The 127,742-nt window shown below is 44.7% G+C and overlaps 2 protein-coding genes across 7 annotated transcripts; one reads left to right on the plus strand and one right to left on the minus strand.

Moving 5' to 3' along the window:
• Nucleotides 1-49,088: 49,088 nt before the first annotated feature.
• Nucleotides 49,089-113,832, minus strand: Ino80d (INO80 complex subunit D). Of its 6 annotated transcripts, none has more exons than XM_036172922.1 (12): nucleotides 113,682-113,832; nucleotides 104,610-104,715; nucleotides 91,824-91,914; nucleotides 91,469-91,715; nucleotides 84,675-85,405; nucleotides 78,313-78,421; nucleotides 75,145-75,369; nucleotides 70,021-70,130; nucleotides 68,030-68,163; nucleotides 60,768-60,985; nucleotides 59,898-60,052; nucleotides 49,089-57,715 (listed from the first exon to the last, which is right to left on the minus strand). In XM_036172922.1, the coding sequence occupies exons 4-12, from the start codon at nucleotides 91,684-91,686 to the stop codon at nucleotides 56,553-56,555; spliced, it is 3,063 nt and encodes a 1,020-aa protein (XP_036028815.1). In that variant the 5' UTR covers nucleotides 91,687-91,715; nucleotides 91,824-91,914; nucleotides 104,610-104,715; nucleotides 113,682-113,832; the 3' UTR covers nucleotides 49,089-56,552. The 6 variants fall into 6 exon arrangements, with proteins under 6 accessions (XP_036028815.1, XP_036028810.1, XP_036028811.1 ...); XM_036172917.1 differs by having other exon boundaries at nucleotides 59,898-60,055; XM_036172918.1 differs by lacking the exon at nucleotides 113,682-113,832 and adding an exon at nucleotides 113,259-113,479 and having other exon boundaries at nucleotides 59,898-60,055.
• Nucleotides 112,963-114,537, plus strand: LOC118572984 (proline-rich protein 2-like). The gene is made up of 2 exons (XM_036172924.1): nucleotides 112,963-113,734; nucleotides 113,937-114,537. The coding sequence occupies exons 1-2, from the start codon at nucleotides 113,400-113,402 to the stop codon at nucleotides 114,031-114,033; spliced, it is 432 nt and encodes a 143-aa protein (XP_036028817.1). The 5' UTR covers nucleotides 112,963-113,399; the 3' UTR covers nucleotides 114,034-114,537.
• Nucleotides 114,538-127,742: the final 13,205 nt, after the last annotated feature.

The following is a 127,742-nucleotide window of genomic DNA, read 5'->3' on the forward strand; positions in this document are numbered from 1 at the left end:
TTCTCATTCTGGTGGTGGAGATGGCTCAGCAGGTGAGGTGCTTGCTGCCAAGCCTGAGACCCTGAATTCAGTCTCCGGAACCCACGTGAGAAGTGGTTGCTCCAAGTTGTCCTCTGACCCACACACCCATGCATACACACACAATAAATAAACGTTTCTAAAATAAAAAACATTAGGATAAGTCTATACCCTGGAAAGCTGCAAGGTGTGAGGAGGATGCAGACCAAAAAAAGCTATTGTACTGACATCCTGAAGAGACTGAAATTCAGGCGGAAAAATCTCGCTCGGGCTACCGGCTTCTAAGTTGTCAGGATAATTGAGAACAGGCAATTCCCTAAGTGATAATGAACTAATGTAGAAGAAATCCATTCTTTTTCAGCACCAGAAACAGGTTGTACTGAAATATCAAATTTAAAGAGCTCTCAGAGGGGCTGCGTGACATATGTCATGCTGAGCGTGAAGAATGGTGTCCGGCCCTGCAGAGCTCAGCACAGTAATACCTTTCCAGCCATGGTCCTGTCCTCTGCAGCTGACACCACCCTCTCTGCAGGGACAGTCCACACTCAGCCCAGAAGGGGCCCCAGGAACAAAGTAGACAAGCCCTTGCCCAAAAGCAGCCAAGACCGTGGAACTTGTCTCTGGGAAGATGCTCCTTCTGGAGTTCCATGCCCTCCCAGAGCCCACCTCTGCCTCTCCATCTGTAAGACAGGCCATTGGCATCACGCGGACTGAGGACAGGCTCCCTAGACCAAGGAGTCACTATTGGCATCCCACTGGCATGGTGCCTACCTGCCGAGCATGGGCTAGCCCTCCCTGCCCACTGACTCTCAGATAACATGTCAGATGCTGAGAGCCAGTTCCCCAGCTGACAAACTAATCGAGAACTCACAAGCAAGAGCCAGCGTGCAAAGACAATAAAACATTATGGGGGTTGGGGGATCTCTTTCCCTGGGGAGACTTAAACAGACGACCCTTTGTTATCCAGCACCAATGACAAATCAAAGTCCAACTTTGGGAACTGATGGGTTTATGGGCTTGCCCACAGAGCACAGGTGAGGGGTTCCTTACAGCGGTGTGGGTGACCCCAAAGCAGCCATACCACTGGAGAGTCTCACACCAGCGTGTTTGCTGATTTCTCCATGACCACACAGATGGAGTCCCACTTCAGCCAACCTTTTCCAGTCCATATACTCTAGCATCTTCTAAGGCCACAAGACCATATGTAATTAGAGTGGAATCATATACAGCTGAGAGGTGCAGGAGGCAGTGGCCAGATTCTTAGGTGAGGGTCCACTGAACCCCTCGACTCCCCTCCTTCTATGAGGGAATGACAGGCAACAGACAGAATCTCGGGGGTCCCTTGCAAATAGAGTGTCTCTGAAGCGGATGATGGCTACTATAACAAAGGACATCTCGAGCCGGGCGGTGGTGGCGCACACCTGTAATCCCAGCACTCGAGAGGCAGAGGAAGGTGGATCTCTGTGAGTTCGAGGCCAGCCTGGCTACAGAGTGAGTTCCAGGAGAGCCCCCAAAGCTACAGAGAAATCCTGTCTCAAAAAACCAAAAAAACAAAAAACAAAACAAACAAACATGACATCTCTACCACAGATAAGATCAGCAGGCTCAGCACTGGGGGCCTAACGGGAGGATATGGTATTCCTTCTCACATCTCTGTCACCTCGTGTCTTGTTCCTGGCCTTCTGCGGTGGGACGGGGCACACTGCCCGAGAGGGCACGTGATTATGTAACTGCAGTGACTGTGAGACTCGGTACGGAGAGACTGCCGCACTGACCCCCAAACTAGGTAGTATAGGGACGTCTCTCTCAGCACCTGAGGCAGCAACAACTGGCTCCACAGAAGTGGGGAACATGTTCAAGGGGGAAAAAAATGAGAAACGGGGACTCAGTGTTGAGACAGCATAAGGGCTTTTAAAGACCCAGCCCTGGGGGTGTAGAGGGAGCTAGATCCTGGGAACAGCTAGACCCAGGTCTGGTAACTCACATCTGTAGCCCCAGCAGTGGGAGAGGTGGTTGCAGGAGGTTCAGAAATTCAAGGTTATCCTCAGCTACATGGGAAGATTTGAGGCCAGCCTGAGCTACATGAGATCCTGTCTTAAAAAAAAAAAAAAAAAAAAAAAAAAATTTGACCATCTATGAGGACCCAAATATAGGACACAGCCCTGTAATCCTAGCACTCAAGAGGCTGAAGCAAGAGGACCCCAAGTTCAAGGCTAGACAGGGCTACATAGTGAGACCCGGTCTCTAAGGGTCAAACAGAACACTATGAAGCTTTTACCCAGAGCAGCTAAGCAAGCAGCTTCAACGCTGTGTTCATTCAGCCTTCTTTTTTTTTTTTTTTTTCATTTATTTGATTAGTAGATGGTGTGATTTTTCTCTTAAAGATGCCTTTCAGCTGTATCCGAATATCACTCCACCTTATAGGGAGAAGAAAAAAAAAAAGCCACACACACACAAAGGAAGCCAAGAAGGCAATACGTGGGTGTCGCAGGCGTCATCGGCCACCCCAGAAAGCAACAGTATCTCCATTCCACCCAGGCTGGCCTATTCTCTCCCTTATCTGCCCGCTGCCCCTCAGCGCTCACGTGGAGTCCTCCAGCAGCAGACGGACACCATGCTGAATGCTACAAAATAAGTGACTTTCGTACTAAAAGGAATCCAATAAAAGTGAAATACATAAAAGCCTGTGCTTATAGATTTTTATTATGATCCTCTTCAAGGAGGCTTTAACAAACTCTCTGATGTCGGGAAAGGTATAACCCATGTGTCTTTCAGGACGAGACAAGGTGTCAAAACCAAGGCTGCAGGGTCTACACGCAGACAAAGCCTTCTGAAAAGAAAAAGCCCACCTCTCAGAGGTACGGCTTCGGAGTTCACCCCCAGCGCCTGTGCTTGGGGACAACTTGCTTTATGTCAGTCCCCGCGGTGATGTCAGATGCTGAGGAGGAGGTCCCTGCAAGTTGCATCTCTTTATGAATCTGGCATGACAGCCCTTCTCTTCTTAAGCGTGGGTAATCTGTTTGATGTTCGTAGAGATGGATGAGGGGCCTTGGGTGTCAGCCGAGAAGCCGACAGACAGCGATTGTGGCGATAAATAATCGTAATGCTTTCCACTTGCATGGCCTTGACAATTCAAGGGTCTCAAAACATAGCTGAAAGTTCGAATTATTGAGAAAGGGCAACTCGTTCATCCTTCCAACGTCTCACACGAGAAGCTTGGAGGAAGTGAGATGCCCTCCTAAACCCCTGGCCCTGACTGCCATGGAGACTGCTGGAGTAAAGAGTGACAGGATACAGCTTTTTCATTGCCCGGAGTTGGGGGATAGGGGGTACTTTGAGAGTCAAAGGCAGAGGACCCACTGAGCTCCAGCCCTCCGGGGGAAATCTACTGGAGAGAAGTTGATGGCAGGTTGGGCAATCCCAGCACCCGGTTAGCAGCAATTGCCACTTCTGACCACCAGAGGGAGCAGCTGCAGGAGACTGACACAGAGCGCTCGCTCAACTTGGTTGCTTGGTCTTCTCCTGGGACCTGCATTCTTCATTGTCTTACAAGTCGGCCAGGGCTTCTGACACAGACTCCCCTCGGTGAGCTCCACAGCTCACGAGCCGGGCAAAGGGAATAAAAGGCAGAAGAAAGAGGCGAACCCCACATGATGCATTTCTAATCCTTGGGCGCCAGCTTGAAATGGAGGCCTTGCATATGGGTTGCAGTTATTATATGAGACTTTCGCTTTTCTCAAAATGGTCTGGACTGCGGTACAGCCCCCGGCTTTCTCCAGAGCCCTACAGTCTTAACCTATTCCAGCCAAACCACACAGAGAGGATGACTGTTGTCTGTGTACATGACCCTTCATTCTTGTCTGTCTCCAAAAATAGAGTGTTTGGCTAGAAAAGCTGAAGCCACCCGTCAAGCTGTCCGCGTAGATCCGTATTAGTATCTTTGCATGTAAGGAAGGTACCAGTTCAAAGGAGGAAGGTGCTTCCAGGTCCCTCCGGACACAGCACAGCATCCTACACCAGCCGGCCGAAGTGATGGAGTTTTTAAACCTGACCGTTTTCTTCACTTCAAAACAAAACAAAAAAAAAAAAAATTAAAAATTTTAAGAAGTAGCTGGGTATAGTGGTGGGAGCATTAAATTCCAGCACTTGGGAGGCAGAGGCAGGCAGATCTCTGTGAGTTCAAAGCCAGCCTGGTCTACAAAGTGAGCTCCAGGACAGCCAGAGCTACACAGTAAGACCCCTATCACAAGTAAAGTAAGGTAAAGTAAAATAAATAAATAAATAAATAAATAAATAAATAAATAAATAAATAAATAAAAAGTTGTGGTGGTATTGTGTTCCCCAAAATATTGTGCACCCTAATAAACTTATCTGGAGTCAGAGAACAGAAAAGCCACAATATTAAACATAGAGGTTAGGCGGTGGCACTCACGCCTTTAATCCTAGCATTCCAGAGGCAGAAATCTCTCTGGATCTCTGTGAGTTCAAGGCCACCTTGGAAACATCCAGGCTTGGGGACATATGCCTTTAATCCCAAGAAGTGAGCCTTTAATCCCAGGGAGTGATGGCAGAAATTAGAAAGATATATAAGGCGTGAAGACCAGAAAATAGCAGCATTTGGCTGGTTAAGCTTTTAGGCTTTGAGCAGCACAGTTTAGCTGAGACCCATTCAGATGAGTACCCAGAGGCTTCCAGCCTGAGGAAACAGGATCTGCTGAGGAACTGGCGAGGTGAGGAAGCTGTGGCTTGTTCTGCTTCTCTGATCTTCCAGCATTCACCCCAATAACTGGCCTCAGGTTTGATTTTATTAATAAGAACTTTTAAGATTCCTGCTATAACAAATAAATGAATGAATGAATGAATGAATGAATGAACAAATAAATAAATATAAATGTGATGATTGATATTTTGTTTGTACTCTAACAAATAAAATTTGCCTAAAGATCAGAGGACAGAGCCAGCCACTAGATTAAACATAGAGGCCAGGCAGTGGTGGCACACACCTCTAATCCTCCAGAGTCCAAAGCCACCCTGGACTACAAGAGATTAATCCAGTCTCAAAGAGAAACAGAGCCAGGTAGTGATGGTTCACATCTTTAATCCCAGTATTGGGAGTCACAAGCCTTTAGTCCCAGCACTAGGAAGGTTGAGACAGGAAGTGATATGGCCGGACAGACAAAGGAAGATAAGGCTGGTGGAGACAGGACTCAGGGGCGTTCAGTCTGAGGATTCGTGGAGACTGGATCTTCCCCTCTCGGCTGAGGGGTTGGTGAGGTGAGAAATAGCTGTGGCTTGTTTCCTCTGATCTTTCAGCATTTACCCAGATATCTGGCTCCGGGTTTTTATTATAAGACCAATTAGAATTCATGCAACAAATGAAGAAGAAAGGCAGGCTGAGGATGCGGCTCCGTGGATAAAGCACTTACTGTACAAACCCAGCAACCTGAGTTGGGATCCCCGGAAGCCATGTAAAAAGCAGATCTGTTAGCACACCGGTCCATAAGCCATGCCGGCCCCTGGGTCACGGAAGGTGGAGGTGTGACTGTCTATCACTAAGAGCTCACAGGCCAGCTAGCCACACCAGCACAGCAGTGAGCAAGAGACGCTGCCTCAAATGATGTAGAAAGCAAGGTCTGCCACCCCGCTGTCCTCTGGCCTCCAGTGTGGCATGAGCGAGCATGTGTGTGTGCGCATACACAGACACAACGTGTTACTTAATCAGAAACTTATTTTCGAGCAACAAATCCCAGCAGAGGCCAGTGGATCCCTGTGAGTTCAAGGCCAGCCTGGTCTACATAGCAAGTTCCATGACAGCCAGGGCTACACAGTGAGTGAGACGCTGCCTCAAACAACAAATATCATCAAGGAAATAAACTGTAGCAGCTAAAAAATGATTAAGAAAACAAACAACTAAGCCCTTTCTGTCAAAGTCTGTTTGTGGCTCAGTCATACCATCCTAAGCATCAGCCTAGAACTAAGAACAGACAACATCAAAGCGAGGTGTGGGTTAGGTGTGGTGGTGCACGTCTGTAACCCCAACTCCAGGGCAACAGAGGCAGGAGGTTCACATATCTAAGGTGAACCTTTGCTGGGTGGTGGTGGCACACACCTTTAATCCCAGCACTTGAAGACAGAGGCAGGCAGATCTCTGTGAGTTCGAGGCCAGCCTGCGCTACAGAGTGAGTTCCAGGACAGCCTGTGCAACACAGAGAAACACTGTCTCCAAAAAGCCTAAATAAATAAAACGTGAGACCTTGCATCAAAAACACAAAACAAAAGAAGATAGAAAGAATCTCACGTCCAAAGTTTTATACCTGTTCATAAGAATTCAAGTTGCTGGTCTTCCAGTCATAAAAACTCACCAGGAAAGAAAAAAAAAATTTTTTTAATCCCAAAACCATAGCACAGCAGCGCTCTGCCATCTGGTGGCCAAAAGTGGAATAGCCCATCATGCTAAGCGGAAAAACCCAAAAACAGCTGAATCAGATGTAAAGGACCTCAAGTTCCTTAACAAAACAGTTGTGTTGACTCTGGAGCCAATGAGCAGTGTCAGCCAGAATCCTCAAACAGCAAGTTCGGCTTTGAAGAGTCGTCCTTGTTGTGCTTCACAGGCATGAATGGGAGGTTCTTAAATTGCTTGCTTAAACAAACCTTTCTGGGGACTCCCGGCACCCACTCTGGCAAGCTGCAGGAGATCCAATCCCCCTAGCCTCTGCAGACACCCACCCTCACATGCACATCCCCACACCTAACGTACAAATCTTGAAAAGAAAAACAAGGGACCTACCTGTCTGGTTGGCAAAGGCAGGTGTGTCAATAAGGCATTGAGTGTGCAAACCTTTGGTCATGTGGAAGCACTGACCACCTAGCCATACAGCTCTCTGCTGATGAAATGATTACCGTTTGTGAAAGAGGAGCATGACCCGGTCATTCCCAGAACCACTTGTGAATGGATGTCAACTGTTATGGCCCATCCATTTGAGACCTCTGAATCCAGCAGAAGTGTCATAGGGGGTTGGAAAATCAGGTTCCCCTTTGCCCAGAGAAGGTGGCTCTCAATCCGCCCTCCTTGGGGAGTCAGAGGGCACTGAGGCATTCGGATCAGAAGGCAGACCAGCTTTGCTCAGTCGGCAGCTCCTTCCTTCTTTTCTTCTATTATTTATTTTCTCTTATTTTTACCTCTAACTAGGCCCTTTAAGCAGTTTGTTGTTATTGCTGTTCTTAGTACTTTCTAGAAACTGTTGTTTGGTGGTTTTGGTTTCGGCCGATTGAATGGGTGCGTGAGTGGGTGGGTGGTAGGTTTTGTTGTATAGCCCAGGCTGTCTTCAAACTTGGAACCCTCCTGCTCCAGCTTCCTAAATGCGGGGTTATGAATGTGCACCTCTGTGGTGATATTTTATTTGTGCTGAAATGCGGTGATATTTTATTTGTGCTTTGATAAATGAAGTTTGCCTGGAGATCAGAGGAAATAGCAAGCCATTTTAAGTAAACAGAAGTCAGGCAGTGGTAACACACGTCCTTAATCCGATCACTTAGCAGACAGGATCTCTGTGTGTTCAAGGCCATACTAGGGAACAGAGCCAAGCGTAGTGACACACACCTTTAACCCCAGTACAACCATAGAGACCTGGAGGTCTGTAGAGACAGTGACAAGGAAGTGAGGTAGCTGGGCTAAGAGCCAATGAGAGGGCAGAACAGCAAGGCATATGAAGGCGTGGGTGGACAGGAAGTAACAATTGGAAGCTGCAGAGTTGGTGAGGTAAGGGTGGCTCCTGGCTCTCCTTATTTCCCTGATCTCTCTAAGGCTTTCACCCCAATATTTGGCTCCATGTTTTTTATTTAATAAGACCGTTTAGAAAGTCGTCTACACACATCCATGTCCAACTACAATGAGATGTCTGTGGCTTTGTTTGATAGGATCCGGAGAAACTGTGAAGCGTGTTTAGTGGAAATGCCAGCCCCCTTCTACAGCTTCCCGGGTGACATTCAGGACGGTCACGGAGTCTTTTTGTGCCTTGATTTCTTCCGATGTATACCAGGAACCAAAAGGGCAGAGGAAAAAGAAATTTATTTCGGGAATTTCTAAGGTCTGCCTCCGTCCCCCCTCTTCATTTCAGCAGCTTTCACTGTAGGTCACACCTGCAGACCACACCTCAAAAACAGCTGTCGAATGGCGTGCACTTTATCCCCTGACCCTGCCCACCCCCAGTGAGGCTGGGAAGGAATAAGGAAAGAGTACTAACTCTTAGGGGCCAAACTGAATACGGCCGGCCATAAGGGCCCCCCTATAACCCAGGCCCTTACAGTCCAGCCTTTGGAAACATCACTCTCTAGGACAACCACCTTCGCGCCCTAACAAAGCCCAGGCCATTGAAAGCCGCAGTGAGGGGGAAACTCTAGTGCGCAGGTCCAGCTGAGCACACGCTTTGCGTCATCACAGTGCAGGAAGCAAGTGAAGTAGGCTGAATCGGACACTTCCTTACACGTCTAACCATTTTCAAAAACAATAGCTTCAGCCAGCTTTATCCTTATTCATAGTCAGAATCCAATTCATTTATTTATGACCCTCCCTTGCTAGCCTGTAGTATTCATAATGGCAGAGACATTCATCTTGTTTGCCATTACAAGTGTCTCCAACATCGTCAGTAATCCCTGACATGTATGTGTCTGATGAATGAAAAGTAATAAAATGATCAGAAAAAAAAAAAAAAATAGAGGAAAGGGCAATCAATGTAGGGAGCAGAATAAAATCCCAAGAAAGTACCAGTTACTATCCTCACAGACAGACAGACAGACAGAAGGCATCCATGCAACATGAGTTAGAAGGCACTGAGCAGCAAGAAAGACAGAAACCAGCTACTTGACGTCAGGGTTCAGTAGCACAGTGTCTGCCTACCCTGCGCCAGGTCCATCCTACCCACTGAAGAAGGGGCTCTTTCTTACAAAGTTGTAGCGGAAACAAACAAAAATTCCAGAAGTGTTGTTAGACAAAGCTGCCCAAAAGCCAACCCACGGGGAAGTAAGAGGACCATGGGAGAAGACAGATAACATTAGGAATCAACCTAGGACATCACCCATCTCAAGCAAATTCTAGAAACAAGAGCAGAAAAAGAGAAAAGGAATATTGGTGAAATTATTAAGGCCACTCCACGTAGCTAAAAGGGAGGTTTATTTTGTGGGGTAACTTACAAATGAAGGGGTAGGTTGTAGGGTCTGGCAAAGGTATAGCGCAGTCCGGCGGTGTTCTCTGGAGAACTCTGCTCGGTCTACCTCCAGCGTCCAGGGTCCCCAGAACCAAGAGAGCCCTCTCCTCCGGATCCTGGGTCTTCAGCTTCCTCCTCCGCCCCGCCTTGTGGGCGTGATCATTACTGAAGCCTCAATGGGGGTTGGAACTTCCAGGCCAATGCTGGGATGGCTATCCACTACAAAGGAACACGGAAGATCGACAGGAAAATGGATGCGACTGAGCCAGCAAACCTGGACCAGCGGAACCCAAGGGGGACCATCAGGAGCCCTCATGGAAGGCAGCGCAGCACGGGCAGGCTGTGCAATTTGTTTGAGCATTTGTTAGGCCATTACCAGAAACTTCGTGGAACGATCTGTTGAAGTATTTAGAATTTAAAAAAAAAAAAAAGTGTACTGTGTGTACAGTGTCAAGCTAAATAATAAGGTGGTTTTTTTCAAAAATAATTACTCAAGAATGAACTTTGAGGGGTTGGAGATTTAGCTCAGTGCAAGCGCAAGGCCCTGGGTTCGATCCTCAGCTCCGGAAAGGAAAAAAAAAGAGGAAAAAAAAAAAAAAAAAAAGAATGGACTTTGATACATGTACCAGAGTAACGTCTGAGCATATCCAAGTATGTTGAGGTAAGGGACATTTTAAAAGGCAAAATCAAGAGGACTACATGGTCGATTTCAAGTGCTAACCCTTTTAACACAAAGTTGGCAATAGCCCAGAATACTTGGGCAGTTGCCCGTACAGAAGTGTCTGTGTGAAGCTACAGTGGTGTTTGTGCAAGCGTGTACTGGCAGTCACTCGTGATAGTTTTCATCATCAAGTACATACATGTGCATCAGAGCCTCCCTCTCAAGAGCGCCTAATTTTATGACTTTGTCAGAATTAAATATATATAATCTATGTTCGTTCTGACACCGTTCATAACTGGTAGGTTCTTCATTGAAAACTATAAAAACTTTAAAATTAACAAAATTTGTATCATTGTTAACTGCAGAAAAAAAACAAAACAATGTGCATTTTGACCCAGTAATAGGAAGACATGACTATCACTTGGCCCCCGATGCAGAGCTCCCCCTGTTGGAAGGATGGGGAAGGAGGAAGAAGAGGAAAGAGTGGTGTAGAGAGCCAAACCCTAAGACACTCGGAGAAGCCCACGCCCATGCTCTCAGATGTAGCTCTCCTTCTGAGTGTCTCCCTTCTCTTAACTCTCAGGCTTAAAAACAATTTTTTAAATGTGATTTAATGAAAACCCAACTCTGCTTCAAAAAAATAAACACTAAAAATTTTTAAATGAGTTAAATCCTCAACTACAACAGAAAACCAAGAGAGCATATCCAAAGTAAATGACAAAGTGTGTAATAATATGACGAGCATATTGCTTAGAAGTAAAGAATAAATACATTAGAAACTAAATAAGAAAAATTATAAGCATATATACATACATATATGTATGCATGTATATATGTATATATAGTTTTATTGTGTTATCATATATGTTTTTTTTTGTGTGTATATATACATATAAAAGTTTCCAATAAACTTTTTTTTACTTTTGAAGCAGGGTGTCACATAGCCCAGGCTGTCCTCAAATTCACTATGGATATGAAGCTTGTGTGTTCCTCTTCCTGCACGGGGCCATCTTCTAGTGTGCAGATATACATATGGCTGCACACGCCTCCTTGCTGCTAGTGTGTTAAGTAGAAGCCAATGTCTAGAGGACCATTATGCCTGATCAGAAATAACTTGGCGTTTGCAACAGCTCCCTAGGTGATGTGGTAACCATGGCTACAGGCCCCCATTCCTTGGGCCTGAGCTCCTGAGATTTACACCTTTCAGAGTACCATCCTCCGCAGAACCCTAGGGCTGCTGTGCAACCACACTGACAAGAGAGATGGCTGAGGCTGGTGTTACACGAACCTTAAAAGGTCTTATTAATAAAATCAAACCTGAAGCCAGGTATCGAGGTGAACGCTGGAAGATCAGAGAAGCAGAACAAGCCACAGCTTCCTCACCTCGCCAGTTCCTCAGCTGATCCTGTTTCCTCAGACTGGAAGCCTCTGTGTCCTCATCCAGAATGGATCTCAGCTGAACTGTGCTGCTCAAAGCCTAAAAGCTTAACCAGCCTCTAGTCCCTAGTCCCCATGCCTTAAATACCTTTCTGCTTTCTGCCATCACTTCCTGGGATTAAAGGTGTGTGTCACCATGCCTGGCTGTTTCCAGTGTGGCCTTGAACTCACAGAGATCCAGAAGGATTCCTGCCTCTGGAATGCTAGGATTAAAGACATGAGTGCCACCATTTTCTAGCCTCTGTATCTAGTGACTGTTCTGTTCTCTGACCCCGGATAAAAGTTTATTAGGGTGCACAATATTTTGGGACACACAATACCACCACATGCTGGGAAGTGTAGGGTGCCGTGAAGCAGGTCCAGCTAGTCAACTCAAAGAAAGAAAGTCAAAGTGAAAAGGACTGAAGTTATTCACATATCCTTCACTAATGGCCACCACCACCAAGAGCTCCCCCAGACACGAGGTGGCTGCATTTCAGGGTTCCTTCTAATACTAGAATGTTACCTACAGAATCGCCTACAGAGATGTTACCACCACACTTGTCCCCCTCACCTTCCAGAAATGTCTAACAATGTGTGGAAACATTTCTGTGTACTTTCACTGGGGACCACAGGGTAAAATACTTCAGATTTCATCCCATAAACATGCATGTTACCTGCAAAAGCCAGGGATGCTTGTCAAAATCTTATAAAGCAAGCAGGGTGTGGGTATACATGTGAGATTGAGACAGTGTGTGTGTGTGTGTGTGTGTGTGTGTGTGTGTGTGTGTGTGTGTGTGTAAGCCGAAGGTCAACCTAGGATTTTGTCTTTCAGGAACTATCCACTTTATTTTTTGAGGCAGGGTCTCTCATTGGCCTGAAGCTCATTGACTAGGCTAGGGTGGCTGGTCATAGGGTCCCAGAGATCCTCCTGTTTCTGCCTCCTCAACACTGAGATGACCACACATACCACCATGTCCAGATTTTTCTTAAATGTTTTTATTAGCATAAATTAATTATACATGGCAGTGAGCATCATTGTGACCTTTTCATACATCCATGCAATGAATTTTGATCATATTCCCTCCTGCCCCTCCCATCATCTTCTCTTGTGGCCCTCCACTCCTTCCTTCTTCCCAACTAGCCCCCCTTGTACTTCCATGTCTTTGGTGGGAGTGTCTCCTTAGGGCTGCCAACAGGTACAGCGGGAAGGGCTTCTTTATAAGAGCAATGTGTCAGGGACTGTTCCATGAAAGGAATGTCTCTCCACTCCTCATGAACTGTTACTGCAGATAAATGGTCAAGGATGGGTAGGGCTCCACAACCCTCTCCACCTCCCATGACAACATGTGGCTAAGATTGTGGGCTCTGGGTGGGTTGGTCTGTGCAGGAACTGCACACTGGAAGTGTATTGAGCACTTCCAGGAAGTGGCTGACTGGTCAAAGGGCATTCAGGCCCTAGATACCAAAGAGCAAGGAGACGATGGCAAAATAGAAAGGACACAAGAATGTCATGATTATACACAAGAATATCATGATTAGTACACAAGAATGTCATGATTAGTACATAAGAATGTCATGATTATACACAAGAATATCATGATTAGTACACAAGAATGTCATGATTAGTACACAAGAATGTCATGATTATACACAAGAATATCATGATTAGTACACAAGAATGTCATGATTAGTACACAAGAATGTCATGATTATACACAAGAATATCATGATTAGTACACAAGAATGTCATGATTAGTACATAAGAATGTCATGAATAACAAACCATGGGCACATCGAGTCATTCTTGCTGTGTTGGGGGTTTCAATGGTGTGGAAAGGAGAAACAAAAATAGTCAAGAAGGGTGAATAGGGTCTGATGAAGTGCTCTCTTTGATCTCCTACGTAGGGTTTACTCAAACAGCTGCATCCAGTGCTGGATGAGTGAAGCCAAGTGTGTACCCAGCTGTCTATCAACCAACAAAGGGATGACACAAATGTACTCCACATACATGCTGTAATATTACTGAACAATAAAAAAGAATGGAATGCTGATATACACTACAGCATAGACGAACTTTGAAAACATCATCATGCTGCTGGAAGAAGTGGAACACAGTGGGCCACATAGGTAGACAGTAGACTAGAGACAGACAATAGACCAGAGATAGACAGTAAACCAGATAGACGGTAGACCAGATATAGTTGGTAGACCAGAGATAGATGGTAGACGAGAGATAGACGATAGACCAGAGATAGACGGTAGACCAGATATAGATGGTAGACCAGAGAGAGATAGACTGTAGGCCAGAGATAGACTGTAGACCAGAGATAGTCAGTAGACCAGAGATAGACTGTAGACCAGAGATAGTCAGTAGACCAGAGATAGACAGTAGACCAGAGATAGACGGTAGACCAGATATAGTTGGTAGACCAGAGATAGACTGTAGACCAGAGATAGACAGTAGACCAGAGATAGACTGTAGACCAGAGATAGACAGTAGACCAGAGATAGACTGTAGACCAGAGATAGTCAGTAGACCAGAGATAGACAGTAAACCAGAGATAGTCAGTAGACCAGAGATAGACAGTAGACCAGAGATAGACAGTAGACCAGAGATAGTCAGTAGACCAGAGATAGACAGTAGACCAGAGATAGACTGTAGACCAGAGATCAGAGATAGACAATAGACCAGAGATAGACTGTAGACCAAGATAGACAGTAGACCAGAGATAGACTGTAGACCAGAGATAGACAGTAGACCAGTAGCTTCAAGGGTCCAAAGGGAATGGAGAACAGAAAGTGATGGCTGATGGGAGGAAGTTTTCTTTTGGGAATGGTGACATGTTCTAAAATTGGTGGTGGAAGTGACTGAAAACTCTATGAATGTGATTTTTTTCTTTAACTCACTACATTCTAGCACCTGGGAAAGCAAGAGGGCTTGATGCCAGCCTGGGTTACCTAGTAAGAGCCTGCCTCAGAACTATAAAGTGTTAAACACAGACACATACCAAACTGTGTTTTGTGAAAGGGTGAACACTACAGTATATAAACTATAACTCCCTCAAAAGCTGTTAGTTTTTTTTAAGTCTGAGAATCAAGTGTAGTGACACACATTCATAATCCCAGCACTAAGAAGACTGAGATAAAGAGAATTGCCCAGGGTCTGAAGCCAGCATGGGCTACATAGTATGGTGGTTTGAAAGAAAATGACCCCAAAGGTAGTGACACTCTTAAGAGGTATGGCTTTTTTTTTTTTTTTTTTTTTTTTGAGACAGGGTTTCTCTGTGTAGCTTTGCGCCTTTCCTGGATCTTGCTCGGTAGACCAGGCTGGCCTTGAACTCACAAAGATCTGCCTGCCTCTGTCTCCCGTGTGCTGGGATTAAAGGCATGCGCCACCACCACCCGGCAAGAGGTATATGGCTTTTTTGGAGTAGGTATGGTCTTGTTGGAGAAAGTATGTCACTGTGGAGGCAGACTTGAGGTCTCATATATGCTCAAGATACTGCCTAGTGTCTAGATCAATCACTTCCTGTTGCCTTCTGATCAAGATGTAGCCAGCCTGCCCACACAACACCATGTTCCTCACCATGATTGTTATGGGCTGAACCTCTGAAACTGTACGCCACAACCTCAATTAAATGTTTTTTGGGGTTTTTTTATATGAGTTGCCATGGTCATGGTGTCTTTTCACAGCAATGGAAACTAAGACAGAAGTTGGTGCCAGAAGTGGGGTATTACTGTAGTGCACACCTTCAATCCCAGCACTCGGAAGGCTGAGCCAAGCAGATCTCTGTGAGTTCAAGACTACAAGTCTACAGAGTAAGATCCAGGACAGGCACCAAAACTACACAGAGAAACCCCATCTTGAAAAAACCAAAACCAAAACCAAAAAAAAAAAAAAAAAAAAAAATTAGCCAGGCAGTGGTGGTGCACATCTTTGTTTTTGTTTTTTTTTTTCTTCTTTTTTTTTTTTTTTTAGCTGAGGATCGAACCCCGGGCCTTAGGCAAGCGCTCTACCACTGAGCTAAATCTCCAGCCCAGTGTCCCACATCTTTAATCCCAGCACTCAGAGGCAGGCGGATCTCTGTGAGTTCCAGGCCAGCCTGAGCTACAGAATGAGTTCTAGGAAAGGCGCAATGCTACACAGAGAAACCCTGTCTCAAAAAGCAAACAAAAAAAGGAAGGAAGGAAGGAAGGAAGACAGTGAGATACAGGGAATGGTGACCTCAGGGCAAGATCCCATCCATCTAAACTTCCAACTTATGAAAGAAATTAAAGAAAGGCTTAGAATCAGGTGTGGTGGGGCACGCCCTTAATCCCAGCACTCAGAAGTCAGAGGCTGGCAGATCTCTGAGTTTGAGGTCAGCCTGGTCTACAGAGCAAGTTTCAGGACAGCCAAGCTTCGGCAGGAAAGACAGAAAGCTGGTGAAGATGTAATTGAACAAAGGGGCCATCTTCCAGCCCCAGCAAGCAGCAGAACTTGACAGCTTCAGCTACATGGTTCTGACTTTGGAGTTAAGGATAGAAAAAAAAAGGGGTTATGGAATTTGCCTCCAGATCTAAAGAAAGCCACTGAGACCAGACATGTGTCAGGGGTGTCCCTGGAGGCCTAGAGAGGCCATTGCATGAAGCTGTGAAGTTGAACCCTGGATTGCCTTGGACACCTCAATATGTTGGAGATGCCAGATTCATGGAATACCTGCTGAGGAGATCTGCTAACAGGGAGTGGGACCAGCCCAAGAGAGAGCAGTGTGTTACAGTCAACAGAGCTGAAAAGGAGTTGGAGATCTGAAGAGTGTTTTAACATCAGACATGGAAATGCAGAGTTTGGAGTTTGTCCAGCTGGTTTTGGGCCTTGCTTTGGTCCAATATTTCCTCACTATGCTCCCTTCCCTACATTTTTGGAATGGTAATGCATATATGGTGCCATTATATGTTGGAAGTTTGTGCTCTGTTGTTGTTGTTTTTGTTTTCTATAGGGGATTACAGTTAAGAGAATGTAAGAATCTCAAAAGAGACTTTGAACTTTGGACTTTTAAACATTGTTGAGACGGGTTGGGGATTTAGCTCAGTGGTAGAGCGCTTGCCTAGCAAGCACAAGGCCCTGGGTTCGATCCTCAGCTCAAAAAAAAACCGTTGAGTGTGATAGACTATGGGGACTTTTGAAGTTGGACTGAACGCATTTTTGCATTATGATATGTCTACAAGCTTTTGGGAGGCAGGGAGTGGAATGTGGTGGTGTGAAAGAAAGTGGCCCCCAAAAGGAGTGGTGCTATTAGGAGGTGTGGCCTTGTTAGAAGATATGTGTCACTGTGGAGGTGTGCTTTGAGGTCTCATATGTGCTCAAGATACCTCCCAGTGTCTCAGATCACTTCCTGTTGCCTTCTGATAAAGAAGTAGCCAATCCCATGTCTTCCTGCACATCACCATGCTCCCTGCCATGATGACAGTGGACTGAACCTCTAAACTGTAAGCAAGCCACCTCAATTAAATGTTTTCCTTTATAAGAGTTACCATGGTCATGGTGTCTTTTCGCAGCTATAGAAACCCTAACTAAGACACATAGTAAATGCTGAGAGCCAGCCACGTCTGGAAACTGAGACCCTTTCTCAGGAAAGGAAGCATCTGGGGACAGCACCCTATGGAGAAGTCAGATCTCCACTTTGCGTCTGTGGTTCACACTGAGCATGTGCCAGTCTCGCGGGTCAGTCTCACAGGTGGCTAGGCCCACCCACAACACCTCAGGCACAGAGTCATGGTGGATCCGGACTTGGTGTCTACCTTCCTCACAAGTCCCCAGGTGGCAATGTCGGCAGAGACCACCAGTTCCACATAGCCAGATTTTAAGGACCCTGACTTTAGCTAAACCATTCACCTGTTTTACAAGGTCATCTGGGCAGAAGGGTCACATGAGGTATATATACACAACAGGAAAGGCTCAGAGGTAAGCAGGCTGCCTGGAAAGACGTGTGCAGAGAAATACTTGGAGAAACACAGGAAGGATATCAGCTCATGTTCATGTGGCCCTTGGTGATTTATTTCGTTTAAGCCATACAACAGTCCAAACTTTAGGGGTCATCTGGGCGGTGGTGGCATACACCATTAATCCCAGCACTCAGGAGGCAGAGGCAGGCAGATCTCTGTGAGTTCGAGGCGCCAGCCTGGTCTACAAAGTGGGTTCCAGGACAGACTCCAAAGCTAAATAAAGAAACCCTGTCTCAAAAAAAAAAAAAAACAAACAAACCTTCAGGGGTCTTCAAGGGTGGGAGAGACCCGGTCCAACTCAGATTGCACCAAGAGGGGGCTGCAGTCAAGGAGCAGGGCAGGGGCACAGAGTGGAAATCACTAAAGAAACATGGGGTGGGGGAGTAGAAGGATTCTGGGTAGCAGGCAGAACATGTTTCTTACAGAAGACAGGCTGGGTGATGAGCCAGCAGATGACAGAGTGACCCAATCAATACCTGGTCAATATTTAGTGTGACAAGATGTGGAGCATAGGATGGTTTTGCTAAATTGACTTAGCAGGTGTGATGTTGGAAAGAGGGAAAGACAGACAGGGGACCAAGTGACTCAGTGACTAGCCAGGATGGAGGTGGGAGGCAGATGCTATCTTACTCAAGTCCCTTCTGCGGGGCTTTCTCCTCAACAACAACAACAACAACAAAAACCCATATGGTTATTGAGTCTCTTACACATGCTGCAATCCGAGTCGAGCCCAATCTCTCACCCATCCCAGAAGACTCTGAAGCTAGTTCCTAAACCTGCTCTCCCTTAAAAAAGTCTGATGCTCTGTTACAAGCAAGCCTCATTCCCTAGTTTTGTTTGTCTGTTTTTAAGGCAGTATTATGTATCCCTGCCTGGCCTAGAACTTGCTATGTAGCCCAGGATGGCCTCAAACCTGTAATTATCCTCCTACCTCTGCCTCCTTGCCTCACGTGGGATTACAGGTATGTGCCACACATAGGCTCAATTTTGTTTTCTTTAACATTTTCCTGTAGACATACTTGTCCTATGTCCAACTTGTCCCTTCTTAGGAGGACACCCGTCACACTGGATGAAGAGGCCGACTCTACTTCCATACCATCTCATCTCAACTAATGACACCCATGACCTTGTTTCTAGAAAGATCTCATTCTGAGTACTGAGAATTTAACATATCAATTGAGTGGGACTGGGGTCTGATCTAACCCCTAACAGGGAGTAGGTTAGTCTTCCTAGAATTGAAGATATGAAAAATAACCCCCGTGGGCAAGACCAGCCCACCACATGCTATATACTAAATAAGAAGCTCCACCTTCTTCGTGGCTTTTCTCCAGTTGTGGGAGAGAGGAACGGTACCAGTAGGGCATGGTCTCTTTCTCAGACGCTTCACCCCCACTTTGTGCTCCTCCTTCTCATTTGTCTACCGTTCACCTGTAAGGCAAGAACGCAGAGCATCAGGAGGAAACAATCTTGGGGCCTGCCATTCACCGGTGTGTAAACCTCTTCCCTCCGAAAAGTGTTTGAATAAAAGATTGAAGTAGGACAATGTGAAGCATCTCTGAAAAACTAAAGGTACTGACTTCTGAATCAAACTGCCCAGAAGAGGCAGCGTGATCTACTGACTCATTGCTAGAAGTCTTCCATCTCTTTCCATCTCTCTTTGTGGAACGGGTCACCCATAAAAAGATGAACAATCAGAATCATGTAAGGTGGGAAGAACAACTGTCTTTGGGTATAGAAAGCAACATCTTGCCGGGCGATGGTGGCACACAGCTTTAGTCCCAGCACTTGGGAGGCAGAGGCAGGCAGATCTCTGTGAGTTCGAGGCCAGCCTGGTCTACAGAGTGAGATCCAGGAAAGGTGCAAAACTACACAGAGAAACCCTGTCTCAAAAGAAAAAGAAAAAAGAAAAAAAGGAAAAAAAAAGCAACATCTTTACATCAACTGCAGGGAACAACTGGGAACATCTGGAGAATGCCCCTTCACAGGCAGAGCAACAACCATGTGGTAGGGTACCTACCATGCTTACTTAGAGAAGGGATGATGAAGAGTCTTAGCTATGGACACCCCATTTCCTCCTTCCTCCAATCACGGTGTGTTGAACTCACCGGATGTGCCAGGCATTGTGGAAAGTCGAGTTAGGAAGTCAGGTTTAGCATGTTTCCCCCTCCATGCAGTTCTGCACCCTTCCACAAGGATGCTTCTGTACGAGTTGGTTTTTTGACAATATGAAAGCAGAACATGAAATTTTCCTGAAGAGTTCAGTTCAGTTCCACCCAATACTATGTTTGGGGACAGAAGCCTAGCACAAAAGAAAGGAATCCAATGGTGATTTAGATGGGGCTATTTCTTAGAGAAAGGAAGCAGGCCTGAGAAGGCAGGTGTGTAAAGACAGGTCAGTGTTCAACAGAAGCACAGGCAGCAGCAGAGTGGTGGTGCCTTGGTACTGCAGATTGTCTGGGGAAAGGCCCAAGGCTATGGTGCAGTGTTGATCCCCAGCCTTGAAGGAAGAAAGACTTCTTATGTAAAGAACTGAGGAAGAGTAGTCCAGTGCCCAGTAGAAGGTCTGGTGGGCATCTGTGAGGATTCCCAGGTTCCTGTGTCCAGAACAAGAAATGGACAGAATGGACAGCCTTTCCAAGGAAGGAGGCGAGCCAGAATTGACGTAGAAGGAAGTTCCAAGTTCCTGGTGTTCTGGAGCTTGAGACCTTCGTGGATTGTTTGTTCGGCATACTTTTTCTGACCATGCTCTGTCACCTTGCTGGTCTAGCTGGGAGGGATTTCCAAGCTGTTTTCTTTTATAGTCTGAGTTTGACTTCACTGCCTGTCTGCTCTCCAGCCATAGGACAGTCCTAGCCAAAGGTGCAGCAGGAGAGAAGGATCAGGGCATGAACGACAGGCTGGTAGGAAAGGCCCACGGCAGTTCTCCTCAGTGCCACGTCCACTATCTCCTTGCCTGGTGACCCTTTCTTAGGAATTGATGGCTGCAGCTCAGCAGGGAGTCTGAGAACACCTAAGCTCCAAGAATCCCCGGAACAACTCAGAAAAGTCAGTAATTGAAAACTCAACTAATGGCATGGGTCAACACATTACCAGAACTACAAGTCCTGGACATCTGCCACTCCAAGACCAATATTCGGGACACAAGAATTGAAAGGAAGGAATCAGGCTTGCTAGGGCAATCTTGAAACGACAGAGGGGCTACTGCCTCAAAGCTGCACTGTAGGGGACTTATGGGTGCAGAGGTTTTTATAGGAAGAGAAAAGCAATGGGCAGGAACAATGGGGGTGGGGCTCTGCACATATTTGGGACAGAGACATACTCATAGAGCTAAAGAGCAGTGTTACCCAAGTCATTACATGTTCTGGGTTCCATAAATCCAAAGGAAAGACTTAGTAACATCTTAACCAGCAAGGCAGGGCTTTTCTTCAGCAAAAGGATTAAGGCAGGACAAGAACTGTATGGGGGGGGGGGGGGGGAAGAGATGGCTCAGCAGTTAAGAGCACTTGCTGCTCCTATTGAGGACCTGGGGTTGATTTCCAGCACTCACAGGGTGGCTCATGACCTTGTGTAACTCCAGTCCCCGAGACCCAAAGCCTCTTCTGACCTCCATGAACACCAGTCACACATGCGGTACATATCCATACATACAGGCAAAATATTCATACATATAAATATAATAAAATAAGTAAATCTAAAAGAAAGTTTTTGAAAAAGAGCCTTATGGAACCCTACCAAGGACAGCTCCCCTCCAAAGCCGCCCTGTTACAGGGGTGGGGACAAAGAACATGTCATCTAAGAAGACAGTAACTGTTCCACTCAGCACAAATGTTACTTCATGGGAAACTCACAATAGCCAAGTTCTGAAATTTTTCATAGAAATTACTAATATAAGTATACACACAGGTATGTAAATATTTGGACATGCAAAAACACAAACATGTATATACATATACATTCAATTTCAGGTAAGTAGAAGATAGATAGATAGATAGATAGATAGATAGATAGATAGATAGATAGATAGATAGCTTAGATAGACAGATCAAACAGATAGACAGAGATGATAGAGAGATAGATAGATTAGATAGACAGATCAGACAGAGAGATGATAGACAGAGAGATAGACAGATAGACAGATGGTAGACAGACCGACAGACAGATTAGATAGATAGATAGATAGATAGATAGATAGATAGATAGATAGATAGATAGATCGGTAGGTAGATAGATAGAGAGACAGACAGGATGATTAGCTTACAGACCTACATAAGAGTATGATAAGTCCCTAGTTCAAATCTTGGGTTGTCAACTCCAAAGCTGAGTTTCTGAAAGACCAGGTATGGAAAAGGGGACTCGCATAGGCTGTGGAGAGCTACAGAGAGAAGAGCAGAGAGCAAGAAACAACAAACAAAGAGAAGGGCTCAGCACCCCAGGGATAAGGCACGCTAGAAGAAGAGCGTTGTTATGTGTTTGGGAAAGTCAATGTATACAGATGCTGTGACATCTGAGGACTGGCAGGAGCAGGAGGCAAGATCTGAAATGCTTTGGCACCAAACAAACCCAGAAAATCAGAAGTGATGAAAATACTCAGAGCCACCGCAACTGCTGACATTAAATCCTAGTTAACAGCACTCAGTGGTGGTGGCTTCACGTCAGCAAAGTGAGCAGCTTGTTATCAACTAAAGAAAAACACTAACCTACCCAAAATAAACCCAAAATGAGAAGAGGAATCCAACCGGGTATACCAGCTCACCCGTGTGATCTCAGCTCTCAAGAGGCAGACGCAAGAGAATCACCCGTGAGTTCAAGGCTAGGCCATGTTGTGAATTCTTAGTGATGTAAATATACACACAGGCTGATGTAAACACACACACAGTGAGACTCTGTCTTTAAAACCCAAAGAGAGCGAGAGCGAGGGAGAAAGAAAGAGCGAGGGAGAAAGAAAGAGCGAGGGAGAAAGAGCGAGATGGAGCTCATCCCCAGTTCTTCCAGCCAGCCGCCATTTCTTTCCTATCAATAATTGAGATATCCTCCAGGCATATTAGAGAGCCTAGAAGTCAAGCTTTGCCCTGAGGGCTGCCACGGGTGAGCATTTGCATATGTCAAAGGAAGTGGTGTTTCCACCATTTCTACCTGCCTCCCCTCTTCCCTAGAGAAAACCCCAGCTTCGAAAAACATCTCCTTACATTCCCCGCTCACACATCTTGCGTGCCGTTCTGCAGGTGAGACGGCAAACACAGGCCTGCATGCAGTCTCTGTGTGTGCATGCTTGTGTATGTGTGTGTACATGTGTGCATAGAGGTCTGTGACCGGTTGGGTAGAGCATGGTTAGGAAGGAGAAAATAAAAGAGTTTTGAGAGAAAAGTAAACAGAAAGATGATTCTGGATATAACCATTCAAGTACATTTCTTTTAAAGCCATCAGCTTCCCCCCCTTACCCCCCCATGAGGGGGAGTTGAGATATGGTTCCTTGTGTTGTTGTCTTGGCTATCCTGGAACTTGCTCTGTAGACCAGGCTGGTAGATCTGCCCGCCTTTGCCTCCTGAGTCCCGGGATTAAAGATGTGTGCCACCAGGACTGGGACCTAGGCAGCTCTTTTTAAAGTTCTACTTTAAGAGAATTGTTAAACTGCAACTATGTTTTCTTTTCAACAATCAATAGAAAGGCTACTGATTCAGATGTGTGATACAAAGCCATTAAAGGTACAGACACAGCAGGACACCCTTTATTGTGTGTGACTGTGCCTTATCAAACCTTCACAGTAATTAGACATCCCCTTACCATGTCAGTGGAAATGAAGCCCAGAGGGGTGACTGAGAACGACTCACAGGAGCTACGGGATTAATCTACCTCCGTAGCTCAGACATGTAAGCATCGGGTAGCAAGGGTTCACTGAGCTTGATTCACGGCAAATAAAAGGGGAAATGATTCAAACTCAACTTTCGCCCTGTGAAAGGGGAATCTGAGGAGTCTGCCTACGGTTTCCACTTCTGTAAATCATCAGCTGCAAGGGGACAGTCCAAGCCATCTTCCATTCACAGCAGTTCTTGGGAGGGGAGAGGGTGAGAAGGGACAGCGTGCTAGACACGTATGAAAACACAATGTTCTTTAGTCTGGTTCCTTGAGCCTCCCCACCACCGACAGCATCACAAACATTGAGTTCTCCCTGAAGATTTCTGGGTGTTTTGTCATCTCACCCTCCTGGGTGAAAACGTTGTCTGTGGACCATTTTTAAAGGCTTTGCCTTCCTTTTGCTTATGCATCACATGCTTGGGTCAAAAGGTTCATTTGGCCCGTTTGCCAAACACCTGTGTGGAAAATCTATTTGCATACCTGACAGGTGGTGAGCCCTGGACGGTGGACCTGCCTGAGCTTACTCTGCAGTATTAAGGAGTGAACAATAGTGATGCCTGGTGAAGGCTGAGAGTTCAACAATAGATTTCTGACAAACTAACCAGAAGTCCAAGGCTACGAACATCTCAGCACTTCCAGCATCCATAGGCCAAAGGGGTGTAAATGTTTGATCAGCGCCGAATCCCTGTAGACAGCCTGGTCTACACAGTGAGTTCCAGGCCAGCTACCCAGTGCCACCCTTCCTCACAGGAAAAAAGAAAGAAAGAAAGGAGTGAGGGAGTCAGGTGAGGTGGCTCAGTGGACAGAGTGTCCGCACTGGGGCTGACAACCTAAGTTTGATCCCTGTCTCACAAGGGATCCAGAGAAAACTGACTCCGGAGAGCGGTCCTCTGACCTACACATGTATCATGGCATGTGTGAGTCTTCAGGGGCACGAATGCACACACACAAATAAACAAAAACAGTTATTTAAAGAAACAATGAAGGTCAGAAAGAAAAGCATTTCTGTCTAAGGAAGAGCAACACGCATGCATGTGTATAAATAAAGTAAGTACTCACACCCATTAGGTATGAACTTCTCAATTATGAAGAAATCAAGCATAGAAGATAAAAAGTTAAGAACATTTCATTTTCAATGTGGAATGCTCACTGGGTATGTCCAAGTGTGGGACTGATGCTTTATGCTTATTATTATTTCTTCATGTGCATTTCTAATTTTTACTATGTGTATATTTATTTTCCTTATAAAATTACCACTTTTACATGCAGCAACATCCCTATGTTTAGATCTCTTCAAATCTGGTAATTTTTTTTCTAAATATTGACAGACATCTTTATGTGAAATACTGATTAATTTATTTAAAAAATACATAACTAGTGTTAAGTGAGTGATGATATAAAAGGAGTTATTTGAAATGAATAGAATCACCAAACTCATATTTATGTAACATAACAAATTGCTGACTGCATCCTACTCTGCAGAAAGATAGGGAATATGGAGTGACATCATATTAATGAAAAAATTCTCTAGGCCAATATTTTCCCACTCTGAAAGAACATTGAGGAACAGCATTTCACATTATAGCTGAAATACACCAGAGTTGAAAAATAGTCAAGTACCGAATTTTTCAAGTTATCCGGTCATACAAGAGGACTGGCAGCCAGGCGGTGGCACAGGCCTGTAATCCCGGCACTCAGAAACACAGGCAGGTGAATCTCTGTGAGTTTGAGGCTAGCCTGGTCTACAGAGTGAGTTCCAGGACAGCTAGGACTACACAGAGAAACCCTGTCTCAAAAAGCCAAAGAGCTGGGCGGTGGTGGCGCACGCCTTTAATCCCAGCACTCGGGAGGCAGAGCCAGGCAGATCTCTGTGAGTTCGAGGCCAGCCTGGGATACCAAGTGAGTTCCAGGAAAGGCACAAAGCTACACAGAGAAACCCTGACTGAAAAAACCAAACAACAAAAAAAAGCCAAAGAGAGGGGTTGGGGATTTAGCTCAGTGGTAGAGCGCTTGCCTGGCAAGCCCAACACAAGGCCCTGGGTTCAGTCCTCAGCTAAAAAAAAAAAAAAAAAAGCCAAAGAGAGAGAAGCTTGAGAAAGCATCATTACTTTTCAACTTGGTTTTTACAAAAGTTCTACTCAAATACTTAAAATGAATTTTACAGCAGGCAAAATATAGGTCGAATAAAGCCGATAAAGGTTCTGCTGGACTCAGTCACTCATTACTGTCTTCACAACATCCATAATTTGTGGGTGAGATAGCCTGCTGTGGTTTCATGAGTAACTTAGCCAGAGGAGAGAGAGGAAAAAACCAAATACAAAAACAAGCTCCAAATGAAAAGTCCAGATCTTTATCTGGTCTAATCTTGTCCATGAGGCTTTGGTACTAAAGGTCTAAATCTCTTCTCATTGTCTGTAATTCTCCAAGAGGTGATTAAGCCACAAACAATAATTTTCGAGAAAAGGGCTCAGAAGCAAGGTCCACAGTCTCAGTGGCTCCTGTGTCCACATCCAGTTAACCATTAACTGCAGCCTACAGACAGGGGCGTTGTCTTTCCCCCACACTTCTCGGTCTCCCACGACACACCCTCTCCTCTCCCACTGCTACCTCCTGCCCCAAGGTGCAAAATGTTATTAAACACCAACCTCCCCCCACCCCGGAAGTTCGAGCCAAGGAGAGAGCAAAGAGTTGCGACAACAACGTTTTGCAAACGCTTTACAGGGTGTGTGGCTCACCACAGTGCAGGGGCCATGTTGGAATATAATGCTGTCAGCAGACAGAGCCCTCCACTGAGGTACTTCTCAAAGGTGCTTCTGCATTGCTACCCTTAGCAGTGGGTTAAAATGCAGATTTGGGAGCTGGGCAGTGTTATGCCCAGACCGCAGGGACCCCCAAAAGACCACCGCGGAGACTGACTCCCATATGTAAAAGCAAAGAGCCTTTATTTTTCAAGCTCTGAGCTTGGTCTCTCTGTCTGTCTGACACAGCAGTGAGTACACAGAGCCCTGAGCTGAGGTAGGGTAGGGTTTTTATCATAGCAGAGGTTGGGGTGAGGGGCTTTCTAGGGTTCAGGACCCTGAATGGCTGACATTTGTCTAGGGGTATCTGTAGAACAGAAATAGATATGTGCTAGACACAAGGACATCTGGCCACCTTATCTAATGGTTGGAATGTTTGGGGCGTCAGGCACTTCCCCTTGGATGTAGGCCTCCCTGGGTGGGGCCAGCTTACAGGTTTTCCTGGGTCTGGGTGTCGCCTGCCAGTAAGCCTGTCACAGAAGCTGTGTCTGGGCCTCTAAGCCTGTCATGGCAGCTGTGTGGTCAAGCTGTTTTGGGGGTCCCTCTACAGGCAGATGGCTCAAGCAGTAAAGTGTTTGTTCTGAAAGCATGGAATTCCAGTGCTGGGGAGACACGACAGTAGCAGGATCTCTGAGGCTCTCTGGTCAGTCTAGCCAAAGCAGGAAGCTCTGCACGCCTTTAATCCCAGCACTTGGGAGGCAGAGCCAGGCGGATCTCTGTGAGTTCGAGACCAGCCTGGGCTACCAGGTGAGTTCCAGGAAAGGCGCAAAGCTACACAGAGAAACCCTGTCTCGAAAAAACAAAAAACAAAACAAAACAAAACAAAAAAGATGGCGGTGAAATCACATGACATTCATCTTCTCTATTCCTAGCAAAGATGGCTGCCAGCCATGTGACTGCCCAAACATGGTGAAGTCATATGACATATGTCTTCTGCAACCCAACAAAGATGGCATCCAGCCATGTGGCTGCCTAAAGACGCTGGCAATCCAAAATAGAACCATGCCACATGCTTCCTTTAAAATTACCCATGGGGTTGGGGTTTTAGCTCAGTGGTAGAGTGCTTGCCTAGCAAGTGCAAGGCCCTGGGTTCAGTCCTCAGCTCCAGAAAAAAAAAAAAATTACCCATGAATAGATTTTTAACTATCAGTTCCCAATGTTGCTAGCTTTAACTTTTTTCCCCAGATTTTATAGATTCTTAACCATAGTCAACAAAATAAACTTAGAAATCTCAAGGTTCAGAATGTTCATATAAACAAAGTTTATTTATTTTTTTGGCTGTTCCTCTTTGCTTTCTTTTCCCCATTACTCTGTCAGGTGGCTTAGACTGACACAGGACATAAAGGGAACTTTTAAATATGCTTGGGTAAGCTCAGGGAGAGCCATAAACCAACTCTAAAGCCAGCTCTCCCATAAAGAGCAGCATAAAACAACTTTAATGCTATCCACACCCAAAAGACATCTGAACTCCTACAAACCCAAATCCAGTGACCAGAGATCTCAGAGATAAATTTTGAGCCCCAGCCATAAATGCAGTCATGTGGTCACTGTGACTGGCACACAGAAACACCACAAATATCTGACCCATTTCTGTCTCAGCTTCATGCTTACAACAAAGCTTATGAACACACCAGAGATCACAGACAAAACTTTCCAGGGAAACAAAACTTTCCAATCAGAAACAGAAGGGCAGTTGATGTCTCGCTATATGCCCTGGATGGTAGACTCTTAGGACCCCATCAAACCCCTCCACATCCCAGATAAGAATCCCACAGAACAGGACCAGACTATGGCTCACCAGGAGGCCTCCATACATGCTTACTGCATTTCTCAGCATGGAAGTTCATCCAGTAGTCCACAAACTGAAGGCAGCCTTGGAGCCTTGGAACACTTCAAAATGGGCACCTCCTGAAGTGGCTCCTCAGCCCTGGAGTTCCAGAGTGAAGGGCCAGCTTTAGAATTTTGGTGGGTGGTCTGAATCTCACTGAGGCCTCCAGAAAATGTTAAAAACCATAGTTTACAATGGCTTAAGAAGGAAAACCCATAATTCATTTCATCTCCCAACAGGTCCAATCAGGGGCAAGCATACATCCTGACATATTTCCTGCCCATGTATCTCTCACCCACATGTGATCAAGTACATCCAGTGCAGATGGGTCAAACAAACTTGTATAGGGGAGTGAAAACATGTGACTTGTTATCTCTCATAAACAATAGCCTCCAGCATTTCAGGAACTATCTCTCCTTGGGCAAGGGGCTTGCAGATCAGAGGCATTTTTGTTTCATGGATCTCTTAAGCACCATAATTAAAACTTAAAATGTAACTTTGGCCCTCACCAAAGAGAAACACATTTTTTTTTAATCCTTTGCAGAGATAGAAGGTGAGACTGGGGTCTTTAAGCACTGCTCAATGGACCGTAGTAGTAGGAGCATGGAAGACAGTGGTGCTGAGTGTGATCTGATGAACTGTGGGGGCCACCTCAAGAGGTCTTAGAGGAGAAGAAATTTAGTATATTGCCTAGAAATCATTCTTGTGATATTTTGGTGAAGAATGTGACTGCTTTTTGTCTTTGTCAGAAGAGTCTGCCTGACACTTAAGTGAAGAGTTTCAGATTAATTCCATTGACAGAGGAAAGAAAGCTCAAAACAGTCTAGTATAGACTCTGTCATATAGATATTAGTGGTAACTCTAATGAAGATTTATAATGAAAAGGAGCAAGCTGAGCAAATAAAAATACAAAATGTACAGACTAAGAAAGGGGGTACCAGGAAGTGGAATAGAGGTAAGTCCTGTGTTCAAGGAGATACACAGACTGAGAAATGGAATAAAGGGAGTGTTGACCTCAGGGCAAGATCCTATTCAGCTAAGTTTCCAACTTGTGAAAAGGAACTAAAGAAAAGCTTAGAACCAGGTGTGATGGTGTACATCTTTAATCTTAGCGATTGGAAGGCAGAAGCTAGCAGATCTCTGAGTTTGAGGCCAACCTGGTCTACAGAGAAAGTTTCAGGACAGCCAGGCTTAGGTGGTGAAAGACAGAAAGCTGGTGAAGATGTAATTAAATAAGGAGGGCATGTTCCAGCCCCAGCAAGCAGCAGAACTTGGCAGCTTCGACCATATGGTCCTGGCTTTAGAGTTAAGGATAGAAGAAAGGGGTTATGGAATTTGCCTCCAAGATTCAGGAATGCTGCTGAGGCCAGACATGTGTCAAGGGTGTCCCTGAATGGAGACCTAGAGAGGCCATTGCAGGAAAGCTGTGAAGGTAAAGCATGGATTGCCTTGGAGACCCCAAGATGCTGGAGATGCCAGAGCCATGGGATATCCACCGAGAAAGCCACTAACAGGGAGTGGAACCAGCCCACGAGAAAGAAGTGTATTGCAGTCAACAAAGCTGAACAGAATTGGAGATCTGAAAAATGTTTTGACATCAGATATGGAGATGCAGAGTTTAGAGTTTGCCCACTTGGTTTTTGGTCTTGCTTTGGTCCAGTATTCCTACACTGTGCTCTTTTTCCTACGCTTTGGAATGGTAATGTATATCCTGAAATTATATGTTGGAAGTAGGTGATCTGTTTTTTTACTTTTCTTTTTCAGGGGGATTACAGTTAAGAGTTTGAATGAATCTCAGAAGAGACTTTGAACTTTAGACTTTTAAATTAATTTAGGACTGTCATAGACTATGGGGGACTTTTGACGTTAAACTAAGTGCATTTTGAATTATGATACTGTTACAAGCTTATGGGGGCCAGGGAGTAGAATGCAGTAGTTTGAATATTATTGGCCTCCATAATCCCAAAGGGAGTGACATTATTGGAGGTGTGGACTTGTTGAAATAGGTGTGGCCTTGTTGGAGGAAGTGTGTAACTGTCAGGGCCGGCTTGTGGCCTCTTGTTCAATCCTCATTCAATGTGACAGATAGACTGTTACTTGCAAGATGTAGGACCCTCGGCTACTTCTCCAACACCATGTCTACCAGCATGCTGCCATGTGTCACCATGATGACATTGGACTGAACCTCTGAACTGTAAGCTGCCTCCTCAATTAAATGTTTCCTAAAGAAGAGTTGCCATGGTCATGGTGTCTCTTCACAGCAATAGAAACCCTAACTAAGGCCTCATGTGTGTAAGGCAGGCACTCTACCACTGATCTGTGTCTTTTAATTAACTCAATAGTTCAAAATGTTATTCATGGAATGTCTTTCAATTAGCTTTTATATGAAGCCTTTGAAATCTGGTACATGTTTGGACCCTGAAAGTGCAACTCAATTCCAACAAATGCTCCATTACTTAATTGTCCCCCAAAGTCAGTGGTTCCCCACAGAACAGCTCAGCTCTAGGCTCCCTTGAGTGGCTCCAGCATCCCTATCCAGTCACACCCCAAAGCAGCCAACACAAAGAGAATTATGATTCTTTTCCTGGTTCATTCTTGTTGATTCTATCAAAAGGGGCATGAAGGCCCAAGGAAGTGACTGAGGTATGGTGACATTTTATCTCTGTCCCCCAATAAAGTTTATCTGAGGATCAGAGGAAAAAGCCAGCCACTATATTAGATATAGAAGTCAGGCAATGGTAGCACATGCCTTTAATCCTATCACTCGGGAGGCAAAGATCTATCTGGTTCTCTGTGAGCTCAAGACCACATTGGGAACAGAGCCAGGCATGGTGGCACATGCCTTAAATTCCAACACTAGTTAACCATGGAGGTCTGTACAGACAGACAGGAAGTGACAGAGCTGGGCAGGAAGAGGAAGTGATGTAGCTAGGCAGAGAGAGGAAATGAGTTAGCAGATCAGAAAGGAGTATAGGCGTGGGTATACAGGAAGTAGTTCTCTTTGAAGACTGAAGGTGGGTGAGGTGAGGTTGGCTTGTGTCTTGTCCTATTCCTCTGATCTCTCAGCTTTAACCCTAATTTCTGGCTCTGTGTTGTTGTTTTTTTTTTTTTAATTAATATAATTAATAAGACTGTTTAGCAATTCGTCTACGTTGAGGCTTTCTACTTACCAGAGGCATGATTGAGAAGGAAAAGAAAGGTTCCATTTGGAAACGGTGGGTAGCCAATCTTGTTGGAAAGGAGAGACTCCTCCAGAACTACTCGAAGACTTCCCCACACCTGACTCCTCACAGCAGTCCCTAGCCAAATTCACCAATCATGTAGCCTGAGTTTAGTGCCGACAATTAAGTCAGAGAGAGGAAGTGTAAATGTAATTAGAGCGAAAGCCGAGAAGCAAAAGACACACGGCTAATAATGTGTGCCATCACTGCACATCGACCAAAAGCAAGTCTTAAAGGGTGAAAATAAGAAGAGAGGAAAGTCGGCGCTCACATTGAAGGTCTGCTTTCTTAACAAGTGGTTCTCCATCCTCAAGCTTTATGCTCGACTATAAAGTGTGAGGACTTGTGCCCCTTGCCTTAGCCTGGAGACCAGAGGAGGCTTGAAGCCACAGTGTTCACCCCCAAGAAGCCAACATGACAGTAGCACTCTGAAGTTTCCCACAGATTCGCTTCTGGGCACCATAGAATTCTGTGTAAACCCTCTCAAAGTTGCAATTCCTCCTGAAACAAGGATGGCCAGCATTCCTTGAAAACTTCCAGAAAGAGTTTCCTGTCCCAACAGGACACATCCTCATCCATTTTTTTAAGAAATATTGCAATGTTATTTCCATGAAGTTAAAATCTGCCTCTATTTAATGTTCATGCTATTCAACTGTGTCTAATTTCCAGAGCCATGAAAAATACTGTCATCCCTATTAGTTAAACCATTGAAGAAAAAAAAGATAGCCTGGTGGTGGTGGCGCTTGCCTTTAATTCCAGCACTTGGGAGGCAGAAGCAGTTAGATTTCTGTGAGTTCAAGGCCAGTCTGGTCTATAGAGTGAGTTCCAGGACAGCCAAGACTATTATACAGAGAAACCCTGTCTTGAAAATAAATAAATAAATAAATCATTGAATAAGCTGACCTGGATGCTTGTACTAGATCATTCCTGTTCAAAACTGCTGTTTAAACCCATGTATATATAAAGAAGATAAATAATATCCACTAAATAAATTGTAGTAGATCCAATAGATGGCTTATAGAGACATTAAAAATGATGACAGATGATAGCTGTCCCCCCACTGGGCTCAAGGCCTGGATTCAATCCTCAGTACCACCAAGGAACAAAAATTTAGAAGGATGATTGTAGCTGAAAGTTTTCCTGTGCCCACCCGGCTCCCGTGGCCTAGTGGTCCCACAGCTGCTCAGACCCAAATAAACACACAGAGGCTTCTATTCATGATGAACTGTATGGCCTACTGGCTCAGGCTTCTTGCTAGCGTTATCTTACATCTTAAATTAGCCCATTTCTATGAATCTATACTTTGTCACATGGCTCATGGCTTACTGGTATCTTCACATCTTGTTTCTCATGGCGGCGGCTCACAGTGTCCTCTCTGTTCTCCTTTCAACTTCCTCCTCTCTACTTAGAATGTCCCACCTAACCCTATTCTGCCTCACCATTGCCAAACAGCTTTATTTATCAACCAATCAGAGCAACATTTTTTCACAGCATACAAAAAGACATTCCCCCATCAGATGACAGGATCTGTGGCCAGTAATGGACTCTATGACCCTATAATAAAGCAAGGAAGTCAATTGAGTTCAGGAATTTAAACCCACCCAGGCAGTGGAGCAAGACCCTGTCTCAGAAAGAAAAGGGAGACAGAGTTATTAAATAATTAAAGCTCAGACTAGCAATATATATATATATATATATATATATATATATATATGTGTGTGTGTGTGTGTGTGTGTGTACATACACATATATAGATACATATGTGAATTCCAATTTCTGAAAAGATATAGGAGTATAGAGATATATGCAGAAAAGTCTAGAAGCTTATAGGCTAAAGTACACAGAAGTTATCTACAGATAAAGACATCAAAGACATTTTGTCTTTTTTGCTCAACAGCATTTTCTAGTTCTGTAAGAAGACATGGTACTTGTAAAATATAGATAATGTTTTACATAAATATACAAATCTTAACCTGTATTCATAACAGATGGGGACTAATGGCAAATCATCTTTCATCATTCATTCAATGAATGAGCACTAGTATACGCTGGGTGCTTCTCTAAAGGTGGAAACACAGCAAAGAGCACCTCAGACAAAATCCAAGTTCCCGGGAGTGGTGAAGCTCAGAGACAGAATACTTGCCTGAGGTGCAGGAAATTCCCAATCCAATCCTTAGCACTGGGGGGGAGGGGGGAAAAGAGTCCTGCTCTTGTAGGATTTAAGAGTTTAGTAAAAACATAGACATTTAAAAAGAAGCAGGTAGGGGTTGGGGAGATGGAACAACTTGTAAAGACCCAGACCTGGGGTGTGGAGGGAGCTAAGTCTGAGAACATGAGGACAACCAATCTAGCTGAATAGGTGAGCCCCAAGGTAGTGAGAGATCCTGTCTCAAAACATATGAAGTGGAGAAGGATCAATACACGAAGTGTCAACTTCCGACACACATGTGGATGAGTACACACATGCACAGAAAGTCCTGTGCTGGCCAGGTTATGTCAACTTGACACAAGCTAGAGTCACTGGAGAAAAGGGAGGGAGCCTCAGTTGAGAAAATACCTCCATAAGACTAGACTGTAGGCAAGCCTGTAGGACAGCTTCTTAATTAGTGATTGATGTGGGAGGGCCCAGCCCATTTTGGGTAGAGCTGTCTCTGGGCAGGTGGTCCTGGGTTCTATAAGAAAGCATGCTGAGCAAGCTGTGAGGAGTAAGCCAGTAAGCAGCACCCCTCCATGACCTCTGTATCAGCCTCCAGGTTCCTGCCCTGTTAAGGTTCCTTACCTCTTTCAGTGATGGAGTATGATGTGGAATTTTGAGGCAAATATGAACTCTTTCTTCCCCAAATAGCTTTGGTCATGTGTGTATCACAGTGATAGAAACCCTAAATAAGACCGTAGGAGTGTTAGAGATGTAGCTCAGTTGGTGGAGTGTTTACCTAGCAGGTACAAAGCCCTGAGTTGAAGCCTTGGCTCTGCATATCATTTTCCTATAATGTCCCTTTCCTATCAGTCATGACACATGCCAGTAATCCCAGAAGTTAGGAGGCTGAGGCCGGAAGAAGAGGATTACAAGTTCAAGGCCAGGCTGGGCTTCATAGCAAAAGCCGGGCTAGAGAGATGACAAACTCGGGACATGTATTTCTTTGCAAGCACGAGGACCTGGGTTCAACCTCTAGCTCCCTTATTAAAAGGCTGGGTGTTAAGGGAGGAAGAGGGGGGACTGCTGCAAGCACAATACTATGAAGTAGAATTTCAGCTGATTATGACAAAGCTATACCCGGAAGAGAAGAAGAAAGAGAATGGAAGAACTAGATGGGTAAGAACTAGATTGGAGAAGAACTAGATCAGAAGACTAGAAGAGAGAACTAGAAGGATGAGATGGCAGATGAGGAAGAGCCAGATGGGGAAGAACAAGATGAGGAAGAAGGAAATGGGAGAGGAGCTAAGATGGGAAAGAATTAGATGGATGAGAACCTAGATGGGGACAGCAGATAAATGCAGAGAGAAATCAGGCAAGAAAGGAGCTAGGCACGAGAACAGAACTGAAGCTGTGCAGACAGAATTTTATCTCAGAGGAATAAAGTAGACGGACTAAGAGCTGGGTGTACTTAGATTCTTTTCCCAAAAATAATTCGCGCCATTTGTAGCTTCTGTTCTTGGCCCCTGGGAAGATTATTAAGGCTGGACCATGATAATTTTCGAGACCTGGCGCCCAAGTGGAGCCTGCAATACTATGAAGTAGAATTTCAGTTGACTATGACAAAGCTAACCTGGAAGAGAAGACAATGGAACAGAAGTGGAAGTGGGGGTCTTGGGAACAAAAAGGAACAGTGGAGAAAGGAGAAGGGGGAAATGAGAGGGAAAAGAAAATAATCAACCAAAATGAAAATCCCCTATGGAAGCATGTTACTTCACAAGCTGATTTTACACAAACACGCGCGTGTGCACACAGCAAGCTGGGAATGATAACACTTTTTATTTATTTAAAATCTTCTGAGAATTTCATTCATATATGAGTGCTAGATTTATCTTGTTTTTACCCCTTACTCTCCCCACTCCAACACCCCCCCATGTCCTTCCTCTCTCAAGTTCATGATCTATTCCATATGTGTGTGTGTGTCTGTCTGTCTGTCTGTCTGTCTGTCTGTGTGTGTGTTCTATACAATTTACCATGTTCGTTTAGTGTTGCTCATATGCACACGTATTTAAGGCTGACCATTTGGGATTAAATAATCTACTGGGGGACTGTCCCTGGAAAAAACTGATTCTCCTTCTCTCTCGGGGAGCAATTTATTGCCTGTAGTTCTTCATCTAGAGGTGAGAAATGTCCTGCAAAATGTCCTGCAACCTCATTGGCTTGCAGGTCAACTGTTGCTATTGTTATTTAGGCAGCCATATTGTTAAGATTTCCCAGGTACAGCTTCCCCATTATATCTAGAGGATAATATCGTACAGCTTCCCCGTCATATCTAGAGGATAATGCCGTATGGCTTCCCCATCACATCTAGAGGATAATGCCGTGCAGCAGACATTTTAATCTTCTGGCTGTTACAGGTTTTACAGCTGGATGGCACTAATTTTCCTCCCTTAGTAGCTTTGCATAGAACCTTTGGCTACTGTGAGGGCTAGTCCTCAGTAAGAAGGTTTCTGGGGTAGTTCTAGCTTAGTTCTTCCAAGTTCTATGTCCAAAGTATGTGGCCTAAGACACTTTTTAAAAAATCTTTTTTTTTATTTTAGCTAGGTGGTGGTGCATGCCTTTAATCCCAGCACTTAGGAGGCAGAGCCAGGTGGATCTCTGTGAGTTCAAGGCCAGCCTGGTCTACAGAGCGAGATCCAGGACAGGCACCAAAACAACACAGGGAAACCCTGTCTCAAAAAAACAAAAACAAAAAAGCTTTTATTTCACTAGTTTCATGTGTATGAGTGTTTTGCCTACATGTACATCCTTGCACCACTGTGTGGTCAGTGCCCAGGGAGACCAGCATGGGGCACTGGATGCCCTGGAACTGGAGTTAGAGATGATTATGAGTTGCTTAGTGGGTGCTGGCAATGGAAGCAAGGTTCTCTTCCGACCTCTGAGCCATCTCTCGAGTCCATGACGTGCTTTTGTATTTCCAAGCCCTGGGCAGAAGGAAACAGAGTCTCCGGGATTCACTAGCCAGCCAAAGTAATGAGCTCCAAGCCAATGAGAGACTCAAAACAGGCATTCCTGAGGGTGATCAAAGAAGTTGTCCTTTGGCCTCTACACATATGTGCATATGTACCCTCACACACATGCATATGCAAAAATAAGTAAGAAATGGTAGTGGGGGCATGCTTGCTCAGGATATGCAAGGCCCTGCCTCCAGCTCCCAGCACAGAAAAAGGAGAACTGGAGGTGAGGGGGGACAAGAAGCAGGTATGCTACTGCATATGAGTGCAGAAAATGGTAAGAAAAGGGAAGAGAAACAACAGGAATACTGAGGAAGGCTAAACAAAGTAAGTGGAGTCCCCAGAGTAGGCACAAGGCCAGGACACACCTAGTTATCACCAGAAAGAACAGTTCAACCAGGGCATAAAGTACAAAGACCCTAAGGCAGAAACATGACCCACATTCCAGAAATATCAGAGGCCTTGAAGGCCTGGTGTGCAGTGTGTGTGCTTCAGAGAGTAGATGCCTGAAGGAGACAAGGTCAGAACAGAAACGAGAACCAAACGCGCACCACTCAAGATGGGACACCCAAGCCCATGGGGATTCCTTAACGAAGGACCCACATGATCTGATCTGTGTTTTAGCAGAATCACCCTGGCTGTTGTGTTAAGAACAGACTGAATTGTGCCAAGGTCAAGAGCAAGGTGACCAGGTGGCCACTACAATAATTTAAGTGAGAAGCGACAGTGACTTGGACTACTGTGGTGGCCAATGGAAGAAGTTAAGTAGAGTCAATGAGTCACTGGTGATTAGAGTACATGCGAATGGGTACCAGCATGTGGGTGTGTGAGTGTGTTGATTGTTCGTCTTGTTTTTCTGACATAGGACTGGCCTGGAACTCATTATACAGCCCAGATGGATCTCAGACACATGGCAGTCCTCTTGCCTCAGCCTCTCGATTACAGGTATTACAGCTAGAGTATATTTTGAGAATAGAATTGATGAACCAGACATGGGGGATGAACCGGAAAGAGTGTCTTAGTTACTTTTTTATTATTGTGAAAAAATACTATGACCAATGCAACTTACAGAGGGGAGGGTTTATTTGGGCTAACAGTTCTAGAGGGTTAGAGTCCAAGTTGGTTTGCACTTGAAGGCGTGCAAGCAGGTAGCTGAGGGCTCACCTCTTCACACCACAAGGAAACAGAGAGTAAACTGAAAATGGTGCCTATCTTTAAACTCTCAATCCTGCCTTCAGTGACACACTTCCTCCAACAAAGCCACACCTCCTAAACCTCCCAAACGGGGTCATCAATTGAAGACCAAGACTATAGGGGGCATTTCTCATTCAAACCATCACAGGAAGAAAGGGTTAAAGAATAAAAAGTCCAAGACCAGAGCCACTAAAATGATGTGTGGTAGCTTGAAGGAAAATGGTCCTCCATATGGAGTGTCACTGATAGGAGGTGTGGCCTTGTTGAAGGAAGTGTGTCACTGTGGGGGTGGGCTTTGAGGTCTTCTATGCTCAAGCTACACCCAGTGATATAGTTTCCTACTGCCTGTGGATGAAGATGTAGGACTCTCAGCCCCTTCTTCAGCACCATGTCTGCTTACATGCTGCCATGTCCTGCCATGATGATAATGGACTAAACCTCTGAAACTGTAAGTGAGCCACCACAACTAAATGTTTTCCTTTATAAGAGTTGCTATGGTCGTGGTGTCTCTTCACAGCAATAGAAACCCTAACAAAAACAGATGTATAAGTACTGACTGAGATGAAGAAGACAGAGTAGGAGCCTGTTGTAGAATATTATTTTAATGTGTGTTACTTTTGTTTCTGTTGCATTTATTTAATTACGTGAAGCTGTGTGACTGTGCCTGTGTAAAACACCAGATGGTCTAATAAAGAGCTGAATGGCCAATAACGAGGCAAGAGAAAGGCTAGGCAGGGCTGGCAGGCAGAGAGAATATATAGAAGGAGAAATCTGGGAGGAGATGGAGAAGTAGCCATAGAAGGAGGAGGACATCAGGGCCAGCCACCCACACATCCAGCCACGGAGCAAGAGTGAAAGCAGGGTTACAGAAGTAAGAAAAGGGAAAAGTCCAGAGGCAAAGGGTGGACGGGATAGTTAAAGATGAGAAAAGCAGGGTTGGGGATTTAGCTCAGTGGTAGAGCGCTTGCCTAGCAAGCAGAAGGCCTTGGGTTCAGTCCTCAGCTCTGGAAGAAAAAAAAAAAAAAAAGATGAGAAAAGCCAGCTAGAAACAAACCAAGCTAAGGCTGGGCATTGATAAGTAAGAATAAGCCTCTGTGTGTGATTTATTTGGGAGCTGGGTGGCAGGGCCCCCAGAAGAGCAAAAACAACCAACAACATTTTGGCGTTCCAGTGTAGGGCTGTATTCCCAACTACAGGGGCCAGGAGCTCAACTTTGAGCCTATAATTTGAAAATCTCTTAGATAACGGAGTAGAGATGACAGAATCTGTAGACAAGATGAAAATGTTGGACAGAGATCAATCTGGAGTTGTCAAGGGATGAAACTCCATCCACAGGAGCCCATCAGGCTGTGAGTATAGACAGCAGAGGATCAAGGGTGAGACCTTGGGTACTCGGGATCATACAGGCAAAGAAGATGCTCTGGGGGTGGGGGGAGGGGGGCAGCCAGTGAGGCAGGAAAAAGGACTAGGGCATTCTGGACTCTGAAGAGATACAAGTGAAGCGTGCGTCATGGTGAAACAACAGGTTCCAGCACCAGGCTAGGACGAGGAAAGGACTGAGGACTGGTGGGGGTGACTGAGCAAGAGCAGCTCTGGTGGAGCCCTGGGGAGGGACAGCCCCACGGGACTGGGTTTAAGGGTGAATGGGAAAGTGGTGTAGTGGATCACACCTGTAATCCCAGCAGGGGGGAGGCTGAAGCAAGATTGTTAAATTCAAGGCTATCCTGGGGTACAGCATGAGACCCCCATCCAGAAAGAGAATATGAGGGCAGGGAGAAGTCAGCAGGTAATTTTAAGAAGGACAATGAAGTCCGTGAGAACACTGGCATTGGCCAATGAGTAGAAATATGGTGGGGGGTGGTAAAAGTTGCCCTTGCTTTGGTTTTTAAGTGAAACAGGAAGGAAGATGTTTAAAGGGTAACAAAGTGTTTTTTTAATCTATCCGTCAAAGGTGAAGGTCTAGAAAAGAGAAGAAAGTATGAGAGGAGTAATCAGAACACACACACACACACACACACACACACACACACACGCGCGCGCGCGCGCGCACACACACACACACACCTTTTATGGGGAGAGTTGCTGCTGTTTGAAGCAGGGCCTCACTTGAGGTCAGGTCCTTGACTGACCTGGAACTCACTATGAAGACCGGTCGGGCCCCAAACTCACAGAGATCCACCTGCTTCTGCCCTCCTCCTCCACCCTCCACAGTGCTGAAACTAAAAGTGTGCACTACCATTATTATGAAACAATCTTTTTGTACACTGTGAAGATGTGTCTTTGCCTAGGCACCTTCTGATTGGTTTAATAAAGGAGCTGACTGGCCAGTAGCTAGGCAGAAGGTATAGGTGGGACAGCCAGACACAGAGGATGCTGGGAAGAAGAGGAACAGAGTCTCAGGAGTCATGGGAGATACAGAGGGAAGCAAGATAAATGTGCCATGTTGAAAGAAGGTACTGCCACATGGCGGAGAGTAGATAAGACATATGGGTTAATTTAAAATGTAAGAGTTAGCTAGTAACAAGCTCGAGCTATCAACTGAGCATTTATAATTAAGTCTCTGTGCATTTATTGGGAAGCCAGCAGTCCTGACAAAAAACTCTGACTACATACCAATACATTCCCTTAACAGCGGAACTCTCTTCAGCCCCTAAGATAGAATCTAGTTTGGTGAAGAACTGTCCTGGCTATCTAAAGCAGTGTTGGGATGACCGAGGTAATTCAGACTCATAGCATCCCTTGAAAACTCATTTAGTGACACTGTGTGAAGCATCAGAAGTGTGGGAAGTAAGGGACCCCCCGCCCCACTCCATACACTGTGGCACATGCACTTATACAGAATGCAAAGTCCAGAAGATAAGTTGCCCAGAAGACGCATTAGAGAATCTGGGATCTTGGGTAATAAACAGAACTGAACATTATCCTTGAATAATTGATTAACTTGGGCTCCAAATGTTCTTCGCAGTGTTAGAACCAATCCAAACACGTTGCCAATGCCAAGCAGTGGCTGAACGGCAAGTGCCAAAGAAAACATTGCACAGATGTGATGGATAATCTAACAAGATCTGAGGGCTGATTCAGAGAGCCCACTGCAACAGAGCAGGAGAGTCCAGAGGCTCCCAACACGCGGATCTGGAAACATGGGCGGGACAGTGAGACAGAATGGAGAATGGCTTGAGCTCTCCAAACAAAGACGTTTAAAGGGTAACAAAGTGTTTTTTTAATCTATTAAAATTATTGATATGGGTCATGCGTTGGTGGTGTGCACCTGTAATCCCAGCACTTAGGACACAGAAGTGGAAAGACCAGGAGTTCAAGATATTCTCAGCTACACGGCAAGCTCAAAGCCAACCTGAGCTACAAGAGACCCTATCTCAAAACAACAAAAAGCAAAGGCCATCATCCTGGTCTACATGGAAGAGTTCTAATTCATCCAGGTTACATAATGAGTCACGGTCTTAAAACTAAAATAAAAAAGAAGTAGGACTAAGGATGTGGCTCAAATGATGACGCACTTGCCTTCCAAGCATAAGGGCATGAGTTCAATTTCTTGAACCCATATTTTTAAAAGAAGAAGAAGAAAAGCCAGCATCGTGGTATATCCTTGGTATCCCGGCACTGGAAGATAGAGACAGGCAGATCCCTGAGACTCCGGCTAAACAGCTTAGTCTCCTTGGCCAGCTCCAGAACACTGGGAGACCCTGTCTCAAAACAGGGCCAGAGAGAAAACTCAGAGGGTGAAGCACCTGCCACCAAACCTGAGTGTGATCCCCAGGATCCACATGTGAGGAGGAGAGAATAGACGTCTGTGGGTTGTCCTCTGACCTCCACATGCGTACATGTGCTTGACACCCTCCAAATTAAAAAAAAAAAAAAAAAACATACATAAATAACTACTAACAGTTTAAAAACCAAGGCGATGACCGTTACAGAATGACACCTGACGTTGACATATGCCCTCCACACAAGTGATCGTGCACCTACATGTACACATGCCCCTGTACACACACACACACACACACACACACACTATATATATATATATGTATATATATATATACACATGTGTGTATGTGTACTCAAAGAGTAGCCAGATATGATAACTTTCACCTATAATCCTAGCCCGTAGGAGGACCACCAGAAGTTTGAGGCCATCCTGGGATGAGTTTTTATCATCAAACCTCTTAGCTAGAGACTGTAGAAGAGCCTGTTTTTTTGTTTGCTTCGTTGATTTTGTCTTTTCCAGACAGGGTTTCTCTGTGTAGCCCTGGCTGTCCTGGAACTCGCTCTGTAGACCAGGCTGGCTTCAAACTCACAGAGATCAGACCTGCCTCTGCCTCCTGAAGTCTGGGATTAAAGGTGTATATCATTACCACCTGGCTTGTTTGTTTTCAATCCCAAAGCCACAGACATTTCTACCCCAAGAACCTATATGAACCCAAGAGACTGGTGGTGACGTGGGGTCAGCTTCGTGGATGTCGATAAGTTGTATGGAGACGCCTGGCTGCCCACACAGCAGCAGAGAAAAGCCAGTGGGTGGGTGTGAACAGCAGCACAAATTTCCGAATAGGAGAGTGGCTCCAAACGTGGGTCAAGAGTTTCCGCCTAAAACCTGAGAATGCTTTAAAAAAAAAAAACATTCTAAAAAGGAGCTGAAAACAGCTTCCTAGTTGTCTCTCTCAGGCCAGTCGCAGCCTGCAAGCTTGAGCTATGGTGGTTAGTGGCATGCAGGCTTGACCTGCTGCGTGGCAGATTCCCGATGTGGTACACAGAGGCATTCTCCAAGATGCACAGTACGCTGCTGCGTGGTGGATTTAGCCGTGGATTTAGCCTTTGCTAGTTTAGACAAATAACAACAACAACAAGAGGTTTCTGGGCTACGTGCTGCTTTGATAGAAGCATAGACCTACTGCCTCCCAGGGTTGGCAAGACAGCAAGGCTCCCAGAGCTGGCGGTGAATTATCTCCACGGTGTTGAAAACCTGAGGTGGGCGGAGCCAGAAGCCAAGGCTGCTGCTTCAGTACTGACCACTGCAGTTTAAAAGAATAGATTCACAATAAGGCAGATTCAGATGGAATAAGGCTTTCAATGGTTTACATTGTGTGTGAAAATGTACATAGGTTTGGAAGAGAGAATAAAACGAATATAGACAGTTATATAAAGAAATAGAAAGTTTTAAAAAATAGTCTTTAAAGAGACAGTAAAGGTAATATAAAAATAAGCCATGTAACGATGGATATTATACAGAGAGTCTGGATTATATTGTCTTTGGGATTTTTAACTGCAGAGAGACATTTGATTGTAAAAGCTGCTGAGTTAAATATATATTTTAAAGGTATCTTGATTTCAAAATGTGTGTCTAAGGATACATTGCTTTGGAAAAGAGGTTCTGCTCTGTTTCCACAGAAGATGAGAACCTGTGGATTGTTTCCAGGCTAAATTTTACCAGCTAAAACCCCCTGGAAGGTCTCTGACGACACCACAGCCCAGATGATCCAACATCCAGAATGGTTTCAAGGCAACTGGCTCAGCAGACAATGTAGCCTCACAGACTATTTCAGTCAGGACTTGACCATAATTCCTAATTTTCTCAGGATCCCCATAAGAACACAGAGCCCTTTATCAGCAAGAAGTAGCATAGAAAACTATGCCCATGTTCCCCTTCCCCAGTCTCTTCCAAGTCCGCAGTCCTTGTGTTTACCAACTTCTTCAGCACACTCCCTACCTCTGGTCACATTTACTGTGGGTGGATGATAGACAAGCACACTGAAACTGTGAGGAAATAGACACTGGAGCATAGTGTCCAGAAAGCAAGTGACCACTGCAGTGGAGTATGGGGGAGCAAGCAGCACGTGCCCTCAGGTCCTCCAAAGGAAGGGTAAGAGGGGGGATGTTTTCTTAAACAGCCTCACTTCTACGGGAGTGTTGGAGGGAGATGGCCTGGTGGAATTCAATGCCAGCTCCATAATTTAAAAGCCAGAAAGAAGATTTGAGGGGGGAAATTATTCAAGTTCTTTTCAGGACTGTAAATGAAATAAATACAGCACCATGTCCACTTTCTCATGGAGTTTTCTTGTAATTTGGTTTTTAAGTGCCTTGTATGTTCTAGACATGAACTCTGTCAGGTAGATAGCTGTGGAAGTTGTCCCCTGTTCTGTGAGCTGTCCTCTTCAGTTGATGAACCATGTCCTTGCAATACAGAAGATTTTCAATTTCATGAAGTTCCACTTAGTGGTTGCTTACTTTCTGAATGGCTAGAGTCCCATTCAGAAACTCCTTACCTGAGTCTGTATCCTGAAGTACGTTCTCTACTCTTCTAGAAGGTTGGGTCTAATTGAGATCTTTGATCCATTATTTTGCCAATTGAGCAGAGTATCAAACTGCCCTCTAAATTTGTATCTTTCTACTTACAGATTAGTGCAGCTCCCAGACCTCATCAGAGACATTTCTCAGTGCAGTGGATGGTGTTCAAAGCAGGAACTCACTAGTCAAATGCAGAGGCTAAGTGCCAATGGAGCTCAGCCACAATTGGACCGTCTTACGCCCCTTCTCCAAAGCTCAGGGACCAATGCAGAAGGGCCAGGGGTCAGGGAGGATTAGGGGAACCTAGTCCTGTTCTGGACAACAGCCTGGACAGGATCAGTTAACATTCTAGCATGGAGTGAGAAGGGGCTCATGAGCCACCACCCCTAACTGCATAGCTAAGGACAGTTGCTGGCTTCTAGCAGAAGGAAAGACAGTTTTTTTTGTTTTTTGTTTTTTTTTTTAAGGATGTAGCTCCTAGTAGTTGAGCACATTCCAGTGGATAGCCCCACGCCCACGAGTAGTAAGTACATGGGCACACAAATTAGAATTCATGGGTTATTTAAAACAAAGTCGTGTACTGGGGGAGGGGACAAAAGTTGGGATGGATCTATGAGGAGTTATGGGCGAATATGAAATTCTGAAAAAAAAAAATACTATTTTAAAAATGAAGTTAAATAAAACAGCCACCCTTACCTCCCATCCCTGATCTCTTGGAGCCAACTTGAAATCTATCGCTATTACTTCCCTATCTGTACCCTTAACTCAGGCCTCTCATCTGAGCCAAACTTCAGCCATTGACCACCTGCCCTAGTTCCAGCTCAAGCTTGTGTACTCTGACTTCCACAGCTAGGAACTCGGGTGTGAAAGATCTTTTGATGCCTTTCTCTGGCATCATCAGCTTAAGTCTTTTTTTAAGATGAGTCCTCTGTGTCACTCAGGCTGGACTCAGTCTCCAGGGCCTGTCCCCTAAGGATTGCCACAGACCACTGAGTCCTCTTGCTTTCACCTGGAAACCCAAAGATCTTGGCACAATCATCAGTCTTGCCTCATTACATTACACTACAGGCTTGTTTCCTAAGGCTATTATTATTCTTTAAAAAATCTAAGCAAGAGTGTAGCCACCAAATCTCAAAGGTTAGTTAGTTCCAGGACTTGAGAGCAGTAGCTGGGTTGAGATACAGCTCAGTGGAGAGGCATCAGCCAGCACATGAGGAGCTCTGAGTTCAAACCCTAGTAACAGAGAGAGAGGGGGGAGAGAGAGAGAGAGGAGAGAGAGAGAGAGAGAGAGAGAGAGAGAGAGAGAGAGAGAGAGAGAGCATCCTGAAGTAAAAAGCAAGTTTTGAATCAGCCATACAGCTGAAGAAATGCACAGTTCACTACTGAGAGTAATTCTCTAGGCCATGGCAACTTCAAAAGCAGAGCAAACATGAGTCTCTTGCTCAAGTTGGTTATTTTACTAATACCCTGAGCACTTTTGGTGCTTTTGGTCTCAAAACATTACTATTTTTAGGGAAGTGAGATTTTAGAATACAAACATACATTGAATAGAAACCAGATTCTAATTATACATGCATGTGCACCTCCATGAGACGAACATGTGCCTAGGTAGTTCCTATTTTTTTTTTGGTCCAAGCCTTTATGTGCCCCACAGGGTAGCTCAAAGTTTCCCTCTGCAACCAAAGGTAAAGCAGGCAGTGAAAAGTGCCAGTTTACAAACACCTTGACGGCTCAGTTCCAGGAGGACACCAAGGCTGAGAAGGTTTTGGTGACGCTGGGACTGACCCCAGCAGCTTCCACAAGCTACGTCTCTGCAGTAGTTATTTTTGCATTTTGTTTTTAACTTGGGGCACATAGCGTGGGATTGTTACTTTATTTTTTGAAGATCCAAACGTGAAAACAGAGAAGTTGGTAGGAGTCCGTGATGGCAGCGTTTGGAAACTGAGGATGAAAAGTTATTAGTTTATCACCAGCCTGGGACACATAAAAGACCAAGAAAAACTAAAAAGAGAGAGAAATGGCTTCAGGTTAAATGAAATAGATTTGGATGGTAACAACACCATTATAAAATATAATGGTTTCAATCTCAACTTGTGGTTGGACTTCAAGCTTAAATAATATAGCTGAAGTCAATCTGGTCAAACTTGTTAGGTTAGCCATAAAGATCATGAATATATATCTCCCTAGAATTGTTGATAAAATAGAAGATTGAAAACAACATATTTAAGTAAAGGAGTATGATGACATATGTCCGTAATCCCTGTCTTTGGCTGGCAGAGACAGAAGGTCTGTCCATGAGTCAAAGGACAGCTTGAACTAGTGTGTTCCAGGCCAGCCAGAGGTAAAATTTTCTCATACAAACAAAAGTTAACTGGGCACAGTGGCTTATCCCTGTCTTCCTGGTGGAACGTGGGAGGCTGAGGCAAAGAAAATTGCAACTCCAAGAATAGCCTGGTCCACACACCAAGTTGTAGGCCAGTCTGGGAGGCAGAAAAGACCATCTCAGAGACCAGAAACAAGGATGGGAAAGTACCTACCCTGCACCAGGAGCTCCCATCACTACCCAGGTAAAGGAAATAATGAGCAAAAAGCAAGGCTACTTCACAGCAAGATTTATTAATACATCCAAAAGAAAGAAAGAAAAATCATTTTGTCACACTATATACAGATAATACATACAGTGTTTTATACACATATTACATCAGTTTTTACACAAGAAAAATATACATAAAAATGTAAACTTTTGTATACAAAAACCCTTAAACAAATTAAACAAGGACCAGATAACAAAAGGAGACCAACCCATTATTATTTCATCAAATTTTTAAAACAGTAATACAGTACATTCATTGAGATTATATATATATGGAAAATGTGAACCATCTCTTTCCTGTTTAAAGGGAAATCACAAACCAAAAGCCCCTCATCTCCCCAAATGTGTGTCCTCCCCAGCCAAACCACAGCCAGTGCCCCGGGCAGGCCTTTCCCATCCCCGATACGCTCTCTCCTCTCCATGCTCTGCAGAAACTAGCTGCTCCCAGTGTGCGTGCCTGGAAGTGAGTGGCAGCCATGGCACCGGCCGTGGCACCGCCGCGAGAGAAGACGCTTGGTTTGTAAGTCCCTTTAAGCAGCTGCTCTCCGCTCTATGCTCTGAATGGATGGTATGTGACGCGGACTGCGTGCCAAGGTGGAAGAGAATGCTGAAGAGGAGGAGCTCTCGGTTCAGCTGGTCCTTGCTACCGTGCAGGTACTTTGTTAAAAGACATTCTCAGACTGTCCAGCCTGTCTGTCCTTGGCTGGTTCCCAAAGGCTACCTCACCTTTGATTTCCCACTGCAACCTGGTTTCAGTTTACACTTGGGCACTCTGGTTAGTACCATACATCTGCCAAGAGGCTTTTTGTTAAAGGCTGGTTCTGATATCAGTTCCAGTGAGCTACTCTGTGAAATCTGTTTCCCAGGAGAACCCTTACTCCATTCCCCACCTAACAGGGCATTTAGGATTATCTACCCATCTACCTTTCTCTTGCTCTAAATTCTTGAGGTGTAATCTGCTGCCAGCTCATCACAAACGAAAAGAGTACTTAACAGTTTTGTCTTAAAGTTCTTGCATTCAGTACGGAAAACTGATAGACTAATGGAAAAATATCTTGCAGGGAAGAGCAGTAAGAAATATACGCCAAGAACATGCAACTTAAGAGTTAAGAGCGCTTTCCCAAAAAATTAAATAAGGGCTTTAAATAAATCAAACTATGCCAAATAAACTATGCTTCAGACACCTTCGTGAGAACCCTCTTCTTTCCGAGGTGAGTTGGGAACAAGGCAGAAGAACTAGATGACCTATTTCCTTGTAGCAAGAGCAGGGTCAGCTTCCCCCAGGCAGCACGATCAAAGCGATCATTATTCATTAACGAAAGGAAGAGGCAAATTGGTGGACTAAGTTGACCAAGGAGATGGTGGATGGCACACACAAATGGCCCATATTAGGATTGCGTTGAAACCAAAGTATGCAAGCTGGCTTGTGGTGTATCACTGTTTTGGGGTGGGCACAGCGTGCCCCAAGTGAATCTCGTCTCTCACATGCAGATGGTATTTTTAAAATGAGTCTCCCTTTCAGTGATGCAAACACAACAATCAAATGAATAGGAAACTAAATAAATAGTGTGTGGCTGTCTTTAGATGAGCCCTTTAAATGTTCTTTAAATAATTTTTGATAAATGTATTTTAAATCATTACATACAACTGCCACTGCCGTGTCAATATTCCAGTAGGGCAGCATTTTGCTAAATGTAAAAGATTGCCATTTAGAACTCATACATATACATGTGTATGTACAGTTTTATCAACACTATTTATATACATATATTATCTAGAGAGCAATATTTCATTGCCTTTGAATATCTCTGTCCACTCCCACAATATGTCCTGGAGACATACTGTGTGAGTACATACCAGAGTATATGTACACATGCGCCAACATGTGTATATATACACTTTGATCTGTGTGTGCATAAGAGTTTTAAAGGCACGATATATAAGGATGCAGGTTTTCTAGAGAGCTGGGGCAGAGTTAAAACCGAATGTCACAACTGTGAGGACAAAGGGAATCTAGCAGAATTCATTACCTAAGAACTCATTAGAGCATTTCACCATGAGAAACATGAGTCAGTTACAGAATTCAAGAGGCTTTCATGTGACTTTGTGTACGCTGTTAAAATTCAAATGGTAAATTTATATTTAAAACACAAAGCAAATCTAACTATTTAAATGATAATAAGTGTGGAAATACACCTAACACTAGTATCAATCATACAGTCATAATTATGGTTTTTTTTTTTTCCCACTTTAAGTTAAATCCTCCAAAGTTCCCTAGGTAAAAAATTCAAAATTAATTGTTTGAATGTTGGCTTTTTATTTTTTGATGGCGACCCAATTGTCAAAGAAAACATTACTGAAAGCTGTGTACTGTGGGGACTGTCACTGATAAAGGAATGTGAAGGCAACAGCTGAGATCTTTACGCCAAGGCTTCTAGCCAGAGAACTAAGTCGGGAAGAAGGGGGTGGGGGGACGGGACGATGTGGCTCAGCACGCGCCCTGCACAGGCCGCCCTCAGGAGTCATCTCCAGCGCGGGACAATAGACAACTCAGCAAAGATGTGAGTGTTAAGTAATGAGAAACTAGCTAGCAGTCTGAGGAACAGTGCAGTTGGTGAGAAGAAAGAAGAGACTCGTTTGTGACCAATGTCATCTGTAATTTGTGACTGGAATCCAAAGGATTTCTAGTTCAGTGTGTCCGATGATGTACTCCAGACTGTTGTCACTTCGGTGGGCTTGCAGAATAATCCAGCATTACCCACAGATGCATAACCTTGCTTAGCAAAGGCTATAAATCTATTACACACACACATTTTTAGGGAAATATATGTATATAGCTTTATCTATACACACACACATATACATACGTGTATATATAGATTTATACAAATGTATAAATAAACATAATACTTTTCAATCTTTCCATTGACAAGGCAAGTTCACATTCAGCAAAGTGCCACCACATCCCATATACACATCTCTGTACAGATATACACAAAGGGTCTGTTTTCACCCTTCAATGAGAGGAACTGATTCTAGCAAATTCCATCAACCAGCAACTGAAGGGAGAATGGCATCAGTATAAACTCCCTCCTTTCGTTTGCATGCATATGTACAAGAAAGATGCAGATTTCTTAAAGTCCCAAAGCAAGAGTGAATGAAACAGGGAGATGCTACAAAAATACAATCGTAGAAAAGAACACAGACAGCGTTCCCAGGTTCTGACGGAACCTAAGATGAAGTAACCGAGGCCTCAAAGACAACTGCCAATTCAAATATGTCCTCAGGAGTTGCTCTGACATATCCCTAAGTATATGAGTGAAAGGAAGTGTGATGGGAGCGCATGGCTCTAGGTGATGTCTCAGACCATCTGTCCTCCAGTACAGGACGCACAACCAAGTGACAAAGCTCCACAGTCAGGAATGTGTCTTTCTTTTCAGCCCCCCAGGAATCAGGTAAGCATCAAGGGCAGCATGATCTCCCTACAGCCAGGAGACAGGAGCTGCGGTGCTCCGCTCCACAACCAATGGCACGGCTCAGTTTTAAAAAATGGTTTGGAAATAACTAAAATCACACCAGCTTTGGAATATGCAGTGAAATGAGCCCACCAACTCCTTAAACAAGCAGCTCCTTCAAAAGCTTCCTTATCAAGGCCTATGTTTTCTGAACTTGACCAAGAAAACATCATAATACTTTATTACTTGGAATATAAAGAACATTTATTAGACATAAAAATTTTGCAACAAATCTGTGGTCCCATCACCTCAATAGATAAACAAGCTGTTATATAGGTCTGTCTCTCTCTTATTTTTATGCTCATAAGTATGAGGCTGGTCTTAGAATCTGCTTTTTCTCATGTCACTTTAAAAACACCATAAGTTAATTAAAAGGTTAAAAGAAAATGCACATGATATCAGAGCTAGCCTTTGAACATAATATAGTGAAGAATATGGTATATTTATAAAAAGAAACAATTGGAAAGCAACTGTAATTCCCTCAGCTAAATAAATCATATTTCTATAATACATTCGGTTACCTTTCTATTTTTATACAAGCGCACATTCATATCTCACACACGTGCCCCCAATGTATATTTTTGCATGTGTGTAAAAACACAGATACATACATGCATACAAGTAAGTTACCTCTATTTTTAAGTCACAGTGGGAATTCCTTAGTGAGGAAGGGGGAAATGTTCCTGAATGAGACACTGAGAACATCTAGATTTATTAATTCCTCTATTTTACTTCTCAACTTACAGAATAAACTGTAAATTAAAGAATAAATCCATAGGAAATAACAGAGGTCTTAAAAACTTGGTTTACAAATTCCAGCTACAGTAGTGGGAGCTTCACTGGATCTATTTGCTTCTATTGACCCTGTAACTAAGTGTCTAGCCATCATTAAGTGTAAACCATAGATCATGTATTAAAGAACATGATTCTCAACAGCTCTATGAATGATGATAAATGGGCTAAGGGTGTTCTACATTTTGAGGCCCCAGGTTATCCTTTTCTTTACATATCTGCAAGGTAGCGAAGGACAGCTATACACCTTGACACGGCAGAGATCCAGTGTAAAAAGGTGCGTCACTAGTTTGTTTCGTCAAGAATAAAAATAAAAATAAAAAGAAGAAGCTCATATATAAATTTTAAGCTATTAAAACACATAGGCAACATAATTCATTACACTCAATACAGCTTTAGTATAAAACTTATAATTTATGAGGTGATGTTAATAGCATAAATTAATATACCTTTTCTCTTAAAATCTACAATAAGTATTCTGAAAGCTCATTGGGGAAGGAAGTTTTTAAATAAAAGTTTTAAAGCTGTGCATGATGGGAAAGGACTGTGTGCTGAAGCTGAGATGAGAGGCTGAAGGAGAAAGGAAGAAGTCCTCGCGAGACACCACGGGCTGTGAAACCAAATGCTTTCTCTCTCTTGAGCCCTCATCAGTGATGAATCACCTTTAGTTTCTTTGAAAACTATTTTCTTAGTTTAAAAACGGCCCTAATTTCCGCAAGGAATCCCTGAGACATACTCAACACTATACAGTGAGGCAAGTTATCACTGTTGAGAAAGAACTGATTCAACCCTTTGGAACAGAGGCACACACAGTCAGCAGGTGTCAAGCTCTCTACCGTGTTAGCACTAACCCGCTGGAGTCGCCTGGACCTTAATGATACAGGCTGGAGTCATTGGGGGCAAATCAGTCTGTTCCCCAAGGAAAGGCAATGGTATGGCCTGGAGCCGTACTAGTGCCTTTTGCCCTGCATGTTGAAACGTTTTCCATGGGGAACTTGGGGTGCATATAGAGCTTAGGTCAGTGGTCCCCAGCTTAAACAGCAAACAAACAAACACATAAGAACAACAAGAAAAACCAATGAGAAAAGATCCTATCACTCTTGGGCCAAGATGAGTGCGGCTCACGTGTGTGCGTGTGCACACTGCAGCACCGGGGATGAGCGTGCAAAACAGGCAGGGGGGAGGGAAGAAAACATGCTATCCCACTGGCCTCCAAGATCCAACAGCTTCTGTCTGAGAAAACTGCTCTTCACACCAACTTTAGATCAGCCAAAGGTCATCTTGGATCTGCTCTTCCAGCCACTCAAAACATTACTGATACTCTGGAATACGGGTAGGAAAGTCACGACACATCTCTCTGAAACACCACAGCTCTTTTTACTTGCTCCCTGTCACAGTGCAGAGGGAAACTAACCAAGGAAAGTGAAAACCACCACAGCGCCCTCAGCTTCCCACACCTGCAGCGGTAATGACCCTGGCTGCGGAAGAGCCGTGACTCACGTCCACAAGTCCTTTTCCTAACTCGCCGGCCAGGAGCCCGCTTACCAGAGCTCCATCTGGGCTCTTCACAGAGATCGGATTATACACATTAGGAAAGACAGCATTTACAATGCTACTTTAATTAAAGTGTGATTTTGGTTCCCATCAGAATATAGTAATATTCTTTTCTACTTAGTTCCAGGGAAGATTCGGGTATTTTTCAAGTTATTGAGAGGGGAAAAACTATATAACTTTTCATGAGTGACTATCCCCATGAAATAATTTTGACAGGAAGAAACCTCTAGAACAGTGTGGGAGAGCAGTAATAAATGAAATACAAATGAGGATTCACTCCAACTAAACTCAAAGGTGTTTCTAAATTTCCTCATTACACTGCAGAGCTGTACTGACCATTCAACAAACCACTCTATTAGACTATCCTACACGTCAGCTAAAGAATAGAATTTAATCTTTTTAAATCTTTAAAAAAAAGGATGAAGAGTCTAAAAAGTAAATACCTTTAAAATTCTAATGAATTCCAAACCTATTAAATAGTTTAGTGTTAATATCCTCACACTCTGCAATGTCAAAACAATGCACAACCATGCTGGGAACTCAGCTGGGGGCGGGCAGTGGCTTCAGAGAGGTGATACAAATGAGCCCACCCGCCGCCACCGCTGCCCAGCATGCCAAGGTGCAGTGAAGACCGCAGCCAGACTCAAAGAACACACAGCCAGGGCTTCATCTCCATATGATGCAACTCCAATGCCAGTTTATAAGATGCCGTGCAACAGGCCATCAGAAATCTAAGTTCTTTCGTGTAAAAGAAACTTTATGCCCAGGACACCTTTTTCAAGTGCGGACACCGTTTCCTTCCTAAACAAAGAACTGATGACTTGGTTGTGTAGACTGTGAGTGGGCATGGACTGCGAATGAGCTTTGGGAAAGTTTTAGTGTGACTCACAAAAGTGGATAATCCCTAACCTTCAGGTGAGAGTCTGGTTTACTTTAAGAGATTAATCTTAGAAATAGTTATTTGGCAAAGATAAAGTATTAGCTGTCCTTAGCCTTACGCCACTAAAACTGGTAACCTCAACTTAAAGGAATACAAAACAATCACTTTCCAACTCCATCTCCAATGACTGTCTGATTTTCATTAAATCATAATCTTCTCACAGAGGGACACTAGACACACCACACTGCCGCCAGCATGGAAACGCTGTCATTTCTGGAGCAGGAACACTCCCCTCCCCCACCCCGGGGGGGGGGGGTCACGAGAGAAAACCACCTTTACTCCTCAGCTAGGCCATGATAACTACAAGACCTCCTTTCCACTGCATGGCCGGTCATGTGGCAGCCTACCTTTAATGCTTTCACTGTCCTACTGTCTACTGTGGAGCCTACCCGGGTTTTTACAGAAGAAACAATGTCTTAAGTTCTTTACTAAAATAACATTAACAACTAAAGGAGAGAAAGCCCATCTTCCCTTCAGATACCAGAGGTTACAGTTGCTGACATGTCAGATTCTCAGAGCACAGGATGCATTCATTAACTGCAGCAACTTCAAAAATTAAATCACAGTAACACAATCTGACTGGCCTTTAGAAATGGTCCCAAAGAACTGCAGAGACAGATGAGCCGTCATTGTCACTGTGCTTAGGTACTGAACATGACAACAAAAGCTAGTGTCTCCCCCCCAGGACCTGTGGAAGGCTTGCTTTTGATTCCAGTATTGCCTTACCAAAACACAAGTGCTATGTTTTCATGTAAGCATCGTAAAAGACGCCTAATTTTTCTTTGCATATTAATACCCCACCTACTATTAAGAGACTAGAATTGCTTCTATAACTGGAAGAGAAACAAAGTGGGAACCTCTGGGCTTATAGACACATATTCTTCTAACAGGGGACTCACAAGAAAAGCAAACTACAGGCTTGGATGTTAGTTCTGGAAGAGAAGAAAAGTGTGCTTTTTGCTAATTACCCAATGCTATACCAGTACTTTCTAAGACTGCCCTCTCTTCTGCTATCATCATGGGCATCTACACAAAAGTGAGTTGACTCACTATTTTTGGCGTGAAGCTGTAACTGGCAACATTCCTGATCACTTCATGCCTTCTTACTCGAAAGCAAAGAAGAGCTTTTAAATGCACATAAAACAGAAAACTGCAAACAATCAAAAGGTGCAACCTACTGCAAACTCAGTTGTGACAACCCGAGAATTTTCAGCAGCGAATGTAGCACAAACAGCCAGCAACGGTCCAAACGGACTACCCATGACCCCCTCTCTGTCAAACGGCCAGCAACGGTCCAAACGGACTACCCATGACCCCCTCTCTGTCAAACAGGAGCTTGATGAGGAAGCCCAGGCTGCTCCGCTTCAATCTTCAAGTGATACACAATGGAAACAAAATATATTTCCTGGGAATGCACAGTTATCTAGTGATGATTATAATGGGATGTGAACACAGCTTAGCGAATTGGGGTGAGGTAACCACTCATCATTTCCTTACAGTGCACTAGAATGAAAAACTACTGACCTAAGTTCCCAGGTGAGAACCAGGCAAAAAGCTGTATCTCACCATTCAGGAAAGAAGTTCACGGTGAATACCAAATATAATTTTGCTTTGTGACATAATTTATAATTTAGAAATTTCTCAATCTGCAAAAATGGCAAAGCTAGTAAAAATAAATGTTCCAATTAATTAACATGATTTGAAAAAAAAGTAAATATATTACAAACACATTTTGCCCTCCCCAAATTCAATAAATACAAAATAGGGCATATCATGATTTTATACAGTCATGTGACTTCCCCTCCAAAAGCTCAGGCACATGGTATCTGCATAATGCCTGCTGATCACCATCATTCCTTTACAAAGCAGAAAAAGAAAGCTTTTACCAGAAGGGACTGGTTAGAACTAGCATGACATAACGAAAACACACCTAAGGAGGAGGAAAGTATGTCCCAACCTTTACTGTTAGGAAGGAATTAGGATCCAACAATCCCTGACAAAAGAATTACTGTACCACATCATTAACAGACATGTTGTCTTCTTTTTAAAAAATGTACATATGGAAACTAGATTGAACTCAGGGATGAATCCCCAACGGTATCCAAAGGACAGTGAAACCTCAGCAAAACAGAGTAGAAAGTGAAGTTCTACCCTTCTCTGGAGGGGAAGGCAGGCAAGGAGAAACCCCACACACCACTGCATAGTCACCAACTTACTGCACTAACCAATAAGATTTTACCCTAAACCCTTGGTACTTCAAAAGAATTTCCAAATTTACTTCACCTTAAGTACTTAAATTATTTTAAAAGTGCCTAAGGTAAATCAAATTTATGTCTAATTTCCATATTCTGTTTTGAAAGAAACTTTAAAATGTGTGTTCTTCTGATATTACACATCACTTCACAACTGGTACACGGATTCTACACGTGTCCTCAACAGTTCACAAATCTCACCAAAGAATCACAACTGTAACCATGGAAAAACTGGGAGTGAATGACAGAGCGAGCTGGTCACAGGTATCGTCTTTCAAACCTAGCTGGTCCAGCCTACTTTTTCACATCAAAATATGTTCTCTAATTACAACTTGCAAATGTATTCTGTGAGTGAGGGATTCTGAAACAAACGCACGTGGAAAAGGCAAAGTGACTGTGAGGCCCCACCCCTGAGCAGCCCTGCGCCCACGCAGCCATGGCACTCCCCATTACCGATGTGAATTCAGCCTTGTGTGGCTCCTTTCTTCATGGGCTGATCTTTAGCAAGAAAGGGCTGTGCCAGACCACCTCCTCCCAATTCAGGATGCTTTAGTCAACTCAGGAGGAAGGAAGGACAAACCAACCTTGCTAGGTATGAAACAGAAGGAAGGGAAAAGGGCCATAAGCTTATTCTGGGAGTAAAAAGAAAAAAACAACAACAACAACAAAAAAATACCATGACAGCTACTTCCTGCACTGCACGAAACACACACGGGGTGAACACGCACTCACAGGCAGTCAAGAGACGATTTTCTTTCCGGTTAACCACATCACGATTAGGAATGGCATCCAGGTGTTGGGCAGTTGGTGCCGAGTCAGAGCCCCGATTTGCCTCCACACACCACCTGCGACACAGGATCTCACTAGGGCCACTCTATCTAGAACAACCTATGTCAAAACCTGGCTAGAGAATGGAAAGCATTGATCTGAACACTAGGAAATAGTAAAGGGCACTGGTAATCTGAGGTATCTTCCACTTCTAGGACTTGCTGAAGAAAAAAAAAAAAAAAAATCAACCTATCCAGTCACTGTGCTGAGGAGCCACCAGAGAAAAGCGCCAGGGCGCGAGGACCCGCCAGGAGGGAATGAGCACCAGTGCTAAGGAGCACACGTGACCACTGACGCCAGGTCCACTGCACGGCCGCTAGTTGTCTGGGAGGGGGGGTCCCGCTGATCCCCACTTTTATTTTTAAATCTTCTGTAGGAAAAGAGGAGGGGTGCGAAAGAGGAGACACAGATAGAATCACCAGGTCCCACCTGCCTGCGCACGCAGGCTCAGTTGGGGGTGGGGAAAGGGGGGGATGCATTACTGGTGCTTGCAGCCGTGGCACCCGTCACTGCGAAGCCTGTAGGAGGGGCTATCGAGCTGTGGCTGGGCTGCAGGTCCTTAGGAATGCCACTGTGAGAACTCAGCTGGTGGCCGAAGGCTGCGCTGAACTGCGGGAGTTGCTGCTTGGGAGAGGCGGAGACCATTAGTTCAGCGGAAGGCCCCATGCCACTGACGCTGGTCTGCGGTAACCCCGGCAGCACACTGGAACTGCTTGGGGTGACGGTGGCGAAGGCAGGCTGTGTGGTCTCTGAGTTGGACGTGGTGGGTGGCGTGGAGAGGGAAGTGGAAAGGAGGTGTCCATCCGCGCCAAGGAGGTTGCTGAATGCAGAGGGGTCGCCAAGGTTGACGGGGAGATTCCCCCAGTGAGTTCTGGGGTTGACCACTCCTCCAAGGGGCACCTCAAGCTGGCTGGGGAGCAAGTGCTGTGCCATGATGGGCATCTCTGCTGAAAAGGTAGCTGCCATAGTATCACCAGAGTAAGATGTGTGGGGAGAGGTGATATGGTCACTGTAGGGCGACGGCACGTGCTCGCTATCATAATGGCTTCCATGGGGTGAGGAGTGTGAGTGATCACTGCTGTATTGCTGTCGTGAGGTGATTAGGTCATCTGCCTTGCTCAGCAGCTGGGCAGGATGTGGCCTCTGGGAGGCATGGCTGCCATCATGAAGTCCATGAAACTGTCCTGGGAAGGCTCTCTCCCCAAGTGCACTCTGGCTGAGCAGAGTGGCAGAAGTAAGGCCAACGCTGGCTGGGGCAGAGAACTGCCCCTGGATCTGCCCTGCCAGGGGTGTGGGCGGGTCAGACAGAGAAGCAGAGCGGAGCAGGTTCTCGTCCAGGTCCAGACTAGAAAAGCTATCGTGTACTATGCGTCCATTCAGTAGCTCCCCTAGGTCCGTGTTTACTTCTCGGCTCAAGGACTGGATTCCCGAAGCATCGGTTCCCCCGGAGAACACCCCCATTCCTCTATCTGGCAACCCCTGAACTGGCACTCCGTCTGACTGGGTAAGTACCCCAATTGTACTCAGGCACTCGAGAGAGGTTACAGCTTGCAAGGCCCGCTCCAGCTCCTCGGCTTCTTCGGTGGTCGGGAGGAGGTCGCCATTCTTTCCTGCATTAACCAAAGCCGGCGGCGTCAGTAGAGCTCATAACTGACTCACACAGCAGAAGTCACACACTTGAGTCCTTTCAACACTGTCCTGGGGTTGGGGATTTAGCTTCAGTGGTAGAGCGCTTGCCTAGCAAGCTGAAGGCCCTGGGTTCAATCCTCAGCTCAAAAAAAAAAAAAAAAAAAAAAAAAAAACCCAAACACACACACACACACACACACACACTATCCTACCACAAAAGAGTCTTTCTTGCCTGGCTTAGTGGCACACACCTTTAATCCCAGAACTTAGAAGGCAGAGGCCAGTGGATCTCTGTGAGTTCTAGGTCAGCTTGGTTTAGGAGAGATCCACCTGCTTCTGCTTCCTGAGTGCGGGGATTAAAGGTGTGCTCCACCACCACCTGGCCAAAAAAGTTTCTTATAATGGGATTAGAAAGAAAAAATGAAATACTGATCTGCAGGACAGGCCTCAAATGTCAGCTCTCTTGGAATTCCAATTACCATCTTTAATTTATTTATTCTCAGAAATCTACCATATGAAATGGCTTTTTTTGGTTGGTTTGTTTTTTTAGATATGATTTCACTATGTAGCCTTGACTGGCCTAAAACTTATTAGACCAGGCTGACCTCAAACTCATAGAGATCGGCCTGTCTCTCCTTCCAAAGTGCTGAGATTAAAGGTGTGTGTCATCAAGCCTGGCTCTGTTAAATTCTTTTTGTGTTTATTTTTGAGTAGGTGTGCCTGTGTGAACTTTTGCCACATGAATGTGTGTGTCTGTGGAGGCCAAGGTATTGGATCTGGGAGCTGGAGTTACAAGTAAGTTGCCCAGTATGGGTTCTATGAATTAAACTCAGGTCCTCTGGAAGAATGCAGATACTCTTACCACTGAGCACTCTCTCCAGCCCTCATAATGTTGAATTCTTAGGAGTCTAAATGGTTGCCAATTTAAAACTCAACATCCATTTAATTATATATTATTTTTCACCTAAAATGATATTAAGACCATTAACATAAAAATGAAGGTGGTATAGAACAGGACGGCTTTATATTATTTGGTCTACACCTACATTCTTCCAGCTGGAGATGAGAACACAGAATCCATGCATGTAATTAATGGTAAGCACACTCAGTTTCTTCCATAAGTTACCTTTCTTTGCTTTTCTTTTAAAGATTTGCTCTAATTATGTGTTCATGTATATCTGTCTGTCTGCCGTCAGGTGAGCAACACCGGTGGTGTCCAGAGGAGGGTGTCATGGAGTAAGAGGTGGCTGTGAGCAACCCGACAAGGACAACCAAACAGTCCTCTACAAAAGCCACCTCTTCAATGCCAAAAGTCACCTTTCACGGTATGTTTGACACTCTTTAGTCTTCCTCCTTGGCCAGGCATGGCGGTGCACACCTTTAATCCCAGCACTTGCTGGTTTACAGACATGTGCCACCATGCCTGGCTCCAAAGACAGGGCAAGCTGTAAAAAATTTTAATGGACTGGAATGTTAAGTGGCACTGTCAAAACATTAGGGAAAATTATTCACTTTAATGGGACAAAATTACATAGCTTTAAAGTATTAATCTACTAAGTATATAATATGATTAAATAAATTATGTATTTCTCACCTTCTGAAAACAACTTTAGTGATTTTTTTCTATTTACAGTGACAGACATTTTATGTCAGGAAAAACATTCCAGGTATACTGCAAAAGGCTATTTTATTTAAAAAAATTAATAATAGGGATTGGGGATTTAGCTCAATGGTAGAGCGCTTGCCTAGCAAGCGCAAGGCCCAGGGTTCAATCCTCAGCTCAAAAAGAAAAAAATTAATAATAAACGGGCCAAAAAGTGGCTCAGTGGGCTGGCGAGGGTCCACGCCCCACAGGTCCCACAGTCTCAGCCTAACCCTGGAGCCCCGTAGGAGAAGATAAACCACTCCCCAACTACCCTCTGCCCTCCACACCATGCAGGCTGTGCAAACCTGCACATGCATCATGCACTCTGCAATAATAATTAAAGTTATTAGTATTTCTAGGATGGGTATAATCCCAGGGCTCCAGAGCTGAGACAGGAGCATTGTGGATTCAATGTGGCGAAGAGCCTGTCTTAAAAGCCGAAAAGAAAAGAAAACTTATTTCCTTCTTGGGAACCATTTCTAGATCAGTTCCTGAAGTAACACATTGACCATACACACCTTCAAAAAAATCGAAATCCTGTAAGTCATCGGGCAGCCGCGGCAGAACATCGGCGAAGTCTTCGTGATTCAACTCTAAGTCATGCGGGATGTCGCTGATCTCATTGGCAATGTCGTCCGGCAGCTCGTCGGCACTCAGCTCTGGCGTGGAAGGACTACTGCAAAGACAGTGTGGCTGGTCCAGCTGCCCCGCCTCCTCCCTGTGTGCCTCAGCTTCTCTGCAGTCGTGCACACAGGGGACAGTGACAGAACGCAACCCCTCCCAAAGCTGCTGGCCCCACACTTGCGGACTAAGGGCCAGATGACCAGAAGTTTCGATCACCTGCAGCTACGTGAGGTGGAGATGTCTAGGAATACATGAGACTGTCTCAGTAATAAAGATTTCTCCTCATTTTATGAGAAGGAAATTTGAAATGCTGCAGAAAGACACACCTCACTACATATAGTCACAAATTCCGACAGCCTTTACCCTGAGATGATCATTACCAGATCATAGTTCACTTCAAATTAGTGGAATGAATCACCACTTAGTGCATCTATGTGTTAGCAAAATTTCAAATCTGATCAAGATAATAACCTTAAAAATGAAATAAATGGGCAAGATTGAGCTGAAATTCATCTGATCAAAATGTTTAAGTCTGCCAAACTTTTCAAACATATTTCTAGTCACTTCTATTATAATGTGTATAATTTTGTTAAAACAGAAAAACCTTGAGAGTATACAATTACACTCTCAATTTCAGCCTGTTTTCCTTGCCATGATAAAAACTGAGGACACTGATGGATGTGTACTGCAGACTTAGCCAGTCACAGGGTAGGACTGTGACCACACCTCACAGAGGAAAACAAACCCTTTGCTGCCCCACTGACCGGATCTGCGAGGCCTCCACTGGCAGTGAGACGCTGGTGGGCATGCTGAGGTTCCCTTGGGGCACTGCAGGGGGAATTGGTTTCTGGGGTCGACGAGGTCCACGCCGTCTCTTCTTCTTGTGTTTTTTGGTAAGTGCAGGGGGCTTCGTTTTTTTCCTAGGTTTCCTCTGTTGCTGGTGCTGAACTTTACGGGAGTTATCTCCTCTCAAGAAATTATCCTTTGAAATGAACAGAAGATTTCTTTCAAACCTACTACACCCTTCACTCCTGATATGTCTGTGCACAACAACAAGGTGGCTACAGGTTGGCAAGTCTCTATACATTTCAAAACTAGAAGAAGGCTTAAATTTTTACCCCAGAGCAACAGGGAGCTGGAATGTAGCTAAGTAAGTACAGTGACTGCCTGGCATGTGCAGGGCCCTGAGTCGGATCCCTAGCATCACCTAAAACCAGGTGTGGTGGCACATGCCAGTAATCCAGACTCTTGGCAGGTGGTGGCAGGAGGGTCAGAAATTCAAGGCCAAGACAAGACCCTGTTTCAGGAAGAATAAGTTAGGTATTTGGAAGATCTGTTTGACCTAATTTAAATATTGAGTAAATTTGAAGCATCACATTATTACACTAATAATTTTGGTGTACAAGTTAAAATAAATTTATCTAGGGCTGAAGACAAGTCCCAGTGGTTAAGAGAACTGTCTGCTCTTCCAGGACAGGGGTCCCATTCCCAGCACCCACATGTCAGCTCACAACTGTCTATAACTCCAGTCCCAAGGAACTTGACACCCTCTTCTAGCCTCTACAGGCATGAAGCACACATGTAGTCCACATACATATATGCATGCAAAACATTCATACACATAAAAATAATTTTCTAAAAAAACTGAGATTATCTGGAAAAATTTAACTATCAAAAAATTTCTCGTAATTGTCTATAATACTTAAAGCTATGTACAATAAATGTACAATAAATGTAACTTAATTCACCTCTTTCTCTCCTCCTCTCTCTCTCTCTCTCTCTCTCTCTCTCTCTCTCACACACACACACACACACACACACACACACATACGTGCACACCCCATCCACTTAAAGACATTTTGAGGGCTAGGGGTGTAGTATAATGGTAAAACGCTGTCTGGTATGTGCAAGCCAAGGTTTGATTTCCAGAAATGGCATCAAACACACAAGATGCTATGATAGTGCATGCTCTCCAGGAACTTCCTCTTCCCCCGGGGAAATATCAAGGACATATAAACACAACACACAGAAAGTGAACAACAGTACACCTTAAAAGACTTGGATGGGTAAGAGCACCATCTAGACCAAAGAAAAAGGCACAAACAAGAAAGAGTGTATGAACTGGGAAGCAGACAGGCTAGAGCATGTACGATTCTGAATACCTCAATTTTAAACTTGAATAGACAAAGGGACTTTTTTTTTTCCATCCAGAGGAGCCATTTTTGAGGAGAAGGCATGGCAAGCATGTTACAAGATGAGCCAGCCTGGTGGGCATGTAGGGATGAATGGGTCAGGGTTCCCTTCAGAGGACCATCTCAACAGTCAATAAAATAAATAAAAAGCAAGGGCTCTTCAAACTGAAATTCTTCTTTTTTAATGCTATTCCATTATTTATTTATTTGTGTGTACGTCTACACGAATGTATGTGCATATGTGCGCAGGTATGTGTACATGCCAAGGTCAGAAGAGAGTCCTGGATCTCTAGGAGCTGGTTCCAGGCATCTTCGAGGTGCCCAGCTTGTTCTGTGGGTGCAGAACTCCATCTCGAGACTGCAAAGTAAGTGATCCTAGCCACTGAGCTACCTGCAGCCCTGAATTTGGATTAGCTTTGTTTTGCTGCTGGGAAGTGAACCCAAGGCTTCACACATGCTAAGCACACTGACTTACACCCTCAGCTCCAATAGAGAACTCTTATTTGAAAGCTCCTTAGATGTGGTGAGGTTAAAGGGAATATGGAACTAAAACACTAGAGAGTCTAGTTGGGTTGACTGTTTAATGACAATTACCATTAGTTCAGTGGTTGTCCATCTTTTTTTTTTTTTTTTTTTTGGAGCTGAGGACTGAACCCAGGGCCTTGCACTTGCTAGGCAAGCACTCAATCACTGAGCTAAATCCCCAACCCCTGTCCATCCTTTTGAAATTACAACTTGACAATGGCCTACAAATTTGTTAGGCTGCACGGCCCACATTCCTTCATTAATGGAGACAAGAGAAGCTGCAAATTCAGAAGAGGAGTCAAGGGTTTACTCTGGCCTGCATATAGTTTGAGATACGTGGGTTTCTAGAGAGCAGAGGAAAGGGCTGGAAGCGCAGACTTAGGGAATCCATGGCACAGTAGAGTCCTCTAAGAAACGTCTATGAGCAGGAAAACAGTAACAACGAGGAAATTAGGACAAGGCTGTACAAAAGCTGTGAGTGAATCAGCAAGGGAAGGAAGCTGCTAAGGAATCAGACACTGACAATTCAGCTCACGCTCAGCTTTTAGTGTCCTTAATTATCATCTGAGACAGATTTGATATTTGTGTCACCCCAAAGTTTGTTTGCTAAGTGAGATGCTATGAGGAAATAGGGCCTTCAGTCACTAGAGGCCTCATGCTCACAGAAAAGTGATACAAGAGAGGGGCTAGCTGGGCCCTCTCTGCAAACCAGAAGCAAACCCCATGGGGAAAAGCCAGAGGGCTTAGTGGGTGAAGGGTGTTGTGGAATATTACTTTAACTAGACAAAGATGTGTTACACTCACTCATGCTGGTTTGTTTAAAGATGTAAAGATGTGTTGCTTTGCCTGCCTAAGGCAACTGATTGGTCCAATAAAAAGTTGAAGGGTCAATAGCTAGGCAGCAGAGGAACAGGTGGGGCTGGCAGGCAGCGATAATAAGGAGGAGGAGGAGGAATCTGGGCTCTAGAGGAGAAGAGAGAATGAGAGAGAAAAGAGAGGGAGACACCTGGGGCCAGGCAGCCACCAGCCAGCCAAACTCAAAATGAATAGGACACACAGAATGAAAGAAAGGTAAAAAGCCCCAATGCAAAATGTGGATGAAGACAAAAAGGTTAAATTAAGTTATAAGAGCTAGTGGAACAAGCATCAGATAAGGTCGGGCATTCGTAACTAATAATAAGTCTCCGTGTCATGATTTGGGAGCTGGTTGGTGGACCAAGAGAAAAAAAGCCTGGTGAAGGAAAAAAGAGAGTGAACCCCATGACATCCTAAGTCTACATTCCCATCATTTATTCTTCACACTCTGTCCTTGGAGTCCTAGTGTCTGCTAAGTGTGTGATGTAAGTTTCTGTTGTTGGTAAGCCAGTACTACTTTAGTACCTCTGGTACTTTGTATTCCAGAAATTCTAAGATGTACATTTTATTGCCTCTGCAGCTGAGGAGCGTTTTATAACTGCTGCCATCTGAACAGTTGCTATCAGCCAGATGATGAGCACAGATGACATTACCTACATCCACATCAAACAGGGTTACAGTTCATATTGTCTTTGCTAGAATTAAGTTATACACACTGTTGGTACAAGTTGGGCAAAAACAATAACAAGTGTTCTGGAAAGGCACAAAGAGCAGCAGGGTATAAAAGTGATGTTAGTGAAACACTCACTACTGAAGAACGAACCACAAGCTTTCTTCTCAAAGCAACACCCCAGTGGGAAAGGAAAACAAAGTACAAAATAGATCAAGCTGTATTATAGTTTCAGAACAAAGATTTGCATGTCAAATAACACAGCCAAGACTAGGAGAAAGATTAAAAATGTGTATCTAAACAGGTCTTCAATAGGCTCTTTTGATAGTTATAAAACAAAAATTCCAACTTATCAAAATGCATTGTATCAAGACGGGTAGTGGTGGCGCATCCCAGCACTCGGGAGGCGGATCTCTGTGAGTTTGAGGCCAGCCTGGTCTACACAGCAAGATCCAGGACAGACACCAAAACTACAGAGAAACCCTGTCTCGATAAAAACAAACAAACAAAAGCATCGTATCTATGACTAGAAACACTTTCTTCTTGGTAATATATAAAACAGGTTTTGAACAGTTGACGGCACTCTTCATTCTATGAACCCTACAGTAGCTCTTAACTAAACAGCTAAGACGCTGCAGACAGTAGTGACTGGAGGCCACACCATCAGCAGCACATTCAAGGACCATAGGACAAGGAAAGCACAAAATCAAGAATTCTAAAAGGAATATTTCATGGGAACGTAAGTGTAGACTTGGTGTGTTGCTGTAGTTTTGTTTGTTTGGTTTGGTTTTTCTGTGTAGCCCTGGCTGTCTTGGAACTCGCTCTGTAGAACAGGCTGGCCTGGAACTCAAAGAGATCCACCTGCCTCTGCCTCTGCCTCCTGAGGGCTAGGATTAAAGGTGTGCGCCACCACTGCCCGGCATAAGTATAGATTCTTCACTTACAGATGTATTTTTAAAAGCAGTGCTGAAGATATGGCAGCGTGTTTGCTGGTGCAGGAGCCCAGGCGTAATGTGTGCTGTCATCCCAGCACTTAGGCGGTGGAGGCTGGAAGAGGAAAACTTTATTGTCATCCTCAGCCACATGCCAAGATCAAGGCTAAACTGGGATATAGAAGATACTATCTCAAACCTCCATCACCAGCCAGACCAAAAAAAAGAAAAGAAGAAAAAAGCCCATGTGGGAATGACATCAATATAGAGCTGGGTGCTGCCCTCTATGAAAGCCGCAGGTCCCCATCAACAAGGATCTGTGGACTCATGAACCAAGGTCCACAAGAGCCTTCAAAAGCACACAGAGGCCTAGGGAAATGGCCCGCTTGGTATTGCACTGCTCAAACATGAGGACCTGAGTTCAGATTGCCAGCACACCCATACAGAGCTAGGCCCAGCACCAGGCTTCTACAATTCAGCACTAGGGAAGCAGAGACACGCTCATCTCCAGAGCTAGCCAGGCAGCCAGTTAAGCTCATCAGTGAGCTCAAGGCTCAGTAAGAGAAGCTGTCTCAAAAAATAAGGTGAGAAGAACTAGCAGACACCCAACATCAATCTGGCATCTACACGTGCAAGTGCACACACACGAACAGGTACACACACACACAAAAGCATACAGGAAGTAGGGTGCGGTAGCTCTCACACTTGTAATCTTAGTACTCAGGTGGCTGGGGCACAGAATTCATGAGTTCCAGACTGGCTTGAGTTCAGAGTGAGACCCTGGCTCAAAAAAAAAAAAAAAAAAAAAAGAAGAAACACACACACACACACACACACACACTCACACCATGAAAGCATCCTTCATTCACATAAAGCCTAAAGAAACTAAGAAAAAGTGTGCACACTTTAAATATATCTTGGAGTTGGGGATTTTGCTCAGTGGTAGAGCGCTTGCCTAGCAAGTGCAAGGCCCTGGGTTCAGTCCTCAGCTCCGGTAAAAAATAATAAACAAACAAGTAAGTAAGTAAATATATAAATAAATCTTAATTAAATAGGAAAATGAACCCAACACTTCTACATGAAGTTGAGTGTTCAAATTTTTCAAAACATAACAAGGAACTAAACACAAAAGAAGGTCTCGGTAACGCCAATACGTTAACAAGGGGACAGACTAGGAAGGCGCTTCTCTGTTTGACTGCACCCTTAGCTACTGACAAAGCCAGAACCACCACAAACCAGCCACGGTACTGAGGTGCCAGTGAAACTGCAGTGTGCTCAGAACACGGGCGTTCCTCAGCCTCGGGGTGCAGCAGGTACCCGGCACAGTACCTTACAACTGTGACGGGTGGAAACAAGCTAACTAACTCTGAGGGGTTTGTTTTCTGTTGTCTATTCTGGCATCAACCCAGTATCTTGTTCATGACAGGCAAGTAGGCAACTACTAAGCTAACTTCTCCCCCAACAAACCCATTGTAAATAGTTACATAATTCAAATCTTTGACTGATTCAGATGTGTCTCTCCTCCAAATTATTCCACGTTCATTAGGATTCACGATGCCGGAGTTAACAAAAGCAATGATTAAGTTCAACAAAATTATAGAAAAGCTTGGTATTTTGCCTGAATTTGTTAAATATCCAGATCATTCCCAGAACTGCGTATAAAAAGCAGAACCGAAGGCAAAGACAGAGCCTAAAAAAATCTGTTATGATTCAGAAAATGTGCTTGTGTGTATGTGCGTGTGTGTGCAAGTGTGAGTGTATGTGTGTGTGTGTGTGTGAGAGAGAGAGAGAGACAGAGACAGAGAATATGAGCAGACGATTTTAAAAAGTATCTTACCTAAGTAATTACAGGTGTAGTATTTTTCATCTGAAACACGGAGGGACCACAGATGTTTTGTGGCTTTTTAATATTTGCATAGAATTTGCATATGGGAAGCCTTACTCCAGGAATCTTAAAAGCAAAATCTGGAAAGCTCCAAAATCTGTACTTTTTGGGTGTCATATGTCATCTTAGACCCTTATAGATTTGGGAGTTTTGGATTAGAAACATTCAAACTTTACTAAATATTTCCTCAAACAGTGGGGGTTTGGTTTTGTTATAAAAAGGGTCTCAAATTCAAGGTCAACACAACATTTTGAAATTTTTTAGTCAATGGCAACACAGCGCAGAGTATCAAGTATTAAAATCACTGTTTTAAGAAGTTGTAGATTTTCAACACTGTACACAAACTCCTTTGTTACAAATAAATATTTATGCTTCTAAAAAAACAAAACAATAAATGGGACCTTCTGAAACTGGAAAAAAAAAAAAAAAAATTCCAGCAGGACAGGGGAGTGATTGACAGTTGATGACCTCTGGGGTTGGGTCGGTTCTCTTTAAAGGTGTGGCCCTTCCTAGGTTGACCACACTCTGGTGGATGGCCGGACACCATGAGTTTATAGCCAGCACAAACTGGACTTAGTGGATATCTGGGAATTCAAAGTCAGCATGATCTATACAGTAGTTTTGTGGCAGCCTGTCCCAAAAACAAAAACAAAACAATACACACACAAAGTTGGGAAGGGGTGGGAAGGGGTGGGGTGTGGAACTGGGAGGAGTTAGAGGGAGGAATGGTGGGTGAATATGCCAAAATACCTTTTATGCATATGAGAAATTCCCCCAAAAAATAAAACATTTTAGAAGAGAAAAAGAAAACAAATAAAATCACTGTTTTTACAGTACTTCCTTAAATATACATACATACATACATACATACATACATACACATCATTATCACATATAAACCTCATCACTTTCATTTCCCAGCAGGAATAGGCATCAATGGGTTGAGAGCCCCGACTGCGGAACCTACCATTTTTTTGGCATGTTCTTCACACAAGGGCGTCTGGTGTGTGATGTCAAACACTGGTACAGGGCACTGCTGTCCATCTGCAAACTTGGCGGTACAGCTGGAGAACAGCTGCTGAGAGCCGTTCAGGAGGATGTCTGGGGTTTGCATCAAGGAGAAAGCACACTGGGACTGTTTAACTCTTCAGGTCTGGATAATAGCTGCTACTTCCCTTACCTGTGTTATTAGAAAGACTTGTACTGTCTATAAAGTTAATGTACCCATCCAACTGCTAACAGGGAAAATGATAATAGTGACGAGATCCTCCTCATTCTTTATTAACTGACACTTCTGAAGGAGTCTACTTAGCTAGCAGCCTCTCAGGCACGTCTCCTTTATGGCCATTCTGAACTAATTTCTGTAATTTGAATAAAAAGATCATTTTCTTGTAAACAGGCTCCTAAAATTCCCACTAAAACACTGTTCTGAAACTAGTACTTCATTTTCTAAGCATTTTATTTTATCTACGTATGAGTGTTTTGCCTGAATGTAGATATGTCAATCCCAAAATAGGATTCTAAATAATAAATAAAACAAAAAATAGAGTGCCAGGTGCACACCCTTAATCCCAGCACTCAGGAGGCAGAGCCAGGAGGATCTCTATGAGTTCGAGGCCAGCCTGGTCTACAGAGTGAGTTCCAGGACAGCCAGGGCTACACAGAGAAACCCTGTCTTGAAACAACAAAAGAAGCGATTTAATTTTACATGAATAATCATTATAGTTAGAGGCTGGAAGCACCTCAAGGACCAGCATTCCATTTTAATCCGAAATACGTCAAGAGCAGCCATTAGCAGAACCTGCTTTGCCGCTCTGCGCAGAAGTCAGCGCCATCAGCTCTGGCACAGTCCCAGCCCTCCTCTGTGAGACAACCAAAGAGCACACGCTGAAACTCTCCTCTCCAGACTCAGTGTAGTGAAAGTGAAGTACAGACAAGTTTAAAAAGCAAGTTCGATGACAGAGCCAGAGAATTATTCAGGACTCTGGACACTAGAAAATATGTAAACATTAGTCCAAACACAGAATAGTTGTTTTTTTTTTTTTTTGTTTTGTTTTTTTAAGATTTATTTATTTATTATGTATACAGTGTTCTGCCTTCATATATGTTTGCAGGCCAGAAGAGGGCGCCAGATCTCATTATGGATGGTTGTGAGCCACCATGTGGTTGCTGGGAATTGAACTCAGGACTCTGGAAGATCAGCCAGTGCTCTTAACCACTGAGCCATCTCTCCAGCCCTTTTTTGGTTTTTCGAGATAGGGTTTCCCTGTGTAGCTTTGCGCCTTTCCTGGAAGTCACTTGGTAGCCCAGGCTGGCCTTGAACTCACAGGCTCTGCCTCCCAAGTGCTGGGATTAAAGGCGTGCACCACCAACGCCCGGCCCCAGAATAGTTTTTATTTCACAAGTTACCCCAGACACTGTAGTAGTGTATACCTGGAGTCTCAGCAGTGAGGACACTGAGGCAGGAGACTCATGAGTTTGAGACTAACCTCAACTCTACAATGAAACTCTATCTCAAAAAGAAGCATGGCGGGGAGCACTCACTTGACTTGAAAATGAAGCACAGTCGGGGAGCGGTTGCCTAGCATGTGCAAGACCCTGAGGTCAACTCCCAATACCACGGTTAAATGCAAGCAGCACACAGCCCCAGGGCTGGAGAGATGGCCCAGCAGTTAGGAGCACTGGCTGATCTTCCAGAAGACCTGGGTTCAATTCCCAGCACTCACATGGCACTGCCAGCTCCAGTTCCAGAGGATCTGACACACAGCCCCAGGCCAGGTGGTAGTAGTGCATGCTTTTAATTGGGGTGTGTGTGGGGTGGGGGGGAGGCAAGGGGATCTCTGTGAGTTCCAAGCCAGTCTGGTCTACGAGTGAGTTCAAAAACAAAACAAAAAAAAGCACACAGCCCCAAAGGAGTTAGTTCCGCCAACGCCTGCTTAATGTAGTTAAAAAGGATACGCTGGAAACAATGTCTGGTGAAAGGAAGGGCCTTGTTAGAGCACTGTTCACCCTTCACTGTTCCGCTGCATGCTGCTGGCTCCACCTCCTTCAACTTGGTCTGGCTGAAGCTGGAGAAGGAAAAATGCAAAATTCATTGGAAGTGTTCTAACGACCCAGGGTAATTTTTGTACTCTTGAAAGTTAATCTGTCGTCTTATTTATAATGTGTGCACATGTACAAGCCCAAACCACAGCAAACCTGAGGAGGCCGGAGGACAACTCCAGGGAGTCGGCTCTCTCTTCCCTCCATGTGGCTTCTGAGGATCAAAGGCAGGTCAGTAGGCTGGATAGCAAGTGCCTTTCTTTACCCATTGCCCATTTCCTTTGGCCCCAGGATAAACATTCAAGGCTGTGTTTCTGCGACACCCACGTTGTAACTACCTTAACTATGCACAGTTATTAAAACACAAGTATGAATTAAAGAAAGCAGGTATTACAATTACCAAATGTGTTATTTAGCTGAACTCTAACATTCAAGGCAAACAGCTACATCACACCGGTTTTCAAATACATCTATCTGGTCATTTGTTTTTATCTTGTTTTCTGAGACAGGGTCTCCCTGTGTAGCATACACTAGCTTTCTGCCTTTGCCTCCTGAGTGTTGGGATTGACACTCCCCTGGTTTTTTGGCTTGTTGCTGTTGTTGTTGTTTGTTTTCTTTTCTTTGGAAACAGGGTCTCTTTGTGCAGATCAGTCTAACCTAGAAGGCACTACACAGCAGCCTGGTCTCAAACTCACAGCAAGGCTGCTTCAAATTCCCCAGCGCATAACCCACATCACAGGCATAAGCCACTATGCCCAGCTTGCGGGGGTTTATGGTTGTTAAGTGATGAAGACCTTGAAGCAGACAGACAGACCTTCTTCACTATGTGACATCTTACACAGATTCTCCTAAGCCTCATCGACTTCTGACTTCTAAAGCAGAGACAATAGGCACCTTGAGCTGGCAGGGCTGGCATGAGTAGAGAGATGAGAGATAGGACACACCTCCACCTGTGGAGATGGGGGGGGGGGGGGGGGGGGGGGCACAGTACTCCATGAGGTGGTTTTCAGTCTACTGTTATCATGACCAGTTGGCCATCTAGTGCCAATACACAGTAAGTCTACAAAGACACCTGAGCGCAATCATACCTGGAAAAGCGAACATGAACATAAGGAAATGATTACGCTGTATATGTATCCTTCAAACTGTGCTCACTTTGAACGTGTATATATAAAGCCTGTAAATTTTGCAACTCCGTGCTTCATTATTTAAATGCTATCTTCACTTTGATCACTTGGCATATTTTTATTTTAGCCTACATTTTATCAGTAGGCAACGTCTACAATAGGTCCTAGGTTCAGTCATCAGCATGGAATAAGCCAGGCACTATGGTGGAAGCCCATAACAGCAACACTGGGAAGATGCTAGGAGCAGGATTGGGAGTGTAAGAGCAGCCTTGGCTGTGAGACTCTCCCAAAAACAAAGTAAGAATTTTAAGAACCAGCAAGATGGCTCAGTAGGTAAAGGTATTTGCCCCAAATCTTCAATCTGAGTTCAATCCCCAACCACACATGGTAAAAAGAGAGAACTGGCTGCTGCAATTTACACACACACACACACACACACACACAATTACACAATTTAAAAACATAAAAAAAAAAAAAACCTCACAAAGGTAGAAAAGCGGATCCTTGGAATATTAAATATTTTGCTAGGACAGGTGGCATGGACCTTTAATCCCAGCATTCAGGAGGCAGAGGCAGAGGCAGGCAATTTGCTGTAAATTGAGGGCAGCCTGGTCTATAATTCCAGGCCAGCCAAAGCCTGTCTCAAAGCAAACAAATAAACAAGAAGAACATTCCATTTCGTTCTTTTTGGTGGTGCTGGGCTTGGTGCTAACACCACATGCACGTAAGCAAACTCTGGGTAATTGAGTCACGCCTTCAGCTCATAGTCACAGTATTTCTACACTGCTCCTAAAAAAGATATTTACACTATTAACTTTAGCCTATAAAAAACAATGCATAATTTTTTCATAAGGAAAGCTGTATTGTATTAGCAGATAAGCCCCAAACTGCTTGGTCTAGATTTTTTATAACACATGGTACTCAATATAAAACAGATAATTTCTCTGAACACTTTAATAATCTACTAAGCTATCTTACCAAGCCTAATGTACAATCTATTTCCTTGTTTCTTCCTTTCTTTTTTGAGGTCTCATTCATGTAGCCTAGGCTGGTTTTAAGTTCAAGTTCACTAAGTAGCTAAGAATGATCATGAATTTCCAAAACCCATTTCCTAAATGCTAGGATTACAAGCTTCTGTCCGTCTTTCTCTCTCTGTCTCCCCCTCTCTGTGTATGTGTGTGCATGCACACACACAAATGTACCTGATGGTGTGGGGAGCATGTCCCAGCACATGCATGGAGATCAGAGGACAATCTGTGAAGTGGGTTCTATGAACTGAACTCAGGTCGTCAGGCTTGCAAAGCAATGGCTTTCCTGCAGGGCCACCTCACTGGCCCTGGTTCATTTCTAATGCCACTTTATGGTCCAGTTTACCAATCTCTCATAAACCAAGTAGAATTCCATTATCTCTACAGGTAAGTTATAACTATGTTATTAAATAATGACGCCATCCAAATAGCCCTGAAAAAACAAAGAGAACTACCAATGTGTCATTAATCCTGGGTGACATGATGAATGACAAATGACAAGAACCAGTATGAAAGCTGTTTGCTTTGTTTTGTTCACCGATACTGGGAATTGAACTTAGAACCTCATGCATCCCGGACAAGTACTCAACCACTGAACCATATCCCCAGCAGTCCAACTTGGTATTTTATAATTTGATAAGACTTATCATTAATTTTAAAAAAATCACTAAAGTTGTTTTGGAAAGTGTTCTGAAAACTAGTGCACTGTTATACCTAGATTAAACCAAAAAGCAAAAGTCATAAATACAGTTTTTCCACATTACCAAATTGCCTCAAACTCAATTCACGGACCCCACCCACATCTTTAACAAGATTACTATCATGTATTAGAACTGAGGTATACAAATGCTTTCTGCTGGAGACACAATTTCCCTGACATTATACAGTCGACAGCTTTCTCATAGTGTTAGACTCCATTAGTTTACAAGCTGTTGAGCTGAGTCAATGGTCTGAATGGATGGAGAACAGACCTCTGCATGTTAAATTCTGTTCATCCGCTCATCACCTAGAGTTCTCAGGACTAAATACACCTTGCTTCTGCGTTTATGAAAACAACTGTCTAGAACCAGAGACTTAATTAAGAGTATATAAACTAATACTTTACAATAACCAATAGTTTAATCAGTGACATATTTTTTGTATATTAACTTACTCTTTCCTACATCTATGCACTTAAAGTTATTATCACCCGAAATTATAAAAACTAAAAAGAATAAAACTTTTTAGTTAGCTATTCTAAATTTGAGAAGCAGCTCCTTAGGTGGGCAGCAGGGGCACATGCCAGTAATTCCAGCATTTGGAGGCAGACAGTTTACTATAAGCTTGAAGCCAGCCTGGTCTACATATCAAGTCCCAAGCCAGACAAGGCTACATTACATGACAAGACTGTCTCATGACAAAAGAAAAGAAAAAAAAAATTTCTTTGAAGTGAGATGTTAAAGAAATTTTAACTTAATTCAGTACTTTAAATGTGTATTTCAGGTAAAACTAAAAGACAGTCATAACCACAATAAATACATAGATTTCAGAATTATGTATAAATAAGATTAGAAAATTTAACTTAAGTTTTTTGTTGTTGTTATAAATAAACTTTTTGTTTGTTTGTTCTTTGAGATAGGGTTTCTTTGTGTGTAACCCTGGCTGACCTGGAACTCACTCTGTTGACCAGGCTGGCCTCAAACTCCGAGATCCACTTGCCTCTGCCTCCCAAATGCTGGGATTAAAGGGTGCGCCACCATGGCCTGGATTATAAACTATTCTTAAAAGGTATTTAGCTGAATTATTATTAAAATTTCTTCATCAAAACAGCATAAAACTTATTTCTATTATGCAGATTTTTATTTAACAAATTATGCAAATACTATAAAACCACATTTTCAAATAAATCTGTAGAATGTAGGACAATGCCATGATATACTTTTTAGAGGAAAAACTGGCCACAGATCTTTCTGTTTTGTGTGGTTTTCCTTTTGTTTGTTTATGATGTGGTCTTACTCTCATGTAGCTGAGGCTGTACTTGAACTCACGACCTTCTTGTCTCAGCCTACACAGTGCTGGTATTCCAGGTGTATGACACCAGACCAGACTGACAATTAACTTTTCAATAATACCGGTCAATTTTATCTTAACTATATAAAACAGAGATAGTCTAAGGGTGGATTTCTGTATTATGCAGTCACTAAAAATGCAGGAAAAACAGGTACTTAGGAGACTGAGAAAGAAGAACACAAATTCAAGGGCACCTGAGCGTACTGTGAAAACCTGTCTCAACAAACAAACAAACAAAAGGAACAAAGAGGAACACAATCAACTGTATGAACACATAAGGTAATATACATATTAAAAGAAAGCCTATAAAAAGAAAGGGCATAACTAACACAAATAAAAATATCTTTTTATTATAAAATGAAAATACTGTTTACCTTTACGGTAAAAAAATATATAACTTTTTAAAAACTGTAATCATATCTTCAAATAACAGGAACATTAAGTGTTCAATCTTGTTTCGTTTTTAAGACAGCCAATGTTCTCAGCCAGACGAAATGGTGTCTGCTACGTCCAGCACTCAGGAGGCTGAGACAGGAGGGTCCAGGGTGTGAAGCCAGACTGGACCACACCAGTTCACAGAGCAAACAAGCAAGAGAAATAACACTCTCAAATCCCTTCGGTGAATATGTTCTAATGAACCACGGGGACGAAAGAAAGAGCAGACACTTCCACTTCAGTCAGCTCAGGGCAGTGTTAGCTACCCCCCAGGCAGCTCAACAAAACCAAATACAGCGCTCGACTTCTTGGGACTTCCACCATGCCTAACCTACCCTCAAAGGTTACAGAGAGCAAAGTAGAGGAAGGAGACAGAACGTGGCCTGCCGTGTGGCTCTAACCTGGCTCGGCTGCACGCGGCTCTCCGCAGTTCTTGTATCAGCTGGCCGGTGCACTCGGGCTCTCTGCTGGCTGCCTGCAGCAGCGCTTTCCTAAAAGTATGCCGGCATTTCTTTTGTCGGGACTCTGCCCGCTCCAGGCGGCAGAGGTGCTTGTATTTCTGCTGAAAGTAAGTGCAAAGTTGGGTCACCCTGGAGCTCCTGCTCTCCACGTCATCCTCATCCGACCTGGAAAGTGCAGAAGGGGCAAGGTGATTACACGGGAGAAGTTCGGACAAGGAAGAGGAGGTGAAAATGAGCGAGGGCTGGTGAATGCGCAGGCTGAAAACTTCTGTGGCACTGGAACACAAACTGAATAAACCAGGAGAGACTCCAGGAGCAGCGAAAACAAGTACACGATTTCAGCCGGCACCAGGGCAGGGCTCATCTCAGCCTTCAGCAGGCACAGCGGCACCAGAGCAGGACATGAAGGACAAGCATTTCCTTATCTTGGCTCACTTCAAGGATACAGACACATGGTACCTTCTTCAGAAACACAGCAGTCACCTCTAACAACGCTTACAAAGAGCCTTTTACGCATTCTGGTTCAGATCGCCTTTTCTCCTCAGAGCACCTGTGGTGTGGGAACCCTGGAACTGCTTTCACAGGCCAGCGCTACAGTTTCCTACCACGCTAATGTGACTGACTGCCAATTCCAGTTCAAGTGTTTGCTGGAAAGGATGCTGGGCCAGGTGGATCTCTGTGAGTTTGAGGCCAGCCTGGTCTACACAGTGAGTTCCAGGACAGCCAGGACTATGTAGAGATTCCCTGTCTCAAGAAACAAACAAACAAAATGGGAAACAAGGAACTAGAGGCAGCTCAGTGGGTAAGAGCATTCGCTGTACAACTGTAAGGACATGAGCATCGTAACAACTCTGCAAGAACCAAAGGCAGCCGGGCGGTGGTGGCGCACCCCTTTAATCCCAGCACTCAGGAGGCAGAGCCAGGTGGATCTCTGTGAGTTCGAGGCCAGCCTGGGCTACAGAGCGAGTTCTAGGAAAGGCTCAAAGCTACACAGAGAAACCCTGTCTCAAAAAACACAAAACAAAACAAACAAACAAAACAAACAAAAAGAACCAAAGGCAGAGACAGAATGCACACTGCTTCCAACCAAGGCCAGTCAAGCCCCCGGCCGTGTGTCAGTTCAGGCCATCTTAGGAATGAAACCAGAAATGGCTCCCATCCCTTCCTCGTTTCTCACGCATTGGGCAGAGCATTCATTTAGGCTACCTCAGCATTTGCAGAATTAACCCCAAACCCCTGAAGTCAAGTTACTGGACCTGAAGCATGATTGAGAGGGGCCTTAACTACCAAAGCTGAGCCTGACAGCCCTACTGCGTCCCAGCTCAGAGGGCACACGGGTAGTAAGGAAGCAGCCCTGAAGAAGGGCAGGAGGTGGAACTGAGTGAGCAGAACCTCCGGCATCGCCAACACTCTCTAGAGGCTGAGGCAGAAATGGATGCATGTGCTAGTGCACCTTATCGACACTGCCAATACCCAGCTAACGCCCTTTGTTCCACGTGCAAATAAGCTTTGAACTATAATTTGCTTCCATGTGGCCTCAGTTTATAATCAGTCCCACTTCCTGTTGGACTGTCTATCACATTTTCAGTCCCACAAATTCAAGGACCAAAAGAGAAACTGAATGTCCATCCAAGGAGGCTATGAACTTCTAGGGACGGATCTGGCGTCCAATGTCCAGCCACGTATATACACATAAGACCTGAGAAAGCTTAAAAAAAAAGGGGGGGGGGGGTTCTAAACACACAAAATGGAGCCAAATATGGCTTCCTACGCTTGTGTCTCCCATGCTGGCCGTGGTAGAGACACTCATCTCCCGGCAGCTGTCTGCGTGCCTGAGCCCCCAGTGCACCATGAACTGAGCCTCACAGCAGGTTTAAGGTTTTGCTCATGTAAACAGAAAAAGTCAACGATACACAGTAAAGCAGGTTCAGATGGAAAAAAAACTTCTAAACAGGTTACAGTGTGTTTAATAATGTACATAGGCTTCAGGGAAAAAAATGGGTATGGATAATTATAGAAAAAAGTAGTTTAAAAAATATTAAGTAAAGTCTTTTAAGAGAGAGTGTAAAGTAATAAAAACAAATAAGCCACACAAGGATGGAAAATACACAGGGAGTCTGGATCCTATATGGTGTCTTGTTAGCTCTGAATTTTTTTATGCTAATGTACAAAAAACAACAGCTGGCGAGAGACATGGATTATGGAAACTGCGAAATTAAACCAACCTATATTTTTAAAATGTCTTAACTTCAAAATGGAAGTTGGACAATATGTTGCATTGGGGGAGGAGGTTATGCTTTTGTGTATTCCTTCCAGATTAATAGAGATCAGATTTGACCAGGGGAGACCTCGTGGGTGTCAGCTACAGACATGGGGGAGGAAGCCAAAAGAGACTACAGGACAGGTGACGTGTACGCTGATCCCCTGACATGGGAACAGCTCTGAGATAAGGTGAGACATGATAGATCTTGTTGGCTACTGAGTCCTTGTGATTTATTATTACATGCCATCCTTTCATATGGATGGATAGGATTTATATTACAGTTTGGTTATACAGTCCAAATGGACTTATAAAGTTGACAGATGCCTTTTACCTGCTCAAACATAAAACAGAAAATCATCTTTAACTGACTGTTGCACACTGCACATTCTATACACGTGTTAATGCAGATATGTATGTTACCTTTGAAAGTTTATGTGTTTTCAGAGCAAGGGGACCAGACACCAATGAAGGGACTGTCAGATATCAAATGAGCTGGCCTTTATTTTGTTGGATATTTATGTAAACCTCAAGTATTTAAATAAATGATTAGCTCATGCCAATATTTTCTGGCCCCACCAACAAAGATATCACTTGGCTTGCTCACAGTGTACCAAGTGAACTCTTTATATTGCTAAAGCAGTCACTAAAAGAAATCCCCGCCCCCCTGCCCAGGGCTGAGGACCGAACCCAGGGCCTTGCGCTTGCTAGACAAGCACTCTACCACTGAGCTAAATCCCCAACCCCGAAACTTATTTTTATGCAACTTATTACTAAATAGTCGAACATTCAGTATCTACAGACCCTTGATCAATGCCTCCTTTATAAAGCACACTGGGGAAGCTTACGTGTGTCTTTCATATCTGAGGGTTTCTCGGATGGACCATGCGACCTGGTATGGTGAGGCCTGATCTGAGTCCTCCAGCTCTTCTCCGCTCTCTTCAGACCAGTCCAACCCTGTAGCAGACAGTGGGAATGACAGGTTAGACAAAAAATAGTTTACTTGAGATTTGCACTAAACTAGGGAGACGGCTCACCAATAACAAGACACTCACTGCCGAGCCTGACTGCCTGAGTTCAAGCCCAGGGACCCACAGGGTAGATTAGCACCAACTTCCACAAGTTGTCCTTTGACAGGCACACATTATCCCATCAATAAATAAATGTAATGCAATTTAAAAATAATAACACCCAGACAAAAAAGCTGTCTAAAGCCCAGCAGTGGTGGTGCACACCTGTAATCCCAGCACTCAGGAGGCAGAGGCAGGCGGATCTCTGTGAGTTTGAGGCCAGCCTGGTCTACAGAGTGAGATCCAAGACAGCCAGGGTTACACAGAGGAACCCTATTTCAAAAAACCAAAAAGACAAACAGACAGACAGAAAGAAAAGACAGAAAGAAGTGTCTAAAATGCATAAGGCTTTCAAATGACCTTCACTTCTATGCTTTACAAAAATGTATGATGATACACACTCAGCTTTCAAAACATGAGATTTGGACAGTAAGGCTGTGCTGTACTCCAAGAACAGACTTCATAATATACTTTGTTAATCACCTGGAAACAGCACAATCCAAGAGACTGAGCTCCCCATACATAAATGAGGTAAAATTATTCAAATATCAAAACATTATACATTAAATTTTAAAAAGTCATACACTAAAACAATGCTTTTTTAAAAGGCCATCAAGGTCAAAGCTGTAATGTAGCTTACCTGGGACAGGGCATGGCTAGAATGCACAAAACACTGGGTTCAATCCCAACATGACCTAAAACCTGGGGTGGTGGCACATGCCTGTCATCCCAGCCCTTGACAGATGGAGGTAGGCGGGTCACAGTTCAATGTCATCCTGAGATTCATGAGACCCTGACTCCAAAACAGAACGGTAAAAAAGGGTAAGGAAAGCCAGACACAGCCTTTCATCTCAGCATCTGGAAGGCAGAGGCAGAGGCAGGCAGGTAGATCTCTGTGGGTAGGAAGCCAGCCTGATCTACATACTGAGTTCCAGGCCAGTCATGGCTACCTGGTGAGAGACCCCCGTCTCAAGAAAAACAGGGAGGGGTGAGAAAAGTAATTTATATGTCCAGGCAAGAAAAAGTGGAGTCACTCAGCAAAAGTGGCCCTGGGAGACATGAAGACGGTGGGTTTCTCCACTGTAAAACTAACTGTCTGCAAAGCAAACCTTGATCTTGGCCTCACTGTCTCCTGTCCTAACAGAACTGATAGAAGCAGCCCAGACAGCCCATAAACGCCAGACTGTGGTTCACGTTTTTCTTAGTGATCTTCACGGACTTGAATGCAGACTAGAAGGGTGACCAGAGTGCATTACAGCATCTGTTTTCTCCAGAGTCTTAGATCTCTAATATGCTTGGATTTCAAAACACAAAAAAGCAAGCTGGGCAGTGGTGGCATTTTAATGCCAGCACTCGGGAGGCAGAGGCAGGCAGATCTCTGTGAGTTCTAGGCCAGCCTGGTCTACAGAGTGAGTTCCAGAACAGTTGGGGCCGTTACACAGAGGAAACCCTGTCCAAAAACAACAACAACAACAATCCACAAAAAAGTTAAATGATTTTTGGTAAACTTCACTTCGTTCAAAAAAATGAGTTGGGCCGGCAGCGCAGTCTGTAACCTCGGCACTGGGAAGACCAAGGCAGGGCACCGAATCCAAGGACTAAAGAGCCTGCACAGCAGTAACAACAAACAAAACCCAGGAGCTGGCAGGGCAGCTTGTCACGGTGCCTGCCTGCAGTCCTCAGACCCAACTGTCCTCTGACCTCAGCATGTGCTCCACAGCACCCGTACATTCGGGAGCACACAGACACACACCATAAATAAAGGTCTCCACAACAAGGAACAGTGAGGAGGGGGAGCCTTCACAAGCATATGAACTTTGTGTAAACAGCTCTAGCTATCAGTAAAGGCGTCAATAGAAATAGATGAAAAGGCAAAGAAATAAATACAAAATATACTGGTTCATAAAACATATAGACAAGTATTCAGTCCCGAAAACTTTCTCAGGAGTTCCAAATGTCAACGCTACTTTCCAACTCTGGCTAAGACACTGCTTGCACTTACATGCTTACACACTCCTGGCACTTACACACTCACACCTGCGTGACACTGAGAACAATGTGAGTGCAATGGTGGGCACTACTGCGTCCTCCCCATGAGTTGGGCTCCTCACAGGCGCCTCTGGGCGCTGGAAAGACCACAAACGTCAGGAGCACAGGGCGTTTTACCTGTTCCAGTGATTCCCTGTTACCGCTCAAGCCCGGAACTGTCTAGCATGCTGGAAGACTAAGCAGGAAGCCTCCGTGGGCCTCCTCTGCTGCACGAGCAAACACTGACGGCTACTCTACTTACAACTTAGATAAACTGCTTTTGTTTCACTGAGTTTAGTTTTAGTTCAGATTATCTCAGTTTTGAGGTACAGTCTGACATACCCTCGAATGGCCATGAGCTCACTCTGTAGTAAAAATGGCCAACTCCTGATGCTCCTGTCTCCAGGCATTTGCCCAGGCTTACACAGTGCTGGGGATCAAACCTAAGTCTCCCGACTACTGGGTGAGCATCTATCGCATGAGCTAACCCACACCCCTCAGTATCGTTTGTTTTCATGGATACGTGTGTGAGTGAATGATAGAGTAGAGAGCACTGGAGGAAGACACCCTCTGGCTTCCACACTCATGTGCACACATGTGCACTTGCATGTACGTGTGCACACATACATACATGTACTACACACAGAAAGAAGACAAGGGCTGATGAGATGGCGCACAGGTTACAGATACTTGTTGCACATGCCTGATGACCCAGTTCCACCTCTGACCTTCACATCTGCATCACAGCATATGCTCTGGTTCCCTTCCCCCACATCATTCATGCAACTCTGTTTTTCATTATATATTTTAAGGAAAAATTAAAGATGAGACAGTAATTACTTTGCTGTGAAGCTATAAAGCTACAATACTTTAAAGTAATACAAACTAGAAATAATTTAAACTCAGCCACAACAAATTATACTATATATGAAAAAACTATTAACTTGAAAATATATTATGAAGATTTTTAAAGAGGTTATGAATAAGTATTTATAACAGGAACTCAATTTAACCTACTTTAAAGAATTTACCAAGGTCCTAACAAATGGGTATTTAATAGATTTGGGGATATTTTGTTATTTTTATTTACTACAATGCAGAAGTTTTATTCAGATAAATTTAATATCAGGTGAAATAGTTTAGAATATAGAAGAAAGTCCACCACTCTCATTTACAATAAAATAAAATCCTGACTCCATTCCATTTCATTCTCCATGGGTCAGCGTCAACAGCTTGGTGATGATGTGTACTTCATCTATACTCCTATCGAAGAGGCGAACATCTGCCCACACACATAACCAATGGATAGCCTGAGCCCTGCTTGCTCCCTTTGGTTTCCTTAGATTTTACAGAACAGAGTAACATGATTCTCTTGACTCTCTTCCACCAGGTAAGTCAAGTTAAAGACAACCCAGTCAGACAACGTTCACTCTTAACAACAGCTGTGTAACAGTGGAAACCATGCATGCATGGGACTCAGTCAAGATTCCCATTGATTATTCAAGATAGTGCCAGACAGCTAATTCTGTAAGCAATGCTACAATGAACTCCACACATATATTCTTACATTTCGATATTTACTGCTAGGATGAAATCGCAAAAGTGTGCTTGATAACTATATATATAATATTGAATATATAAACTATATAAAACATATATGTATTTGTGTGTGTATAGTTCTGTGGGTTTTATTATTTTATGTGTACGAGTGTTTTGCCTGCATGTACATCTGTGACTATGTGTATGTCTGGTGTCCATGGAGGGCAGGAAAGAGCACCATCAGATCCTTGGTAACTAGAGGAACAGATGGCTATAAGCCACCATGTGGGTACTGGGAATCAAACCCAGGTTTTCTCTGTACAGTTTTATTTTTAAGATTTTTTTTTTGTCTTAAGAGTGTGTAAGAATATGCCACATCTGTGTAGGTACCCTTGGAGGCCAGAAGAGGGGACTAGATTCTCTGGAACTGGAGTTACAGGGGATTGTGAATCTCACAAACTCAGGTACTCTGGAAGAGAGGCAAGTGCCACCTCTCAACAATTTATTTTTTGAAACGGGGTCTCACTCTTCAGCCCATATAGGCCTTAAACTCAAGTTAAGCCTCTAGTTTCAACCTCCCAAGTGCTAGACACACACATGAGTCAGAAGCCCCAAAATACCTTTTTTTTTTTTTTTTTTTTGTATTTTTGAGACAGGGTTTCTTTGTGTAGTTTTGGAGCCGGTCTTGGATCTCACTCTGTAGCCCAGGATCCGCCTGGCTCTGCCTCCCGAGTGCTGGGATTCAAGGCGTGCGCCACGGCCCCCACTTAGCCTCCACTCATATTCCTTCTCTACTCACGGTCTCCACTGGCGTTTCTATTGCTACCATATCAAGCAGATAAAGAATTCTTCTCGTAGGTACCATGTTAGCTCATAACACCTTGAAAACTGTGTTCTAGGGGCTGAAGAGACGGCTCAGCAGTTAGGAACACATACTGCTCTTGCAGAGGACCTGAGTTCAGTTCCCAACAGACAGGGAATCCAACTTCCTCTTCTGAGCTCTGTGGGCACCTGCACTTGAGTGTGAACAAACCCACATAAAGACACACATATCTACAGATAATTAAAAATAAAATAAATATTTAAAAATATGTATTCTAGCCAAAGGTGGTGATAGCATGCCCTTAATCCCAGCACTTGTGAGTTTAAGACTAGCCTGGTCTACAGAGTAAGTTCCAGGACAGCCAGGATACTCAGAGAAACCCTGTCTCGGAAAACTAAAAATCAGAACTTTTTTCTGGTTGAATCGTAAAAAGCATTTATTTAAAAAACCAACTTGAGCCGGGTGGTGGTGGCGAACGCCTTTAATCCCAGCCTTTAATCTCAGGAGGCAGAGCCAGGCGGATCTCTGTGAGTTCGAGGCCAGCCTGGTCTACAGAGCAAGATCCAGGACAGGCACAAAGCTACACAGAGAAACCCTGTCTTGAAAAACAAAACAAAACAAAACAACAACAACAAAAAAAAAAAACCAACTTGAATTCAATTCCCAGATCCCGTGATGGAGAGAACCAATTCCTGAAAGCTGTTCTTTTGACCTCCACACATATCCATGCTTAACACACACACACACACACTACATGAAATTAAAAAATAAAAGTTCTGACTTTTCTTATTTTTCAATTATGACAACTAACACCATTTCTTCAATGATGTTTTTGGGGGTTTGGGTTTTACTACAAAACCCTGACTATCCTGGAACTCACTAAATAGTCCAGGCTTGCCTCAAACTTGGAACAATCTTCTTGCCTCTGACTCCCAAGTGATGGGATAACAGTCATGTGACACTGTGCCTGGCTTGTTCTCCACGTCTAGAAGAAAGACCTATGACCACAGAGTAATGGTGTTACCACAGTAAGAGAGTGGTATAGTGTCTACAGTCTACACAGTATAATAAAATGTACCAAGGCTGATGCGGGAGCATCCTTTGAGCTAAGAATTTGCCAGTCTATGCAACACAGCAAGACCTTCCCTAAGATACCAAGAACACGCAGATCCTGATCTTAGAGGATACAACTATCTTTTATACACTGTTGTAAGTATTAATGAAAGCTATGACTGTCTCCATGCTCAAGAAAGCAAAGGTAATCACACTTAGCACATCACCAACAGAACAAAAACAAAAATACAAAGTAGAAAGGGGACGGGTAAGGGAGATATGGGTTCACTGGAAGAAAAAGCAAAGGGGGATTAAATGTAATGAAAATACATTCAATGCTCATATGAATCACTTTTAGAATTTCAAGAATTTAATTTTCAAAAATTACGACAGAAATTCTAAATAGCCAATAGACCTGTTTCTATTCACCAGGTATCTCCATGCAGGAGCAGACCCGTGTCTACTCACCAGGTATCTCCATGCAGGAGCAGACCCATGTCTACTCACCAGGTATCTCCATGCAGGAGCAGACCCGTGTCTACTCACCAGGTATCTCCATGCAGGAGCAGACCCGTGTCTACTCACCAGGTATCTCCATGCAGGAGCATGTTCACTGTGAGTGGTCTGCTGGAATATACGACAGCTGTGACAGACACATCACGCAGCCAGAGATACAGTAAAGGAGGGGCCAACTCACCTAAGTGAGGGAACAGGTCCGCGTCCAGCTGATGCTTTTGGGTACACAGTTTCACCAGTCTCTGCAGTCGGCTTATACAGGAGAAGTGTGGAGAGAAGGCGGTGGCTTTCATGAGGATTCGGTCAGTCCTGGGGGCGTCTGAGATGGGAGCCCGACTGGATGGAAGGAGGGGCAGAGGCCTCTTGTGAGAGGCCTGCCTCGTTTGTGCTATAGAGTGTGTGGTGGGGGCCACTCCCTGCATTGGTAGGCTGGTGTTCTGAGGTTGAGGTGGCTTGCAGATTGAACCCTGCGGTGGCGCTGGGGGTCTTAAAGAGGTGGACAGAGGTGACAGGTGGGCGTGCTGCTGCGGAGGCGCGGGAGGGGTGCTAAAGTGCTCTTGCCGAACTTTCAAAATCTCTGTCTCTCTCTGGCGCTGCCGGTTCTGAGCCAGCTTGCTCTGCAACTTCTTTCTCACAGCTGCCCCTTTCTTTAGGTCGTCCTCTTCCTCGTTGAAAGCAAAGGGGTCTTCCAACTCAGTTTCCAGGTAGTGGAGAGGGACCCTTGCCCCAGGTGGAGAGAGGGACATGCTGTCCAGTCCATTGGGCATCTTCAAGGCCAGCGTGGGCACCGTCAGGCTAAACGCCATGGCATCCATCTGGCGCCCGACCTTCACCTCATCGACCGGATCGTTCTTTTTCTTCCTCTCTTTTTTCGGGATAAAGCCAAGTACTTGCAAGTGGCTGCTGCAGTACCTGCGACAGTGCACACGCGTCAGAGAAGGCTCTTTGCACACACATAGACATGTACACACTGCAAACCGGAGTCCTAATAGACTGCAAACCAGACAGCCCAGACCAGGTGTGGCAGCTGCAGTACCTGCGACAGTGCACATGCGTCAGAGAGGGCTCTTTGCACACACACACACACACACACACACACACACACACACACAGACATGTGCACATGCGTCAGAGAAGGCTCTTTGCACACACATAGACACGCACACACTGCAAACCAGAGTCCTACTAGACTGCAAACCAGACAGCCCAGACCAGGTGTGGCAACACAGGCCTGTAATCCTAGCACTTGAAAGGTTCAAGAGGATCAGGAGTTCAAAGCTAGCTTGTAGACCCTATCTTTAGAAACCACAACAAAAACAGTCATATAGCCAGCCAGGCAGTGTGGTGGGGCATGCTTTTAATCCCAGCACTCGAGGCGGAGGTGGGTGAATTTCTGAGTTTGAGGCCAGCCTGGTCTACAGAATGAGTTTCAGGACAGCTAGGACTACACAGAGAGACCTTGTCTTGAAAAACCAACGAAACAAAGCAAAACAAAAAGTTTACAGCCGAAATACAGCAGCACAAGCCTGTAATGCTAACACATAGAAGAGATAGGCAAGAGGACCCTAAGTTCAAAATTAGCCTGGGCTACGCTGCAAACACCGTCTCAAAAACTAAATGGGAAGAGCAACTGTCATTATGCCCAAGCCATCCCCAACTGAGGTCCACGTAATTTTGATAAGGCGCATGATAGTTCAAGTGCAGACAGAGGTCACCAGACAAAAGCAGGTCTGTCCACTGGTCAGCGGCCTGGACAGCAACTTGGCCACTATTTCTCACACAGCTTTGTTCTTCTCTATCACAGCATACAAAGTAACTCATGAAAAAGTCTGAAAAATACCTAAAAGTTTCTTACGGAAAAAAGCATTATATTCCAATGCTACTTAAGTTCCTGGAGAGTCACCAAGGTCATGTAACATAACCCTGACATGTGCCACACACCCCAAACACACACCCCCACACCACACTCACCAACACCAAAACACCAAAACACCAAAACACACACACACACACACACACACACACACACACACACATGGGCAGGGACTCAGAGTGGCTAGTGGAATGAGCATCTCAGTAGGCAGAGATGTAAGAACACGACTGTCTCCTGCAGCACACGCTGAAGCAGGCACTAAAATAATTCAGGTAACTCCACTACATTTACAAAAGTGAATTTGCCCCAAAACACTTCCCAAACGGAAACGGACCAAACTGGGGCATTAAAAAAAAAAAAAAAAAAAAAAAAAAAAAAAAAAAAAAAAAAAGTTCATGATGACTTCAGTAACAGGCAGGCTACCTTTGTAACTTAAACACCATGAAGGATACAGACCCTGTACACAATGAGAAAATAAAGGCCTGTTATACCAATTAACCATATTGAAAACCTGTCAAGAATCTGTGGAACAGAATATTCTCCAATCTGTATTCTTCACCCAGTTCCCACAACACGATAACAGGTGTGCCATCAAAATAGTACCCCACACTTAAGTCAATTTGGAAAATTATAGCTTAACCAAAATGACATAATAATTTTGTTGTTGCTTGTTTCTGCTGAAAAACTCCCAAAGAATGATGTATAATAACTTGTATTATGAAGTTCCAAGAGGGAGATGTACCCTCTAGAATCTGTCAGTGTTTCCCAAAGCTGTCTGAAGGAGAGACTGTCTCCTGAAGCAACCTGTGGCATCTCTGCACAGCACCGGACAGGTCACACATCATCCTACATAAAAGAGACTCCTAAGGGCAGTCAGGAAAGACTAGTGACTAGGAAGTTAAAAAGATGAAGAAAGGGGAATTTAGCTCAGTAGTGGAGCGCTTGCCTAGCAAGCGCAAGGCCCTGGGTTCAGTCCTCAGCTCAAAAAAAAAAGGAGAAGAAGAAGGAGGAGGAGGAGGAGAAGAAGAAACAACAACCCTGGGTATGGTGTATCAGCCTTTAATCCCAGCACTTGGGAGGGAGAGAGAGGCACAAGGACCAGGAATTCAGTCATTTTCCTCTGTACAGGCAGTTCAAGCCCAGTCTGGGGAACTTGAAACACAGGATCAAAGCACAACAATCAAAGAGGAAAACACAGTAGTCACACACAGTGGTACACTCATAATCCCAGCTACTCAGAATACCAAGGCAGGAGGATGACAAGTTTGAGGCTAGCCTGGGCTACACAGCAAGAATTTTACCTCAAAATAAAAAAGGGCTAGGAGAAGCTGGAGAGATGGCTCAGAGGTTAAGAGCACTGGCTGCTCTTCCAGAGGTCCTGAGTTCAATTCCCAGCAACCACATGGTGGCTCAAAGCTGTCTATAACTCGAGTTCCAGGGTACCTGACACCCTCATGCAGGCAAAACACCAATGCACATTCTTAAAAGGGGCAGGGGGGCAGCCAGGAGGGTAGCTCACCGATAGAGCACGGACCTGGGTTCAATATCCAGGATAAAAGAAACAATACAAATGTTTTTCACATCCGTAGCGAACTTCTCCCCTCTGGGGTTCTCCCATTGTGCTGTAAGACTCTATGTAAGACCTCCTCCCTCCTTCAATAAACGGCACTCGAAAAATAATATAAATAAATACAACCAAAAACCAATTTTTTTCAGCGTTCGATGGAAAGATTAGTTTCTTACCAAAGAATGGTAGGTAAAGCAGAATCTTAATTTTAACTTAGAAGTCAGAGCAAGAGAGGTGGCTAGCCAGTTAAGAGTATTTGCTACTCAGTCATGAGGAGCTGGGTCTGCGTCCAAACACCAATGCTTGGCAGCTCACAAAAGCCTAACCAATCAACCATTTCCCCTCGTGTAGAGAGGTAAATTAGTATTTGCATATTTCAAGGCTGTGTAGAACTAAGTAAACATTCTAGTTCAGTTAGGAAGAACTTTCCCTCTTTAAGAGAAACAGCTCAAGCCCGGCAGTGGTGGCGCACGCCTTTAATCCCAACACTCGGGAGACTGAGGCAGGCGGATCTCTGTGAGTTCAAGGCCAGCCAAAGACAGAAAAAAAATTTTTTTAAAAATTAAAAAAAAAGTCAGGCCTCTCTTCTGACCTCATTAGTAAGACAGTACTTGCTTTGGCTCAAATGGAAAGGAGGCCAAGGAGGGCAGGGGCCCACTACAGGGATGCATTTAGCGGAGCCTGAGGGAGCCAAGAGAGGTTTGAGGTAGAGGTGGGGTAAGGCATTACCTCTCAGTCCCCGAGAACCCAGTGCACAGTGTTTAATGCGTTTACCTTCTTACTGTGCTAAGCACCTGTTTCTGAGCTGCAGGCACTATAATCTGAGCCACACGTGCTCACCAGAAGTTCTAAAGAGAACCCCCAATCACCTCTACGTGCTCATTCTGCCAGGCTCTTAACCTACAGAATTATTCATTCCACACTGAAAACAAAAGATATTCATGACATAAAGAATAGTCGCTTCTTTTTTGGCCAGTTTATGCAGATCGACATTTGCTTACTTTAAAGAATAAGGATAACAAACAAACACGGAGGGAGTGTGTGTCCAATTTTCTACCCTAACACAGTATCTAAAACCGTGTTCCAGAATGATCTCTGTGATCAGAGAATGGGAAGAGGTGTGAAGGACTAAAGTGAGTATTTTTCCTAAGACTGTAAAAGATAACCAATTACAACCCATTTCCTAAAAACAGCACAATGTAGCCAGGCGGCGGTGGTGGTGGTGGTGGTGGTGGTGGTGGTGGTGGTGGTGGTGGTGGTGGTGGTGCACACCTTTAATCCCAGGCACTTGGGAGGCAGAGGAAGGTGAGTTCCAGGTCAGCCTGGTCTACAGAACAAGTTCCAGGGCAGCCAGGGCTACACAGAGAAAGCCTGTCTAGGAAAAAAAAAAAAAGAAAAAAAACAAAAAACAAAAAAAAAACAGCCAGGAGGTGGTGGCGCACGCCTTTAATCCCAGCACTCGGGAGGCAGAGGCAGGCGGATCTCTGTGAGTTCGAGGCCAGCCTGGTCTACAGAACGAGCTCCAGGAAAGGCTCAAAGCTACACAGAGAAACCCTGTCTCGGAAAAAAAAAAAAAAAACCTCTAAAAAAAGAAAAAACAAAACAACAAACAAAAAGCACAATGTAAAGGAAAATAGCACAGTGTTTTTAAAGTATAAATTCACAAATTCTAGTGACAAAAGTCTGATCTTAAAGTGAAAATACAGCCGAGGGGATGGGGATGGGGGCGAGCGCCTAGCCAAGCTCTGGAGCCAGAGGCTCCCGCAGCAGCAAAGCACGACCCGGGCGCGGGGATGCCGCTCTGAGTGCCAGGCTGTCCGTGCCCCTCCCGGCCTGACTTCTCTCAAGTGTGGCGCTCTCCTGAGCTGCCAGCCGTCCCCAAAATGAAGCCTGACTGCTTCCAGGCACCTTCCCGTAGTGGCTGATGCCAGTCCCTAGGCCCCGCCTCTTCCGGCCGCCAAGCCGGTCCTGTAACTTGAAGTGGGTCTCCTGCTTCCAGGTGGACCAGCCCTTTCAGGATGACTCCAGCAGCACCACCTCTGCCAGACTGTCCTCCTTGTTCTGTAATAATGGCCTCAGGAAGGGCGTCCTGAAGCCAAATCCCTTCCGCCTATCCTAGCGCTTCCTGCAATCCGGAGGAGCTGTCCATAGCCACAGCTTAGGTCGGGACAAGGAGAAGGAAAAGATCCAGGAGTCTGACCTCCACTGGGGTGGAAAAAAGAGTTCATCTGCTAAGACACAAAGTAAACCAACCAAGATCCTGAATGGAAGGTGTGATGCCCTTAATTGCCCCAGCTCAGACTCAGTCCTTGACACACCCTGCTCCAGCAGGTCTGATGAGAGAGTGTGGTGAGGACAGAGACCACAGCTGTCCTCGGCTCTGCTCCATCCCCAGAGCTGGCTCAGGCTCATCACAGTGGGCTGGTTAACTGCTTTACAAGTGTTTCTTGAACCCTAGGCTTAGCTCTATGTGGTCAGTATCTGGCCTCTGCCAAGTAGGTTCCAGATATTGTACGTGGCGACTTGTGTGGTACATCTCCTTAGACAGGAGACCCAGAAGGAACCAGTCTCTATGGCTAGAGCCTGGAGAAAGGAAAAGGTATACCAAGAGATGAGAGCAAAGAGTCTCTCCGGCCTGAGGCAGGATGTTCCGGGCAGCGCTGTTTCACAGAACTTTCAGGGACAGACGGGTTTGTAATACACCCCGATCCAGGACAGCGGGCCACCGACATGGTGGAGTACTGTGCTAAGCCAACATCTATGAGGAATGTCTGCCGGCTTAAATAGGAGATCCCCTCCCTTTGTTCCCATGGCTAGACTCCCCAGTGACTAAATGACTTCCAAGCCCCCAGAGGGTTTGTTTTGTTCTCTGACACTCTGACATTATCCTGTACGATAATAAGGATTCTAAAAATAATGGTTAAATGAAATTTGAAAATGCTAGAAAAATATAAAGAGGATAAATTAAATTATATTTTTTAAGTGAAAATACAATTCATAGGCATGATGCATATGGGACACTTTTTACCCATAAAAGGCCACATTAGAAAACAATGTCAATCATGACTTAGATATCTGTTATGGAGCAAATTTAATGAATGTTTCATTATTTTAAATTCTTTTCCAACCAATACATCTTTTATTACCTTTCATGAAGGCATTTTTTCCAAAACCCAAATTAACTCTGGTAGCATTTAGCTAGTTCCTAGCCTGTGGCACCCATGGGCAGAGAGACCAGCAGTTCCTTTGGTGTTCACACACCAAACAGAGCAGCATTGCAAGAGTTGACGGCAATTTCTGGGGGGAGGGAGGGGACGACACTCTTAAACATCTAGAAGTCTAGAAATCGATAAAGAAGAAAACACTCAAGCATACTTTAAAATACCCCCTAAAATGTTCTTCCTTATCCCCAGAAGTACTCCAAAGTCTCCTTGGACAGCCACAGGACTCCATATGGAAATTTAACACACTGTAAAGAAACAGCATTAGAGAGACAAAATTCCGAGAGTGCCGCACGGCCCCGGGATGCGCTCACCTCCGGTCCTCTGATTTGGGAATGGGGTTGGTGCAGCGCTGGCTGTTGTACTTGGCCACATATTCACATTGCTTGAAGGGGGCGGTCTTGTCTTCCAGAACGTGTCTGATACAGAAAGCGTACCCGTTGAGTCGCCGCTGCTTGCACAGTTTGGGGCTATATGAGCACAAGGGCTTATTGTCAACCTCAGAGAAGTGTATATGTTTCCCTTCATACATCACGTGACTCTATTCCTTGTGAACATCAGCTAAAAGGCCACCACAAAAAAGAAACCCAAATGATAAACAAATCAGAGAGTGTAAGGCAGACTCAAGCAGAGAATTTCACTGAGGGACTTGTGGCCTCTCAGCCATACCTGATTTTAAATCTTCTGCACCACAGCAATGTGAAGAGAGCCCAGGGGGACCACAGTTTGGAATGCTCTCAACCAAGAGGAAGCAGATTGTCTACAAAACATCAAAGGCCTCGTTAACACAGATAAACAAAACCAGCTCACCCAGAACATAAAATATTTCCACATCACCCTTCTTAATGGATGGAATGAGAATCGAATATTCCAAGGATGAGATCCAACAGGAAAAAGGGAATCGTAAGGATTATCTCACCCTCCAAAATGGAACCAAATCGTGTTTACTCTGTGAGGGGCTCAAAGTGGCTCAGAGCAAGAGCCTCTCCCACCAAGTTACCTCCACCAGGGTCTACACCTGTAACCCCAGCCCCTGGGAGGTAGTGGAAGGACCAGGTCATCCTCAGCTACACAGTAAGTTTGAGTCAGCCTGGGCCATATAAGACTCGGTCTCAAAAGTAAGGGGCAGGCGGGGTGGAGAGTGGGAGGTGGAGAGATGGCTCAGCAGTTAAGAGCATGGGCTGTTTTTCCAGAGGACCTGGGTTCAATTCCCAGTACACACAAGCGTCTATAACTCCAGCCCCAGGGCCTCCACTAGGCACCCATACAGTATACAGACACACATGTAATACCCAAACACATAAAACAAATAAAATTTCAAAAAGTTTCTTTACAAAGTACTACATTTTTTTTTGTTACATTGACAAAATACTTAGCAATCTGTTAAAGATGTTTCTATGAAGTGCAAAACCAAGCTGTTTATGGTATCACACACACACACCTACAATCCTAGCATTTGGGAAGGTAAAGCAGGAGGGTTACTTTGAGTTCAAGGCCAGTCTGTCCTATAGCGAGACTAGCCATGCCATCCAGGAGTATACAGGAAGAAAACAAACTAGCTCCAGGTAAAGGGCGCTTGCTGCCAAGCTTGATGAGCTGAGTTCGATCCTCCAGATCAACACAGTGAAAGGAGAACCGACCCCCGCAAGCTGTCTTCTCATCTCCGTACTTGTCCATGCATGTGTGTATACAGAAGACAAACTCCCCGCCCCACACTCAAGACAGACAAAATAAAGAGATAAATGTAATACAAATCAAAGAGGAGGGTAAGAGGTAGAGGCAGGCGGTGAGATGGCCTGGTGGGTAAAGGCACCTGCTACCCAAGCCTGATTACCTAGTTCTATCCTTGGAACCCATATAAACGTGGGAGGAGAGAACTGACGCCCACCAAGTTCTTCTGACCTCTACATACATCATATACACAATGATAAAAGTGAAAAAATTTTAAGTCAGGCATGATGGTATTCACCTGTTAACTCTCAGCTCTTGTGGAATAGAGGCCAGAAGAGCAGGAGTTCAAGGCTAGCCTACACTACATGAGATTATTCTTTAAAAACAAAAAACAGCCGGGGGTTGTGGCACATGCCTTTAATCCCAGCACTCAGGAGGCAGAGCCAGGCGGATCTCTGTGAGTTCGAGGCCAGCCTGGGCTACAGAGTGAGTTCCAGGAAAGGCGCAAAGCTACACAGAGAAACCCTGTCTCAAAAAACCAAAAAACAAAACAAAACAAAACGAAAACAAAGGGGTTGGAGAGTTGGCTCAGTGGATAAGGCACTTACTGTAGAATCGTGAGGACTGGAGTTCAAATACCCAAAACCCACATAGATGCAGTTAAGTGTGACAACCCACCTGCAATCCCTACGGTTAGAGAACAAACATAGGGGACCCCTGAGCAGACTGGCTGGGGAAACTAGCAGCTCTAGGTTCAACTGAGAGCCCACCTCAGTGTGTAAGGTAGAGATCAACTGAGGAAGACACCTGACATCACAGAGACAGCTGATAGTGACCCAGGGCCCTCCCGAAGCTATCCTATGACTGTCTTTCATGTCTCCACCTATATCTCTGCCTAATACTTCCTCATTCCTCCCCGCTCCCCCTACACTCAAAGAACCCTTCAACAGGTCAGAAGCTGGACTCCAACAGTGGGGTTCCTGGCAGTGGGATACGGCATCCAATGCTGCCAGAGCAGTGCAGTGGCCACAAAACAAACGCTCAGCATGTGCAAGGCCAAGGTTTAACCCCCAGCACCGGAAAACAAGCTGGGAGGAAGAGAGAAGAGAGGGAGGGAGGGAGAGGCACATTGTAACCAACGAGACACTGCGCAGGTGTCTGCAACGGAAGAAATGGATGTTCAAGTCCAAACTCTACCATGTCCTGTGTTATCTTCAGCAAATCATTTAAACTCTTGGAATCCCAGATTTCTCATCTGTGAAACAGGGATATCAGGAGTTATATCCTCAACAGGTTCTAAGGATCCAATGCCACCACATGGACTGAACTAAGGACCATGGCTAGCACGTGGTAAGCTCTGGAGAAACAGAAGTTATTCACAGATGTTAACTGTATGGCATGTTACTGTCTTTTCAATGTTTCTGGAGAAGAACATTCACTGCAGAGAAGGGTCAAATGCAGATTCTAAGTCTGGAACAATGAAACGAACTTTTCTACAGAGTCAGGGTCTCAAACTTCACAAAGACAAAAAACCCCAAAAAGTATTGCTGTAGTTAGTAACACTGTATGCGCTAACAGACCTAGCCACGGACAAATGCACAGCAAAATGACGAGCTCCCTCTTTTCACCTTACCAGGGCAAAAGAAGAATTGAACTAAAATGTGTTGAGTTGCCCCCAGAATGTGGGTGCCACCCAGGCAGAACAAGAATGATTACTCCAGTAAAAGGATGTGGAGCCAATCCCTAGTGGAGTGAAAGAGAAAAAGAGGGGGTGTGGTGACATATTGTTTGTAATCGAAGAAATAAAAGCTTGCCTGAAGATCAGACACAGCTAGCCAGAGTTAACCATAGAGGTCAGGCAGTGGTGGCACAGGCCTTCAATCCTAGCACTGGGAGGCAGACGCAGAGATGTCTGGATATCTATGAGTTCAAGGCCACACTGGGCTACATGAGATTAATCCAGTCTAAAAGAGAAACAGCCAGGCAGTGGTGGCTCACACCTTTAACTCAAACACTTGGTTTCACACAGCAAGAAGGTTGAGACAGGAAGTGATATGGCTGGGCAGAGAAAGGAATATAAGGCAGGAGGAGACAGGAACTCAGGTCTTTTCAGGCTCTTGCAGGCTGAGGAGTTGGTGAGTTAGGTGGCTTGCTCTGCTTCTCTGATCTTTCAGCTTTTACCTGATGTCTGGCTCCATGTTTTTATTAAAACCAATTCGTGGAACAGAGGGGTATGGGGGAAGTCAATCAATCAGTCTCAGGGGCTGGCACAAACCAGATGTGCAGCTGGTACACACCTGTCGTCAAAGCACTCAAGAGGCAGAGGCAGAAGGATCAGAAGTTCAACATCATCCTCAGCTATATGCTCAGTTATGGGCTAGCCTGGTGTACAGGAGACACTGACACAAAACAAACATATAAATAAAAATTCTACTTGCCCCAAAGGTCTGGGTACTTAAGCCAGGACATATGTGAAAACAAATCTTTAGATGTTTACATTCTGTACCACTCATCCATCACTGAATTGTTCATGAGATTAGTTCAAGTCTATTTGAAGATCTACTGTGTTTGTTTTTGTAAGTTACCCTTGGGGCTGGTGAAATGACTCACTGGGTAAAGACACTAATCACCAAGCCTAAGAGCCCGAGTTGCATCCCTGGAACCCACACAGCAGCAGGAAGGAGTCCTACAAGCTGACCCTGGCATCCACACCTGCACAGTGGCACCAATGCGTGCGCACGAGTACCCGCCAGCAAACACACAACAATCAATGTAATTTTTGTTTTAATTTTTAAAATATATCTTAGCCAGGCGGTGGTGGTGCACACCTTTAATCCCAGCACTAGGGAGGCAGAGGCAGGTGGATCTCTGTGAGTTTGAGGCCAGCCTGGTCTACAGAGCTAGTTCCAGGATCATCAAGGCTACATAGAGAAACCCTGCCTCGGGGAAAAAAAGCAATTGTGTGTGTGTGTGTGTGTGTGTGTGTGTGTGTGTGTGTGTGTATCTTACATATGTTAGTTTAAAAAAAAAAAAAGTTATTTACGTGGCCAAGATGATGGTTCAGTGGATAAAAGCACATGCCAGACAAACCCGCTGACCTGAGTTTGAATCCCCAGAAAAGCCAGGTGCAGCACCACACATCTGTAATCCCAACACTCTGACCAGGGGATGGGGGTGGGGACCACAGAGACCGGAGCTCTCCACCTAGCTAGCCTGGCAGGTACAGGGGAAAAGAAAACAAGGAGACCCTGTCTCAAATTAGGTGGAAGGTGAGGACCTAACCCCGAGGTTATCCTGTGATCACACATGTACCTGGAGTAAGCACCTGCATTCACTCACGTGAATGTGTGCACATGATTGTGCATACCTACATGCACACACGAACAGAGAAATAAAAAATAAAAAGGCCTGAGTCACCACACCCCACTTCCTTTTGAAAACCTTTTCAGCCAGATGTGGTAGTGCAGACCTGTAATTCCAGACAGGGTCAGAAGAGGGGGTCAGATCTGATGGAACTGGAATTCCAGGTGGCTGTGAAACACCGTGTGGGTGCTGAGAACAGAACCTGGGACCTCTGAGAGAGCAGTAAGTGCTCTAACTACTGAACCATCTATCTCTCCTGCCTTAAAAAAAAAAAAAAAAAAAAAGTAGGTGGGAGGTTGTTCTGGTTTTTGTTTTTAAGTTTTTCTACCTTGTTAATTCCACTGACATCTTCAGTTATCCATCAGCTAGCCTACTGCAATCCCCCGGTCCTCCTCTCTGGGCTGGCCTGCATCTGTGGCTTCATGGTCATGTGACCCTGCTGCCTCAGCCTCCCAAGCACTAGGATCACAGGGTGAGCCACCACACCTGGTGCTCTAGTTTTCCTCAGGGACTTCTTTGTGCCCATCATCCACTGCTTTGAAAGTGACTCTCGCAGCCAGATGTGGTGGTACACACCTTTAGTGCAGTGCTTCGGAGGCAGAGGCAGGTAAGATCTCTGAGTTCCATAGTGAGTTCCCAGACAGCCATGGCTACATACTGAGAGCCTGTCTTAAAAAACAACAACAAAAAAGAAAAGGACTTTGAATCCCACACTGAGGAGACTCTTCTTCATTTTACACCCCCAGACACCAGCCCACCCTTATTACCTGTGGTCTCATCATTATCTCTTGGGCTTCTTCTCTTTCCCCACTTCAGAAGAGCAACATCTCACCTCCACCCCTACCACAGGGACCACTGGATGACAATTTTCACCTTTCTCTGGAAGTGTTCATCACAAACGCTCTTCCCTGGAGGCTAGCTAGTTTCCACAAGTTCCCACATGACAGAGGGTGGGGACAGGGAACTCAGGCTTTATTTCTCTTCAGTTGACAAAAATAATCAGCTGTTAGCTCCTTGCTGCCAGTTTCTCCTCCACTCCGAATGTCTTGCAAAACGGAAGAGCTGCAGTCCATAACTCAGCCTCACCTTCCCTGCCGGTCGGCCGGAGAGCCCAACATACAGGCCTGACTTTGCCCTGCAAGCATGAGGTCTGTTGGTTTTGTCCTCAGCCCGTACCACCCACCCCTTGGTGGAGAGCTGTTCCCCCACTGTGCCTGGCCATCTGCTCAGCCTGGTTCAGGACCACTGCACTGCAGACACTGACTCCCACTGTCCCGCTGTGATGCGGTGGTCAGCACACTCTCACTGCAGACACTGACTCCCACTGCCTCACTGTGATGCAGTGGTCAGCACACTGACCTTCTCACTGCAGACACTGACTCCCACTGCCTCACTGTGATGCGGTGGTCAGCACACTGACCTTCTCACTGCAGACACTGACTCCCACTGCCTCACTGTGATGACTTTATCACTGCAGACACTGACTCCCACTGCCCCGCTGTGATGTGGTGGTCAGCACACTTTCTCGCTGCAGACATGACTCCCACTGCACACTCTGACTTTTGGGTTTCCTCAGTTGCTTTAGAAGGGAAACTTCTCTAAAGTGTAATTGCACTACCATGGCTAACCAGAAGTAGTTTTAGAAAATACTCATAGGCCAGAAGTTATAGCACATGGGAGGCAGAGGCAGACAATCTCTGTGAATCTGAGGCCTGCCTGGTCTACATTATCTCATTCTTGGTCAGTCAGGGCTACATAGTGAGAACTGTCTCAAAAGACAACTAGGGAGGCAGAGGCAGGAGGATCTGTGAGTTTGAGGCTAGCCTGGACTACAGAGCGAGTTCCAGAACAGACAGAAAAAGCCTGTCTTCAAAAACAAAAACAAAAACAAAACAAAACTCTGTGTACTAAAATACACCTGATGGGAACAGTGAGTCAAGTCGGCTCAGCAAAGTACTTGGGGCTGCTAAGCCGGACCACCTGACTTCAATCCCCAGGACCACACACACTCACACACACACACACACAGTTTTTAAAATATTTTAATACTTGACAATAACAATCAAAATCATAAAATATTTATCATGTAAGCAATTTTTTTACAACACAATTACTTCTATAATAAATATCTATTTTCTAATTTTATCTTGTTTTATTTTGCTTTTTGAAAGGGTCACAGATAGCCCAATCTGGCCTGGACTCTCTATGTAATCAAGGATGACCTGGAATTTCTGATCCTCCTGTGTTTACTTCACAAGTATTGGGACTACATGTGTGACATCGTGACTGGCTGGCGCTTACGTGCACACTTTCTGGGAACTGAACTCAGATTATCAGACGGGCAGCAAATGCCTTCCTCTACTGCACTGTCTGGACAGCCTTGAGACCCTATTTTCTAATTTTAAATAATCAACATGCTATAAAGGAAAGTCTCATGCTTTTAGACTGAACAGTAAGAATTTACTTACTAAACACTAATGAGAAGACCATCACTCCCAGTCCCCATGGTGGCTGTAACAGTAAGAGGTATAGCTTTTCCCCTAGATGACTATAATCCACACACGAGCTATGTCCAAAAGAAAAAAGTAAGGGGGCTGGAGAGATGGCTTAGTAGTTAGGAGCACTTGGTAGTCTTCCAGAGAACTTCCACATGCGAATAATAGCCACCTGGAACTCCAGTTCCAGGGGATCGGACACCCTCTCTGGCCTCTGTGGCACTACATGCACAAAGTACACAGACATACACACAGACAAGACACCAACACACATTAAACCAAAGTAAATAAATCTAGAAAGGGAGGGGAGGAAAGGAAAGAAAGGAAAAAGGTACCGTAGGCAGGCTTTTACATCACTGGACACCTAGGATCTCTCTCTGTTTTCACCAAGATCAGAACAGACGGATTCATCTGCCCAGAATAAAGACTGAATCTCCCCTTCATTTCTATATAGTGCCCTTTCTCTGGTCAGCCCTCATCCAATGTGTGTGTGTGTCTGTGTGTGTGTCTGTGTGTGTGTGTGTGTGTGTGTGTGTGTGTCTGTGTCGTCTGTGTGTCTGTGTGTCTGTGTATCTGTATGTGTGTAATGTGTATCTGTGTCTCTGTGTGTCTGTGTCTCTGTGTGTATCTGTGTCTGTGTGTCCGTGTATCTGTGTGTGTGTGTGTCTGTGTGTGTGTGTGTCTGTGTGTCTGTGTGTGTCTGTGTGTGTGTCTGTGTATCTGTGTGTGTCTATGTGTCTGTGTATCTGTGTCTCTGTGTGTGTGTCTGTGTATCTGTGTGTGTGTCTCTGTGTGTGTGTGTCTGTGTATCTGTGTGTGTGTATCTCTGTGTGTGTATCTGTGTATGTGTGTATCTGTGTGTGTGTATCTGTGTATGTGTGTGTGTATCTGTATGTGTGTATCTGTGTGTGTGTGTGTATGTGTGTATCTGTGTATGTGTGTCTGTATCTGTGTGTCTGTGTATCTGTGTCCGTGTATCTGTGTCTGTGTGTCCATGTATCTGTGTGTGTGTGTGTGTGTGTCTGTGTGTGTCTGTGTATCTGTGTGACTGTGTATATGTGTGTATATGTATCTGTGTGCCACCGTGTATCTGTGTGTGTACCTGTGTGTCTGTGTGTCTATCCGCACATGTGAGCACATCTGCTGTGGAGAGCACAGTGGAGCTGGCGGAGCTGGAGCATAGGAGCGTGGGAACTACCCAACATCAGTACTGAGGACTAAACTCAGTCCTCTGAAAGCACACTCAGTGCATAGCCTTAACTGCTGAGCTGTCTCTTCAGCCCCACTAGCCCATCTTGAAAACACAGTTCAGGGGCTGCAGAGACGGCTCAGAGGTTAAGAGCACTGGCTGCTCTTCCAGAGGTCCTGAGTTCAGTTCCCAGCAACCACATGGTGGCTCACAACCATCTGTAATGAGATCTGGTGCCCTCTTCTGTATAATAAATAACTAAATCTTTAAAAAAAAAAAAAATACAGTATATGTACCAGACATGGTGGCACACGCCTTTAATCTCAGCACTCAGGAGGCAGAGGCAAAAGCATTTCTGGGAGTTCAAGACCAGCTTAGTCTACAGTCTATACTAGGATTTCTAGGCCAGCCAAGACTACATAGTGAGACCCTATCTCAAAAACAAACCAACCTCAGTCCACAAATCCCCAACAGCTGAGCCAGCTGAGTCCTTTGGTATGGTTCAGCTTGGGCACTCACCACATTCTCTGTCAACTACCCATCCTGTCCTCTTCCTTCCTAGAAAACAAGCTCCCGGAGGGCCAACCGTTTCCTGAGCATTATCAGATCCCAGTCAATGCATGCTTAACACAGAGACTTCTATAAAACTATTTCTGTAGCTTTGTGTAGCAATGATGTGCATGTTTGTGTGTGAGGGTCACAGCATGTATATAGAGGGCAGGCAGGCGTCAGTCTTCACCTTCTACTACACGGCATGCTCCAGGCCAGCAGGAGTTCTGGAGACATCTCCTGTCATTGCCTCCCATCTCGTCATGGGAGTGCTTGGATCACAGTTAACATGCCACCAAGTCTGTATTTAACATGGGTTCCAGAAACCTGAACTCAGGGCCTCGGGTTTGTACTTCCTAAATCATCGTCCCAGCCCTCAATACAGAATCTTAATTGAAACTGAACTAATTTAAATAGAATCTAAACAAATAATAACTCTTATTCAGCACATTTGTTTGGGGAGGGGGTGCATGGGTACCACAGCACGCACACAGAGTCAGAGGACATTTCTAGGACTTTGAACTCTCTTTTCAATATATGGAGCTTGTAGAGGGACCCCCAAAACAGCTTGACCACACAGCTGCCATGACAGGCTTAGAAGCCCAGACACAACTTCTGTGACAGGCTTACTGGCAGGCAACACCCAGACCCAGGAAAAGCCATAAGCTGACCCCACCCAGGGAGGGCCTGCATCTAAGGGGAAGTACCTGACATCCCAAACATTCCAACCATTAGATAAGGTGGCCAGATGTCCAAGAGTCTAGCACACACCTATTTCTGTTTTACAGATAACCCTAGACAAATGTCAGCCAATCAGGGTCCTGAACTCTGGAAATTCCCTCATCCCAACCTCTGCTATGATAAAAAACTCTTAACCCACCTGAGCTCAGAGCTCTCTCCTCTCACCACTGTGTCAAACAGAGAGTGACCAAGGCCCAAGCTTAAAGGTAATAAATAAAGGTCTTTGCTTTTACACATGAGATTCGGTCTCCGTGATCTTTTGGTCCCTGCAATCTGGGCATAACAGATCCCAGCGGTCAAACTCAGGTCCTCAGGCTTGGCAGCAAACCCCTTCACCTGCTAAGCAGTCTCTTCAACCCACTAATAGTAACTCTTGGTTTGGGTTTTTCAAGACAGGGTTTCTCTTCTGTAACAGTCCTGCCTGCCCTGGATCTCCCTCTGTAGCCCAGGCTGGTCTCGAACTCACAAAGATCCGCCTGCCTCTGCCTCCTGAGTGCTGGGATTAAAAGTGTGCACCATCACCGTCCAGCTAACAGTAACTCTTTAATTCTGGGTGTCTACTCAGTGTATAGCATGTACTGCTATAATTAAATAATGCCCCCTTTTGTATTTTTGAGGTTTGAGTGCAGGGCCTCATCTATGCTAAGCCAGGATAGTAACATTGAGCTATAATCTTGGACCTTAAATAATTCTTAAAAAGCACTAACTAAATTGGTACTTTGCAAAGTCTATATTTCTTACAGCATAGACAAATACCAAAAGAAAGTTGCAAAAACTGGAAGCTTTACAGTTTTTGAAGGGTTGGGGGGGGGGGTGACTTGGTGGCATAATACTTGCCTGAGTTGTTATTCAGAGCCCAGCATCACAAAGGGTGGCGGTGGTAACTACTATTAGATTTCCTAATCATATTCATGATGATAATAAGCTACAGCTAAGCTCTACTGTTTCATACAAGACAAAAACAAAAAACTTCTTAAAAAAGCTGTTGGGGGTGAGGGGTGGCTGACACCTTTGTATCTCACCCAGCACTCAGGAGATAGAGGCAGGAGGATCTCTGAGTTCAAGGCAGCCTGGGCTACACAGGAAACCCTCTCTCAAAAAAACAAAAACAAAAAACAAAAAAATTGGGCATGATGGTTCCCACATCGTGTCACCCCAGCAGCTGGATTAGGGTTTATAGCAGCCTGTGCACTGCAAGGTGGAGGCATTCCTGGGCTATATGGAGACAACCTGCTTCAAATTTAAAGGGATCCTGTGGTTTCAAGGCCAGCCTGGTCTACCTGATCTACATAGCTAGTTCAAGGTCACCTGAGGTTACATAGTGAGACCATGCCTCAAAAAATAAACAAATGGGTTGGGGATTTAGCTCAGTGCTAGGCCAAGCGCAAGGCCCTAGGTTCGATCCCCAGCTCAAAAAAATAAAATAAAATAAACAAACAAACTTAAAAATTAAAAAAGGAGTATATAAAGGGATCTCTGCTCCTTTCAATGAAAGAATATGAGGTAATTAGGAGCAACAGTGGAAACATACCCTTCGTATTGTCCAAATGCACAAAGAACTGTTACTGAGAACAGACAACAGACACACTCCACAGCAAACACATCCAAATATTGGATTCAGAAGGGAGAAATTCAGGATACATGTAGAAGTCTTTTTTTTTTTCTTTAAGTTGCCAGGTATGGTTGTATTACCTGGATCACAGCAGGAGGCAGAAAGTAGGATGGTCATGGGTTCACAGGTCAACCTGGCCTGCAGTGAGCTCCAGGCCAGCCAGGGATATATGGAGGACTCTGCCTCAGAACAACATAAAAAATCCTTCTTGATGCTATATTCTGATGTTAATTATATAGCTATGGCTCACTGTTAGAGTTCTTTCTTGGAAACAGGGGAAAACAGACATGGCAGTGGGAGATGGGCAAGTATTTAGGGAATGTAGCCACAAAACAGGACAAGAGCTCGAGGCCAGCCTGGTCTACAGGGCATGTCCAGGACAGTCTGATCTATAGAGCGGAACTCCAGGATAGACTGGCCTACAAAGCAAGCTCCAGGACAGTCTGGTCTACAGAGTGAGCTCCAGGACAGCCTGGGTTACATAGAGGAAACCCTGTCTCAAACAAACAAAAAGATCTCAACTCTATTCTCTTTGGGACACTGTGTCCCTGTGTGGGGCCTCTCTCGGTCACTACCATTCTTTTAATTGTTTCAAAGGTGTGTTTGCTTCACTGCCATAGCATCTGTCTCTAATTGCCACTGTAATTTTATATTCTACCGCCTTGAAAGGGCAGAGACCTACCACTCCAACTATTCTTTTTTTTTTAATATTTATTTTATTATGTGTATAGTGTTCTGCCTGCATGTACGCCTGCAGGCCAGAAGAGGGCACCAGATCTCATTACAAATGGTTGTGAGCCACCATGTGGTTGCTGGGAATTGAACTCAGGACCTTGGGAAGAATAGCCAGTGCTCTTAACTGCTGAGCCATCTCTCCAGCCCCTCAACTATTCTTTTTTGTTTGTTTGTTTCGAGACGGTTTCTCTGTAGCTTTGGAGGCTGTCCTGGAACTTGCTTTATAGACCAGGCTCCCTCTGCCTCCCAAGTGCTGAGATTACAGGTGTGCACCACCACCGCCCGGCTCAACTATTCTTTTAAACTGGAATGAATGTGGACTTTGGGAAGCTTCGCTCAGGCCCATCCTCCCATTCCAGGCCCGCCCCCCACAAAGCCCGCCAAGGGGAGGCTCCTCCCCCTGATTTGCTTAAGACCAAGCCCACAGGCTACTTAAGAGGGCCCATAGCCTTGCCACGTGGTTCCCCTCTTCCCCTGGGACCACCTGGGAATGTTCGGCTCAGATTAAATCTGGACTTTAATTCGGCCTGATCTGATTTACTGCATCGGAGGAATTACCCACTACAGGGGGGGGGGGGCACAGAGAATGGCCTCTGCTAAACTCAGTCTCCTACTTCAGACTTCAAACTTCCAGGTTTTCTTTTACTTGGACTTTTAAAAACACTGGCTGTTCTTCCAGAGGACCCAGGTTCAATTCCCAGCACGCACAGGGCAACCCACAATTGTCTGTAACTCCACTTTCAGGAGATCTGACTCCCTCACACTGACACACATGTAAAACACCAATGCACATTTAAAAAAAAAATTTTTTTTTAAATAATAAAATGAATTTGAGTGTAACTGATCAAGGAGAAAATAAATAGCTATTAGAATATACTAATTTTTAAAATGTAAAATTTCACTGAAGATGAAAATGTATCAACCGGTAAGACTGAAAGAGAAATTGCCCTTCTCCCAAAAATATAGTCATAATTAAGTGCAAACCAAAATAATTTTAAAATAAGTGCTTACCAAATACTTAGTATGTGCCCAAGACTCCTCACAAGGCAAGCGTACCAATAATGTCACATTATGAATTTAAAGTAATGAAATGGCCTTACCTGACTTATGAGAAAGGTTAGGGACAGTTTATGCAGCAGAGAAATAGATCGCTCATTGCCTCTGGGAGGGTCGGGGATGGGGCTCAAATGTGGTCAGTTTTCGCATCTGTAAGGAAGATAATTGTATGTACCTCATTGAGTTGCTTAGCAGAATTAAATTAGGTATTTCAAGAACCCATGCTTAGCATGGTACCCAGCACATAGTAATCACTTAACGTTAACTACTATTAGAAACAGTAAGTGGTAGTTTATTAGTATTATCATTTTCATCTCCAATCTGCAGGCCTAAAATGCCCTCTACCAGCTGCTAGTAGTTTCTGAATGGTGCAGTATAATTCTCCACTAATTCAGGCCCTCCTACCTCCTTGGGGCTAGAGTTACAGAATACACTGAGAAGTTTCTCCTGCGAGCCACATTAAAAATCCACATCTAAAAAATGGTTTCTACATCTGTAAAGAGCACTTAGGTATTGATTTTCTTTGGACAGAAAACACTAACAGAAGCCAGGCTTGGTGATGCATCCCTTTAACCTCAGCACTTAAGAAGCAGAGGCAGAGGCAGGTGCAGGTGCATCTCTGTGAATTCGAGGCCAGCCTGGTCTATATGGTAAGTTCCAGGACAGCCAGGGCTACATAGTTAGACTCAAAACAAAGCAACAAGCAGAACAGTGTTTGGGGCCTGGGACATTGCGTCTTCCCTAGCACGTGGCAAGCTTAGGTTTGATTCCCTAGTAACCCTGGAGTGCGGGCACACGTGTACACACATGCACACACTTGAATGATTTGGATAGAACCATTCATCAGCTCCAGTTAATAATTCTTTCCAACAAATGCTTACTGAATCCCTGCCTGTAACTGCTATAGAAAACCCTATACTGCAGGACCAGAAAGGAGAAAAAGTAAGTGGTGGCTAAACTCAGATTCTTCTGTTCTAAGAATCTGAAACTAATAGCTCTTCTGCTACTGAATCCATCCACTTTTCCTTTCTCTTACCTGGATTCTCGGGAGCATATGGAGCATGTGACACCCAAGGCCACTCACTCTTGGAAATCTCTCTCTCCCGGCCTCAGTCAGAAGCCTCCCTCCCCTGCCTCCACACTCAGCCAGCATTGCTGGCCAAGCTTCTTCTGATTTTACTTTATAGTGGGGCAGAAGTGGACCACGGGCAGACCTCAGCAAACTTTGCTCTTCTGAAGGCTCCAACTCCAACAAGTTTCAGCAAGTTACTGAATTTAAAAAAAAAAAAAAGCAGACCTCACAGGGTGTGGTGGCTCACACCTGTAATCTCCACACTAGGGAGGTTGAGGCAGGAAGATTGCTGTGAACTCAAGTCTGTCAATTCCGGGCCAGCTAGAACTTGTGTGAGATACGGTCTCAAAAAGACAACGGAGGCTGGATGGGAAGGTGGCTACAAGTTCAAGGCCACCCTAAACTACATGAGACCTTTTCTTAACAAAACAAAGAAATTTAAAAATTAAAATCCAGTCCTACATCCAGACCTTCCAAATTTTCAGATTTAAAATTTCTCACAAAACTTAATATTTTCAGGTCAGCAGCTGGTTAAAATTTCTAAACATTCACAACCAAGTTATTTTATAATCTGTTCCATCTATAAAGTCACTAAGTTATACACAATAGTGTAAGTCACACAAAAGCACTCCCAGGGCATTTATTGTCATTTTGAACGTGTATATGACTCCAGATTTCAAAGCTACCACTGGCTGCCCTCTGAGGATGCCTCCCACCCGCCTGCACCTCCATGCAGACACACTTTTGGAGCCCTTACCCTATAAGCGGCCTCTGCCACCGCTCTGGCTCCTCACTGGAATTCCATCCATCTTGCCCCCTTTTATTTTACCTCCTCTTTATACAACTCCAGCCGCTTTATTTTAAGTAACGTACTTGGCCAAAGACCCTCAGGTCATTAGTAAGTTAAAAGAAACCCACACTCCTTACCAGAGCAAAGAAACTGGAGTCTCCACTTAGCATTACACCACCACTCTCCAAGGTCCAAGGCCACAAAGAACCACAATTTGCAACACAGAACACTCTATTGTCCCTAGGCATTTATTCATACTTGCAGGTCCCACCTCCTGAAATACCTAACTCCTCCCATTTGCTTAGGGGAGAACTGTCTGATGCAAAGCCCTCCCGAAAGCCCTTCCTAGGCCAGAGTAGAAAAATAGGTTTCCTTCCCCCAGGTTAGCCCATTCCGCATCATTCAGTGTTGTAAGTAACAGTTTTCTTCACCAGCAGACTAAAGTTCTATGATGTGGGGAGGAGAGGAAAAGGAGCTCCCTAGAGCCATAGCTTGGTTGCTTGGTAGAGTGCTCACCGACAGCCCCAGAAGTCCTGGGTTCAAGAACCAATAACCTCATAAATAATGGTGCACACCTAAAATCTCCACTCTGGAGGTTCAGAAGTTCAAGGCCATACTCCCTGCAGGAGACTTTTTTTCCCCCCTCGAGACAGGGTTTCTCTGTATAACTGCTGTGGCTGTCCTGGAACTCACTTTGTAGACCTGGCTGGCCTTGAGATCCGCCTGCCTCTGCCTCCAGAGAGCTGGGGTAATAGGTCTGTCTGTCTTTTTCTACCGAAACAAGCAAACAAAAAAAAAGTTTTCGTATTGTCAGGCTAGGTGCTGCCACAAGCCAGCTGATCCGCTAAAGGAACAAACACTGGAGTCAGTGACGCCTGTCACCTTTTCAGGTCACTCCAGAGTCAGCCTACCAATGCCACACACTACCCAGGCCTTCAAAACCACAAAAGGAACTCTAATCTTAAGGACAGTCAGGCACAGAGGATGTCAAGTTCAAATTCACTTCAGTAGTAGAGACTGCAAGGCCCTGGGTTCAATGGTCAGTACCATGGAAAGAAAACAAAAATTAAAGGAACAAACCAAATTCACACACTGCTTTACCATTCTAAAAGTGCAAAGCCTCAGTTTCCACAGCCGTACTACAAACCGCTAAGATCCATGCTTGTTTCACTGATGAAGACACTCGGACTATTTGTCTTTGAGACAAAGCCTCACTTGGCTCCAGGCTGGCCTAAACTCACTGCAGCTCTGGCTGACATCAAACTCTGGATCCTCCTGCCTCAGCCTCCCAGCTACTAGATTACAGACGTGCTACCAGTAACAGCTTGAAGCTAAGATTAATCAAATCAATTTTAGGGGGCTGGAGAGATGGCTCAGCACTTAAGAGCACAGGCTGTTCTTCCAGAGGACCCAGATTCAACTCCCAGCACCCACATGGCAGCTCACAACTGCCTGTAACTCCAGGATCTGACAACCTCACACAAACATACATGCAGGCAAAACACCAATGCACATTTAATTAATTAATTAATTAATTAATTAATTAAAAATGTAAAAACTAAAATAGGGGTTGAGGATTTAGCTCAGTGGTAGAGCACTTGCCTAGCAAGTGTAAGGCCTTGGGTTTGGTCCTCAGCTCTGAAAAAAAATAAAATAAATTTAAATTTTGTTTACATATTTTTATTTCTAATCATGAGCGCATGTGTGGTCTGTGTGTGGGTTTGTACACCTCAGAGGTGTGTCTGAGCCTCAGGATCTGGAGTTACAGTCAGGAGCCATCAAATGCTGATGCTCAGAACAGAACTTGGACCCTCAAGGAGAGAGAGCAGCAGCACTCTTAACCACGGAGCCATCTCTCCAGCACTGTTTTTATTTTGATGCGTCTATGTGTGGATGTATGAATGTGTGAGCGCTGGTGCTTAGAGGCCAGAAGAGGGTATCAGGTCACCTGGAGCAGTGGTGAGCCACCCAATGTGGGCGCTGGAACCAAACCTGAGTTTTCTGGAAGGGCAGCAAATGCTCTTAACCACTGAGCCATCTCTCCAGCCTGCCTTTTAAAATAATAGTTATTGTTATTGTTATTGTTATTATTATTATTATTACTATAATTTTTAAAAAGGTCTAACCATGGAGCCCAGAACTCTCTATACAGACCAGGCTGGCCTCAAATGCAGAGATCCACCTGCCTCTGCCTCCCTAGGATTAAAAGTGTGCCACCATTGCCTGGCTTAGAATTTACTTATATTTTGAATAGTAAGATTAGTTTAAGGGGCTTCCAAGGTGGCTCAACAGGTAAAGGCGCTTGCCGCCAATCCTGACAACCGGAGCTCAATCCCTGGGACCCACCTGGTGGAATCAGACAACTTGACTCCTGCAAGCTGTCCTCTGACCCCCACATGCATGGTGTGCCATAAACACACACACACACACACACACACACACACACACTACAATAACATAGAAAAGATTAATTTTAATTAATTTTAATTATAAGTTGCCATATCACTAGGATTAAAGACCAATTTGACTCTGAAGCCCCATTTTTAACCAATACTAAAGTACACAACTGCTACCTTCAGGGTTCTAAGCTTATGCTGTATGCACACTCAGAAAGAAACAGAAAGGCACTAAAGTGTTATCATCCTGAGTGGGATGGATATGGCTATCCTCCAAATATAATATGAGTAGTATACTACTCATACTATATTTGGAGAAAGAAAGCAAACAAACAAGACGTTACTTAGATGGTGTTACTAAAGAACATAAGGTGGGCTACAAGAACCAGCTAATCCTTAGAGCAAGGAATTTTATTCCCCTGTCCTGTTAAAGAAATCAAAGATTAAGAAGAAATAGAATGAGAGCAGAGCACAACCCAAAGCCTGGTCCAACCAAGTATGACTGGATGATGGCATGATACAAAGATCTCACCAAAATAAAAAATTTTTAAAAAAAGTGTGTTTTCCTGAGAGGGTTGGGGGTGGGGTTAGCAGGGTCATACTCTATAACCAGGTTGGCCTTGAACTTGAGATCCCCTGGTCCTGGAATATAGGCGTCCACTGCCATCCTGCCTAAGAATTAGTTTTTAAGTATAAACCACGCTGGGATGGTAGCACACACCCCTAAGGCCAGCACTTAGATGCAGGAAGGTCACAGTGAGTCAATGGCCAGCCCAATCTAAGTAGTGAGCTCCAGCCTGTGAGACCCTGTCTCAAAAATAAATATAAATAACAAGGTAAATCACACTGTGTGAAAAAGTTAGAACCAAGTGGTCTGTCACCTTATATCCGGGAAGGAAAAGCAGGAAGCCTAACATTTTAACTTTAATTTCTCCCAAATCTCAAAGTGGCCAGGAGCACTGTCTAAAATCGGCCTTTACATGGGCCTCTGGAAGATGATCAGAGCTGACGCAGTGAGAAGCTGTTCTTGGGCCACTTTGAGAACACACTGTATCCACCCTACAGTATATCCAGAGCAGCCTTGGGCCTGTCTCAGCCTCACAGGGCACCGGTATGGAAAGAAGCTGTCTTCAGACACAAATGGCCAGGCTTTCCAGAACCTAAACCCCGGTTGCCAACTGAGATACCGAGAGCTAACGCTAGAAGACCTTCGCCAAAGGGAAACAAAGGGTCTGGTTGAACTGGCACTGTCAAGTGCTCAGGCTGCACACCGTCCACCTAACTTAAAATTTTCAATCCCCTAAAATCAGCAGCAATGGGAGCCAGACCGCGGAATCAGAAGTCAAGAGCACTCACTGGCTGCTCTGTCTGAGGACCCAGGGTTCACTCCCAGCACCCAGGTGGTGGTGTACAACCATCTGGGTTCCAGGGGATCTGACACCCTCTTCTGGCCTCCTCCGGCACAACACCCACATGGTACACAGACACACCTGCAGACAAAACACCCATACACAAACATAAAATAAAATTTTAAAAATAGCAGCAATGTGATTTTCTGGAAAGAAAAAAAAATTGCGATGAGATAGATACACAAATTTCTTTATGAAATCTTTTTGAGAAAGGAAAAGTTGATTATTTCAGACTTACAAATTAAACATCTACTTTTTTTTTTTTTTTTGGAGCTGAGGATTGAACCCAGGACCTTAAGCGCTCTTACTACTGAGCTAAATCCCCAACCCAAACATCTACTTTTTAAACAAAACAACTCATAGTAAAAAAGACAGTCCCTTTCAATTTAAAACAATTCAGTATGTTCCCAGGAAGTCTCTTATTAGTTTAAAATAAAATTAACTTTTAAAACATCAAATCTACTGTTTCTTTGATGTTTCTTGCAGGAGTGGGTTACAGCAGGGAATTAAAATGTTTGGGGCAGGATAGGGGGGAAACCCCATAAAACTTTCAGTATTTGTACATAATAAAAGTGTTTGAAGCACTAAGAATATGAAGCTGATGATAAGCATTAAACATACTGATCTCATGGGAGAGAGCTGGCTCAGCAGTTAGGAGCACTGACTGATGTTCCAGAGGACCTGGGTTCGATTCCCAGGCTGTCTGGTGTCTAATCATGCCAGGATATATATGTGTGTGTGTGTGTGTGTGTGTGTGTGTGTGTGTGTGTGTGTATGTATATGTATGTATATTATGTATATGTATGTGTATGTGTGTATATATATATATACACATACACATACATATATATATACACATACACATACATACATATATATATACACATACACATACATATATATATATATATGAGTTTGGTCTACAGAGTGAGTTCCAGGATAGCCAGGACTACACAGAGAAACCCTGTCTTGAAAAAACAAAAACAAAAAAATTATAAAATAGCAAGATTTCTTTCAACGTTTAAAATATCCTGGGAAAAGGGGACTCAGAATGATTTTTCTTCCATACAGTTTGCTCTGAAAATAAGGGCCATAACAGGAATAATGGTTTTGCTACATACATACATGAAATGCCCTAGTCAATAAGCAATTTCAATTCATCAATAATGATAAAACAACCATTACATGTAATTTGCATTCTGATACCAAATCCATACCATCTTCAAATATCAAGGCTTTCTTAAGCACAAGTCTAAATGGCTGGTCATCTAACACTGTGAGAAAACAGAGCTCTGTCTTAGCCAGACAAAAAGCAAAGGATCCTTGGTAAGAATCCTGTAAGGAGCCTCAGTGTGATGCCTCACAGAGGCCAGTGCTGACCAAGTCAGGGATTACCCCGTTGCTCTGCAACTGACAGGCAATTTTTCACTACCACTGCTCTGTGGGCTGAGCGATCAGAACGTGGTCTGCCTGTGCCAGCAATCTCCAACATGCAACCAACCAAGCAGGGGAGACACACACACACACACACACACACACACACACACACACACACACACACACACCCAAGCTCTAAGAGAAGCGTGGGGGTGGTGGTGGTAGAGAACGAAGACGTCAACTGAACTCTTCACACATGCCCACGATGGGGCTGGAAGTGGCAGGGCCATCCATGTACATTGCAATTTCAACACCAAAGGTCGACCAAGAGGTGGTCGGTGGTAGCCCCAGCCTATCTTCGAAAAGAAGGAAATCTAGATTTGGAAATTTGCGTTTACTACACGCAAGAAAAAGAAGAGAAGAAAAGTTTCAGAGTGGATGGCACCAAAGCCTGAACCGAAATCGCGAGTTCGATTTTGGTAGGGTAGGCCAAAGTCCAAGTCTATATGATCAGTTCACAGACCCCGGAGCTGTAGACATCACAACTTTGAAGTTTCCTTCAAACCCCCATTTTTTTTCTAATTCTAGCCAGGCATCTGAGGATCTCACACAAAGCTAAACAGTCACCGTCAGGACAAACCAAGCATTGCTCCTTAAGACTGCAGGTAGACCTTACTTCAAAAGCCGCCCTGCCTCTCCAGTTGCTTCCTCCCAGTTTTGAATGCTCTGCAACGTCTGTCAACCGAGGTGTCCTCCCTCCCTCCCCACCCTAACACCCCCCCCCACACACACACACACACTTCGTGGCTACAGTTTCTGAGTTGGTTTTACCGGACGGCGACCAAATCAGAGAAGGGGCGAAACTCCTGCACCTGGGGGCCGGGGGCTGCTCCCGAAGCCTGCCTGGCCCTGCCCCTCCTAGACCTGACTGTTGGCACTCCGCTCCCTACTTACTATCTTTCTGCCCGGAGCTGTCCAGAAACGAGGATTGGGAGACCCAAAGGAGCCGGGGAGGAAAGGTGTGGGGAGGGTGGGGGGGAGAGGGCAATAAATGAACAAGCAACACCCCCACCGCTGTTCCAGGGGGTACGGGATTTAAAAAAGAAAAAAAAGAGACGGAGGCCGACGGGCCCAGGACCGTGCAGCATTAGCACCTGAACCTACCTCCTCCCTTCCCACCCCCCCAGAGCCCAGTCACTAACTAATAACGCTCAGGGAGAAGGGAGAAAAAAAAAAAAAAATCCCTTGAAAACTTTTCCAAACCGGAAGAGAAGGCTTCTCCCCGGGCCTGGGAGCTCTTGGGGAATGGGCTGGAGTTGGCAGCCCCGGAGGGGATCGCGGGGAGCGGGGTGGGGCGCGGGCGAGGGGTGCAGGGGCGGAGTACCTTGAATGGACAGGAACTGGCCAAGAGTTTTCCAGCCAGCCGAGTGCTCGCCCCCACGCCCTCGGGGGGTCCCCGGCGCTAGGACCGGGGCTCCCCGGAGAGAAGGCAACCCCCAATTCGGGCCTAAAAGGAAACTTTCCGGGCCGCGGCTGCACCTGACTTCTCGCCGCCCCTCCACCCCACGCCCGCCAGGCCGCCCGCCCCGCCCCGGCCAGGCCGTCCGGAGCGCCGCGGAGTGGGGGGAATAAATCAACCCAACAGTTACCGGAATCCCGGGGCCCCGTCTGCGCGATGCCCGGGGAACGGGGGGCTGCCGCACACTCTCCACTCTTAAGGCCCCGCCGTCCCGGTTCCCCGCCGCTCGCCCGGCCTTCCGCCCCGCGGGAGAGCCTGGGGCCGGCGCAGGATGCAGCCCCGCCGCGCCGCCCGCCCGCCCCGAGGCCCCGAGGCCCCGGGGGACCCCAGGGGCGCGGGAGGCCTGTGGCGCGGGGGCAGGGCGCGGCCGCCGCGGGGCCCAAGGCCTAGGGCGCCCCCCTTTCCGCAGCCCTCCCCAGGCCCGGCCCGCGCAGGCCGCGCCGCTCGCCGCGCTCAGTCCGCCGCCGGAACCCCCGCCGTAGCTGCCTGCGGGCGTCCCCGAGGCCTCCCAGTGCCCCCCGGCCCCCGCCGCCCCAGCGCCGGCCCCACTCACCCTTTCATTCTCCGCCCGCGGCCTGGCGTGGGCCGGCGAATCCCCGGCCTCACGTAAGCGCGCTCGCCGCCCGCCCTGCCTGCGCGGCCCAGCCCGCCGCCCTACGGGAGCCCGGGGATGTGGGCCGGGCCTGGGGCCGCCTCTGCTTACCTTTCAGCTGCCTTTTTTTTTTTTTTTTTTTTTTTCTGATTTTTTTTTTTTCTCTCCCCTCCTCCTTCCTCCCCCCCCCCCCTTTTCCCTCGGCTGGGCTGACAGATCAGAGAGGCGCTGGCAGTGGACTAGGAAGCTCGGCTGGTACTGCTCCCCCCCTGGGCTTCAGCGAGAGTCTTTCCCTGCCGAACGAGAGGGGTGAGGACCATATTTTTATTTTGGAAACTAAAAAGTGCTCCCAGGGTCGGTGATCATTAAGGGGAAATCCCTGAACGTACTCTCCAGCCAAGAAGGCAGGGCTGCCCGCCTGCACGGGAAGGGGCGGCAGCCTCCTACAGCACCACTACAGGCACTGCGAGGACATAACACCACAGAGCAGTTCCTCTGCCCTCCGAAACGACAACTTTCCTACCATCTTGGAGGCAGAGCTAAGAGGGGCCAAGGGGAAAAGTGCACCCGCTCCGGGTAAAGTGCAAGTTTCTACCTCTCGTCTCCGGAAAGAAGTCCACACTGGCGGTCTACACCGGCGCCTAGGGGTTTGAAAAGCTGGGAAGAAAACAGAATCGCGTTCATTTGCTCCGTAGGGGGGAATGTCTCTGCACCTTCTGATGGAAAGAAATCTTTACAAGACACAGGTTTTATGATATTATTGTTGCTTTCCGTTTTAACTTTTTTTTTCCCCGTGAGGGTGACAGTGGTAGCTTAATCTCTCTCTCTCTCTCTCTCTCTCTCTCTCTCTCTCTCTCTCTCTCTCTCTCTCTCTCTCTCTCTCTCCAGGCTAATAATGATTTTTCTCTCTGTGGCAGGTCCAAGTTCTGTATCTGGTGGTTAGTGTGTAAATTGGCACTTCAGAGACGTAAAGGTCACGTTATTGTGTTTGTTTTATTGCCCGTTTATATTGTATGTATGCGTATTTATGTTTTCATGTGTTGTAGTGGAGATTTTGTGGTTTTGGTATCCACGAAACTGAGGGTGCAGCAAGTCAATTGTAAAGGGATGTCTTTTGTCTTTTCTCAAAGCAGTGGAAGTAAAACCTATTGACTGTCCAGAAAGGCCTAATACAGCTGTTTATTTTTCACAGTGCAAATTAAAGCACTGTGTATTTAAACTCTCCTTACATCAGACCAAGCCTGTGATGGTCTCTCTGCCCGAGAAGAAAGATTACTCCTGTAAACCTAGCAGTAGACTGAAAGATGCTTTGGATTTTCTTTTAAATTATTTATTAAGAATTACATTTAGGATTGTACTTGTGTTATTTTCTTTGTTTGTATAGATAATTTAATGTTCAGATCTTTGGTGCATTACATCTAGTTCTCTTTGCTTCTCCTAACACAGAATTGAGGGGTGTTTATTTTTCCTAGTGTTTAAATGTTCAGAACTTCCAGTGTACTGCCTGTTGAGTAACTTCATAGACTGCAAGGATGTCATGAATTTACTTTTTTTAAGAAATGATTTATTTTTATTGTATGTGCATTGGTGTTTTGCCTGCTTGTATGTCTGTGTGAGGGTGTCGAATCCCCTGGAACTGGAATTACAGACAGCTGTGAGCTGCCACAACTGGGTGCTGGGAATTGAACGTGGGTCCTCTGGGAGAGCAGCCAGTGCTCATAACCACTGAGCCATCTCTCCAGCCCCAGACTTTCCTTCTTTTTTTTAGAGCAGATTTTAGCACATAAACAGGATCAAAGTTAAACTGTACTGGGTGCAGGGGTGACAGACATCAGGTGCTGCTGACTGGCATTTATTCTGGGAGAGCTGTAGTGAATTACTTGCAGAGGCATTAGAAGTGTGGTAGGAAATGGCCAGGCTCTTCATATGTTCAAAGGGAATGAGGAATTTCCATTTAAAATTCATTACAAATCATTTAGGAGTAACTGATAACTCCAGTTTAAATGCCTCTTTCTTTCTTTCTTTCTTTTTTTTTTTTTAAGATATTATTTATGTAGTATACAGAAGAGGGTTGCCAGATCTCATCATAGATGGTTGTGAGCCACCATGTGGGTGCTGGGAATTGAACTCAGGACCTCTGGAAGAGCAGTCAGTGCTCTTAACCTCTGAGCCATCTCTCTAGCCCATAAAATGCCTATTTCTGAGTTATAACTTTAAGATGAATTCACATACTATTTATCTGTGGAGCTTTATTATCTAAATTTGCATATAATATCTTCTGTGAGTTTTACCTCCTTCTTTAATAGGAAAATCTATAGGCATTAAAATTAACCGTTTTCCCCACACCTTGGAAACCTTACTTGTGAAGTTGTGCTATATTTACAATTTTGTTGTTTGTTTGCTTTGGTTTGTTTTGAGATAGGATCCTGCTATATAACTCAGGCTGGCCCTGAACTCACAGCCATCCTTTAGTATTAGTCACCCACCACACCACCTAGCCCAGTATTTGTTCTTTAACACATGGACATAAAACACAGTGGTCGTTCCCAGAGAGTTAAGTTTCTGTAACTGAGACCCACTAGTGGAGATGGAAAGCATGTGTGCCTTAACTTTGTATAGACAATGATCTCAGTGTTTCCGGAGCTGAAGTGGCCTTTGCATTAAACTTTCCTTATGCAAGCATCCCTTTTGTCACCGAAGAGACTTGTTTGCATGACCAGCAGAGGCTGTGGTGCATGTCTTTAGGATTTCACTTTTCTGTGCCCCAGGTGTTACTTGTACATTGCTGTAACCCATGTTTACCCCATCATCCCAGCTAGCCAAAACCCATGTTTACCCCCATCATCCCAGTCCAACCAGGAAGGAAGAAATCCCAATAAATTTATTTTTGGAGAATTGAGTTGTAAAGACTTGTTACATTCAGTGTGTGGAGAAGCACTGGGGTACCACATGTGGGAGTCAGAAGACATCCTGTGGGAGCTGGTTCTCTATTTCCACCACGTGGGTCTTGGGGATCAAACTCAGATCATCAAGTCTGATGATCAGCAGGAGACTTCACCCAGTGAGCCATCTTACCAGCCCAGGATTTGTTTAGGTTGACAGTTAAAATCATTCCAATGCCATGTCTGACTCTCTGGAATTGAGTACTAATATAGTTAATAACAATTTAAGAACCCTAGTTTTTCCCCAGTGAAATCCTCCACTCAAATTTAGCTGATATTGCTGAGTACTTGATAGACCTTGGGAACCTTTCTAGACACTTCATTTCTCTCTTTTTATTTTATTTTATTTTATTTGTTTTTCGAGACAGGGTTTCTCTGTGTAGCCCTGGCTGTCTTGAAACTCACTCTGCAGACCAGATTGACCTGAACTCACAGAGATTTCCTTGCCTCTGCCTCCTGAGTGCTGGAATTAAAGGAATATGCCACTATATTCTCCCTATTGTTTTTTTCTTTAACGATTTGTTTATTAGCATAGTGTTCTGTCTGCATGTATAAATGCCAGAAAAGGGCATCAGATCTCATTACAGATGGTTGTGAGCCATCATGTGGTTGCTGGGAATTGAACTCAGGTCCTCTGGAAGAGCAGCCATTGCTCTTAACCTCTGAGCCATCTCTCCAGCCCCTAGTCTCCCTATTTTTGAGGAAGGGTCTTTCCCTGTAGTTGAAGCTGGCCTTGAACTCCCTCTGGCCCAGAGTAGTCTTTACTTCATAATCCTCTGCCTCAGCCCCGAACTGTACAATTATATGCACATGACCTCTTGCTGGATCTACCTTTTGGTACTAGTGGTTTTAGTTTCGTAAAAATTGAGTACTTCATTGTGAATACTAAAGTGAAGTTATTAGGAAAATGACAACTATATCCTGTCCTAAGAAGTTCTCCTTTATACAGATATATGGAAATGTAACAATACCCATTATTTTGTATGCTTACTAAAAATTAATTTAAAAAATCTCATTTAGAGAGTGTAGATTTAAAGTAAAAGGTTCATGTGTGCTTGCTTAATATATTAGAATTCATCTATAAGTAAAAATACCTTTCTTGGCAAATGCTTGCTGACAAAATCACCAACTTTTTTTTCTTTCAAGCAAGAAACCACTGACAATAGACATTGTTATTCAAGTTTACTAAGATTTTTGTTTGTTTTGGAGGGAGCTTGTTTTGTGGGTTATTTGGTTGTGGTTTTATTTGTTTTTTTGTTTTTTTGAAATAGGGTCTCATGTACCCTAGGCTAGCCTCCTCTCTCCACCTTTGAAGTGCTGGGATCATGGACATATACACTGCGTCCAGCATATTTGAACACTTCTAAGGGCAGACTCCAGGCCAAACATAGGCAGTTCCAGAGACCTTGCTTGAATGGATGGATTCGTATATTACAAGCACAGTGTTCCAGTTACTACAGAGGCTGGGCAGTACAGTGCTGAGCCTGGCCCTGGCTGATGTGCATCACTGCACAGATCTGGTGTGGCAACAGCCCCCCACTATGGCTGCAACTGTGGGATTGTGCCTCTCAGTATCCACTGCACCCCAGCCCGGGCAGCAGTTCCTAAAACCCCTGATGTGAATAAGTGGCAGGTAGTAGTGTGCCTAAGCTTTCCATGAAGGTGACCACCACAGACAACTTTTTTTTTTTTTTTCATTTTAAGCCCATTTTAGAAACAGCCATTGATAGTATTTCTACCTAAAACAAAGATTGGGTTTTATTGTGGTTACTGGGTCTTTTAAGAAACTGCCTCTCGGGCTGGAGAGATGGCTCAGAGGTTAAGAGCACTGGCTGTTCTTCCAAAGGTCCTGAGTATAATTCCCAGCACATATATGGTGGCTCACAACCATCTGTAATGAGATCTGGTGCCCTCTTCTGGCCTGCAGGCATACATGCTGTATACATAATAAATAAATAAATCTTAAAAAAAAAAAAAAAAGAAAGAAACTGCCTCTTGAAAAAAAAAAAAAACCTCAATATATTCAAAAAGGAATATAGGTGGGGGGGATAAACTGTCTCAGGTAAACATTGTAGAGAATAGACACAATAGCTTTAGATTATTTCAGTGTGAAATTTCTGTAATATACAGATATATATTATATATATATACAAATTTAAGCTAGGCATGGTAGCACATGCCTTTAATCCCAGCAACTTGGTAGACAGGCAAGAGAATCTCTTCAAATTCAAATTCAAACACCTTATCCGGGACCACCCAGACCTGAGAACTGTTATCTAATTTTATGCTAAAAAGTCAAGAAAGGAGAGTTCCAGAGGAGGGGCCTGTTTGTTTTGTTGGTCTTGTCTCCTCAAGCCCAGAAGATACACTTCAAGAACTGGATAGTTAGTGGCTATGCAGACAGTGAATCAAGGCTATATAGGCAGAGACTGGGACAATGTAGCCGCAGGTGTAGACGTTGGGGGACAGGAAAATAACTCTCCACCACAAGTCACATCATTAGTGATCATTAATTAAATTAAAAAGAAAACTTCAAAGCAAGATTAAAGATTGGATCTAGGTAGAATTAGCAATGATAGTCAACCTTTTCTGTAATTTGCAAGGGGGGGGGGGGTGTCCCCAAAGTGATGGTTAGTTAAAATGTTGTAAGGAGAGAAGTCCCTAGAGACCTCAGGATAATAAGCAGGGGTTAGCAGGAAGTGACAGTGTGCATTTCTGTGGTATTCCTGGCTAAACAAGCTTTTGCAGGCCCGCTGGGGAGGTAATCACAATTTCCATGGGAAAAGAGATTCCAGGTTCCAGACAAGAAGTAATTTAGAGATGTTGTAGAACACAGCCAAGAGTAAGTGTAGACTTGTGTGCTCCTCAGCATGTCCTGATGGATGGCCAGAGTTCAGTAGTGGGGGTGGGGGGGGGGGGATGAAAGGAAGATCGAGCTCAGTGGAGGAGATGAAAGACAGAATGGGTTGGAGTACTGAAGGACAGGAAAAACTTCCCTGACTCAAATTAAACTGTTTGTCTTTACTCCGTATGGATTGCAGCGCCTTGGTGTCACGTGATCTAATAGGCATTTGCATTTTGTTTTTCCCTATCCAGAGACAGGCTCTCCAACTAGCCTGGAATTAACTATGCAAACCAGACTGGCCTGGAAATTGTGGCAGCCCTTCAGGCCCAGCCTCCCACGTGTTAGGATTACAGGCTTTGGCCCTGGTCTGACTTTTTCTTTAAGACTTATAACCAGCCAGTGTGTGTGGTGGCTCAGCAGAGAAAGACACTCACTGCACAAGTGTGGCAACCTGGTTCAATCCCTTGTCGTGAACGGGCTCCACAGAGCTCGCCCGCCCGTGGCCTTCACACCTCTACAGTGACACTCCCTCCCATGCCTCCTCCACCACCGCACAATAACAAACAATTCCTTCCAAATCAGAATAAGAAAGAAATGAGATGCACCTGGAGAGATGGCTCAGCAGTTAAGAGTACTGCTCATCCAGAAGGACCCGAGTTCAATGCCCAGCACCCACATGGCAGCTCACAGTGGTCTGTAATTCCAAGATCTGACACCCTCATATAATAGACATACATGCAGGCAAAAGACCAATGTACATAAAATAAAAGTAAATAAATTATAATTTAAAAAAATAAAGAAATGGGACAAAAAGCAGGTAAAATTGGCCCAGGCTTTACTCAGCCTTGCCCTCCTGTCTGGCTGGTACTCTCTTGCCCCTTCTTCTGGTGCCTTTATCAGTTTTGAGGTTCCATGGCAGAGCATTACCCGGCATAACCAAGGCCTAGAGTTTGATCCCTAGCACTGGAGGAAAAATAAAAGGTATTAACATATCACGTGTAAGGGTGTGTCTCTAGATTGGGACCCAGAAAAAAAAAAGTGAAGTGAAACACGGCTGCTGTGTTTTTAAGGGTGACATGTGTAGCATCTTCCTGTCCCTAAACAGTGAACAAGATAGATGATTGATGGATAGATGAATAGATGATAGATAGATAGATGGATGAATAGATGGTAAATGGATGGATGGATGGATGAATAAATGATAGATAGATAGATAGATAGATAGATAGATGTAGTAGGTAGATAGATAGATAGTCCCCATTCTTGACTTAGATTTAAATCCACAGGAGTGATGGAATCTGAGGAAAAACTTGAGATTACTAGTTGGAAAGTACCCTCCCCCACCCACCCCCTCACACAGTCACCGGCAGAGCTGAACACATCCATGGGAAATTTGTTGACTAATGAGGATGTGTCAGCCTGGCTAGAGCATCTCATCAAAGTGTAGTGTGTCCATGTAATTTAGGTTACCTGCTTCACAGACACAAAGGAGCCAGACAAGATACATGGAATCACTGTGTAGTCATTAAAAAAGAAGAAAAGAATAGAAAACCTGTCAATGCACAGGCTTCTCTCGTGGAAAAAGAAATAAAATGGGTGCTATGGTTTGAAGGTAGAAGCCACCCCTACCATGTACACCGAGCTTATTTGCCAGTGGGAAATGGTTAGATCATGAGGGATCTAACCATTTTCCATAGATTGTGATTAGATTGATCTATTGATAATTCATATCATGAGGGGCCTCTGACTTTGTGAGTGGATTGATCCATTGATAATTCATAATCTGATGGCATTATTGAGTGGTGAGATCATGAGGGGCCTCTGACTTTGTGAGTGGATTGATCCATTGATAATTCATAATCTGATGGCATTTTTGAGTGAGGCCTGGTTGGAGGAAGTGGGCCACTGAGGGTGTGCCTTTGAGGGATGTGTTTTATCCCCAGTGGTGCTTCTAGGCATTTCTGCTTCCAGGTTGCCTGGAGGTAAGCAGCTTTACCTCCAACTGCCCATTACCAGGATGCTCTGCCAAACCGTGGCCTAGAAACCTCCAAGACAGTGAGCCAGAGTAAATCTGTCCACCCTTCCAGTTGTTTCTTTCAGGTATTTGGCAATTAATGAAAGTCCTAACACAGCTGGGCTGTGATTAGTCAGTGAAAGTAGATTCCCTCAACAAGGTTTGTCTATGAGTCAAAGAGCATGCTTGGATGGAAAGAGAAGGGTATAGGAAAGAAAGAAGGGAGTGGGGAAGAGAGGGAAGAGAAAGAGAAACAAAAGGTGTTGGGGTTTTTGTTTTGTTTTTTTGTGATCCAGGGGCTCACATACCCCAGCCCAAGATGGCCTAGAACTCTCTCTGTAGCCAAGGATAGCCTTGAAGTTTTGATCCTTTTCCTCCTCTTCTAGAATCCTGGCATTGGAGGCATGAACCCACACACCTGGTTTATACAGGACCGATGATAGAACCCAGGGCTTCACGCCTGCTAGACAAGAACTTTACCAACTGAGCTATAGCCCCAGTCCCAAATAGCATTTTTCATGCAGTAAGCTCTAATCATACATAGCTTGTGTGTGTGTGTGTGTGTGTGTGTGTGTGTGTGTGTGTGTGTGTGTGTTCTAGACAGGGTTTCTCTGTGTAACTGCTCTGGCTGTCCTGGACCTCATTCTGTAGACCAGGCTGGCCTCGAACTCAGAGATCCACCTGCCTTTGCCTCCTGAGTGCTGGGATTAAAGACATGACAACTGACCCTATACATAGCTTATTTTAAAATTTGGCATAAATGGAATTTGATTTAAACGTTAACTTTGCCTTTTTTCCCCAAGTTTTGCTGTCAATATAGATGGTTCTATACACTAACAAAAGATTTGTAAAAATATCTTTCAGTATACAACTTTCCTTAAAATTGCTGGGTAGGGAACACACCAATCTTTCAACTGAGGGAAAAAAAAAACTATCCTCATAGTCATAAACCATTTCTATTCTCGCAGAAGTTGTGTGCCTATTTTAAATACATTAAGAGCAATTATGTAATCTACTACAGATAGAATTTGTCCTTCAAATGTTGCAACAATGGCTCACCTCCGTTTGTGGGAGGATGTACAGATGCATCCTGTCGCCCTATCCAGGATGGTGTTAACATCAACCTCAGGGAAGGCCGTTAGGCCAGCCTTAAGTCAAATGGTAGGCATTATGTCTGAGGGAGGGAGAACTGTTACTTACATTTTATTGATTTGTTTCTAGATTTTTTTGTTTTGTTTTGGTTTTTGTTTTTATTTTTGTTTTTGTGAGACAGGGTTGCTCTGTGTGGCTTTGGAGCCTGTCCTGGAACTCACTCTGAAGACCTGGCTGGTCTTGAACTCACAGAGATCCACCTGCCTCTGCCTCCCAAGTGCTGGGATTAAAGGCTTGTGCTGTGTATATCACACTGTATAAATTAAATGCTGATTGGCCAGTAGCCAGGTAGGAAGTATAGGCAGGACAAGGATAGAAAAGAATCCTGGGAAATGGAAGGCTGATTCAGAGAGATGCTGCCAGCTGCCACCAATTACAGGCTTGTGCCACCACCGCCCAGCCTTGTTTCTGTTTTTGAGACAAGATCATCTCTGCATATGGCTCTGGCTGACCTCAGTCACTATATAGCCCAGGCAGGACTCAAAATCACAATAATCCTCCCAGTTGAACCTAATACTGGAATCATAGACATGTGCCACTATGCCCAACCATAACCTAAAATTTAAGAGCAGGACTGGAAAGATGGCCCAGCAGTTAAGAGCACTGACTGCTCTTCCAGGACACCTGGGTTCAATTCCCAGCCCCCCACATAGTGTAACTCCAGTTCCAAGGGATCCAGCACCCTCTTCTGGCCTCTGTAGGTACCAGGCAGGCATGTGGTACACAGACACACATCTAGGCAAAATGTCCATACTTATAAAATAAGTATAAAATGGCGAGATAATTTGTCATAAGTAAGAGAGAAACTAAGACAATGGTTCAGAGCCAGGCATGGCAATACACACATATATCCCAGACCAAAGAGGCTGAGGCAGGCTGATCCTGTGAGTTCAGGAGTTCAAGACCAGCTTAACCAACATAGTGCAACTCCATGTCAAAATGAGTAGGGCTGAGGATGTAGTTCTGTTGTGGCATGCTTACCTAGCTGCAGGAAACCCTGGGTTTAGTCCCCAGCACTGGATAAACAGGACGGAGCAGCATACACCTACAATCCCAGCAGCTAAAGGCAAGGAAGATCAGAAGTTCAAGGACATCCTCAGTTACACACAGAGTCTGTGTTCCTGACCATGTAGGGGTGGGGAGTGGGGAGAGATAAGTAGAACTGGAGAGAAATACAAGATACCATTCTAAGAAACTATTAACTATTCTCCCAGGCCATTTGTCTTTTTCTTCTTTCTTTCCTGTTACAAGCCGAGTTTGTTTCCCTCAGAGCAAATGCATATGTATGTATACATAAATACATAAAGTTCATATGCATTTCAATATGGAATCTTCATTTTTTGCCGGAATAGTATGCTGTTATTATCTTTTGCTTCTAGAACTATCTTAGCTGAGATGAGAAAAATGTAAGATTCTTTAAAGATAAATTTGTGTTTTGTATGTTGGTGCTGGTACCTTGAGGCCAGACAAGGATCTGGATCCCGAGCCTGGAGTTATTAGCAGTTGTAAGCCGACATGTGGGTGTTGGGAAAGAAACCTGGGTCCCCCACAAAAGCAACAAGAAAAAGTGAAAGATTCTTCTCTCTGTTTTTGTTTGTTTGTTTGTTGGTTGGGGTGTGTGTGTGTGTGTTGGGGGGGATTGTTTGGGCTTGGTTTTTGGTTTTTTCAAAGACAGGTTTTTCTGTATAACTGCCCTGGCTATCCTGGAACTCACAGAGATCCAACTGTTTCTTCCTCCTAAGTGCTGGGATTAAAGGCCCCGCCGCAGCCACCACCACCCGGCCCATCTTGGTTTTTATCTCTCTATCTCCCTGTCTCTCATTCTCTCCCTCTCTATCAGTGAGAGAGGGTTTGTGTATTTATAGTTCCATTTGCCGACACTGCTATTCACAGTGACACATGTGTCTGTCTGTCTGTCTGCAGTCCCCACTCTTGGAGACAGACAGCAGATCACAAGAGACCCAGAGTTTGAATTCCGCCTGGACAGTAGAGCAAGACCCAGAGTTTGTGGTCGGGGTGGGGGTGGGGATGAAGAGAGAACAAGCCAAACATAACAACACATAAGCATGTTCTGGACAGGTTTCCTCACTTCAGCCAATTCCCCCAGCCCTCTGGATGTGCTGGGGTGTCGTCCACTCGCTCAGAAGTGACACTGTGACACCAGTTACCACAGGTTGTCATCCGATCCCACAGGTTTAGCGGCTCAGTTCCACAAGACAACCCTCCCTCCAGGCACTAGTCCCACACATCAGGTCCCAGGCGACCCACAACTTCTAGTTTGATGATTTGCTAGAACAGAATCAGTCCTGGTTTCCTACGAGGACCTTCAGCCCGGGGCAGCCGAATGGAAGAGCAGGATGAGCAGTGCACTGCCGAGGGGCTGGAGAGGCCCGGGGTTTCCGGGGCCGCTCTGCACGTACCACCCTCTGAGCTCTGGTGTTTTCTCCACCCTGGAGGCTTGCATACCCTGGTGTGTGGAGTACTGATGAGGGTCAGTCACGTAGACATGCTTAATTATTAATTCCGTCTCCTGACTCTTTTCCTTCTCTGGGCCAGGGGGTCGGCAATGAAGGTTTCAGGCCTCTGACCAAGGTTTGGTCTCTCTGGTCACGACTCATCCATCCCTAAGGTGTTTGGGGGCAGGTCAAGGGTCACTCATTGGAAAGATACTCTTTTGACCCAGGAATTCCAAGAGCTTTGAGAACTCTGAGGGACCAGGGATAATGGTCAAATGCTAGAACAGAAGGCACCTACTTCTGTCATCTGGAAGATTATGCCCGGGTTAGAAGATTTGTCAGCAAACAAGGACAGAGAGCATGCACAGCACACATTTCTTTCTTTCTTTTTTTTTTTCTTTTTTGGAGCCGAGGATCGAACTCAGGACCTTGCGCTTGCTAGGTAAGCACTCTACCACTGAGCTAAATCCCCAACCCCGCGTTTCTTATACAATACACACTAACTTTTTATTTTGAAGTGGAAGCAGAAAGCAGCCATCAGGGGCTGGAGAGACAGCTCGGTGTGTGGTTAGGAGGATCCAGTTTAAGTCAGTAGCACCACATGGTGGTTCAGAGTCTAACTCCAGTTCCAGAGGCTCTGAGGCCCCTCCTGGCCTCTGAGGGCAGTTCACACTAGTGGTACACATGCATACATGCAGGAAAAACACTGTTACACATGAGAAATAAACAAGTACATCTTTTTAGAAATCCTTTACAAATGTACTAATTGCCCTAATTTTTACTTTTAGATTATACTCATTAATATTTACTCTTTTTTTTTTTAAGACAGGGTTTCTCTTGAAGCCCTTGGCCAATCAGCTTTTTATTAACAATGAGAGCAACACATCTTCACAGGGTACAGAAGGATTATTCCACAGCGACTATGTAGACCAGGCTGGCCTCAAACTCACAGAGCTCTGCCTGCCTCTGTCTCCTGAGTGCTGCAATTTAAAAAGGTGTGTGCCATTAAGCCCAGCAAAAGAATTTCCTCCTCAAAACAAGTGTTTGTAACATGCTGTAAGATCTTATCTGACAGCTGGTGAGATGGCCTAGTGGGTAAAGGCCACCCCAGAACCCATGTGGTGAGAAGAGCTGAGTCCTTAAAGCTGTCCTCTAGCCTCCACATTCATGCCATGGCACGTGTAAACCACACACCCCCACACACATAAACGTAACGAAGTTTTGAAAAGAGATTCCTAGCTCAAACACTTATGTTGCTTGGTGTGTGTGTGTGTTAATAGTTCTGTTTTCATTTACCATAGTTTAATTTTTTAAATCTTATTTTGTTTCATGTTGCTCAGGCTGGCTTCAAACTCCATATGTTGCTAAGATCACCCTGAACTCATCCTCCTGCCTCCACTCACCAAATGCTGGGATTATGGGGACAGCTGCTATGCCCAGCAAGGCAGTTTGATTTTGGAAGAGATGGTGTGCTTCAAAAGACAGTGCCTGTTGTCTCAGCATCTGGGAGGAGGATCAGGAGTTCAAATCCATCCTTTGCTGTACAGTGAATTTGAAGCCAACCTGGACCACAAATAACCCTGTTTTGCAAAAAAACAAAATAAGCAAAAGACAGCATTAACAGTGTTAAGAGTTGTGATGAAATATTATAGATTAAGAAGAGTAAGTGTAGCTGGGCAGTGGTGGCGCAAGCCTGTAATCTCAGCACTCGGGAGGCAGAGGCAGGTGGATCTCTGTGAGTTCAAGGCCAGCCTGGTCTTCAGAGCTAGTCCAGGACAGACTCCAAAGCTACAAAGAAACCCTGTCTCAAAAAACAAACAAACAAACAAAAGAGTAAATGTGCCAGCAATGATGGTACATGCCTTTAATCCCAGCATTTAGGAGGCAAGAGGATCTATATGAGTTCAAGGCCAGCCTGGTCTGCGAAGCAAGTTCCAGGACAGCCAGGACTCTTACACAGAGAAACCCTGCCTCAAAAAAAGAAGGGGGGGGGAGAGCAGTTAGTAACAAGTCTAAGCTATTGGCCAAGCATTTATAATGAAAGGTTATTTGGAAGTATCTGGCAGGACAGAGAAAGTTCGCCTACATAGTGACTTCCAGGCCAGCCAGGGCTACACAGAGAAACCCTGTCATAAAAAACAAACCAAACAAATGTTATTTTTAATTACAGATATGGATGTGTACGTGTGAGTGCAGATGCCTTCAAGTGGTTGTGAGCTGCCCTATGTGGGTGCTAGGAACCAAACTTGAGCCCTCTGCAAAGGCAGTGAGTGCTCTTAACCATTGAGCCATCTCTCCATCCCCTACACTTTTTCATCTTAACAGTTGGAAGGACCAGCAAGATGGTTCAGCAGGTAAAGTCACCTGCCACCAAGCCTGAGGACCAGAGTTTAATCCCCAGAAACCAAATGGCAGAAACAGAACCAATTCCTGAAAATTATCTCTGATCTCTACTTATGTGCTACAATGTACACAGACAGACAGACAGACAGACAGACACACACACACATACACACACACACACACACACAGAGAGTTTAAAAACTAATAAAACAATTGGAAGAAAACAAATTCTAGCAGATGAATTTGTAAGTTACATGGCCCCTCTGATTC

This window comes from Onychomys torridus, chromosome 23 (genome assembly GCF_903995425.1).
Source record: "Onychomys torridus chromosome 23, mOncTor1.1, whole genome shotgun sequence".
Taxonomy (NCBI): domain Eukaryota; kingdom Metazoa; phylum Chordata; class Mammalia; order Rodentia; family Cricetidae; genus Onychomys; species Onychomys torridus.

Excerpts from the sequence above, each read along its gene's own strand:
- LOC118572984 (XM_036172924.1), top strand. The coding sequence starts at position 113,400 with ATGCAGCCCCGCCGCGCCGCCCGCCCGCCCCGAGGCCCCGAGGCCCCG. Across the intron at positions 113,735-113,936 it reads CGGCGAATCCCCGGCCTCAC|ATCAGAGAGGCGCTGGCAGT; the intron begins GTAAGCGCGCTC and ends CTGGGCTGACAG.
- Ino80d (XM_036172921.1), bottom strand. The coding sequence starts at position 91,686 with ATGTATGAAGGGAAACATATACACTTCTCTGAGGTTGACAATAAGCCC. Across the intron at positions 60,986-68,029 it reads AAGAACATGCCAAAAAAATG|GATAATTTCTTGAGAGGAGA; the intron begins GTAGGTTCCGCA and ends TTCATTTCAAAG. Across the intron at positions 57,716-59,897 it reads GGATTTCGATTTTTTTGAAG|GAAAGAATGGCGACCTCCTC; the intron begins GTGTGTATGGTC and ends TGGTTAATGCAG.